Raw genomic sequence first — 136,581 nt, forward strand, 5'->3', positions numbered from 1 at the left:
TGGTTTCCGAAAGTTGACACGTTAGATACATCATTTAGTCACTGTCGCTATGGTTACATGCATATTCACAGGGGCACGACTTCAGTTATTTGCAAATACACGCAGTGTTTGATCTGCTTCTTTGTGCTGTTATATGAACAGAACAATTTAAGAGTCACACCCGTTTGTTTAAAGATGCTTTCGCCAATCCCGAACACTGACAGTGTGAATGGAGCTAGAAAGATGCAAGCTTCCACATAAGACCTCCACGGTAGAAATATTCATGCCAAAGATGATTTGATGACAGGACGGAATTTGAAAGATCAAGATAGGCACTTGGGATTACTCCTTTATGAAAGTCTAATAAAACAGTCAGTAAACAGAAAGCACTCATTTCCGTTGAGCTTAAATTTGGTATTTTGGAGACATTCATGCCTTATGAGGAAAAAGAAACAAACTTGGCTGGCGGATTAAGCTAATAAATTATTCACCGCTCTCTGTAACATGAATTCGAATGGAAATTTAGCTCTATTTTTAGCTGCAAACCAAAAGGTCACCAGAGTGGTGTGACTTTGTATCTCAGCGCTCACGTCTCCAACTTGTACTTTTCTGCATGTCTTCGAAAGAGAGGGCACTTGTGCTTGTTCGTACGCCCTGTTCTTATCTGATAGGACATGTGACCCGACACGCTCTTAATTAGAGGATGCCCTTCCAGGTGCTGACCGGACCACACTAAGTCCATCCGCTGACATCTGACTGGTGACATTTCCAGCCGGTGTCACCACATATACCACCCCCGCCGTCACCTCGTCCACCGCCTGCACTCTCCACGTGAAGGTCATAAACTCTCCCAATGGCTCCCAATGATCTTTAGCTCATAGTCATGTCCTGTCCTCTAACCTGACTGTACCTTCAGTGCTGTCGCGGATGCACGTCACCATTAATCAGAGTCATCAGAGTGAGGACGGTGGTCAGCTCTTAGAGATTGATGAGAAGAGTCAGCACCGTCGTGGATGGTGTTTGTACTCAGATTTGGGGAGGTGGGGAGATCAGATGACTGCTGAGGGGAGTGTGGTAGAGACAGGAGGGGTGAGTGATCACTGCTGATCTGTAAGAGAGATGAAAGGAAAAAAACAGTGAGAGAGGGAGGAAGGGAAGAGGATGGGCAGGCTCTTGCATGAAAAAGATTGACAGTACAGGAGAGTAAGTGTAATATGGAGATCAGAGACAGGTAAAGCAATTTGACATTGTGAAGGTGTTTCAAAGCATGTAGGCCTACAGTGTGTGTTAATGAAAGGTTTTAAAACATGGAAAAGGCATGTTTAGAACAGAAATCCCCACAATGGTAGTAAAACCTGAAATCGGCTAGATTGTGGGGACTTTAAAGATGGACCCTTTCACATTTCCAAGGATTTCAGAAGCGGAAGTCACCATGAAGGGGTAAACTTCTTCAGTGGAGAATGGAAGCTACAACAAATATAATTGTTGTGCTCCCATTTTACTGGTTAATTAATGCCAAGCTAATAAAAGTATAGTGTTATAAATGTACATGCATTTTTTTTCAATGAACAATATGAAAAGTTTTACTAGATGTGCAATGCCATTAACTGTGAAAATGCATCTTTCACATTCTGTTAAAATGCTTTGTTACTTAAAGTCACAATGAAAAAGAAGTAGCAAGAGATTTTTATTTCAGTATTTATGTTTAAAAGATTGGATTATCAAAATAAAAAATAAAAAAATATTTTTTGTCGTTGTAAGAAATGGGCGATTTTTAAGCAGAATACTGTAAATGAGCAGAGAAATCCGGTATAAGTTGTTTCATTGGTAAATCGCGTTATAACCTTTTGATTTAAAAAGGTTTGCCCACTTGGTTAAAAATGAACATGTGTGATCAGGTATGTAAAAAATAAAATGTTTTTGTTGAAAATGGCCTCCTTGATTCAGAACTGTAAGCTTGATTTATAATTTAAAGGGATAGTCCACCCAAAAAGGAGAATTCTGTCATTAATTACTCACCCTCATGTAGTTTCAAACCCATAAGACCTTGGTTCACCTTCGGAATACAAATTAGGATATTTTTTATTAAATCCGAGATCTTTATGACCCTGCATAGACAGCAACAGAAGGTACGTCATGGTACTGTCATAAACATTTTGTTAAAGTAGTATAGAATTTGTTGAATATAGTAATTATTTTTGTTTTTCTTTGCAAACAAAAAGTATTCTTGTAGCTTCATAAAATTAAGGTTGAACCAGTGGTGTCACTTCCTGGGCTTTGAATGTTATGCTGAACGAATGTCTTGCAGGTTTGGAACAACATTAGGGTGAGTAATTTATGACAGAATTGTAATTTTTTGGTGAATTAACACTTTTAGGTATTTGGTAGGGTTGGGAACCAAGAATCGGTTCTTATTCAGAACCTCCGTTTTTTTTTTTTTTTTTAAGAACTGGAACTGTGAGCAATTGTTAAGTTTTGGTTCAGAAACCGGTTCTGGTGCGACACGTGACCAAGCTCTGTGAGCAGCCTTGCTCGATTCAGCGTTTCCCGTAAAGGATGTCATAAACCGAATAACAGAAACGTGCCCTGCCCCTTTAATTGCAGAGCACATTGTTTCCAATGACCCACACTCCACAGATGCGCCGCGTTGTGTCTTTAACTGCGCAATAAATGTTTCCCACGACTGTACATGCACTCGTGCCTTTGATAACTGTCTATGTTGTTTTGTCTGACTGTACACGTACCTGCCGCCACTACATTACATTATATATGTCCCATATTCTTATTAATATACATACTGACTTCAACTTGAGCCATATAAATAGACTGCTATTGTTATGTAAGTATGAGAGTTAGATTATTTAGTGTATAGGTGGAAAAATGTGGAAACCACTCATTGCATCATACCATCTCCTGATTGCATTATTATTTGTAAAAGATAGGCTTTATGGAGTGTGTGTATACATGATTATTATTATAACAGTTTATATTTCATAAATTTAGGGAAATGAACAAGTGTCTTAGCCTTCAAGGGACTATTTGGCCAACTAGCTTATTCCTGCTTGAAAAGGACTTGATGGACTAGCATTACTCAACATAACTTACTACCTACCAGCAAAACTACATTCAATCAATCAAGTTCATTTAAATGGAGCCAGAATCGGAACTGGAAAATTTGTATACTGTAATATATGTTGAATTTTGACATTGCTAAACTTTAAATTAAGTTGACAGTAAATAATAAATAGTTATTGATTATCACTATTTTTTTATAGTTGTTTAATGATTTTAATGGAACTGGAATCGGAACCGGAACCATTAGGCGAAACCAGAACCAGATCATTTCTAACAATTCCCAACCCTAGTATTGTGTAGCATTTGTCAGTTTCACATCATTCATCTTTGTGTGGTTACATCACATTGGTAAACAAATATAAGAAGGTCTGGCTTTTACAGCACATGTATGGTGCGGTGAGAAGTGTGTTTATGGGTTTGGTTCAGGTTTTACCTACACTGTGGGAAACAAATGTTCCTAAATGGTAATTAAAACCTAAAATCACCTGCATTGTGGGTACCATCCAACAATATCCACAAGGAGAACGGCTTAATGAACTTATTAAATCATATTTTAATTAAAAATCCAAAACCGTGACAAAAAGAAAGACACGCACCTAGTCAGATTGCAAATTCAAAAGAACACAAGGCTTTCAGTCTGATATGTTGTGCACTTTCACTTTTTGACCATGCACCATTAACACTTTTTGGGTCATCAGTATGTTCATTTTGTACTGTAACCCATCACTTAAACTCATTTGATCTGAATCTTTGACTGTTTGATTGTACCTTTGTTTTGTATAATAGATGCTAGGATTTTATTCTGTTTTTCCCCCAAACCCAGCCTTTTGTACACCACATTTTGTACATTTTGTAAAATAAATTAATACTTCAGCATTTCAGTGATCATTAAATGTTACTATATTGTTGTTTTTACTGTAATTTTGATTACATAAACGTCAAATTGGTGAGCATACGAGGCTGCTTCAAAAAAACGTACTGACTTTTCTAAAGATGCAAAAGGGTTAGCAATAATATTACCGGAAAGAAAATATAATAAGATATAAAAAACAAAGTCATAACCAACATAGAAAACAAAAGCTTGTGTGTGTGTGTGTGCGTCAAATCGAACCAGTGGCCAGTGTTCTGTTTCTGGCAATAATAAGAAGGGACTCCATGTCTTAATATTAATTATTCATTGAAGCCTGATTTGAAATGGCCCACTTTTACAGCATATTGACTGAGGAAATAAATGTTTCTTACTCTCATCTGAATTCGGCAGAAGTAAATCATCAGCAATCATTTTCTGTGTAATCACAGACAGTCAGCAGCATAAACACACTTTTAGATGTTCACACTGTTAGATGATTCAGAAACCGCACAGTCCATATTTTCCATAAAACTGGCAAGTGAAATACTTTCGGTCTAGCCCCAGAAGGCTCATCATGTCCACCAAATTCGAAAAGACAATTTATTCTGTTGCTTCCTGATATATTCACCATATCTTTTCAAAAGGTTTCCTTTTTTTAATATGGAGCCAAAGTTAGACAAGCAATTATTATTAGAAGCAAATACAAAACCTCTAAATAATTTTCTGCACTGATGCAGACTTAACTGAACTAACTAACAAACCATAATGTTTGGATACCTTAGTTTAAAGAGTTAGGTCACACAAAAAAAAAACGACATTTCTGTAATTATCTATTATTCCAAACCATATGGTTCCATTTCTTCTGCAAAACACACATTTTTAATAACACATTTCTATCATGCAGCTTAAGAAGACACACATTCCCTTTAAACCTTGTCATCAACAAAAACATGGGCTTCAGGACAAAGTTCTCAAAACTCTTGCTTGTCTTTTTCTTGCCCCACAGCAGCGAACCAGAAGGAGGCCCTAAAGGGTACATTCTGTGTCAAGGAGGAGCCCCAGGCGGAAGAGCCCCTGAGCTCTCAGAGGGGACCAAGCTATACCTTCTGCCAAGAAGGACCCCCAGGGTCCACCAAGCCACGAGAGGAGGGGAGCCCAATGTTGGGCAAGAGCAGCCTACTCAGCCAGGACATCAACGTCAAAGTGGCCTCTGAACTGCTTATGAAGCTATCAGGTCAGCAGATGCATTTTGGTGCATGCACTCATGTATGTGTGTGTGCCATTTCAGGCTTGAATTCAAAGGCCAGAGTATTGAGTGAGTGAGTGAGTGGGTGTGTGTGAGAGAGATGTGTGTGCTTTGCATTCCGTTTCTTTTTTCTTTTTTTTCTCAACAGGTCATGTTTAGAAGACCCTTAATGCAACAGTACTACTTAGGTTAAAGAATAAGCCAGAGTTTGTATATTTACATCAGAAATATGTCTATACGTTATGTAAAATTATGTAAAACACTGTCAGGTCATCATGAAATCCAGCAGCTGTTTAGATTTGCTCGTGTTTGTCTGTAAATTTGGTCTTTCTTTCGTTCTTTGCCATTTCACTCCCTATTTCTTTTGCACTTTCTCTCTCTCTCTCTCTGACCTGCTGCTGTCTATTCTACTCACTCACATGTTCTGGGCAGAAGGAAAAGGGTCAATTCCTTTTCATGTTGTTCAGTCAATGTGCTTTTTATCCTGGGCAGTCCTCTGCCAAAATAAAGCCATTGATTGCTGTTTTGGGCCGCTGATCCAATCTTTTATTTGAACTCTACAATACAAGGGGATGGAAAAAAGTTCAGTTCTAAAAAGTATTCTGTGTCACATTCACTTTTTGGACACTTTTGTGGTTGAATGCAGCTGTATCATGCATTTAATTACATAACATTATATGTATCATGAATCAATTGGGTGACTCCCGTGAATCAGACTCCATAATCAAACTGAAAAATTTCCACCTTGAAGTCGACATAAAAATTATATTTGATTGCTTTTTCTTTTTTATTGGGACATACAAGAAGCTACAAGAAAAAAATCTAGGACGGGACTTGATTTTGTTTCCATTTGGAGTTGATTGGATCTCTGTCATTTGCAATCATGGCCATTGTTTTGTTTAAGTGACAGGTTGCTAATACGGAGAGAGTGGAACATTGTTGGACAACTTTGAGGCCCGGCTATGCTTCATTTTCCGCGTTCCACTCCATCTCACGCACAGCTGTGTCTGCGCAGCTTTTAAAGTGTATTCAAGTACGGATGAGTGCAAATGGATGAGTTTGACACCTAGCAGATTCTTCTGTCTAAAGAACATTCTCTTTTTGCATGTGCTGTGCACAGACACAAAATATGGGCTGCACACAGACCATGTGCGCGGATGCCCGTGTATCTTACTGACAAAATTTACATGACACGCATAGTGAGCGAACCTTCGTGGAAAGTTTACAAATGAAGTATACTTTTTAAGTAAGGGCAGCCCTGAATCATTTATGACAAACCCTGCAGTAGTCAATAAAAATAATTAAAGCACTAGAAATAAAATAACCACATTTTCTTTTTTGTGTAATGCTACAGTTATGCTTCAGTTTATGCATCAGGTCTTGAGAAAATAATTGTGATTTCACATAGGTGTGATTTTAGTTGTGCTTGCATGGTAATAAAAGAGCTGGAAAAGAGACCGATAAACAGAAAATGAGTGAGAAAATCACTTGTCGAAGAGAGAGAGAGAGCAAGATCTAGAGTAGTCCATTACAGAGGATGATAGGGAGTGATTCACTCTAAAGCAGCGTATTTGACGGGCACCACACACCAGCTGCTGCTGCTCCCTTCCCATGATGCCTTACACTTCATTGTGACTCAGCCGCACCAAGAGAGAGCTGGTTTTAACACGTGCGATTCCTGACTGCACAGCCCCAGGTCACGTTTCCCCAGAGAGAGAGTGAAGGTGCGCGCATGAACTAGAGAGCCAAGTCTATGAGTATGGAGAGTAGTAAGATGCAAGAAAAGCACTAAGTACACTGCACTCACGTTGTCGTCGTGATTATGTGTGTGCGTAAAGCTCAATGAGAGGTCTCTGTGACTTCCCATATCAAAACTCTCCATGTGCTACTACAAGCAAGAGCCTCTTTCCCGCTCTGCCAACCTCCAGGATGTGTTCCCTCAGCCGCTCTCTCTCACCGTCTCCAGAGGCCAGGAACAGGGACCAATTAGCCTGTTTGTTGTCAAGCTGAAGCAGTTTTACACGACATGGCCTCACAGATCCGTCTCAGTGCGGCCACTGCGGCATGCAGACATGCAACCAAGTGGATCTAAAGAGCCGCGCTCTGCTAGCTGCAGGCTGGGGATCAATGCCATGGAAACAATGACATCGTCTGTGGTCTTGTGTGTGTGATGCAGTGGTGCAGTCTTGAGAGGTCATTTGGGGGAAGGTCATCTTTGTCTGGCTCATATGCTCATAAGCACACTGCCCTGCTGACCGAAGATGTCTGGACAACCACCTCGTTCTTCTTAAGACCATCTAACATGGCTTTACATGACATGCAATGTGGGATTTGTACCGTAGTGGTTGTTTATAGTGTCATTAGGTACTGTCGTGCCAACCTCCGCAGACTGCGCTCACTAAGTGTTTATGCTTGACATGCTCGCTATTGTGTTGTTTTCAGAAACAACGGGCGGTGATGCTGAATATCAGATGAAACTACAAGAAGTAGAACTTTACATTTAATTTCTCAGGAATTATATTAACAGTTCATCTTTAGCAGTTGTTGTCCATGTGAAGCCACTGACTGTGTGCGTTTGGTTTACACAAACACTTAAGTTTACCATTTTAGTACTAACGTTCAAAAGTACTAACTATATCATAAAATATATGATATTCCGATTCTGAAATATGTGCAAGTAAACATATTTGGTAGTTTAAACAATTTTATATTGTGGTGATGTTTTTATAGTCTAGATGATGTTAGCTAAAAAGCTACTTTTAAACATGCATTAACAATTATTTTGAATTATTCAAGTTTGGGTGAAATCCTGCAAATTACAGAGCCCAGCGCATGACAGGAGGAAGATAGAGTGGCCACAAAAACAAAAAACTTGTTCCCACTAATTAATTTGTTATCTTGTTTTAAATTGTGACCACACTGTATCAAATCATTCACTTGTGGCAATTATTCAAAAGGATGGTTTACCAAAAAATATGAATGTGCCTGTTGTAAATCCCACGGCTCAGATTCAGCATGAACTAACATGGCGGCGCCCATCAACTGGTATAGATCAACTAACATGGTCAATATAAAATTGTTTAAACTACCAAATATATTTACTTGCACATATTTCAGAATCGGAATATCATATATTTTATAATATAGTGAGCATGTTTTGGGAACATTTTTAAACAGGAAAAACAAAATAAAAGCAATCCATGTGTCATACAGATCTATTGACAAGCATGACACGTCGCCATGGAAACAATAAGGCGATACATTCTAAAATAATGGTCGCCTAAAGAAACTCATGCCGGGTTCTAGAATATTTTAAACTCATGTGCAAAAAGGGTTAAAGGTGCTGTAGGGAACTTTTGTAAAAAAAATATTTTTTACATATTTATTAAACCTGTCATTATGTCCTGACAGTAGAATATGAGACAGATAATCTGTGAAAAAAATCAAGCTCCTCTGGCTCCTCCCAGTGGTCCTATTGCCATTTGCAGAAACTCCATCGCTCCCTGTAAAAATAACCAATCACTGTGGTCCGTAACTTTGTTTGTGTTCAAAATGTAGAAAAAATGTATATAATAAGCGAGTACACCATGAATCCATTTTCCAAACCGTGTTTTTGGCTTGTCCTGAATCACTAGGGTGCACCTATAATAAGTGTTTATATTCGGACTATTTTAGATTGCTTCGGGGTTACCGTGGCGGAGTAACCCAGTACCTTTGTGATTCTTCATAGACATAAACAGAGAGAAGTAGTTCCGGCTACGATGTTCTTCTGCAAGACGCAAGCAGTTCTGTTTATTAACCGCTAGAGCGTCAAAAGTTCCCTACCGCAGCTTTAGTAAAGTACCATGTAAGTAAAGACCATGTTCCATGAAGATCTTTTGTAAATTTCCTACCGTAAATATATACAAACTTAATATTTGACTGGTAATATGTGTTTCTAAGCACTTCATTTTGACAACTTTAAAGGCCATTTTCTGAGTATTTCGATTATTTTGCACCCTCAGATTCCACATTTCAAAATAGTGGTGTCTCTGTCAAATATTGTCTTATCCTAACAAACCATACATCAAAGAAAAAACTTATTTATTCGGCTTTTAGATGATGTATAAATCTCAGTTAAATAAAAAAGGACCCTTATGACTGAATATGTGGTCTGGGGTCGTATACAAGAAATTACCCTGTAGCAGATCAGTACAGGTGGAGCTGGGGAAGGTGGGGGTTTCTCAAGCGTTATGCAACTGCTACAGCAAGCTCTAGCCAAGTATTTGAATGCTAAGCATCACCAGTTTCACGACAGAACTTTGTATTTTTATGTTTTTATACTTTTATGTCTTGATAAAGCTTTAAAGAATCACTGCTCACTGGGGTCCTTTGTAGACTCAACTCAACAGTAGACCAAATTGTACATGACACTAGTTTTTATCTACCAAATAAGTAAAAGTGCATTTGCTCATGTACCTTTATGACACTTGTCTCCTGGTTTCTCCCAGGGGGTTGTCCATTTGATAAAAAGTTCATGGTCCCATTGTGTGAAAGTTACTGAAAAGAAAAGTGAGGAACTGACCATTGGGTCTGGTTAGCTTGTAGCAATTTGGTCTTAAGCACTGACAAGTCATCAGCAAGACATTTTTGTTAGTTTGTTTCATGGTGTGGATAGCAGCTTTCCAGTTTTGAGGTGTTGCATCACAGGATTTAAAGTAGGTCACCTCCCCCACCCACCCCCCATCAAACCAGTTAACAATGTGTCGACTTCCCCCACATCTGTTTGATGGTAGCTGTTTGCATCCTGTGGCTAATTACCACTGCCGTGTTAGTCCCTCCGCACTGATGGTTCCTGGGCTTCAACAGATGGACCCTGATGCGGCGCTGCACCAGGGGGCACACAGGACCTAAGAGAGGACTGCCATCCTCTCATCATCCAAAGCACAACCTGTATTTGTTCATACAGATAGAGATACAACCAATTGCAGTTTTTTCTCAGGGGGATTGTTTCTTGACCTGGTCGTCTCTTCCTCTTCTCTGCCAGGTTCCTGTTCTTTTTTATTATACCCAAAGCCAATTAGAGGCATCATCACAGAGCTCAGCAGTAAGACAACATGAGCCTTGCCAGCCAGAAATACTGCAGTATAGTGCTGGGTGGCCATGACCTCAACAATCCCACCTCAGATGAGCTGGAATTAGTTTGAAATTTAGAACTTATTACTAAAGAAATGTATTTTGACAGAGAGTGGCCATCAATAGAAAGGCAGTGACATTTTTTTTCAGTCATTGGAAATGTGTATAGTGAAAACAAATATGAAAAACGTCTTATTGACTTGTCCAGTGGTTCTCAGATGGCGTATTGCTTTAGGCGGTACACAGAATGACCCTGAACATTTGCACTTTTAAAAATATATATAGAAAATATACTTTGTGTCTTTATACTTAAAGGGGATGTCTACTGCTGTTTTATGCATTTTGACCTATTCACGCTACTGACATGTTGGAGTTTTATGCTAAACATGTTTGGACGTATGAGGGAGTTAGTATTTCTGTGCCAAATATACTCCTTCATGCCTTCAGGATCTCAACTGTTTTCAGAGAGAAGCGGTAAAGCTGTATCTTTCTTTTATAAATCTGATAAAACTAAAGACTCTTTGGAGATATACAACATTTTTACATTGGCAGAGCAGGATAGGAATAGATTACATCAGGGGTATTCAAGTTCAGAGGCCAAGCAGGCCGTGTTTAAACCACATACAATAGTAAGGGCCACAAATTACAATTTACATCATCTGCCATTATTTAAGACAATATTTCCAGATTGATTGATTTAGAAACGTAGTTTATTACTTATCTTCTTGTCCTTAAAATAACACTGAACATATTAAAAAAATAACTGCCATAAATTATTTAAAATACATTATTTTCATTCTAAGTAACATTTGAATCCATTAACCCTCTGGAGTCTAAGGGTATTTTTGGGGCCTTGAGAAGTTTTGTCATGCCCTGACATTTGTGCTTTTTTCAGTTTCTTATAAATATCTAAATGGGTAAAGTCTAATATCACTGTAATCAGCACAAACTGGGCTATAATAATATGTGAAATGCATGCATGTACATGATTGTATTTTTGAGGAAAAAAATTTTATGCATGGTTAGTGAAAAACTAAAAATGTTAAATCACTTGAATAAGGCCATAAAACACATACATAACATTGGTTGCTGGAAAAGTTGAGAACTGGAGCTTGTAGCCTAGAATTTTTCTTTCTGAATGATGTGAAAATCATCTTGTTTACTCACTCACAGAAAACAATATATTGATTTAAATTTTCTAAAACACTTTTTGTTGGTAAAAGTCATATGCGAGTAGGCGTCAACTATCATGAATATCATTGTGATTTACACCTGAGAAGACAAAGGCCTGCATAATGAGCTGCATAATGAGCCTCTCATTCAACTGTGCCACTCTGAGGGAGGACTTACAAGAAAGAATATGGGAACAAAATAAAAGTGTATAATATTATGTTTGTAGTTTATTAAGAATATATTTAATTATCCCACAACATAATTTAATATCCACTTGGGGGAGCAGTTAAACAGTTTATTAGGAACAATCAAAGCTGACTTTCAAATTTTTTGGCATCCTTTCTCTAGTCACACAATCCTTCAGAAATCCTTTTAACAATCTTATTTTCTACCAAATAAACCCCATTTATTATCATCATCATTATTATTATTATTATTAATGTTGAAAAGAGCTGATAATATTTTTCAGGTTTTTTTAGGGGGAATAAATCGAAAGAACTGCATTGTTTTTACATTTGTTAGAGTTATCTCTATTTGTCACATTTATATTATTTACATCAAGCTTTTGAATGGTATAGTATTGTATATTGTTATTGAAACTTCATAATGTTTCACTTGATTATACATTTAGTCAGGAATTATAGTTTGGAAAAAGTATTTGGAAAAAGTCTAACTAGTAAAATGTTTACACTTTATGTGAAAACTAGTACTTACTCATGTTTATGATCCCTGTTGAATAAAGTGCTTCATTCTTTTTTCTGAGGAAATCCATTTCTCAAATCCTCAACCACATCACATCTTTTTGGGGTGAATTATGTCTTAGTCCTCTCATCGCGAAGCAAACAGTAAAATAAAATAAAAACTTGAAGAACAGTCTCGCTGCTTTTTCTTCTGTGTGGGCGTATTCAAGCCGCGCGCTTCAGTTTGAATCTGAATAGCGCGTTCAGCGCGGGGGCGTGGTCACATTAGATATAATGAGCGGAGATATGAAAAACAGACATTGCGTTGTTTTCATATGGATTACTTTATCTCAGAATATTTGTTTTCGGCAGCACTTGTTTAGTTTAAAAGTAGACATTCCAGGCTTTCTATAGATATCTCTCTCATGTCTCTTCGTTGAGTATTCACGGAGTTACAGTTCATTTTAATTAAATGTTTGTACATGACGATCAGCGGAGACAAAGACTATAGACAGCGCACCTTGTTTGTTATCTTTATTTTATAAGTGCACAAATGTTTTTTGTTATTATGTCTGTATCCAAAAAAAACTAAACCCTTTAGAGATTCGACTGATGTATTGCTCTTATCTGTACGATTAAAACTGAGAGTGTAATTTAACTTCTTTTCGGGGTTATCAGGTGAAAATGACTCAAAACGCATATATGCGTTAATCGACTCGAAAGGGTTAATGTATTTATTGACATATCCCTTAATGATATAAAATCATAATTTAACTTAATGTGGAGTATTTCGTTATTCCGCAATGCACTTTTCTTAAAATTATGCCTAAAATGTGTTTTAATATCACTATTAATAAGGATTGTATGATCTCTGTATAATATCGGTCTTTAAATACAAGATATTTAAAATGTACCTAAAGTTTAAAGTGTAAATAGTTCCACTTTAGCACAATCACATATACTTAAGTGCATCTTTAATTGGACTTCATCACTTCCTCCACACAATGAAAATGCATTTAGCACAGAAGCAGTTGTTCCAAATTTAGCAGACTATAGGTATACTAGCTTAGTATCCCAAAGTACAATTGCAGGGTATTTTTCATCAAGCGCATAAATATGTAAATGCATTTTTCCTTTCAAAATAAATGTATACGCTCTGGATACTGAACCTCACTGACCACATCTTTAATGGTTTATGTGAAATTAAAGTCATTTATTTGTTTACGTTTACATGTGGATGAATTCAATTAAATTCATGCTTTTAGCAGACGCTTTTATTCAAAGCGACTTATATTGCATTCAAGCTAACAATTTTCTCCTAACGTGTTTCCCGGGATTCGAGCCCCCAACCTTGTGCTTGCGCTCGCGCTCTACCACTTGAGCTACAGGAACACATAAATGGATAAATGACCAACTAGAGCTGCACGATTCTGAATACACTGGAGAATCATGACTATATTTTTTTAAATATATATCACTATTCTCCCACCATTATTCTGAGAGAACAAAAACAGACAACTCAACAAAAAACATGTTGCATGAACATGTTGCTGTTTAATTGCACATTAGTGACAGCAGTTGCAGAGATAGAGCAACTTTTACTACTGCGATTGTATTACAATTAAAAAAAATCAAACTGCCTATAATATTTTTAGCAAATTTTAATAAAAATACATTAATCTTCAGCATGACACGGGCCACAAAATTAATGCAGACGGGCCGCATTATATGTCTGTTTGGTTCCTGTGAAATATTGAGAAACTTGAGAAATCGACAAAAAGGAGAGGTATTATTGTTTGCTGGTCTGTTTTTGGCTCCTGAATGCAGCACTGTAGTTTGACCATGATATCAATAATGGAACCAGACAGAGAAGCTCAAGTACTTCTAAACAGATAGGTGAAGTTTTAAGATTGCAGTGGTTTACATTAATAAATATATTTATTTTTATGGATTATCATTTTGTAATTGAAGTGCAAAATGTACAAGTTTTTTAAGGGCGAATATGGCATTATGAATGTGTTGCTCACGGTCCTACACCTTCAACCTAATAAGATATCCATTTGACCAATGCTGAAATCTTTTGATGGAGTGGTCATTTGGGATCACCTGAAACAGAACTTCAGGACTTAATGTTCCAAAGGAAGTCCTGTATAGTTTTGAGTTGTGGTACAAAACTTTAGAACTCAAAAAAAGCTACGCAGAGGCAAAAGACATTTGTGTGCATGTTTTCATAGTTCAGTAATTATTAATAAATGGCACAGTTTGAATTCAGTTTAATAACCCCCCAACAGAGTAACGGACAGATATTCTTTTCAAATGATCTAGATTTAGCCCATTATAGTTCTTTCAATAAATGAACCCATGGATTATGCATAATAATAAGAAAATTAAGTAAGTGTGACGTAATTATGTTGATGAAAGTTGGATTTGTTGATTGTGGATTCATTACAAAAGTTGGGTTTTGAGGCAAAAAAAAAAGATGAATTTAGCAACACAGTGTCCTAAGGTTATGCAAGATTAACATGAGATTGGTAGAAACTGTGTGTGTTATGTCCCCTTTAAAGGGATAGTTCACCCAAAATGAAATTTCTGTCATTAATTACTCACGCTCATGTCCTTCCAAACTCGTAAGACCGTCATTAATTTTCAAACCACAAATAAAGATATTTTTGATGAAATCCGAAAGCTTTCTTACCCTCCATAGACAGCAAGGGTCCTACCACATTCAAGGCCCAGAAAGGAATCCAAAATGTAATTTTTGCGCACAAAATGTATTCTTGTAGCATCATAAAATATGGTTGAACAACTGATTTCACATGGACTGCTTTGTTCTTGATCTTTTCTGGGCCTTGAATGTGCCCTTGCTGTCTATAGAGGATCAGAAAGCTTTGGGATTTCAACAAAAATATCGTAATCTGTGTTCCGAAGTTGAACGAAAATCTTACAGGTTTGCAATGACATCAGGGTGAGTAATTAATTACAGAATTTTACTTTGGGGTGATCAATCACTTTAAAGAAGGATTTAATATACAAATTGTCAAATGGCTCACTAGCACACTATCATACTAACCTTCTTGGAGAGCTTGCATATCTCAGTTCACTGTACCTGTTGAAGAAAAACCCCAAACAATCGACTACTTGGTTTGATGGGCAAATACTAGACCACCCTCGCCCATCCCCAGCATAAAAGATTTCCCCATGTGTATTTTATAACTGCGAAAAGACATCCTTTTCACCAATCTTGAGTGCAGATACTCCTCCCTGTGAAATGAAACCACTGTGAAGCCTGCACACCCATTTGACCATTTCCTGCATCACACACAACCCAGCATCCCTCCGGTAGCCTCTTCAGGGGCATGTGGAGCACTGATTCTCTCTCGCTTTCTCTCTCCAACTGAGGTGAGCGTTGCGTCATGATGTGCTGAATTATTGAGAGGCTGTTCGGATGCTGGTCTGGGATCAGCTCTCCCTTGTCTCTTTGCGGGCTGCGGTTGCTCTGAACCTCTTTGAAGCAGCTGAACTCTTCACCTCGTGTCTAAGCGGGTCATCCTTTCCGTCGGACCAGAGGAGAAGTAGTGCAGAATGACAACCTTGTTCTCTATACTTCTCATCCGCCTCCATCTCACCCTATTTTTTATGTCTCTTCACCTCTAGCTTTATATCCCCTACGTCGGCCCCTCTGATGAATGTCTCTTTTTTTTATGTTCAAATCTTAATTCTTTTTTTTTTTATTATCATAAATTGTAAACATTGCAAGGTGAGATTTTTTTCTCCCAATTATATAATAAATAAAAAGAAAACAGATAGAATAGAAAAAGAATTGAGCAATCTAGTGTTAGAGGGCTAGAGGTTTTGTTGTTGTTGTTGTTGTTGTTGTTGATGTTGTTAAGAATAGAATTAGAATAGTTAGGGGGTCAAATAAAGATGGAAGAGAGTGTTTTTAGCCGATTCTTGAAGATGGCTAAGGACTTTTTCTAAGTGTTTAACATTAAAATAAATGTATATTTGAAAAAATATATAAACATGGAAAGTTGGGCTTTAAAAACAAATAAAATCAAATGCATCCTTTCAAAGATGAAGCAAAAATAGATAAACTAGTCCACCTGACTAATTTACTGTTCTCTTGTCTAACCAATCCCTATTTTTTAAATCTGTTTCCTATCTGCATCTCTTCTGTGTGCATTGGATTCCTTTCTCCCTCTTTCTCTCTCTCACTCTCGCTTCCAAATTCATATTCTCAAACTACTGTACAGTGCATCAAAGTGCATGTGACAAGTGGGGTTTGCATGTGTTGAATGACTAATGCTCTGAGGCTGTCAGATTGTTTAGTATGCCAAACAGATGTGGTGGGAACCATGGTTGATTCATCTCTTTATTGTCTAAATGAGGGTGAAGTTTGCAGCGCATGTGTTTGTCACCAACCTTCAGCAGCATCTTCTTATATGGTGTCTCGAAAATTTTTGACGTAGAAATAATGGTGGGGGAATGCAGTCACATAATATAATTATAGGTAGTTGACATGGCATCCTTTTTTCAAGCTGGCATGTCGTGTGGTGTGACATGCTTTACGCTGTCTGAAGCTATTTTTAGATCTTTTTTCTTCTTCTTTTAACTGATTTTATATGTAACTTTTATTATAAATGCAGTTTTCTGAGTCCAAATTAATTGAGAAACTACATGCAATATTCACACTTTTGAAAACGCATCTGTCACAATGGAGGATGAAAGCAGAAAGGTGAGATGGAATAATGTGAATTTTCAACTAAAATCTTGATTCTGATTTAAAAAATAAATACAATGTGTTTTAGGGGTGGGCAATAAAAGAAAAAAGTACAATAAAACAAAAATGTTCAGGTACACTGGCTTAGAGTAATAAGAAATACTACTAAATTAAATAATCAAATCTAAAAATAAATCTCTGCCCAGGCTACACTGTATGACCCAAATCTACATTGCATCTTATTAAAGCTAAAAAAGTTATTCAGACAAGATCAGACAGCAGAAAGTATATTAGGCTTAATAACTTTTTAACATCAAGCAAATCCCATGCTTTATTTTGTCATTCATGTTTCTTTCTCACTTTAACATGGCAATAACTTGTGGAAATGTGTGAATATACTTACATACCTTAAATACATTTACATAAAGCGGTATAAACAATATAGCAAAATCTCTATATCATCTTTATACCATCACCATGATATATATCATCATAAATGACAATATATATCATAAAAATATGACAATAAAAATCTTTTTAATTCACAGATGTTCATACACTGGGATCACTATTTTTATCTGTGTTGACCTTTGTGCTGAACAGTCATAGCACAAAATCAGACATCTCTGTATGTATTGTTTAATAAATAAGGATTTAAATCAGCCTTTCCCAAAAAAAATGATGGTACGGTGGGACCTTCAAGTGTTCTGACAAATTTGAAACCGTATATTAATTTGTCGTTCTCACACCTTTCATTGCCAAAGACAGGAAATCATTGATCATGTTTATATGCATGTTCTTAATAAGCTGATCCCAAGCGTTGTCATATAAACACATTAAACTAAAAGTGTCCTTTACTGTGGATTTAAGTGCATCGACCATAGTATGCATTGTACGGTAGAGGTGGAGGAAATATAATGAACAACAATATAAAAATGTGTTCTTGTCTTATACAAATGAAGGAGAAGTCACAGAGTCATAGAAACTGCAAACCTCACAGGAGAATATAAGTTCTAAACATATTTCCTGCTGATATTGTGGAACACTTTTTGGAACACAATGCTTTTTTTGAACATCGCACTGATCATGTTTTGATGTCACAGGTAATATTCTGGCATTGCTGGGTTGTTGATTTGATTTGATGTCTTGAGCTGATTTTGGTAGTTATCAGCATATTGGTGTGCATATGTGCTCACTGGTAAGAAACCAGAAAAGGGGATCAAGACACAATGCCAGCTGAATTCGAACCTGCATTTCCCACATGAGCACCAAAGCATGACATGTCTGTAGCTTCGGTGTGCCTGTGTTTTCTATTTGTTTTCCATGAATCTGCACTTGTTTATAACTCTTAGAGCTCACAAGAGGTTTTAACAGGCAGGAATCTTTTATAGACCAGATGGCTAAACAGATAGTTGCCACTGGTCAGCCTCTGTTTAACCTCCCTGCACTTTCAGTGTGTGTGTGTGTGTTTGTTTGTATTTTCCTTTCTGTATTTGCACATTTATTTGCTCATAATAATTTTCATATCTAACACACTGGCTATTTTAGGCGCTCACTTCCTCATACTGACCCGCTCTCTACATAATTCATATTTTACATACATGTGTACAAAAGCATTTGAAAGCGGCTACTGACGTCACTCAACCAAAGGCGAAAATTCATTGCTCTGTGCATGTGTGTTGTGAGACTGCGTGTCCCCTAAATGACCCCGGCCCTCAATCTGGCTCCAGGCACTTTATTAAGGGATTAACAGGCTAGTGGATGTCAGTGTCCCCGTGTGCCATTGCCTCGTCCAGCTCCTGACACCTGGGCACACTACTGACCCCCCCACACACTCATACACTGTAAACATACACTGTACTCACACACAATCTAGGTCAGAGCAAGACAACAACACTCCAACAGCCCCAGTAACACTCGCTGTTAACGGGAGGGGTGGAGGTCAGCTGGCCTACCCACAATCTCCTGCTCCCTCGTCTCCGGCCAGACCAAATTCATATGATTACGCCCCTCTGCCTCCCTCCCCAGCTGTCTGATTGAACGTGGTCACCCTTGAAAAGCATATGCCATCTACCCCTCAGCTGTACATGCTTTCAGACGTCTGATCTGATAAGACCAACAGGCTAAACTTTTTTCTACCCAATTTTTTTACCAGTCTAAATGTTGGGACCAGACCTCTTTGTTTAGTTTTTTATATATATATATATATTAGAAAGGCTGAGTGAGTTTACAAGAGCTGGTTTTCATTAAAAGGACTCCGGCGTTCCTATGAGCTCACTGAATGTCTGTCTTTTTTGTCTTGTCTTGGCACTTGCATGTTTTTTAGGCTAACCATAGAAAGTTCTTGAAACCTTAAGAAGTTTGTAAATGTACCGTCAAGTTCAGCCCTCATTGTTGTGTTCGGTTTTATACCACAGAACTTTATGACTGCAAATGTACAAAAACAAAACATAAAAACTCACAAGGTATCTGGTTTAATCTGCGCTAAAGTTTGGTATTTGTTCAACTGGCACAAATGAGATCTTCAGGGTCACTTTTTTAAGAGGTGGACTAGGAATTGATTGTATTGGAGCAGGTCTTTGGGGGTTTTTTGTACTCTTTCTTTTTGACTTTGGCTTAGCCTAGAGTAGTGAGTAAGAAAAAACATTCTGAGTCATTTGACCAGATTTCAAACCATTTATTCTTTATTTTTTTTGAAGCCAAATTATAGACATCTGCTTCAGCTTCAACCGCCTTTGGTAACAGCCTTATCTCAATGATGCCCTTGTCTCTGTAGCAGATTAAAACTCAAATGAGTCACGAAGTGGACAACCAGGATCAAATTTAAATATGTTGCACATGACAGTGAAATGGTGTCTATGCTTCTTTGGCCAGGGGGTTATATGGCTTACAAAGTCTTGGTTCTTGGTTTTGCACATTGCAGAAAATGTGTGTGATGTTACCAGGACATTAGTATGAGATTGCCAGGGTGTTCACTGGCCCAATTAAAGAGAGCCTCCTCTTTTGGAGATAATCTGGTGTGACTCAGGTCTAAATGGCTAATTGAAATTAGGCATCACAATAGTATGTTCATTTTATGATTTGCCATTCTATGATGGTGAAATGAAATTTAATGAGAGTAAGAAGATGGCAAAGATAATCTAAATGTAAAAATGGGATACACACTACTGGTCAGTACTTTTGGGTCGGTACTTTTTTTAGTGCTGTCAAACAATTAATCGCGATTAATCGCATCCAAAATAAAAGTTTTTATTTACATAATATATGTATGTGTTCTGTGTATATTTGTTATGTGTACATGAATACACACACGGCATGTATATATTTAAGCAAAATATGTTACTTTTATATATTACATATATTTATATGTAAATGCATCACAAACTGCTTGAGAAAGCTGTAAACTAATTCCACATTGCACAAGGTGGTGGGTCTACAGCAGTGCAGCGATCGTTTACGTACCGAATAGCAGACTGCAAACGTGTCCTGTGTGAAAGCACAATGAGTATGAGTCCGTGCTGCTTCAGCACCACATACATAACGCACGTGGACTGCATTCGCACTGCAGATGGATTATGTGTGAAACAGGCGTGAGGTTTCCATTGGGAAGCTTCTTAAAAAAAGTTCCCTGAAGCAAACCCAGCGGCATCTTAGCTACATCCATGTTAGCATGTCACGTTTGATGTGGTAATTTCACAGTAGGCATACACACAGGTGCGAAGACTCGTTCTCGCCCCCTACTGTGAAATTCGATTAGGCATACATCCATACTAAAATATCAAGATGAAAGTCATCATAGCTTGCATAGTATAGACCCATCCCCTAAATATATATAATATATTTATTATACACATTATACACACAAATTGTGAATAAAAACAGAATGCATTGCATGTTTACCACTGTGTGGCATCGCCTCTTCTTTATAACAGTCTTCAAACATCTGGGGACTGAAGAGACAAGTTGCTCAAGTTTAGGAATAGGAATGCTGTCACATTCTTGTCTAATACAGGCTTCTAGTAGCTCAAGTGTCTTAAAGGGACACTAAGTAGGAATAACTCCCATCTAGTGGTGAAATTGTATTTTGCATTCAAACTAATTTTGCTCTCCTGCGCCTCGCTTTTTCAAATGCGCGTTGCATCTACGGTAGGCGATATGTACCAAAAAGCTTTGACAGGATGTTTTCTAATAGCACTTCGTCGAGTTTTCCTTCAGGTGAACAGGTGTGTTATTTCAAACAAACAGCAACATGACCATAAACAAACGAATGTTACAGTATGAATTACTGACTGTGGAAAACATGAAATATTGTAATTAGTAGTTATGTCAAATTTATTCGTTATATTTTCTGAATTATATGCATTGTTAGATATAAAAAAAATATTATAATATAGATTGTAACACTGACTTACCTGTCGAGAAGAAAACTGGCCACTTCAGCGTCTCTTTTGAAATCTTTATCAAGCATTAGCTCTTTCCACCTAGAAAAAGCTTCCCCGACATTAACTCTTGTTTTCTGTAATCTACGGTCACGTTTCCTTTTACGTTCTATTTTTTACTGTTTTGGCGACTATGTTTTCTTCTCCTGTGGCGCGGCATATGTATGGTCCATAATAAGAATGCAATCCAGACTTTTTTAAACTTGCCGGTGCAGTTTCAAGCGCCTCTCACTGCTCTGCACCTGCGTTTCTGGCTCTGACCGAAAACGCACTGTGGAAACGCGTTGGCTTAGTACTTTTTGTCCCTCTCTGCTATTATAGTTTTACAAGATGGCGGAACTACATGGAAGCCTCCGTCGCCCTCCCCGTCCCATGTATATAAAGATAATAAATTCTTCATTTACAAGGATTAGTTTAAACATTGGCATAGGTATTTGTACACCATTGAGGGCATATTTATGAATAAAAATATTGATTTTAGATAATAAAATACCTAAAAAGTTACTTATTGTCCCTTTAAGTCTTTTTGTCTCATCTTCCTCTTTACACCAAATGTTTTCTATGGGACTGCAGGCTGGCCATTTCAGTACCCGGGTCTTTCTTCCACGTTGCCATGATGTTGTAATTGATGCAGTTTGTGGTCTGGCATTGTCATGTTGGAAAATTCAAGGTCTTCCCTGAACGAGACGACGTCTGGATGGGAGCATATGTTGTTCTAGAACTTGGATATACCATTCAGCATTAATGGTGCCTTTCCAGATGTGTAAGCTGCCCATGCCACACGCACTCATGCAACCCCATACCATCAGAGATGCAGGCTTCTCAACTGAGCGCTGATAACAACTTGGGTTGTCCTTGTCCTCTTTAGTCCGGATGACATGGTGTCCCAGTTTTCCAAAAAGAACTTCAAATTTTATTTGTCTGACCACAGAACAGTTTTCCACTTTGCCACAATTCATTTGAAATAAGCCTTGGCCCAGAGTAAACATGGCTATGATATGGCTTCTTTTTTGACCTATAGAGTTTTAGCCAGCGCGGTGGATTGTGTTCACCGACAATGTTTTGTGGAAGTATTCTTGAGCCCATGTTGTGATTTCCATTGCAGTAGCATTCCTGTACGTGATGCAGTGCCGTCTAAGGGCTCAGAAGATCACGGGCATCCAGTATGGTTTTCCGGCCTTGACCCTTATGCACAGAGATTGTTCCCGATTCTCTGAATCTTCGGATGATATTATGCACTGTAGATGATGATAACTTCAAACTCTTTGCAGTTTTTCTCTGAGAAACACCTTTCTGATATTGCTCCACTATTTTTCACCGCAGCATTGGGGGAATTGGTGATCCTCTGCCCATCTTGACTTCTGAGAGACACTGCCACTCTCAGAGGCTCTTTTTATACCCAATCATGTTGCCAATTGACCTAATAAGTTGCAAATGGGTCCTCCAGCTGTTCTTTATATTTACATTTAACTTTTCCGGCCTCTTATTGTTACTTGTCCCAACTTTTTTGGAATGTGTAGCTCTCATGAAATCCAAAATGAGCCAGTATTTTGCATGACATTTAAAAATGTCTCACTTTCAGCATTTGATATGTTATCTATATTCTATTGTGAATAAAATATAAATTTATTTGTAAATTATTCCATTCCTTTTTTACTCACAATTTGTAAAGTGTCCAAACTTTTTTGGAATCGGGTTTGTACACAATACAAAAATTATGTAAACAAACACTTTTATTTTTGATGTGATTAATCGTGATTAAGCATTTGACAGCACTAAAAAGAAATTAATACTTTTATTTGTTAACAAAGCATTAAAATGAATACATGTGACAGTAAAGACTTTTATTTTTACAAAAAAAAAGGTTTTCCTTCAAATAAATGCTGTACTCTTAAACTTTTTATTCTTTAAGATTCTTGAAAAGCATAATGTACTATTGTTTTCTCAAAAAGGTTAAGCACTATTTTTAACAATAAACTACATTTCAAAAGCAGCAAATCAGCATATTAGACTGATTTTTGAAGGATTATGTGACACTGAAGACTGGAGTAATGGCTGCTGAAAATTCAGAATCACAGAAATAAATTATATATATACATATGTATTAGTGGTGGGCATAGATTTTTTTTTTTAATCTAGATTAATTTTACATTCAACTTTAAATTAATCTAGATTAATCAAGATTAAAATGGCTCATTCTAATTCTACAGAAGGCATTCAGAATATGTGTGTTACCCAAATAAAACTGACAAACAGTAAGTCTTTGAGAAGGGGTTCATCAAGCTAGGTGGTGCATTAGAAAAGGGGCTCATCTCCTGTTTCCAAAATGCATCACAAAGTGCTTGAAAAAACTGTAAACTATTTCCATATTGCACAAGGTGCAAACAACCTTAAGCCTGTTTCACACCAATGTTTAAGTTTTTTTCAAGTTTGTAGGTGTCAAGGTACAAAAACCAAATAATTAAATGTAAAATAGCACTGGATAGTCTTCAATGTAAAAGTGGAATATACAATCAAACCTACATTTATTCAGACACCTTCAACATTTCTCACATTATTACAGTTTTGCTATATATATCAAAAATTATATCTGGTGTCTGAATAATTTTTGGTTTGACTGTTAAAACTACAAAGTAATTCAGTCAAGAGCAGTGAGTGATTTTAATTTTCATTTTCTTGGATTAACATTACAGCAGCCAGTAGCTAAATTAGGCGTGGTCACTTTAAGAGACGATGAGCGCATCCAATATTATACACATCCCATTTTTTTCCTCAACTGCTCAACTGTTTACTTTCACTTAAGAAATAACTGACAGTTTTTTCGAGCATAATTTCCAAGGTGGTTATTTGGACATAGTTTGTATGTATATAGTCCGGAAAATACGGTACTTGGAGAAGCATAATCAACAGGCTATACTAAAATTGTATGTTTGTATTCCAACAGATTACAGTTACATTTGCAAAGACATAATCAAATTATACTGAAGATTACTTTTAAAATAAAAGAGATGAAGTATCACCTGTGGCGGATCTGCGGCAGTTTCAAGGGATTTTGCTGCTCTGTTTCTCTTGCTCTCATTCACAGCTGTAACTTTTCCCAAGGATCATCTGGAAGCATCTGAGCACCTTATGCATGATTTCGCCTCAGGACTGCCACTGACTATCACATCGCAAATGACACCGCTCTAGTCTCGAGTCAGACAATTTCAAACCATTGAGGCCATTACCAAATATACTCATGGCGATGGCCACTTCTGCAAAAAGCTTTCATTACTTGAAATCTTTGACTGAAGTGGAAGTTAACACTTTTATTAGGAGTTTAGGTTTAGAAGTTTGTTGAATTCGCTATTCTTAGCATGCACTGCTAATTAGAATCAGTGTTAAAAATGTTGTTTGCAAATGGAATAAGTCCCTTTAATTTGATTTTCAGAGAATAACAAAGAAGCTTGCCACCAGAACATCATAGTGAAGGCGGAGCCTATGGAAGTGGACCCACCCCTAGAACTGGCCCCTCCCTCCTCTAATCTACTGGGCTTCAGCACTTCAGGGGGATGTGAGAAGAAGGAACCAATGGTTAACCTCCCAGATCCTTTGCCCCGCCCCCAAAATGACCTCTTCTCCCAGGACATATCAGTCAAAATGGCCTCTGAGCTGCTTTTCAAACTGTCTGGTAAGTCTCTATGACAGAAGAAACAAAGGGGCGGACTGTCCATTAAAAAAAAAAAAAAGCTTTCCGCAGCGACAGTCTTCAGGTTTTCTTCTTCATCGCCTTCTTTGAATGCTGCACTGACACACTAGAGAGTGGAGGGATATTTGTGGTGTTAAATGATGGCAGGATTGAGCTTTTCTTCCAAGAGCGTTCTGAGGATTAGCAGAGACAAACCTGCCCCCTGCGCTCCTCGCTGCCAGCTACGGCTCTTTTTAAATGCCATCTAGCACCTCGGAAGCCGATCACAAAAAGCCTCCCCCCACTCACACATATATATATATATATATATCTATACACGAACCTCACACGCACGCCATTCGCACCCTCCCACTCCCCCCCTACCCCATGGGAGTGGTGTGTAGCTGCACAGTGTGTATGTATAACCCCTCAACCCTCAACTCCCTCACATTGTTCTCAAACATTCTGGCTCAAGCACACTCGGTTGCACACACTTCCCTTGTGTCTCTCTCTCTCTCTCTCTCTCTCTCCCTCTTGCTCCTGTGCAGCATCGTCATGGCAACGCAGAGAGCCCTTCCATCCTCTGTGAGCTGTGTGACCGAGAGGGTGTCAGGGAGAGGGGGCTTAGGAAGTGCCACCCAGGGAGCAAGGTCATTACCAGACCACCAGAAGAGAGAAAGACAGGCAGATAGACAGACAGACATGAGACACTGTTCTCTTTTGCCCTCTGTTTTTCGAGATTTTAAAAGCAGTTTGGCAAAACGTGGTTAAAAAAAATCTACCACTGCTATCCCTGCAGAAAAGACTGTCTTAAATCAGCATGCATGGCAGAATTATTTCTTATTTAGTATTTATGTCCTGTTTTTCTTGTCGAAATATCTAACGTAAAAATTTGTAATATATTTTTCTGAGTATTTGTCTTGAATTTATCAAATTCTAATATGTATTCAAATGCATTATGTATTTGCCCTAGCCCATTGTCAAAATGTTTCTAGATTTTTGCTTAAAACAAGAAAACAAATAAATTGACAAGAAAAAAAAAAGACTTAAAATATTAAAAATATTTTATGAATATATTTATTACATTTTATGTTTAGATTTTTTTTTAAGTTTAGATTTTTACTGGAAAACAAAGAATTCCATTCTGTTAATTTCATTCTGGCTGCTTCATGCTGGTCTAGCGGGCGGAAAAAGCACAATCATAAAATTAACTGAAACTATACTATATTTTATATATACTATAAAAATTAATTTCATTATTGTTTTAATATTACTGAAAGTATATATTTTTTGTTGTGCCAGCCTGGCAACCCTGATCTGAACGCACGTGCTGGAGATATACTGCTAATCACAGGAGCGCCTTTACTGACGAGATGTGCATGAAAATCGCATTCAATTTTTTGCAGAGTCCTAAGTCTGAAAGCATTTAGTTTATTACAAATGTGTTAGAAATTATCTGTTTATTGCAATTTTGGTAAAAACTTGATGTTGCATTTAGTAGGATTACCAGTAATCATTGAGTTTGTCAAATAAAGAAAAAAAAAGAAAAAATTATAGCAATTTTGGTAAAACTGGATCTTGCATTTAGCAAAACTACCCAAAATTATTTAGTTTGACAAATTAACTTTAAAGGGGGAAAACTATTTTGTAGCATTTTTTGGAAAAACTGGTTCTTGCATTACCAGCAAAGCAGCATTCTACTCTATCAGCATCCAAAAACATAATATATGATGGAGACTATCTATGATTGTCTTTTTATCAGGGATGGATTAATGGTCAGCTTTATAAACGAATGGTTCTACTAACAAATAATTGCCTTATTTGCACCTACTGGTTGCATATGATTTTTGTAAGTACAACACAGAAACAAGTCTATTTTTAACTCCTTTGTGTTTTTCTTTTCCAGAAAAAGTAAGTAAAGCTAACGAAAGCAAAGACAATGCATCATTCGGCATACACAGGTAGGTTTACTGTTTGTGCATCTATTATGCTGCCAGAATGTAGTGAATCACATTTATTGAATCTAATGCTAGCTTGTGATTTTCCAGCCCTTTCTTAGACGACCGCTTTAGACAATCACCTTTCAGCACGCGCTCCAAGAGCTCTTCCCCAGCTGAAGCCGGATCTTCAAGCAGGGTCGCCCAACAAGGTAAGACCGCCTCCTCCGCACCAACCAGGACCCTGTACTTGCTCACAAATTGCCTTTATGACACACCTGCTCATAAATATATTTTTTTCTGTTGACAGATGTGCATATAAAATTCTCTCCCTATGAGAGTGGGATTATTTCATTGTTTTTTTTTGCCATGCGTATTAATGACAAATAGCACATATTCTATGATACTTGTTTCTAATATGTGTTTTGGTGCTTTAATGTAAAGGAATATCCCACATACAGTTACGCAGCTTTGGTGTTCATTTTGGAGCCTGCTCACATTTACATAGATCTATGCATACAAGCCACCCTCTCATCTAATGCGAGTCTACAGAGGCCCCTCGCGCTCCCACCCAGCTTCGAGACCACTGCACTGGGCAGCTGGCACTCCCTGCCTCCCTCTACTGGCCCCTCTGGCAAAGGGTAATTAGTTTGCGCTCGCCTGGCCCGGTTCCCTACACCAGTTAATGAAAAAATGATTGGGTTTTTCGTGTCCAGGGTGCGTGAAAGTTAATTCACTTCACACTCAGACATGCGTTCGTTCTTACGCGCAGACACAAAGCGGACGTACACAAATCGCATAAGAGCGGCCATGACCCTTGTCTACCTTTTTCATCTCTTTCACTCTTTTTCTTTCAAATTCTTTCTCTTTCTCCATGTTTTTTGGCATTTCATTGCTAAGTGTCTAACACCTCTGACCCGGTGTGGGTAGTAACTCCCACTCCTTAGTTAAGACAAAGAGCTCTAATTTTTATTTTTAACAGCGTAATCAGTGGTTGAAAAATAATGAATTGGTCTAAAATAGTTCTGTATGTATGCCAAAAAGATAAACTGAATCAGTGTTTGTTTGCGTGTGTTTCTGTATGTCTGCTTTTACATCTTCTTTTTATATTTTTCACTTAATTGCATGAGTAAACTTATGTTCATTGGGTCTGTGTCATCATTTGTGTGTTTGGTATGTGTGTGTGTTTGTAACACTCCTCTTCTATCCTTGCCTCTTGCCCCGAGTCATCTTCAGCATCACTGCGGAGGCTGTCTCTTCTCTCTCTAATAACACTAATTAAACCATTAACCACTTCAAGGCATTGATGTAGATCCTCTAGTGTCTCAATTAAGCATCAATGTCTGATTTTTTTATTGCAGAGTCATGAACTCTGTATATGTTCACCCCCAAATTTAGCATTGTTCACCTGTATCCAGGTGACCGAACAAGGGAACTGGATAGTTTATCCAAAAATCTAAGTTTTATTAGCATTAATTCACCTGGAATATAAAAGAAGATTCTTGGAAAATGAAGGTATAAGGTGAGAGTCATAAGTATTGCACAGGCATTCGTTCGCTCATGTCCCCCACTGAGGCATTGTGGGAAGGTGCCATCCTTTCCCTGCAGTCCCCAGGCTCTGTGTCACAGCAGAGCTGTCAGCACCACATCACGCCGCACTGCCGCTTGGTGGGACGTGAGTCAGACGCACAGGTTCATATGAGCGCTGTGACTCAGTGGAACCGTGGGCCCCGGGGTGACGAGGCTGATTCAGGGCCCTGTGTCTGATTGTGTGTTTCCTTTTCTAAACTCGCTCATAGATGGAAGCAGAGGGCAAAACACCCACTGTAGTTTTAATTAAAGCTCTTATGCAGGCAGGTCAGCGCGGGGGATGGCTGGGAGACGGCACACACATGGCACCCTTGTTTAATTATGCAGTTTAGCAATGCTAATTCATGCCGGTAGTGTGGCACTACTAATCAAGTTGAGACTTTAAGATTTGAAATGTGGTCAAAACATCATCCAATAATAATAAGTTTGATATCAACAGGTGCTTAAAGGTGTCAGTGGTATAAGGAGATCTTGCTTGGGGATAAAGCAATAGTTTATGCAAAAATTAAAATTCGGAGATAATACTCACCCAACAAGTCAAGGGAACACAAACCCTTTAAGTCAAATGAGGGCAGGATTCTCTGTTGCCACTGTAGAGATGGGCTATAGCCCTATTCGGACGGGACTAGTTTTACAGGGGGTCGTTAGAGAAATCTGCGTTTCACATACGTACTTGGTGATTTTAATCCCGTCCGAATCTGCCACATCTGATTTTTTCTCACACAACCTCTGTGATAATTCCAGAGCAAATTACCTACTGTTTTTCAGCAAACTCAGTGATCCTCTGAGAAAACTAATCCCGTCCGAATGCGAATGTCTGTGATTGCCGGTGATATTTTATTTCACAACGCGGTTCCTTGTGTGTTTTGGCCAACGTGAATTACCGTAGATGCTCTTACAGCGCGGATGTTTGATATAACGTTATTTGCTTAGCGCCAAATAAATAATAATAACAAAATAATACAAATAATAAAATCAAGAGCAAGATCGCGTAAACTGTTAATACCGGCTATTGTAATATCAGCATCAGGTAAGATTACTCACGTTCATTTATGTACTCAGTTACATAATGTTTTAGTTACATTTAATAAAAAAAAAAAAAAAAAAAAAGGATGAAAACAAGTTAAACTGAAGGAACCACACATTAATATGGTTTTGTCATACTAGCCATTTAGTATTTATTGTGTAATAATACTAAGGCAATCATTCTGAATGAATGCAACGCACGCATACAGAGTGTGTGATCTCTGTGACGCCCAGATGCACAAATCAGACCCTCACACCTCTGTAATAAACACGGAGATGTTAGTCCCGTCCGAATTGGTACATGAAAATCACAGACGTCAGGTGGTAAGAATCGAAACTCAAATGTAGTTTAGTAAACTAGTCCCGTCCGAATAGTGCTTATGACAATATCAGAGTTTCACTGCATAATTATCATGGTTAAAAGACACTATTATTGGGATATCTATCAAATTCATCTTTTAACTTTTCACATTTTTGGCAAATTAATCGCAAACACCAGTGTAGGAAGGCAGAGCGAGCTTTGAATCGTAAATGTACAAAAAAAACTTTTTTCGAATTTTAAAAGAGAGGAAAACGTTATTTATTTCGAACATAACCGAGAACACCATTGATCTATAAAAGAGAAGGGTCTGAGCAATAAAAGTTTCTTCTGGGTCATAATTTCCCTACTTTACCCCCATTGGCGTAAAACCCAGGTAATGTGGCTCGTTTTTCTGAAGCAAGTAATACATCAGCAGTAAAATTCGAGCAGGCAAGCAAGACATCACTTATCCTTATGTCTTTTAAAATAATGATGGATTCCAGAACTTACCACAGGATAGATGGCTTACATTAGTTTTAACTGGTGCTTTAGGACCAATAAAAACCTTGGCATTGCTGTGCATGATAACAATGAAATTGACACCCTGACATTAGATTGCCCTGTAGACGTATATATTTAACTCAGAAGTGTCTTTCAGCCAAGATCATTGTGAGGAGTAAAGAAGCACTTTTAGCATCATTCCCTGTGACTTCTTGAGGGAGCGTGCCGACAAGTCAGACTACCCCTCCCGTTGGGCCACTTTGAGACACTATTCCCGTCAGGACTTTTGGGTTTGGTCTCTGGCAGAAGATATGAGCGTCCCCATGAAAATGTCCTTCAGGTCTTGCATCCAAGGCCAGTGCATCTGCTTTTTAATTGCCACCATTAAATCCTCTCTGATATGCCAAAAAAATACTGTTTCTCCCTAAGCACTTGCCCCCCTTTTCCTTGCCATGCCCCCATCAATCCTGAGGCTGCATTGCTTATGACAGCATTTGTAAAAAATGTGCCTATTTATGATCAAACCACAAGTCCAAAGGGACAGGCACACACCCGCTGCATATCCAAAATGCCCCTTGAATGTTTATTGAACGGATCAGAATCCTGCGGTACATGCATAAGAAAACAAAAAAGCTCAAGTCATTGATATGACCTACAAAACATGCATCTCTGAATGCCTTGACATGATTAAAGACCCTCTCAGTTGTAAACAGCTTGCTCTTTTTTATATATATAAATAAGTATACATATTTCTGTTCCGTTTTAGCTCATAAAGAAACCTTGCTTAACATTTGGCAACCTCTCTGCCTCTTGTTTTTTACACTATTATGGCCAGGCTTTCATATTGCACCAGACATCTATTTGAAGGGGCTGTGTTGCACGATGACGGAATTTCTCTTCGGTTTATATATTTATTTATCTATTCATTTATTTATCTCTCTCTGCCTCCTTCCGGAGAGAGAAAAGGCGTGGCGCTGCATTTTAATTTGACGCCAAGCCAACCACCTTCATCAGAAGGTTAATTTAGACGCTCTCCTCCACTTGTGTGGCATACTGTCTCTCTCTCTCTTACTCTCTTTCCCCTCCTCTCTCTCTTCTAATGAAAGGTGAAAAAGAAGCACACAGTCCAATGTCAAGATAAAAACACCTTGTTGGCTCCCTGATCTGGATGTATAGACTCCAGCGCAATGACAGAACACATTCTGACCTCTCGCAAACCTCTGTGTCTCTTGGTTTCCCGGTTGTTCCTGCAATTAGTAGTCCTCATGTCTCACAAGTGTATGATATGTCAAGAATTCAGGCAAATTCATCTAAGGAAGTAAATGTTCTTATATAACGTGTATTGTGATCTCAAGGATGTCTAGAGCAATCACAAAAATATTTTTAGCTATATATATATATATATACACAGGAATGAGACAAAATGTGAATCACTTAAGTATCACAAGAGGTCTAAAGCACTGGGAACGCAGACAAGCAGAGCGATACAAAGAATTAAACATTCCAGTGCTGTTGGACTAGTGTAGACAACCAGAACTAACTGTTGTATAATATCTGATTATTAGTATTTTTCAATGTATCCAGATCCAGAGAAGGTGAGTAGTGACCCAGGAAATGGACTCGCCCAATGGAGACTCAACGAACAGCTCTTTCCCTGCCCTGTTTGTGGCAAAGTGTTTGGTCGCCAACAGACTCTCTCCAGACATCTCTCTTTACACACAGGTGAGAATAAATAATGCTCTCAAACAACATTCAACCAGTTTGGCTCAGCCAGTTAACCAACTATACATGCTAAATGTTTATGATCTACCTTCTATGTTTCTATGTTGGTGTAAGCTGGTGTTTTCATCAAGTGACCATTGTAGTATCACATTTAAGGCTGGGACACACCAAGCCAACCTTTAAGAACTAGTGGCGACGAACGGCAACAGTGTTGTCACCTCAGATTGGTGGCATATGGCCCAAAAAGCTGTGCTTGAACATGCCACTCAGATTACAGTCGACTGTATGCCAGTTGGCCAAATATTTACTCTGCGAACATGGAAAACAGACTTAACGGCGTTTAGCTACCTGTTGTCTGCAGAATTGTGTCTTTTTCTCTTAGCCTAAATAATATGTAACACTGAAAGTTGTCATAGGAGATTTACTCAGATTGTCATGTTCTTTCAGTCACGTAAATTGAGCGTTTACATTCCATGTCCGTTATCACGAAACCCACGACACACAACAAAAACAGCTCTGATCTCAGTTGTTGATGTTTGAATATGCTGCGAATAAATATGCTTTGAACAATGCTGGCTAGTTCCTAGAACGATGTGGTGCGAAAGCCCCTTTTATCAGCAGCTATATATTACACATATTTGTCAATCAAAAGGAGAAACAAGGATATACGAGATATACTGTAAGCAGATATACAAAATTTAAATAAAGCAGCGCTTGCTTACCATCTTGGGTAAGATCGTGTAACAAAACCAGTGTTGGGTGTAATTAGTTACTAAGTAATTAGTAACTGTAATATAATTCTAATATGAAATTCCCTGGATAAAGTTAAGTAAGGGAATACTCTTATTTATTCTTTAATTACAATTACTTCTTATGTAATCAAACTTAATACTGTATATACTATAGAATATTTATATACAATACAATAGTGGATTTAACTATTTAAATCTTTAAACCTTAAAATGCCTGATTTTATGTACCCTTCTCACTTTAAATATTTTGGTGAGTTAATAAGAAAATTGGTAACACTTAAGTGTCCAATACTCACTTTTAACTAGTTGGTAATTAGCATGAATATTACTGGGATATTGGCTGTTTATTATTACTTTAAAACACACACACACACATTTTAATGTCTTATTCTGCAAAACATTATTCGTATCTTTAATCTTACCCAATATTTAAATTTAACAACTACCTTACTAAATATTAATAAGCAGTAATTGGAGTATACTGAGGCAAAAGTAATAGTTAATAGTTATTTAATAGTGAATATTGGACTCTAATCTAAAGTGTGACAGGAATAATTTATGTAGTTATCTATTATTTATTTGAAAGAAATAAAAGAACAGTTTCATGTCTATCCTTGTAACATTAACTTGAGGTTGATATAGGATTTAGAAAGTAATTAGTAATAAGTAATTAAATACTTTTTGGAGAGAGTCAGTTGTACAGTAATCTAATTACACTTTTGAAAATGTAATTAGTAATTTACCTTCCGTCTGTGCTGCCTTCCCATTTTTTTTCTCGTTTTCATCACTATCGATTTTATTTTCATGCACTTGTTCACTAAACTGAGCATCCAATCACAGTTCTCACTTGTGCTGACGGTCCTGACGCCGATTCAACATGTCAACATGACAAGAGCCGTGTAGAACAGATCCAAAAACACTAGTCAGACAGACGATCACCGACGGCTGACCATCAGCTTGGTGTATCCCGACCTTTAAACATGCATCCATAAACACATTTACAGTCTTAAATTACCTGGTTTTAGTAGTTGACCAGGTTAAGGACATCTGCTGGTTCACAACAAACAATTAGAAAAACAAGATTTGTTGCATGTTATATTTTCACATGTATACATACATGTCCAGTGACATTGTATGTTGTCATTGCGACAAGTAATTCCCTCAGTAAGTAAATAAGGTTCACTGGACTAGATTACCCTTCCTTTAAAGAGATTAGGCTACTGATTAGTCCTGGTGGGAAAAGTACCTAAGTAATTACTAAGCTGTAAAGAAGCCTCCCCAAGCACCAAGCTTCCCTGGAGCACAGCACAACCATGAGCAGCCTCGCCTGATCCTTGAACAATCGCGTCCTGCAGGTCCCTGAGGAGCATCAGTGAGCCGTCTGATCACAGTCCATTCAAACGCATCTCAGTCTGGACTAAAAAAACAAATAAATGAATAAAAATAAAGTCCTGTGGGAATGTTGAGCTTCAAAAGAAGAGACAGGACACCTTATAAAGAGTCTGTGCTGTGTGTTTGCTTTCTAAATGCTCTTTTGTTTGTCTCTGCAGAAGAAAGGAAGTATAAGTGTCATTTATGTCCATACGCGGCTAAGTGCCGAGCCAACCTCAACCAGCACCTCACCATCCACTCGGTCAAACTGGTGAACACAGACACCGAACAGATCGTTACCGCTGTTACCAACGAAGGCCCAGAGCTCAAAAACTGCCCCTACTACTACAGCTGCCACGTCTGCGGCTTTCAGACAGAGTTGAACGCTCAGTTTGTCAGTCACATGTCTCTTCATGTAGACAAAGAGCAGTGGATGTTCTCGCTCTGCTGTAGCACCTGTGAGTATGTGGGTGTGGACGAGGCCGAGATGAAAGCTCACATCAGTGCAGGGCACGCAGGTAAGACCTCACCATTCTTACATTTTACAAATTACCTGTTGAAACCTTGAGTTTTGGATGCTGGCGTGTGACTGTCTTGGTCAACCAGCTTTTCCAAAAGTTTTGCTGCTATATCAAAGTAGTGCTGGTTCTCCAGCAAGACTAGCATCTAACCAGTACAAACCAGTCTGGACTTTTTAGCATGGTGCCAAACATACCTTCTGATCTTGTTTTAAACACTTGGTCAACATTGGCACAAGTCCATCATAATATTTGCATTTTTCTTTTGAAACTCAAAGCGCTTCTGCTGAAGCTGTAATCAGGTAAGCTCAGAGTGCAGCACTCCAGACTAAAAAAATCCTAGACAGTCATGATTTCCTAAAATGAAAGATTTTGGAACTAAAATCTAAAAAGCTTTCAGACTGTTTTGTGAGCCTTAATGACTTATTAAAAACAACTGGTTTATTCATTTGTTTATTCATTGTTGTGTACAGATTTAGGTAATTAGTGTGAACCGACTGTGTTATTAGACAAAATTAGAAAGATGTAATTAAAGGGATTCTTCACCCAAAACTGAAAATTCTTTCATTAATTACTCACCATGTCCTTCCAAACCCATAAGACCTTCATTCATCTTCGTAACACAAATTAAGATATTTTTGCTGAAATCCCAGAGCTTTCTGTCCCTACATAAACAGCAATGAAACTATCGCATTTAAAACCCAGAAAGGTAGTAAGGATAATGTGGCAGTCGATGTGGCATTAGTGGTTTAACTGCAAAGAAAAAAAAAAGTTCTTCCCTTTCGTGTCAGTCTCCACCACCATTCATGTCAGTACCATGACGTATGCATGTACATTCCTCTTCTTATATTCCTCTGTGTCTGCAGCACGTTGCACTCTCGTGAACATGCATCGAAGACTGACAGAGAAGAGAAGAAATTGTTGAATATAGTCGTTATTTCTTTCTTTACGCACAAAAGTATTCTTGTAGCTTCATAACGGTTGAACCACTGATGTCACTGATGTGACATGGACTATTTTAATGAAGTCCTTACTACCCTTCTTGTCCTTGAATGTGGTAGTTGCATTGCAATCTATGTAGTGTCAGAAAGCTCTCAGATTTCATCAACATATCGTTTTAATATTTATTCTGAAGATGAATGAAAATCTTATGGGTTTAGAATGACACGAGGGTGAGTAATTAATGACACAATTTTCATTTTTGGATGAACTATCCCTTTAACTAGTGCATCCTCTAAAAATTTGCAACTGCAAACATTTTCCCAGCTTTCGCCAATGGTATTAGATTTCTTGTCAAAGATCTAGATTGTAATCTTTAGACCTGAGGTGTCAGAAGCATTTTATATTGCATCATATATTAAATTTTGATTGTAATTATATTTACTCTGTTTTACAAGATAATGCGTAAAAACTCTCAAAACCTGTGTTTTACTGCAACTACGTACATTTTGTGGAAAGCAGCTAAGCCAGCTTGCTAAATGTTCCTAAATACCACTTAGTCTCGAAAACTGGGTAAGGTTTAATTCGGGTCAGATTTAGATTCCGATTTGCTAGATTTGTCACTAGACAATTTTCAGTAGTTGAGTCTGAAAAGTCGCTTGATCTAATGACAATGTCGACTTTTTTTTAAGTTCCATTTGGTGGTGCTAGTGATGCAGAAATTACACCGCTAAGGTCTGAATCACTGGGTGGATGTTGTTGACACAGAAACTCACCAGGGTTATTATAGGCAAACACCTCAATCTTCAGGTTGTGCGTGGGGTTCATTTTAGTCGGTCATGGAACTGACTGAGGGTTAACATTTGAGTGAGTGTGTGAGTTTATATTTAACTGCGAGGCCTGATGTTATTAGACCCAAGCAGGCTGAAAAATCGATAGCCCTAGTCACTCACAACTAACCATCCAAGTAGCCCAACACCACCACAACTCCCACACTCACCCTCACGCCACAGAGCTCGAGTCCACTTTCAGCATGACAGTGAGCTCAGAGAGTGACAGCAAAAGAACAAGTTAGTTTGTCAACTGCGATTTAGCTCCCTGCCAGAGACACCCCTTGCTGCAGATTGGCTGACCTCGGGTCAACGCCTACCAGCCCGCACTTCTTTGTCTCTTGCTTAGGAAGGTGGCTGAGAGTTCTCTCTATCACACATGCTTTGCTTTACGCTGCGGGTGTTGGCTAAACCTGGATGTTAATTCACCCTGATATTTCGTCAAAAGTGCACAGTTGCCTTATAGAGACAGTCAAGTTCACGCACAGAGATGAAGTCCTGCTCTTCGTAACCATTCTATTCCCATAGCACTTCTGTATTCAAAGATGTCATTGCAGCTGACAAAAGATTAAACATGACCACCTACTCTGTATTCCGCATGCGTTCGTTGAAAGGAGCGGCGGTCTTAACATGTGAGCGAAGCATGTGTGTGAGCTGGTATCGGCCATTTCGTGAGCTCTGAGAGCCCTAGGGGAGAGCCGTGGCCTGAGATGCTCCCGCCATCTTAGCTGTGGCGGCCCTGACCTAGGCAGCCCCCCTCCCCTGCCACTCTCAGGCACAATGTACTGTAGATCAATAAGAGCGCAGGCTTGAGTGTTCTGGCTGCTTGGATACAGAAGTCAAGCTAAACCCGCAAGAGTGCCTCTTAGGAAAAAGAGCCCGCCTCCCGACTTTTAAGGCTTAATGCCGCACTGCTGTAGGCATACATATTCCAGCCCGGCTCACTGGGTGGATTTCGATCAATTGGAGGATTTTTCTGCCTTTTGCTTTACTCATTACAGAATTCATTATCAAACCTTGAGTGCTGAAAGATGCTCCCGACTAATTCTCTGATGGCTTAAGCTAAGCTGAGTCTTTGATACCATCATGTCATTCAAATACGGAGTTAGTCTTATATTCAGGATGTGGCCCTCCTTTTTTTATTTTTTTATCCCACACAGGTCTCAATTCCAGAAGCCCTCTCAGTGAGACCAAGAGCACTTCCTCCTCTCTCTCAGCCCTCAGTGACTCCCTCAACAGCTCTGAAGGTGGAGATGTTGCCCAAGGTAACGAAGAACTAAAATGCCTTTTGGCCCCACCTTCTTCTGCGGGCAGTCAATCAAGCTTAGGCGAGGAAAAAGCAGAGAAAGGTGAGGATTTATAAATAAATGCTTTTTTTTTTTTTTTTTTTAATCCTTTTTTGAGCAAGGCTGTATTAAATCAATCAAAGGTGACAATAAAAAATTACATTTCGAATAAATTCTGTTCTTTTTAACTTTCTACTTATCAAAGAAACAATACATTTGAAAGTATTACAATAAAAAGTTATTTTTGATTTTAATATTTCATCATATTACTGTATTTTTACTGTATTTATGATCAATTAAATGCAGCCTTGGTCAGCATAAGATACATATTTCAAAAACATTGAAAACTTTTTAGTGATCCCATACTTTAAAAGGTAGTCTACATACATAGATTTTTATGACTTCTTATTAACTAAATATTTACCTTCTCTCAACCATTATACAATGCAATAATGGTAGTTCAAGAACGTTAATAGAAGTTATTAAACAGTGTTACCATGAAAAAAAGATGGCGAGGGTCCCTGAGTTGGGGGTCCCTTGGTCTATAAAGATTGAAAACCAGTGGCCATAAAGAGAATCACTGAGCTATACAATTGATTAAATGTCAAATTTTTGATGATCCAGTTCCTTACAACCAATTCATGCTGAAACAACATAATATATAGAGATGATAATAAAAAAAATTCTCTCTTCCTGACATAATCCCTAGGCTTTGAATGCGTCTTCTGCAACTTTGTGTGTAAAACTCGACCTATGTACGAGCGGCACCTACAGATCCACCTGATCACGCGCATGTTCGAGTGCAACGTCTGCCATAAGTTCATGAAGACACCTGAGCAGCTCCTGGAGCACAAGAAGTGCCACACCGTCCCCGCTGGAGGGCTCAAGTAAGGAAAGCAAGTACAGCACGTGCCTCCCCACAACCTCACAAAACCCGCCCCACCCTACCTCAGCCCTGTTACCCCCTCAGACAGGACACAGGCCAGGTTTTAGGTGCGGTTTACACAACAACGTTTGCATCCAAAAACAGGGACACTTTTTATGCATTTTGAAAACGGGTTTCGAAGTGCAAGTTTTTTAAAATGCCACTGTTAACGTTTCCGTATAAACACCCAATAGGCGAATCTTTGAAAACTATGACGTCATGTGCGTGCATATTACGTGTTAGGTATGTAGACATGCGCAGTAGGCTAGGTGTCAATTTTAAAGCCAAAGTCTAACAATCTAACCCTATCGTCCATCCAGACAAAATTACTCACTGCTTACGCCATATTGCTTTTTGTTTACATCTGAGCGCAAGCTGATATCACTATGAATCATGAGAAGAGCAACAGGCAATTGATTTTAGTGATTTTAGTTACAGAATTCCTGCCCATATATATATATATATATATATATATATATATATATATATATATATATATATATATATATATATATATATATACACACACACACATATCTATGCTCCTGCCTACAAAGAGCTAATCGTCATTTCCCTACAGGAACTGTTTACTAACAAGGTGGCCTGGCATATGTTATACAACATTTTTGGCAGTTTTCGCGGATATATGTAAACACGAGAAGTGAAACTTTTTAAAAACACAAGGGAAAAATATTTCCGTTTTTGACTACATCGTTGTCGTGTAAACGTAGCCTTAGAGTCTATCCAGGAGCACTGGTCAATGTTTCAGAAATGAGCTAAGTTCAGCAGTGCTTCAGGGTAACGTCTCTGTGGAGCGGCATACAGTAGAAGCATGTTATAGACAGAGTTCCTGAATGTGCCTGAAACACATATAAACACACAACTCTACTGAGACAGAGATTTACTACTGATAACCTCACTTTACAGCTAATACGTTTTTTTAAGAACAAGTTCACAAATTAAAGAGATAGTTCACCCGAAAATGAAAATTATGCCATCATTCACTCACACTGAAGTTGTTCTAAACCTGTATGACTGTTGAATTTTTCCATATTATGGACACTTTCAAGCTTAAAACAGAATGCAAAAACTGCATTGAAAGTAGTCCATACAACAATGTATATTCCTAGTTTTTTGAAGACATGTTACTTTTGTGAGGAACAGATTATAATGCTAGTGATTTTTGAAAGTTTAAATCTTGTCAAGGAATCGGTTCATCTGCTTCACAAAACTGATCAGAATGATTCATGATTTGGTTGAAGCAGTTCTCAAGTTAACAGCTTTTTGAAGGGAAAGATTTTCTGTAAATAAGACATTTTGTCTGTTCTTTACTTAGCTATAGAAGAATATAGCACAAGTCATAAGGACCATTTACTGTTATTTTCATACTTTTTGAAGCTTTTTAAGAATTTTGAGTTCTATTCATTGTAATAGCAAAGATAAGAATTTCAAATATATTTTTACGGTCCATGGAAAGTAATGTTATTCAAGTTTAGAACAACTTGGTAAGTACATTGCTAAAAACTTCTTCAAAGCTTCAATTTATTGAACCACATTTGGATTTACAAAATAAATAATAAACACCTTTTCCTTCTTTCCTCATTAGTGTTTAGGGAAGTAGGTCTCCCCAAAAGTCAATTTTAGCAAGTATTATTGACAGTCAGAGACATTAATTGTGCAGGTGAACACAAATCGCAGGCACTTTCAGGAACGAAAACCTTCCTTTGGAAAGCCTGTGGTAGACATTACTGCGAAAGGTCTGGGCCCGCATGTGAAAATATATCTGAAGAAATCACAACAAGCCAGTCAGCACTTGTCCATCTGTTGAGCAGCTCCACTGCCAAGACCATTAGGCTACAGTTCACACTGTTCTTTCTCAGCCTGTCATAACCGCCACCACAGTTACAACAACACATTAAAACACAATGTATACTCAGCTGAAGCTAATACACACTTGTTTTCCAAACACTTACAAGACATACTGACCCCCAGGTTGAGATCTTGTTTTGGGGCTTATTTTAATATATATATATACAGTATATACTTAACACAAAGTCCAGTCTTTGATATTTTCTGTTGTATTTGTCTAGTTGTTTGACATACATAATTCATGTCTTAAGGTCATGTATTTCAGATTTCATTGCCTCATCTTGTCATTTATGGCTATGCTTTCCCATGCTAGACACATTTGATAGTTTGTAGTTATCACTCATTAGAGCGCTTAGCCATTACCACAGGTAAAGGAGGAGAACAAACTTAGATCAGCAGCAATATTAAATAACTTGGAGGGACAGATAGTTATTTACTTGGGTTCTTATTTAGCATTTATGCTAAAAAGCAGAGCAACAAGTGTAATTTGAGAATTTTTAATTCCATATTTTCCATTACAATTTTAAAAGATGATACGCCTTTAAATATTATGATTTTAAGATAACTGTGAATAAAGCCAGGCCTTCTATTTTCTGCCTTTTATTTTAAAATGTATCAGATGGGGACTTATTTGAAAAGGACTCAGCATGTAATCTATGGTTTATTATTCTCTTTATTTGTTAGCTGTTATATAAAAGACACTGGAAAGACAATCAAATAAAAAATCCTCCGTAGATTATTTTGTATTCATAGTATTTGAGCAAATAGAGTGTTTGTCGGCCAGTATCTTAAACAACTGCTGTTTTGCCTGTGTGTTCTTACATTTTGAATCTGTAATGGTTCAGTGACTCTGAGGTGCAAGTGTGTGTGGTCGGCATTAATGTTACAGTATATGTATAGCAGCTGACTGCTTACAAATCACTGCATGTTTTTTTTTTTCACGGGATCTTTCTCCCACAGCAGGGTTCCAGTTGGCTGGATTAATGTCTGCTTATGAATATTCCATACAAGGTGTCATAGTTTAGAACTGGACTGTATATTTTGATGTATAAATACCTGTACTTAAGTGTCCTTATCTTAGACATATAGTCTCTAGGGATTCTCTGCTAATTCTAGACTATTTACATAATCCCATATAAAATGGAACCAAGAAAAGCAGCAGTAAATATACCCCATAGGAAAATGTTACTCCTCCAAGGTTACTTTTTCTTAACTCTATGGAATATTCATTTGCGGGGTTTGTTGAAGCAACTGTAGCAACCTTGCATCAACCTTGTCTCAAACAGTTTTGAGACAAACCTAAAGATTACAGAGCTATGATATCAAAGATATTTTTTTGTATAAGACAGTGTTCAGCATAACTTTCATGTTTCTCCGATGAAATGGTTTGCTTTTGATCGCAAGCAACAAACAATTATGCTTTAACTTACATTTAAACTTTCTCATCTCATGGTAAAGCATAATGTTTTAAGCCAGCTATTACCAGGCTGGTCTGTAATTGAGGTGTACCGGTGGAATATGATGTCATACTTTCTTCTGGCGCACATTTCGGTCAGTGTTAACAAAAAAAAATAAATAAAAAAAAAAAAAAAATATATATATATATATATATATATATATATATATATATATATATATATATATATATATATATATATATATATATATATATATATATATATATATATATATTATAAGTTGTTAATGGCTAATTAATTACTATTCTTTTTTTTCTTAACCTGGTGCCTACTAGTTAAATTCAGAAACTTTCTAGTTTTCGATTTATGCTTAAATCAAGAAAGAAAAAACAATGCCAGTGGAATTCCAAAAATAAACTTTTAAAATTAAATTAAAAACATTTTCTTAGAATTTAGTGCTATAGTGCTTCTCAAGCAAAAATATTTTTCTTAAGGTATGTTTAGATATTTTTACTGAAAAACAAGACTGGGTACACTGCCTGCTATGGGTTTTTACTTAATGTTTCCAAATTACGAACAGATTTTTGGTCATATTAGACAAACTTCAGAGTCTTTGCACAATACAGATTCAGAACACAAGAGCACAAAACCCAAAAATGACCCAATACATTTCGAGCTTACTATCAGCTGATGGGACTCTTGTTGTATTATAGCTGGCCAGCTGTTTTTTTTTTTTTTAGTCAGGGCAAGAGAGAGAGAGAGTTTCACAGCGCTCTAGTTCAGTGTTGAGGTAGAGAGGCGCCCTTCACAGTGTGCTTTCTGAGGTCATTCTGTTCTGCAGGGTTTGTGAAGCGCTTTGGGGCCCTGAGCAGATGAAAGGTGCTATTTAAATGTAAGTGCCACTCATTTATTCATTTACCTTCATCTGATTCCCGTTCCAACCTGTCCGCAACCACACAGCCATACGCACACACACCCTCTCTCACATGTAGCAGTGTATACGTACACACAGACTGTAGCTTATAAACACGACAGAGGGTAAGACACACTATACGCCTCCTTCATCCCTTCCCTTTGTCCATTCTTTGTGTGTTCTTCATTCCATTTAAGAGAACAGAGTGTGTTTTCTCATTGGCGAGGTGCATTATTAAATGTCTTCCACCTCTGTGTCCTACACCCTACTCCTCCTGTCTCTCTGACCAGGTGCCCTCTCTGCATCTACTCCACCAACAGGCCAGCCGCCATGGAAGGCCACCTGAAGACGCACTACAAGATGGAGTATCGCTGCCGTATCTGCCAAGCCGTGTGGGCCAATCAGGCAGAGCTGGAAAGGCACACACGTGCTCACCGCCTGGGCAACCACTACAAGTGCGAGCAATGCGGCTACCTCTCCAAAACAGCCAACAAGCTCATCGAGCATGTGCGTGTGCACACTGGTGAGCGGCCTTTCCACTGCGACCGCTGCAGCTACAGCTGCAAACGCAAGGACAATCTCAACCTCCACAAGCGGCTCAAGCACGCTCCGAGACAGACCTTCGGTTGTGCCCAGTGCCCGTTCACCACCACTCACCCGTTCGTCTACAGCCGCCATGTTAAAAAGCACCAAGGCGGGGAGGGGAGCGCCGAGGAAGGTGAGGCTCGGCCAGGTACGCCACACCCGGGCCTTTTGGAGCGAGGAGGGAGGAGCAGCAGTGGGAGCGGGGACAGTGGGACCACCAGTCCGCTCATGAACCTGTCCGCCTCTCAAGCCTTGCAGTCCGTCGCCCTGTCGATCACCAGCAAGTGGCAAGACGGCACCCCAAACACACGCTACCTCTCGGCCAATGGCACGTTCTCCACACTGGCGGCTCGCTACTTGGAACAGTACAGGAACTGTGACCTGGCTCACCTCATCCCCCTCACCACGCTCTTTACGGCCCGCCGCTTCACATTCCACAGCCCCTCGCCCTCAAACTCCTCGCCGCCCTGCTCGGCATTTTGGTTCAACTCGTCCTCTCAGTCGCCGCCCTCTCCCACGTCACTTAAACACTCCTTCCTAGCATACCTGGGATTGACAGAGAGAGCTAAGACCATTTGACCATCCTCGACCATCTTCTTCTCCTTCCTGTATCATCATAGCCACTAACTGTTCCACAGGCAGGCTAAACCGCTGCCCTAAATAGTAGTACTGATAGTAATACTTCCATTTATCAGAGGAAAAGCTATTCACGCTCAAGGCATTTCGATTTTTTTGTTCTATCGCAATCCAATAGTTGCTCTTTTTTGAGAGGTCTTACAACAGTTGTTTTCCTCTACACATTGTGAATGACCTGGAATCCAATAACAGTTCTTTCTCTATTACGAGTTTTGTATACGTTTTGATGGGCGAAAGGAAACAGAGAACATAGCTCGCAAGCGCTAAGCTTTTTTTGTACATTTTGTCAGGAATCCGAAAGCATGTTCGCTATGTGTTGCAATTGTTTTTTGAAGTCATTTAGGGGCTCAGTATCTACTGTGTATGGCACGACAAAAACCAATGAAACGGATTGCTATCTTTCGAGTCTTGTTTCCAAAGCAAAGCCTCAGACCACGCACTTGTTAATTTATCAAGCTGTACATAGTTTTGTAGTCTTTCTTTTCTCTTCTCTCCCCCCCCCCCCCACGCCTGTTGGCGGTAACTGGTTTTGCTGATCTGCAAATTTTGATCTTGCCTCGGCAACAAGCATAAGGCCCTTTACGACACCTGCAAGGCACAGCTGATGGCATTACTTAATTCAAGCCATTTAGAGCACGCTAATGGCAAAAGCAGTCACCCATGATGCAGCCCTTCGATATCTTCACCATACTTTTAGTCACTACATATAGTGCCATAGCTGACCGAGGTGGGCTGGTTGTATCCGGTAGGCATGAGATATAAGTGACCAGTCAAGCGCCCTGTGCATAGCTAACGTATATCATGCTCACCTGTACGTTTAACAAGATGTATGAGCTGACAGGTTTTTGGGAAAGACCCAATTATTCTGTCACAAAGGCCGATTCAATGGTGCTTTTTGGAGCTTTTTTGTAATTGTGTGTGTTAAAAAAAAACTGTTCCAAAATGACTTGAATGAATGTACTTTCCGTTGGTTAATGTTAGAGTGATACAGAGGTAGCTGGACTGTGGTAAGTGAGATCATGGGAAAACAATGGTATCTCGGTGGCCTTCTGTGTCTTAAAAGTTTTGTTCTTCTAGTTGTTTTAGTATTATTATAATTATTATTACTTTTAATTTGAAAGAGCCTTTGAAATGTAAAATACAAATATATATATATATAAATATATATCCTGTACTAACAAGCTATTATGAGAACCCCATTGGAAAATGGCTCTCAAGTGCAATGTGGAGGCAGCCATTAATTTGAGATGCTTTGGAAGCATGGCTTTCCATTTGTGGGCAAACATGGTACCATGATTCTATGTTCCCCTTTTGAATCTTTTTTTTTTTTTTTTTTGCACTTAAAATTTTGAAATGTTTCAAACAAAAGCACTTACACCCAATAGAAAACTTCCTTGATGCCAATTATTTGACTGCCTCGTAAAACAGCCTCAATGCTACTTCTAAGTATTTTTTTTTTCTTTATCGTTGTTTTGTTTTTTGTCTGCTACATTGGTTGAAAACACAAATTCTAAGTCTTTTTCCTGTAGGTATTTGCCAAACAGCAGACTGCTCTGTTTTGATCATATGGCATGTGTAATGCGGAGAGTCGAGTTCAAAGTCCACCCTGGACACCGAAGCGCCAGGCTAAATTTTTAACAGCAGTTTTGCACAGTGCTGTAAAAATTGCACTTTTCTGAACAAGAATGCAATTCTATCCAGTGCTCTAAAATGGAAAACATAATGTTGCCGAGCTCAAACTAAATAATTTTTGATCCAAATACAGTTTAATTCATGTTCAAAACAGATAAACTGTAACATCGGCGGTAACGGATTGATCTTTTGATGAGCACTTTGCTTAGTTACTGGATAGATGGATTTATTTTAAGAATTTAGAATATAGGAAAATGTAATTGGTGCTAAAAGAGTAACTTACAGTAGCATGTATTTGGTTTAGTAACCAAACACCAATCAGCTGATGCCCACAAGCTCAACATGGCCAAATATTGGCTTATTAGTAAGCCTAGTCAATACATTGGTCTAAATAAACCAATTCTGCTTAGCATATCATGTGCAAAACACGTGCAAAGCTTGAACTTGAGGTCCTAAAATATTTTATCCTTTAACGGTAGATGCATTAAGCGAAACTGCACTCCTCTTTTTGTCCAGCCAGCAGAATCTGATCAATAATTTGAATGCTGTCCATCATAGACGTACAATGCACTCCCTCCTTCATTCATGCAAGAATAGCAGATAAGGGACAAGGATAAAAGCGTGGCCTGTTAAGATCAATCGTGTCAGGTACACAAAAGTTTTCGAATGCGGCTGACCTTAGACATTTTAAAAGGAAAAAAAAAGTAGCAGCGTTACTTTCATATGTCAACCTTGAACTGCAAAGAGATCATTCTTCTTAAGTCTGTTCTCCTCCAACTTGCCTATTGAGAGGATTTGGATGGAACATTCTGTATTTAAGGCCAGTTTATAAATGAAATGCAGGCTAGAAATAGAGCCATTAAAAATGTTAGGCAGTTTCTTGGCCCCGCACAGTATCCTTTTTTTCTATACTTGTATTTTTTGCTGTCATAGTATCATCGTTTATTTTGCTTCATGTAGATGCCCAGCATGCAGTCTTGTGGTATTTTGTATTTTAAGTGGAGCTTATTTGCTTGTTAATAAAGCTCCTGCTCAGCCCATTATCTTTTATGCTCTAGTGCCACTTGGTGGCTAGGAGTGGCCCGAGAGCCTGAGATGAAGTGAAACTGATCCTCAGGACCCATTTTGACTGAATGAATTCAAACGGAATGTCCATTGGGCAACATCCTTGTGTCCGTCTGCCTTGGAACACCATGTATTCATCATGTAGAAGAACATGGCCGCTGCTCTTTCATGCTCAGTTGTGTGGGCAAGAGGAGCACAACAGGGATTCCTCTCTGTTCCAATACCAGTATTTATAAATACTTACTACATGGAGTTCTGTTTGCCTAATCGCAAGGAGCAGCATCAAAACTGACTACCTTTTTAGCACTTCAAAAGATGCATGGAATTGCTCTTGATCTCTAGTTTGTAGCATTTTTTTTTTTTTTTGGGGGGGTCCGAAAAAAAAAGACCAACTCGTTTTGAATTTAGCTTTGCGGGTTACTCTGCACAATCTGTTTGCTTTATCTCTTGCTGTACTCTCCAACTCAATAAGGCTCAAGTATCATTTTGTTTTCTTACTTATCTGGCACCCAGTAAACTTATGTGCTGTATAAAGCTTTTTTATTACTTCATTCTTAAGGCTGTACAGGGTTGTTTGTGACAATAACTGGTAATTAGACCATTTGTACTTTTTATTTTGTTTTGTATTTTGGTTTTATTGGTTATGCTTTCTTTGTTTAAATTGCCAGTTGTAAATGTAACAGGATTTGAAAGTAAAGCTTACATCACATATTACCTTAAATGACTTGCTGTCTGTTTTATCAGTGCATGCTTTACTTTGATGTCCCCAACTTAGATAACCTGCATTTGTTTTATCCAGGTACGAAATAAAATTTGTTGAAGCGGCACAACATATCTGACAACACAGTGACATCAGTCCATGTTGTCTCTACCTGCTGAGGTGAGATTTATTTGGAAGCCCATTTATCACGTAATAATTTTTTTTTTAGGTCAATTACAATTGTGATAGATCATTTTATCTCAGTATTTCAACTTTTTACCAATTATCTCAAATTTTGACATTTTATCCCAATTAACAACAAACTTGTTTTTCTTATGTGGTGGAGATGAATGTTGCTTTAAAAATACACAAATACTTGGTCGACCACACTACATCGTCCTTTCTGGCTGTGTTAAATTGGTTAAAATAAAATAAAAATAAATCTCTGTACAGTATCATGTACATTTTCCCCCCTTTGTACTCCCAAAACAGCGCTGATACATCTAATATGTTCAGTGATATCTGGATTTTATCTGTTGGTCCAGTACATCCCATAGATGCTCAATCAGACAATGTTTGCAGTGTGGCGAGGTGCATTATCCTGCTGAAATCTTTGGGATTCCAGGACCCAAGGTTCCCCAACAGAACATAACACTGCCTCCACTAGCCTTCCCAGGTTTTCTGTGGGTAATAATAAGATCTTCATAAGGTCTTTAGTGTCTTAATTCAAATTAAGGTCTTAAAAAAGCTCTTTAATCATAGCAAAAAGACTTAAATGTTGAATGAACTGCCAAAAATTATCTTCCTCTCTTGTATTCCAATACAAATATTAAAACATCCTTAAATCAAGATACATTTACTAGATATGCAAAATGAAGATATATGCAGCCTCATGAAACTGAACAAAATGAGTTTATGATTAACCAGAAGAAATGTCTTCCAGTGGAATCTTAAATAAGCTTAATTCAAAAGGAAAACAAGATTATTTTTCTAACCTCACTGGCACTCATTCTTGTTTTAAGCATGTTATATCTTGATTTATTCACGATGATGCTTTCTTAATGAGTTCATGCAGGAGCATGACTCCACAACCCGTGGCATCCAAAAGAGAGGTTGTCTGTGCCTAAAAAAGCGAAGCTCTCTCCACCTAGTTTTGCCTTCAGCAGTCCTGGGAGCGCTAGAGCGCTCCGTCCAAGCCAAAGGTTGGTCCTGCCTAATGAAAACAGATGAAGCAGAGATAAAGTGTTTGCCGACATTAAGAGCTCCATTCATCACTGTTAGCCCTAGAGCTATGGAGCACCTTGGACGGCATCTCTCCCTCTCAGACTTGCTCCATAATGCTGGTGGAGGCAGGCAATCTGTATGGATTTCCTCCCCTACATCCATATATACAGCCAGAGGTTTGATTGATTTATTACAAGTCATTCTGTCACGAGGTTTAGTCAGGGTCTAAATTCCATTTGAAAAATGAATATCACAAATGCAAAGAGAAAAAGTCTGCATAATGAACTGTAAAGGGTTGATATACTGTAAAGTCTTATAGAGTGCACCAGTGCTGCCCACTTTTTCAGCGGCCTTGGCTCTTTAAGTATTTTTCCCGAAGGGAGTTATACGCCATCAACTAAACCAACCAGCTATTAAGTTAGTTACAAACATTTGAGGCAGAAACTAAAAATATTTATTTTACAAAAACACAAATGTACAATGAGAATAAAAAATAACTACAAGCTTATACTTCTGGGGTGATTTGCTTGTTTCAGATACACTGATAGGAATTTTTCAGAATGTTAAATGCAAATGAAATAATGCAGACAGGTGGCTTTACCAAAATCTTATACCACTGATTAACAACCTTGGAGCTCACAGTAGATCGGTCTACAAAGGTTTATAAATATTTGCTTATGGAGAACATGAATGGGATTTTTACTTCCAGAACCCAAATGATGCGCTCAATAAATATATACGGTTTCTATATTTATTTATTTTACTATAATGACCAGCTGACAGTACATTATTGCTTTCTAAGTAGCTAGGTGAGGCATGTCTTGCTACGCTTTCAACACCCGTGCGGGTAATGGCAAATGTCAAATCCCGTGTTCAGATACCAATGAACTCTGGGTCACTCAACCGAGAGGAACAAGAAGTTGGGGTTTGATGTACGTCCGAGTCTGGAGGATGTCTCCTTGGAGGTGGTTTAAGTCCACCATGTTGGAGCTTTGTGCCACTAGATTGACTCTGGCTTTAATGAATCCTCTCCATGTTCTATCGCATCTTAATTAACATCAAAGCAGGGCTGGAGGCCAGTAAGAGCCTCTGCTTAGCTTGACCTCTGCTGGAAAGGGAAAGTTGATTAAGTGGGTCTCCAGGGTGATGAGGTCACACTGTATCTCCCTGCCAGATACTGGCTAATTTAGTCATACAGACACTTGAATACACCAATCATATTTTATATTGAGGCTGTATCTATTTCTGCTGAGAGTGAGCTGAGAGAGTGAAAACAGAATAGCATCTGATCCATTTTTTAAGAAGTGAGTAACCGTAATCCTCTTGAATAATTGTATAATAGGGTCAGGGATTAGAATTTTAAAAATGTAGCGTTCGAACCCAAGATGCATCTAGTTTGAAACAGTAAAGGGATTTTTTACTCAGCCTTGCTTGGAGCTTGTCTATGCCGAGGCGACCTTTCGACACAGGCGTGTGAAAGTTGGCGTCAGGCAATCGATAGGCTGTTGGCTTTTTTGTTTGTAGGTTCAAGCCAGCCTCGGCTTTATTACAGCCGAGTTCGAGTCATGGGGGAGTTGCAGTCTTTGGCTGCTGCAAAAGCCTGAGTGAGAGGAGCTCCCTCCTGTTTGCCAAAAGTGTAATCCCTCTGTGACCTCATGCAACCCTTCCTCCAGAGGAAAAGCTGCTTAGAGGAGTGTCTGTCTACAGGAAGACCCCCGCTTCCACCTCCCTTTTTCCTTCATTCCGTTGACTCGCTCTCTTCTACCTTCACGTCCTCCACCCAAGTTGTCTCAACATCAATATTTCCCAGGCTCCCTCACTTCACCCCTGTCAGATGGCTGGATCTGAGGGCGTTAGGGAGCCGCAGCAAGCCAAGTGAAGAGAGATCCCTGTTGACGCCGGGGATGAGAAAACAAACAGAGCAGGGGCATGAAAAGACACGGAATCATCCCAGGTTAAAAAAAGTACACTTCCATAATGTACTTAAAGTGCTAATTTTGTATTTAATAAGTGCATTATGGAATAGTACTTTTTTAAATCTGAGATTGCAAGGAGATGGGACTGCTGAACAGGTTGATTAACTTACTAGTGGACTTTAATTTTGCTCATCTTTATTAGATACATAAAATTATCCTCAAATTGGCATTGGCTGTTTTTTTTTTTTTTTCAATACTCCAAACATATTTTTATAACTACAATTGATTGAGGTTCCAGTTAAAATGAACACTAAACAGCAAAACATCAATTTCTTTTTGTTCCTTTTCACATAAATTATGATTACAGATTATGGATTAGTAAAGATTACTTTAGCACAATTCCTTTTACAATGTTGTTATGACCTCAAAAAGCTTTTACCATTGTGCATGATTTGTAGACGAATACATTTTGACATCTGCATCACATAGCTAGCTTTTCTAGTACAACCCCAAATCAGAAAAAGTTGGGACAGTATGGAAAATGCAAAAAAAAAAAAAAAAAAAAAGAAGTGATTTCTAAATTTACTTTGACTTGTATTTCATTTGCAGACAATATGAACACAAAATATTTCATGTTTTGTCTGGTCAACTTCATGTCATTTGTAAGTATGCATCCTTTCCTGTCATTCAGACCTGCATCCTTTCCTGTCATTGCAGGTCTGAATGACAGGAAAGGATGCATATTTACAAATGACATGAAGTTGACCAGACAAAACATGAAATATTTTGTGTTCATATTGTCTACAATGAAATACAAGTCAAAGCAAATTTAGAAATCACTACTTTCTTTTTTTATTTGTGTTTTCCATACTGTCCCAACATTTTCTGATTTGGGGTTGTAAACTTGCTCATTATTTCACCCGGTAAAGCATTGCACACAGTCCCATCATTATAAAACAGCACAAAGACGTCTAGAAGCAAACTTAAATGGCATGGTTTGTATATTTATCTCACATTTGCTTATGTTAACATTATCGGTTAGGTTTAGGGAAGTTAATACATGTTTTCATAAGTGTCATAAAACATGCAAGAGCAACAAAATATTTTTCGAACACGTTTGGGTTCCAAAAAAGCTGTCAGTTCCATAGGTTGGATACATTTGTAGGATTTAGAAATGTTCCATCTATTGATGACAGCACAGGTCACACCCAATCATAGCGTGATCCCATGTGTCACATAAGACCAGGAGTGTAGCTCAGTGGGAATCCTGACAATCTGGAGACACGACAGGGAACACTCACTCGAAAGAGGGATTATACACAAGTCCTTGGCAAGCTGGCCTTCTATAAGGAGGGGATTGTTTGTGTAGTCACGATACTTGAACTAAGTGACTTTACAGAGTGTGTTGATTGACATTTTTTGAATGATGCTATAATTTAGGGTGTCAGGTTGTCATGGCAACAAATTAGAGTATAAACAGAGCTCTTCTGCTTAGGAGAGCCTCCAAGGTTAGCTCAAAAAACAACAACACAGCAGTACAGTACACTGGGAAGGAGACTAGATTGATGTTAAACTTAAGCTTAATGTACTCTCTAATGTATAATTTTCAAGGTGTTTTCCATTAAATATTAATTTCAGAGTTTATGATGAAAAAAAAGTTTTATTAGAGAGGTCACAGCCAATTTTGCATTAAAGTATTCTGTTTATGCTACTGCTATGATAACTGCACACACAACTCATAGGACTCCGAATGTGTTTTACTTAATGCTTATAATTAACAAAAACAAAGTGATACTGACATTAAATAGATAAGTTCGGATTCCCCCACAATACATCCCCAAATATAGACCTTAAATTTGCTTTGGGTGAATGTTATATTGTAATGGATTTTTTTTTTTTTGTCTATTATCAACAGTCTGTTTCAACTGGATGTCACATAATTGATTTCAAAATAAATAATAATAAATACAATAAAAAAGAAGTCAGGTTCTAAGCAGCACAATCTCATATACAGTACATAGAGGTGCACCTCAAATTAGAATGTCATAGAAAAGTTCATTTATTTCAGTAATTCAACTTAAATTGTGAAACTCTTGTATTAAATAAATTCAATACACAGACTGAAGTAGTCTCTGGTTCTTTTAATTGGGATGGTTTTGGCTCACATTTAACAAAAATCCACCATTTCAATCTCAACAAATTGGAATATGGTGACATGTCATTCAGCTAAATCAACTCAAAACACCTGCAAAGGTTTCCTGAGCCTTGAAAATGGTCTCTCAGTTTCGTACACTAGGCTACACAATCATGGGGAAGACCTGATCTGACAGTTGTCCAGAAGACAATCATTGACACCCTTCACGAGCAGGGTAAGCCACAAACATTCATTGCCAAAGAAGCTGGCTGTTCGACCAAAAGAACCACAGCCTTATTCGGATTGTCAAGCAAACTGGAATCAAGAACTTTAGAAAACTTCACAAGGAATGTACTGAGGTTAGGGTTAAGGCATCAAGAGCCACCACGGGAAAAGACGTGTCAAGGAATTTGCTGAACCACAAATAACGTCAGAGGACGTCTTACCTTGGCTAAGGAGAAGAAGAACTGGGCTGTTGCCCAGTGGTCCAAAGTCCTCTTTTCAGATGAGAACAAGTTTTGTATTTCATTTGGAAACCAAAGTCCTAGAGTCTGGAGGAAGGGTGGAGAAGCTTGTAGCCCAAGTTGCAAACCAAAGTCACTGAACCTGTTTACCAAGAAACTTTAGAGCACTTCATGCTTCCTTCTGCTGACCAGCTTCTTGAAGATGCTGATTTTATTTTCCAGCAGGATTTGGCACCTGCCAAAAGCACCAAGATTTGCTTAAATGACCATGGTGTTGGTGTGGTTGACTGGCCAGCAAACTCACCAGACCTGAACCCCATTGAGAATCTATGGGCTATTGTCAAGAGGAAGATGAGAAACAAGAGACCAAACAATGCAGAAGAGCTGAAGGTCACTGTCAAAGAAACCTGGGCTTCCATACCACTTCAGCAAGTTCCACAAACTGATCACGTCCATGCCACGCTGAATTGAGGCAGTAATTAAAGCAAAAGTAGCCCCTACCAAGCATTGAGTACTTGTACAGTAAATTAATATACTTTCCAGAAGGCCAACAGTTCACTAAAAGTGTTTTTTAATCGGTCTCATGAACTTTTCTGATTTGTTGAGATTGTGAATTGGTGGGTTTATATTTATATGTGAGCCAAATTCAAATGAACCAAATACTTAAACTACTTCAGTTTGTCTTCACTGAATTTATTTAATACACAAGTTTCACAATTTGAGTTGAATCACTTTAATAATTATATGTATATATATATATATATATATATATATATATATATATATATATATATATATATATATATATATAAAGATAGCAAAACGGCATGTCTTTATTTTAATATGGAGGAAATCTGCATATTTACACTAGTGAAAATCAAAGAAAGATTATTATATTACTGTCACAATAACCATTTTGGAATTATGTCCAAAGACAACATCCATCATAAATGTGCTCATCCAGCTGATAACGCCAGGCCAACAGTTTGAAGTAATGCAATTAACTTTGTGACACTGGTTTATCTCCCATGCACTCAGCAGGCTCCATGCAAGCAGTTGGGTTCAGAGCGAGTAAGGAATGTTTGAAATTGCTACCAATTTTGTGTTTCAGTGTCTGGTTTGGGGGCCAATGGCCTGTAAATTGGAAGGAAATCATTTTGGCTTAATTTTGTTGCTTTGTGCTGAAAGTTAACAGTCAAGGATTCTGCACACATTCCGTTTGAAATGTTCTCTCATACAGAACACTGGATCACATCCTAATTAACCTTGGGTGAGTTTTCAAGGAACACAACACACTTCAGTTTGAATGATTTTTTCCTACGCCATTCAATTAGCCCAACTGCATTCCTGTCTTCAGTCAATTAGCATAGTACCACATGGTCATTTGTCTTACAATTAAGACACTGGGTAACAAGTCATTAATTCTGTTTTGAGGGAAGACCTGGGGCAAGTTCTAGCTCAAACCGGTGTGTACCGTTTGGTTTCCGGTTTGAACATCATGTTTCCTGGAAACGGTGTGCAACGGGGTTTAAGATATGTTTTCTCCTGTTTGGTGGGAGCGGTCAAACATGTCAGCCAAATCAGCAGTAACATGTATATAAACCATGGGGTGTTAAAGAGACAGCTCGCACAGTGTAATTAACATCAAAATAAATTCATAGTATATGAGTGTGTGTGTATATATATATATATATATATATTTTTTTTTTTATTTTTATTTTTTTGACCAGGGCTGCATTCAGCCTACAAAAACATTGAACACTCTGTTCTGATGATGCAAGAGTTGCAACTATGGCAGGTGAGAAGGCCATTCTGTGTATTCTTTTAATAGGCATGATGTTACAGTCACTGCCCTTGCCATGCAGAATAAAGAGAACATCCAAATCAAGTAAAGGCATTTGTGTAAACTGTGGTTCCTAATTATTGTGATCCAACATTTGCCTCGCAAACATTTCAGGTGAAGAATAATCCACTTCTTTCCTCTGAGACGGTGTTATGATCTATATGACCTTATTGTTTTTATTGTGAGTATTAAGCTTATCCTAATTGTGCTGTGTTATTGTAATATTTACAATTATATAATCAGAGGAGTATAGAAAGGTTTATGAAAGTGTCTCTCCACAATACAAATAGCAAAATATGTAAATATGGATAGTATTTTTATGTTACATTAATCAGTGTCTAGGACACCTTCCTAAGGAAAGGATATGTACCAGAAGACATTGCAGTTACTAAATGATATTTAGACAGACTTAAAGAAGTTCCAGATCTACAATTGTGCTCTTATTATTTTAGTTATTTTGCCTTTAATGTAAATAAATGTGCAAACAATATACTAGACTATATACATATACATATACACACACACACACACACAGTATTAATATCTGCTTTACCACTGTGAATTGCTCTTTAGCCTTTTTTAATACAGTAGTATTAAACTTGAATATGTTTTGGTCAGCAGCTAAAATACAAATTGTGCCTGTGACCATATGGATTTAACTCTGTAGATAGATATAAAATGTATATGCATCATATATGCAAAAATATGCGTTTATATATTTATAATACATTATATTATAGTATATAACTACATATAAAAGATGAAACATGAAATTGTTCCAATTTCTAAACAGTTTCAGATTATTATTATTATTATTATTATTTTTTACATAAGGTAGATATATTTGTATACGGGGCTAAAATAAAAGAAATCCGATCACACAGATATTATATTGATTATATGTCTTTCAAAATATTTTTTAAACTGATCATTAATCTTCATGCAAACAGATTTTCCTACATTTCCGGCTAGAAGGGGGAGCATCTGGCTTCTTTCACTCTGTGCCAAGAGCAGTGTGTTCATCTGGATGCTGGTGCAGTAGTCCAGGGCTGTCGCTGAGGCATTCCCAGCAGCCAGTTGGGCCACGCTCAAACAGCTTGTACAGCATGAGCCCAAACGGGCAGCACCAACAGCGCCCTGGCACTGCTCCCGGGCATGTCAGCCCACTGTTTCACCAGCCCTCACACTGGCTTTTCACTGCACCACAGCCCTCAAACACCTGTCAAAAGAGTGGAAAGAGTCAAGCAGCAGGTAAAACTCCACCAGGAGCCATTTAAAAGTCAATTCAGAGCAGTAGCCTTGTCCCGGATTCAGTTCTTTTCAGGATTCAGTCCCATCAGAACAAAAAGGATTCTGATTTTGGGTCAGACTCTCAGCGGTCAACATAGAGACTAAGGCCAGACCTAGATGCCTTTTAGGTATGAAATGACTATTATTGGCATCATGAATTAGGTTAACTACTAAACTGTGATTACCTACAGCTGGCAAATGATATAAAATTATCTTTATAATTGAAATGCTTTTGAGCATAAACCTGAAAATGACATTTCCAACTTAAACCATCACAAAATTTGAATGCTTTGGAGCACAGACTTAAGTTTGGCTTCTTTTTAAAGAAGACACTTGGGAGATTATAGATTATTGGCTTTTCGAATCAGGTCCATGATTTTAGTGCTTGTGCAAGTTTTGCACCATTCCAATTAAACGTAAAATTTTATGTTGGGCTGGACTGGACACTCAAAGTAGCACAGTTTGAAAGGAATTGTGGGAAAAGTGTAAAGGACTTCGCACAAAATGAGATAAATTAAACATTTGATTTTTTTTTTTGAAAAGTATCCCTTACGAGATATATCTAAATTACGGCCTATGCTCTCAATGTCAAATGCAGAAATGTTAATCCATGCATTTATGACTTCAAGGTTAGACTACTGTAATGCTTTATTGGGTGGTTGTTCTGCACGCTTGGTAAACAAACTACAGCTAGTCCAAAATGCAGCAGCAAGAGTTCTTACTAGAACCAGGAAGTATGACCATATTAGCCCGGTCCTGTCCACACTGCACTGGCTCCCTATCAAACATCGTATAGATTTTAAAATATTGCTTATTACTTATAAAGCCCTGAATGGTTTAGCACCTCAGTATTTGAATGAGCTCCTTTTACATTATACTCCTCTACGTCCGCTACGTTCTCAAAACTCAGGCAATTTGATAATACCTAGAATATCAAAATCAACTGCGGGCGGCAGATCCTTTTCCTATTTGGCGCCTAAACTCTGGAATAACCTACCTAACATTGTTCGGGAGGCAGACACACTCTTGCAGTTTAAATCTAGATTAAAGACCCATCTCTTTAACCTGGCATACACATAACATACTAATATGCTTTTAATATCCAAATCCGTTAAAGGATTTTTAGGCTGCATTAATTAGGTAAACTGGAACCGGAACACTTCACATAACACCGTACTTTCTACATCATTAGAAGAATGGCATCTACGCTAATATTTGTCTGTTTCTCTCTTGTTCCGAGGTCACCGTGGCCACCAGATCCAGTCTGTGTCCAGATCAGAGGGTCACTGCAGTCACCCGGATCCAGTACGTATCCAGACCAGATGGTGGATCAGCACCTAGAAAGGACCTCTACTGCCCTGAAAGACAGCGGAGACCAGGACAACTAGAGCCCCAGATACAGATCCCCTGTAAAGACCTTGTCTCAGAGGAGCACCAGGACAAGACCACAGGAAACAGAGGATTCTTCTGCACAATCTGACTTTGCTGCAGCCTGGAATTGAACTACTGGTTTCGTCTGGTCAGAGGAGAACTGGCCCCCCAACTGAGCCTGGTTTCTCCCAAGGTTTTTTTCTCCATTCTGTCACCGATGGAGTTTCGGTTCCTTGCCGCTGTCGCCTCTGGCTTGCTTAGTTGGGGTCACTTCATCTACAGCGATATCGTTGACTTGATTGCAAATTAAAACAGACACTATTTCAACTGAACAGAGATGACATCAATGAATTCAATGATGAACTGCCTTTAACTATCATTTTGCATTATTGAGACACTGTTTTCCAAATGAATGTTGTTCAGTGCTTTGGCGCAATGTATTTTGTTTAAAGCACTATATAAATAAAGGTGATTGAAAAGGTGATTACGAGCCACTTCTGTTCTCATCTAATGAATAAGACTTAATATGTGGTGCTAAGCAGCAGACACTTATTGGCTCATTACACATGATTGCACAAACCTGGATGCCAATCAACACTTGTGGATGATATGACATGATTGAACAAATCACATGATGCAGTTTTTTTTCTTTTTATTGCTTTTATTTCATTCCCTTTTTCCAGAATTCAAAGAGTCGCTCCCAGTGTATTATAAGCCCACAAAAAAAATTAGATGACAAACTTAAGTGTAAAACCAAAGCAAAACCTTATGAGCAAAAAACAATATCATATATACATTTATAATAAACTAAATAACAAACACTCCATAGATTTATATGCAAGCAAAAACACCAAATGCACTGATTCATGCCTTGAATGAACAAAGAAATATGAATACATTTTATTGACGGTCACCATCTTTTCACTTTGGAGTCTTCTTTCACCCTCCAAAGCATGAGTTCCATGCATGCCGTGGCATCCTCGCGTGTGTCATGACCCACCACTGTAGCAAACGAAAAATGTGTTTGGTTTGTTTTCTTACTGAGAAACAAGCTTGAGTTGTTTAGTGTATGCAAGTCATGGTGTGCTCAATAGACCCGTTTCTCTTTGCTACTGACTCAGTTACTCAGACAGCAATTTCATGGAAGAGTTAAACTCATCTGAACGGTCACTGTGTACATTGCCCCTACTTTACCTCTGAGTGTATGGAAAATGTGCAATGAAGAAAAAAAACACAGATTCCAGTTAAAAGCTACAGCTTCTGATTCAGTGAGGTTTGTTCATGGTCATTTCTGGCGAATGCAATAGACAGGCTAACATACCGCTCTCTTGGATAATTCTCCGGAGATAGTCTGCAGTCAGACTGTTAAGTTCTCTTTTGTGTGGCAGACCCAGACGATGAGGAAACACCACAGAGGTGTCAATCACAGTGCTGTGAATAATCTAAAGATGGCAGAACCAAAATGCAATTCTTAAGTACTTCTAGTCAAAACCACTAACTTGAGTCTTAAAAGCCAATGCCAAGTTGAAAAAAGGTTTACATCGGAACCCCAGCTACAAATTGCTCAAAAGCCTTGAGCGCATTCCACTAGAACTCACTTTGAGAGAAGTTAAGTCATTCTCCAAGCCATGGCCAATCAGAATCGTGTCTGCATTAATAAAGCTCAAAAGTGCTGCTTGTACATCACACAAAGAAGAGTTCGTACCCTTCACGTCATCCTCGTTGATGCCGGAGAACCTGCGCAGTATAAAAAGTCGAGATTCATAACATAATTACAGTTTGTTCTTCTGAAATGGATTCAAACATTAAAATTAAAACAATCCCACCTGGTATTATAGTCAATGACATCCTTATCAGGCTTGACAAAGGAGTCAAAGACAACTTGCAAACTGCTGTTGACCACGGTCACTCTTGCTAGTTCCAGACCTTGAGTCGTGTAACACTGGTAAAACACACATTTAAATAAATAGTCACATTAATACTCTTTTTAATCCTAATTATATTTAAATCAAAGCCTTACTGTTTGTGTGTCAACAGCAAAGACTCCTGGACATGTTTTGGCTACTGATGATTGAGGAAGACTGTTCACAAAGCCCTCAAGACTTACTGCATCATGGACATGAAGCTGTAAACGTGTACATTAAAACATAATGACTAAAAATGGAATTTTAGGTTATTGGCTTGGTATAAAGCTACAATATCACTATTGAAAATCCAGTTCAAGGAGAAATCATGGCATAAAGGAGTGGAGACAAAGCAGGTGAAATGTTTTCAGCCCCTGTGACTAAGCCTGAGTCTGTAAGTATAATTCCAACACAAATCAAAATACATTGAACACTTGGCATCCAGGTGACCCAACTGCATTCTCACAACAACTGTAGCGCGTCTCAACACCTCCCGGCACTGTGAGAGAACACATACAGAATAAACCATGGATTATGCTAGAAAACGGTCACTTTTTAAAGACATTCTAAGCCTTTCTTACCTCGATTCTCTAGGACTTTTCCATAATGGTAGTTACACTCCTCTCTGCGGGTGTGCTTTCCACTTTTGTCAACAGAAAACGTTGCTCCACATCGACAGCAGATTCTCTTCAGAGCTGTAACCAGAGAATTTCTAATCATTTAAAAGGCTTCATTCCCTAGTAGCTTGGCTTCAATAATATTCAACTGTTTTGCCTTAAAGGTTCTGTACGTAGGATTGACACTGAGTGGGTGAACTAGGCACTGCAGTCCAGATTCAAAATATTGGAGAGGGTTTTTATTCCACCTCTAGTCTTGACGCAAACAGGTTAACAGATTGACGCTCTTACCCCTTTTGTTTGCCAGCTTCCATGACTGAAATGAAATACACTGTTTTCCACCAACTGGCAACCCGGGGTAAACTGGTAAACTGGTAAACTGGCAGAGGGTGGGTTTCACAAACCAAAACAAAGAACTACATTCCGGCTCGGAACGCACATTTTCAGAGGAGAATAACTGACTTTGGTGTTGTTTTTCAGATTAACAAATGTTAACTCACCTTTTTTTCTTAAATATCTGCAAACATATGATATTGTTATGCTTTAGAGTCAAAAACTTACATACAGTACAGCACCTTTAATTATTTTAACAGTAGAATAAAACCATATGGTGACCTGAAAGCCATAACTCAAAAATGAACCACTACACTCACGGTCACTTATGCCCTTCTTGGTATCTCCATACTGGATGGCAACATCAGCTTTATCCTTATTTTTACGAGGGAAGTTGTTTACTCGCAACATGTCCTCAGATAGAACATGTTCCTTCAGTTGCTCATAAAGTGTCAAATCACCTGCATCAGTAAAAAAAAAGACACTTCAATTCATCTAAATAAATTAATATTTCATGACATGAAAACCTGGAACACATAATTAATAACAATAGATTGATGGCATGAATGCATTTAATTGATCAATAGTGAAAGTAAGGTCTTATAAATTTGATTAAATTCTGTTCTCTTAAACTAAATAAATACTCAAACTTTTGAATAAGTAGGTGTATACATGGATATGGTCCCAATGTGTCGGTATACTCTTTAAAGCACCTTAGCAGGGGTTAAGAAAAACGTACAAATCTGTTTTTAATTACTACTACATATAAACAGCACAATATGAAAATAGAGTACAGCCTACTGTGCATTTTAATAAACTCCACCCCCTCCCCCCAAAAAAAAAACTGAATTATAGCGACACAGGTGAGCACTCCAGTTTGACCCTGAAATGAGATCCAGCTCTTACCGGGTCCCTGAAGTGCTTGAGTATTTAGTGGTACATTGCCTCTAGACACATGCTGATCTCTCTCACTGGGAGCTGTAAGTACATATAAGGAGGGTGACCTGACAGGAGTGTACAGTGCAGTAAACAAAAGTGGCTGCAGTAATTTGAACAAAAGCACATGCAGAAATATAACAAACATACCTTTGGCAGGCAAGACGTTTTGGTTTTTAAGTCTCTTGAGTGCATTGACAGCTATGCTTAGATACTTGAGCTTATTGATACTGCGGTCATAAACATTTTTTTCTTCTGCCAGAGCCTAGAGCATTGAAATAGATGTGTCGGGAAAACACCCATTAGAAAATATAGCCAGGGCTTTAAATAATGCATTCTCTCTTCCACACAGACCTTCTCGAATGCAACTTGCACCGTCTGGGATGATTTCAGGAACTCCTCCACAAAGAGATTCACGTAGCGTTGACGAACATCATGTGGCACTTTTGCCCCAACCTCTTGGCGTATTTTTGCTTTTCTTTTTACACCCATAGCCTATACAACGCACAAATATATCCATAACTAGCTCAACATCACAAAACAAAGAAATTACTACCAAATTCATGTTACAATATAAAAAACCTGGCTTGTAGAGAAGGGTCTCAAGAGAAAACAACACTGACAGATGAGTAAAGCGAGGTAAACCTTAGCTGGTGTGTAGTTGGCTGGTTGAGGAGGATGTAAAGTTTGTGAAAGATGAACAGATGGAGGAGGCGGAGGTGGCCGTTGGATGGACATTGTGGTAGGAATCAGTGTCACAGGTAAAGCACAATTTCCTTCAGGTACAATAAGGTGCAAGTTTGCCCCCAACTGTACAGTAGCACCAACCGGAAAAATACCAACACAGGCTTTAAAAAAAGAAAAGTATAGAAGTAAATGACAATTCCCTAAATGAGGACTAACCGATCTGATAAGATAAGGAACTGTATATGATGCTTACAGTTTTGCACTGTACTTGATTGAAGGTCACTGGGTGCATAAACCTTCTTTGGAGCACTGCTTATGGCCTGGGACTGACAGCCTTTCACCGCAGCAGTCAAAATAGCCGCTCTTCTCTGGCATAACTGAGTTCTGGAGGGAATGCTTAACTGGGAACCGACTTCTCGTAGAGGGACGATAATCTGTGCTTTGCTTTTATTGGCAGGCTGCTGAATAAAGGTGAAGTCAGAAACCACTTCGTTATACTCAAAATTGTCAGCATGGGTTTAAAAAAAAAAAAAAAGGGATACTTTTTATATTACAACACAAAGACGGAATCATCTCATACCTCAAACTTTGCCACATGTGCCACCCTTTTCTTCAACACAGCAACTGAATTAGACTTCTCTGTTTCCTGGGTATCTAATATTTCTTCCTGAAAAAAAAAAAAAAAAAAAAAAATTATATTCCATTTCTATTTCTAATCAAGAACACATACAGCCATTTGACTAAAATGACAATAAAAGACACTTATTATAAGGCCAACTCAAACTGCACAGACATGTAACAGACTAGATTATGTCACTTCTTAGACATTCCATGACCCAACCAACACTGATTCAGCCTGACCAATCAGTAGAAACCAGTGCCGATCAATAAAGCATTATTAAATTAAGCAACATTGATTTTAATGAGAAATGCTGTTTTGTTTTTTTCTGAATGATCATGTTACACTGAAGACTGAGTAAAGGCTGCTGAAAATGTGTTCAAATGTATTCATATAGAAGAGCCAATCTGTAATTCTATTTCACAAAACTACAATTTTTACAACATTTTTGATCAAACAAATGAATGAATAACTCCAAACTTTTGGAACGGTAGTGTGGTCAAACAAAATAAGATCTGCATAATAAATTAAATTAAACATATGAATACTTACAGGTGGATCACACTGAACCTCAGGACCTTCATTTTGGTTGGCTTCCATGAAGATTCTGTAGCACTCTTCCATTGGGTCAGATTCGGAAAGATCTAAGTCGGAGTACCGAAGCTCCTCGTCAGAACTGGAGTCAATCACAATGGCTTCATTATTACTTCCTGCCACTGCTGCAGATGCAAAGGTCTGTGAAGGAACAGGTATGTTGCAGGGAACAGGGAATGACGCAACTGATGTTGTTAATTTCTGAGCCACAGTTGTTCTTTGGTTTAGTTGACTAAATGTTGGTACAGAAACGGTTCCGGTTTCAATCCCTGAAACATAAGCAGGCATATTCTGAACAAATGGTTCAATAGGACTTTTCTGAATAGTTGGCCAAGATGTTTCCGCCAGGTTCTGAGAGTGTGGACCAAATCTGTGCTCTTCTATCTCATGTAAGGATGATGGAAAGGACTGAGAGGAGACCATGGCAAAGTAATGCTGAAGTGCTTGCTCTTGGGAGATCTTGTTAGAAGGAATAACTTCTGACTTTTGAGTATAACTTAAGATGTCAATTTGTGGTTCGGCCTCAAAAGTTGCATCTTGTTGAACAACCGCAGGAGACTGTGAGGAAATATATTCATCTCCATAAAAAGAACTGAAAGGAAGCATCTTAGCATCTTGATTGCATTCGATCCTCTCACTCTCACTTCTCATATTGTCTAGACATGTAGAAATGTCATGCAGGACGTTTTCCATGTCATGAGTTTTTTCCTCTTTTTGAGTAACAAATGCTTCCATATTGAGATTTGTAGAGTTAACTGCTTCAGACAGGGGTACTTCGGTTAGATCCTCCAGAAAAAGCTTGGGTTCATTTACGAAGTGCTTTGCGGTCATTACCGGTTTATTTAAGGGTCCTTCATTAGCCTCTTTACCATCTTCAGCTGGGGCATCGCTAATAGGACATAATGTGGGTAGTTCCTTGGTTGTAGTTCCACACTGCTTTGAAAGCTTATGTTCATCTTCTAGAGGCGACACATCAATGACAAGTTCCCCTTCAGAAGACTCTTGTTCTTGTTGAATCATCACAGGTTTCACTGAGGTCCTTTTATTCTCTTGGTCACCCTCTCCGTGTTTAATTTCATTAATTTGAGGTCCATCAGAAGACAACTTTTCCTTGTTCTGCCTTGGTTTTGTTTGGTCATTTGCAAGAAGATTATTATTAACAGCATAATTCCCCTCAGGTAAATGTGGAGTACTCTTGCCTTTCTGTTTGGTCCTGCATTTTACTTGTTCTTTTGCTGAAGTTGGAATGTCAATGACCAAGGTACCTTCATCGTCAGAGTCATCAAAATGACAGGAGAGAGGCTGATTATTTTTTCCTGCTTGGTTATTCTTCAGGCCATGTTCAGTATCCGCTTTATCAGTTGACTTCAGCTTACAGTCTACTGAGCCGCTAGATAATAAGTCTGCTGAGAAATTGGAACATGGGTCATATTCCAAATCAGTCTTCGGTCTGGCGCGATCAACCACATATTTAAGACCGCTCGTTGTGGAAACAGCTTTTTTGTATCTCAAATGGTTTCCATTCTGGTCTTTAGCCTTACTGTTGGTGGTCCTCAAATATTTCTCAGAGCAAAGACCTGCATCTGTCTGCGCGAGGGACTGCGACGTCTGATAGCGAGACAGTCTTTTTTGTTCTTTCTCTACCTCACACTTCACTGCCTCGATTTCCTTGTTGATCCTCTCCAATTCCTCAATGCAAGCATAACTGTCCTCATTGGTGTGAGAGGCTCCATTGGCAGAAGTGACTTCAGGATCTTCAAGTTCTAAATGTGAAGCAGAGAAACAGGTTTCTTAAAATATATATACATGCCATTTATATAAAAAAGAAAATCCCAAAACCAATGCTCTAAGGGCACAATTGTTATGTAGCTATTTTTCACCCACACATGTTGGGAAATTACTCAGAATATTTCGGCAAGAGCTAAAAAAATAAATAAAAAAAAAACTATAATCACCAATTTAATCAAAATGTCAGTGTAAACTGTGAAATGAGAGGTCATGTATTGGTATAAAACAACCACTTAGCTTAGTAGAAGGTCTAGGATCTAGAAATCCAGTTCATATCAGTGAATCGGTTCTTTCGGATTACGAATCAGTCAAAATTATTTGCCATTTCTTTGACGTGATGGCTCAGCTACATGGTATATTAAATGACTTGCAACTATTACAACTCAAAAAGTTATTAAAGCCCAACTTTGATTCTTGCACATTTCTTCTACCCTGCTGCGATTCACTTCCGCGCATTAGTCAAAACCCTTTTTCCGAAACGATCCAGTTCGACTGAAAGATTCGATTGAAATGCGTGTAGTTTGCGAACCTTTAAATGTTAAATAACAATGAATGATTTGTATTTACCTGTCGTAGACACGCCAGACGTATTGTCTTTGCCGTGATTATACAAACAATAAAGTCGATTGCATCGTCCCCATCGAAGAAAGGGACAATCAATTTCACGGAAGAGAGCAGTGGAAGGAAACATAGGAGTTGCCAGCACACGAAACACCGAGTTATTCAGAGGACTGTTAATTTTCAATATAACGCATCTTCTCTAGCCTATCTCTTGTGAGCTTCATCATCTAATGATAACATTTTTCAAAAGTCTTTTAAGATATATAACAGAACAAAGTTAGTGTGAGGAAGAGGTCTGCTCTCGTCAAAAGTATGTAGGCTTAGCGCTTGTGAAATTGGGAAGGACTTTGGCTACGTCACCGGCTGGTAGTGTTTTAATTAATCTATCATCCCCAGGTGTGGTTAATTGTTTTTTTGTGGCGATGTTTGATTCGTGAAAGAACCGTTCTTTTGAGCCGAATCTTTTCAACGAATCGCTTGAGTTAGCGGTTCATAATTCACATTTGAGCTGTGACTGTATGCCATTTTTAATCAATTCTAAACACAACATTTAAAATATGGGCTATTACTTTCTATCCTTTTAAAACAACACATAAAATGAGAAGTGCATATAACAAAACCATAGCAAAATAGAACTAGATTTGGATGTTTTCTTTGGAAAATAAAACTCGCACCACAATGGAAGGGTGTTGTGTCAGACTGACTCAAAAACGCTCCTCTCATGAAAATAGAGTTGTATAAAGAGAACTGTGTATAAAATAAAAAAGGGAAAGATAGAAGGAGAGTTCCTTTCATACCCACTATTTTTTTAAACTACTTTTAAGGGAGGGATAAAGCAGCGAGGGAGACGAATGGCATGATACTCTTGATGTCTCTTTTTCATTCGCCTTAACAGAAGTGAAGGCTGCTGGCCTCTTTGACAGCTGCCTCGTTGCTGTCTTTTGTTTAAATTTTTAATTTCTGTAAAACTATGATGTTATAACAATGTGCTCCAAAGGGACTCTTGGTCTCACAGACAGCCAGCAGCTGAATTCACTTTGGCTGGCAAAGCGAGCAATTAGACCCGGGATTAAAAAGGATTGAGTTTGGAGGCCTGAGGAGAGTTTGCCTGCCATCTCGGGACACTCCATTACCATCAAGAACACAAGCCATGCTGAGTTACCGCTTGAGGGTGGAGGCAGAAAAAAGCCACTCGGCATTGCCAGGAAATACATTTGTATCTGAAGAGGTTGATTTTGACATCAGCATTGTGGAGGCAATAGTTATAACCAGTGGGACCATGGCCTGATCAAATCCTGATTTTGGGACAGAGACAAGATGGAATTCATTAAGCGAAGACGGGTGGCAGCCTGCTCTTTTACTGAGCTATTCAAAGGAATTCATCTCTATTCAATAGCATCATTCAATAGTTGCTAAGAATAATTATGCACTCAAAATTATTACCACAGTCAATTGAGTTCCTCTTATTTCTGAAGCAGACATTTTCTTTTCGAAACCATTCAGCCTTGGGAGCTGTACATTTGCACAGACAAAACAATACCTGTAATATTACATTTTAAACTTTCCATACCTTAAAGTAAAAAAAATAAAGGTTTTAAACAGATAATTCACCAAAATAAAAAATCATAAACTTCTGTCATAATTTGCTCGTGCTTATGTTATTCCTAACATATGACTTTCCTTTGTCAATAGAGCAAAAATATTTTTGTTCACACCATGAAGTTCAGTGGGGAAGGCAATGGGGTCCAATGTCAGGCTTGGAATTTAATTTTTTTTGGATGAGATATCCCTTTAAGGTACTGCAAATATAATATTTATTCTGAAACAGTAGAACACCCCATAGAATGATACTGTAATTTTGCAGATGTGACCACAGGGATTACACAAGGCTTATCGCAACAGAGCTGAAATCACTTTGGTTACAGTTGAAAGGACTGCCGGTGCCAACCGAAGTTTGTATTACTCCCTTGCACACTTCCAGGCTTGTCCCATTAGTTTGTCACTCATAGGATCGTTTTGCAGCAACTGAGCTCACAGCCCTGAAGGAAATGCCTTACGCACTCATCAGTCACTAGAGAGACGGCGAGGCAGCCAGCCGAGCACACGCACATGTGAGTGGAGATTCAAGAGAGGCAGAAAGCACAAACACAGTAGGAAGAGACCAGCAAAATCAAAAGGAACTGCAGCTTTATAGGTGGACTAAGGCTACATTTATTTGAAATGGGGCCCAAATAGAGTAGCCTGTTTGTTTTTCTTTTTTATTTGAATGATATAACATTATCTCAGCATGCATGACTGTGAATGCCTTTTGATTCCAGAGAAAATGTGGCTTTATGTGATTTATATATATAATTTTATTTTATTTTTTGCTCCATTAATTTGTTCAAAAATACACTGCAGTTCACAATTCCTTGAATACATCTCTTTTATGTGTATTTGTTTTTCCTATGGCTATACAATTGTTCATCATAATAAAGAAAACAATCCAAAAAATGAATAACATTGTTTAAAATAAAGCCTATTAATTTGTTTGGTGCAATTCTGTATTATTTATTTATTTTAAATAGTAACAAAACTTCTTCACTGTTAACTATTTACAAAACTTTGTCTGCAAAATCAGTCATGTGAAGAAAAAAAAATGTTTCAAATAAACGCTGTTCTTTATATTCATCAAAGAAAATGTATTGTGTTCCTATAAAGATATTAAGCAACACAACTGTTTTAAACACTTATGATAATAACATGAATTCATGAGCAGCCAGTCAGCTCTATTATAATTATTTCTGAGGGATCATGTGAAAATTCAGCTTTGCAGGAATATATTAAATTCAAATAGAGCATACTTTTAAATTCCGGTATTTCACAATTTTACAGTTTTGACCTTTGATTAAAAAACACAACACAATCCTTTACAACCTTACAAACCACAAACTTCTGTACAGTACTGGACATTTGCAACTTTTAAACCTGATAGGAGATTCCAGTGAGACCTTGGGTGCTGCATGTTCTTACAACAAATCCAATCTCTCTTAATGTTAAATGCGTATGTAAGCACTGTTTAGGCTGCAACATGATATCATAAACTGAATAAAGTTTCCTCCAGACAAACCACAGTCCAGACACTCAGATCTAACGTATCTCCGTTTACAGAGAAGGGCCAAGAGCTTTTTTATTCGTGATTGATGGAGTGGCCAGCCCTCAGGTCTTTGGAGTTCATCAGTATTCACAAAGCATTCCAGTCTGAGTCATAAGACAGAAGCACAAGGCATAATGACTAGAAAGCATGTGCACAGGAGGCAGGACGTGTCTGTACGCAGACACACACGGCTTGCAGAACAAAAGCGATGAGACGAGGTCACATGAACTTGGGATTTATTGAAACAGAACAATGCTGGGTTACAACATTCAGTGTGGTTTATTCTCTTAAGAGTGTGGAACAACATCAGGAATGAACAGGACTGGATTTGCAGTCAACATATTCTCAGTCTGTAAGGGGCAGGCCAACACCACACTATACTGTAGGCTGAGAAAAACAGCAGTGGCATGCAGAGGAGCTTATTTACATAATGGACAAAGATCTCTCCAGGTCTTCAGGTCCATCTAGTGTCCGCCTGAGAGAACACCAACTACTGGGAAACACTACTGTATGAGCTCATTTGAATTCATGTAATGGAGCTATGATGTAAGATCAGCAATATCATTTGCTGACATGCAGAGAATGTAATTGTAAAAATAACGGTTCTGGTGATTTGGAACAAACACCCCAAGACTAAACAAAGCTTTACAATGGTATGGTATGGCTATGTTAGTAGTTTATACAGCACCTGTGTACATTCTATAGGATTTCCATTTAAAAATGCATGAATATAAACAATACACTGTTGAAAAGATCCAATTTACATGGAATGGAATCTTCCATAGAACGGAGTTCCAGATATCATATATCTTTGATCAAGAGATGTTCAATTTGTGACCAGGATAACAATCTCAGGATGAACAGCATGTTTAATTACACCAAATGTTTTTCCAACAAGAGGTTACATATCTTTTCAGAATGCTTTTTTGAGTGTTCGAATATACTTTTGTTTTTTACTGTATCAAGAAAAGATACAGTATCAAAGAAAAATCAACAATCATTCATGTTCATTCATGTAAACACAGTGTCTACATGTAGCTTTTCATTTCTTTTTTTATAAAGAAAATGTTCAATGAAAAATATGGTAATGTTGAAATACCTTTTTTTTTTAAATAATATATTACTATATTTAGAAAGTAATAATATATACAATTATATACTATTATTATAAAGAAAAAAAAAGACTGCATTGTTTTCTGTTGAATTTATTTCATGGGATCAGTGCAAATGTTTGCAGGCAAGTAAAAATCAAACAGCAATCTTTTCCATCGAATGCTATTATTTTCCAACAAAAGGGTTTATATATTATAGGTTTTATGAAAAAAAAAAAAAAGAAATTGTACAATGGGGGAAGAAAAGCAAAAATATAGTAATTCTAGGTTTTTATATATATTTTTAGACATTTTATATTACTGTGTAAACATTTTATATTTCTATTTTATAAAAAAAGTTTTAAAAAGCTTTTCCGGAAATATATATATATAATTAATTTTTATGAGCTCAGTATACATATTGCTGGCAAGTAAAAAAATTGAAATCATCAGTGGCCCGAGTGGACAAATGGAAATATTTTATTGTTGGGTCCTGTAAAAGTAACCGATTTCAAGTCAAAGGGTGTAAAAGTTATTAATAATTTCATTTCCTTTAAATACAATTTCACCAACTTTGCAAGATAATACAGAGGCCGTTATCTCACCTATCATAATTACCAAATATCATCAGTCATTAAAATCCTTTAAAACCAGATGTAATCAAATCTTGTAAGACTCAATCTTTCTATAATATCTTTCCAATAAGCCTCGGCTTCTGGCTTCTCATGGAACGGCCTTCGATCACTGTACAGTGGAGAAGACTTTCAGAAGGAGGTCAGCAGCAAGGCCTGGTGAGATATCTCCACACGTGACCCTTCGCTCCAGCTCCGGGAGCTCGGCACGCACCGCTGGATGCTGCTGGAAGTGGCGCAGAGCGTTCTCCTGGATCAGATTCCACAACCACACCTTCTGTTGAGTTTGCCGTCGGACTCGGAGCTCCCCACTGCTCAACATCGCGTCCCGGAACTGTAGCATGGTATCCCACAGCTCAGGCACCCCCTGCCCCGTCTGAGAAGATATGCGGACCACCTGAGCACAGATGGGAAAGAGAGCAAATAAAATGTGCTGGTGTAGACGTGGAGAGCTGAAGAAAGATGAAAACAGAAAGCAGAGGAAGAAACGAACAGAGAGAATGGAAACGGACAGATGCTATACTTCTGAGCAGCCAGTATGTGGAAATGTACTTCATCACTTCATCCTCGTCTTCACTGATAGACCTATATACTACAGTCTTTAAGGAGGGCGAAGAAAAAAATCAATATGACCGTCAGATTCTCCAGAACAGGGATGGAGCTCAGAAATCATGCTGCTCAGAGGAGACAAAGGCTTTAGTGGTTTTCATTCATGTGGGTGGCCTCTAATCAGTGAAATGCATGAGGCAGCATTTGGCCGTTCAAAGGGCTGCCTGCGTTGGCTCTGTGCCCTGCCCTGCCCTGTGGGTAGAAGTAATAATACTGGGGTGAAGAAACAAAGAGGAAAGACTGGACAACATGATGGGAGAAGACAACAGACTACTCCACTGGCCAGGACACTTCTTTTTAGCAGAAAATAATAAGGATACATAAATAAAGAGCGTTTAACGTGGAAGCAATTCTTATATGGGAAGAATTAAATGTGTTAAAATAAAGAGAGGGCTATACACACACACATCCCCAGTCAATTTTTTTTGAAGAGTAAGATTTTTTATGTTTTTTCATTATTATTATTTTTTTTATTCTCTTCTGCTCACCAAGGCTCCATTTATTTGATCCAAAATACAGCAAAAACAGTAATATTGTGAAATGTTTTTACTATTTAAAACAACCGCTGAAATGAAAATTATATAGAATTTGAAACTGATTGTGCTGCTAAACATAGTTGTGGGGGAAAACATTTATTCTTTAATGAATACAAAACTAAAAAGTGAAGCCTGTATCTGAAATAGTTTTTTTTTTTTTTTTTTTTCTTTTTTTTGCGACAATGAAAAATACTTTACTGTCACTTTTTATCAATTTAATGCATCCTTGCCGAATCAAAATACTTTCTTAAAAAAAAAAAATCTAACTGACCCCAAACTTTTGCATGGTAATAATTCTGTGAATTTTTCCCAATCTTTCCCTCTAATATCCACAAAAATCTCCGGCCTTGATGTTCTGAAATGAGCTAAAACCAGTTGATTTAGATCCTTTAATGATTATTTCCTTAAAACCCTTGCAGATCTGATTGTCATATTATTTTTCATTAAATAAAAAAATTGAACAAAATGAATTACATTTGTTTTATTGTAAAGAAAAGCAAGATTATGAAGTAGCACACCTTTGGTTTCCAGATTTTGGACTTCTTTCGGAGTAACTTGAGGGCACTGGTGTATTCTGCCTGTATCCTCCGCGCTGGAACAACCAGATCACCATCTGATTTAGTAACCACCACCAAGTCAGCCATCTCAATGATTCCTCTTTTGATTCCCTTTGGGAAAATACAGCATAAGCCACCCTCAGCAAGACTAGCACAAACAAACCTTAACAACATAAGAATCACCGATAACATAAAACATAACAGCTTCAGAAAATCCAGATAATGTTGTATAGCAGTAGATCGCAATTTCTTTGACTCCAAGGGATTCATTTTCAAATAAATTTAACAATATTGCTTTTAAATATTCTACACAATAAAAGATTTCATTTAAATGAATAAAATGTTGAATCTAAATCATTTGAAGTCATCTTAAGATCCCCATGGAAGTTTGCTGATGCCCCAGACTCCTCCTCCTCTGAAAATCGGGACAGAGTAAAGGAAGTGTAGAGTATACCTGTAGTTCATCGCCGCCTGCTGGTGGGATCAGCAGCACAAACATATCCACCATGTCAGCCACAGCAAACTCCGACTGACCAACGCCTGTGGAAAGATTTGAACTTAAGTGACACTGCGGAGTTACTTTGCATACACAGAGGCTTTTAAGAAAATTAATAACATAATGAAAACCATAACACAGGCTTACCCACAGTTTCCACTAACACGGTGTCATAGCCTGCACCCTCACAGAGGACTATAGCTTCGTTGGTGGTCCGCGTCACACCACCGAGGGTTCCTGAAGTGGGAGATGGTCGGATGTACGCGCTCATGTCTCTGGAGAGCTCGGTCATTCGTGTTTTGTCCCCCATAAGTGAACCTGCATACAGTAGTAGCTACTTAGAACCAAGATTAGCTGTTGATTAAGAAATTCTATTTATTTAGCAAGAATGCATTAAAGACATTTAGCAGTAATGACAAATAATGCTGTTTTTTTTATATATATATTAATCTAAGAATCCTGAAAAAAAAAATCATTTTCCATGAAAATATGCAGCAGCACAACTGTTTGCAGTATTAACACTAGTAAGAAATGTTCCTTGAGCAGCAAATCAGCATATTAGAATGATTTCTGAAGGATCACGTGGCAGTGGAAACCCAAGCAACTGCTTATGACAATTCAGCGTTGAATCAGTGGAATAAATGATATTTTTTAAATATTCAAAAGAAAGATTTTTTTCCATTATATTAATTCACAATATTGTTGTTTTTATTGTATTTATGTTCAAATAAATACAGCCTCGATGACGATACTTTTTGATTAGTAATGTAAAAATGACATCATTGTGAAAATATGATAATTATGTCAATATGAAAATATATAGCAGCTGACTAAAGTGACTTCCAAACAAGTATATACTTATGCAAACATCTAAAGCACAAAGATAAAACCAGCACCACCATCTTTTTCGTAGAAAAACCTTCTGATACTGAAGCGTCTGTTCACCTCCAGTTGTGCACGAGGAAGGATCCACAGCCAGAACTGATACTTTATGTCCTCTTCCTGTCAGCATTTTCCCAACGACCTCGATGAATGAAGACTTGCCAGCACCAGGGGGACCGGACAGTCCTGAAGTCACACGGACAAAGATGTGATTGAAGATTGAGGCAATCATGCAAACAGCTCAGTTCACATCACCTTACTGACCCACTCTGAAGGCCACTGGATTGCCACCATTGCGTTTCTCCTGCTCCTTACGGAAGGCCAGCACTCTTTGAAGCAGAACCTGGGCCAACTCTTTCTTCCTTGGATGTTGGGTCTCCACAAGGGTTATAGACTCAGCGAGAGCTGCCCTTTGACCCCCGATGAGTCCATCATAAAGCTTGGTCAATAGTCTTTTCTCCCTGTCAGTCAGGTCTGAAATGTGATGTCTTAAAGCAGTCTCTGTTGAAACAGTTCTTGTCTGTTGGAGGGTGCAGAGCGAGGTATAGCACAGTTTTCCAGTAGACTTACAAAGGGAATCTCTTAACGCCGCTGCACTGCGTATAGAAGAGAGAGCAGCAACACGATGAAGAACTGGAAAAACTCTAGTCGGACCCATCTTCCTTTTTCTGTGAAGTAGATGTTGTTCTGTGAAAATAGCGGAGAACAAGAAGTGGTAAACATTACAGCCTTGTTCAAATTAAACAATGGTAACAATTTCTGTTTTACATATAAATAAATTGAAAGGAGGTGTTTTAACCTTTGGGAAATTAACTAAATACCTTATGAGAACCTTTCAATGAGGTAAAATGATAACATTGTTACTAAAGTTTGGGAAATAAGATTTTAAAACACTAATTTACTTATTGACCACTATAGAAATAAGCTGACAAACATTTCTAACGTTATGTAAATAATTTTATTAATAAATTTAGCCTAAAATAAGTAGTCAATCATTAGGCTTGTTTGGGACTAAATGTTTTAGAGTAGCGTTTTATATGTTTTTCTTTTTACCTTTGATTTAATGTATTCCATGCCAAAAATGTTATTAAAAATAAAAAAAACTATGTTATATAATATATCAAAAAAAGTAAATCTTGTGATCTTAAAAACAAAGGATTTATGCCTTTAAAAATAGTTTAAAAGAATGGCAATTAACTTTTACCTGTAGGACTTCTATTGCAACAATATGCTAATTTGATATTAGCCTCTACATCAATACAGATGTTAATACAGATATCGACTCTATAGGTTTAAGTTAGTAGTAATATAATAATAATACAGAGGTAGTTTCTGAAAGCTTTGTAAAATATGGAAACTCCATATTAGCTCATGATCATTGTACAGCCATAACAACAACTGCAGTAACCAGGATATTTGGCCGAGAACTATAACTTCTTACCATAGTAAATTATAAATTGTATGGGGTGACAAATCTCTTGTTATTAGATCACATCAGTTCATAACACATTTCAGTCCGATCACATTAAATGACAGCGTGTTCATTGAAACAGAAAGGACAGGAACCTGAAAATCTGGAATAAAAAACATTAACAATCAAAGCTCACCAAGTTTCCTTAAACCGTCGGTTTAGTGTCTTAAGCCCATCTGTAGTTCTGGTTCTGTCTTCATTTGGGCAGATTCGGATTAAAAAGAGACATTTTCAGTCATTTATCTCACGGGTGCCCAGATCAGCTGTGACATTATCACCAATCCTCCGAGGTCGCGTGCGTGAGGAACGTCAATGATTTTTAAAATAAAAGTGTTTCCTTTTCAAAATTAAAGTCCTAATTCTCGATAAATGAATACATAATAATAATAAAATTCACAGCTTCAAAAACTAGATGATGATGTTGTAGGTTTATTTGTAAATTTGCTTATAGTCTTATAGACAGCTGTGATAAGATGCTTATAATGGAAGGTACCATTTTATTAAAAAGGTTGTAAATCTAGTTTAGAGGTTTTACCGTTTTTATCAACACAGCAACCACAACTAAGTTGTAGACGTTTTAGTAAGTATTTATTAACGGCAATTTTTTTTTGTCACAATATAAATGCATTTTGTCACGTTGCAAAAAAAATTCACCATTGAAGATTATGTGTAATATTTTTTTATACTGTCGTCACGTTTTTAAATGCCTTATTCCAGCGTTCAGATCATCGGATATATCATTAATACAATCATTAATTAATTCATTTTACTACAAAATAAATCCAACAATGTAATAATTTATTTTTAAGAATGAACAGAACGTTAAATAAATAAAATAATATTAAAAGAAGTTATGACGTATAATATATAGATGCCAACAACATACTTGACAACATTTGTTTCTAAAACTGCTTTTTTTTCCCAACAGGACGTCAGACTACTGGACTCCTGACCTGCATTGTATCATGTCCAGACACAAGCTCTCTGATGTCCTCCTGTGGCAGTGAGAGAAAACACAACCATTAATATGAAAAATCTTTGAATTGCAAGTGAAGTCACAATAAGCCAAAAGAGAGAATGAAGAAAATAGATATTGAAAAGAGTAAAATTATCACTTAATTCTGAAAACTGTTAGACAGATATTTAAATTAAGTGATATGGAAGGTTAGTTTGAAACAATTAAGCCTTGTTGTTTTATAAGAGTATTCAGCATTACTTCCAGGAATGCAGAGAAATATCATCAGATTTATCCAAAAGCACATGAAGTTTGTGTGTTTTTACATTGTCTAAGCTTGACTAGAGTTTGTGCAGCGTTTAAAAACAACAGTCCATAGCGCCTTGTGAGGCTGGAAAGCTCTGGTATCCTCTGGCAGGTCCTGAGGCAGCAATGTTTGCATCTTGTGGTATTGCTGCCCAGAGATGTGTACACAGGTTTCTGTTATAGTTCTTTTAATGCTCTCTATGATGGGCGCCCTGGTTTCAGAGTTGCTGCCCACTGCTGGAGCTTCCTGTCTCAAGCACCCCAGTTCCAGATTTCAATCTTGGTCGTCCCAGAGAGACTGTTATGGCTTCCCAGAGCTTCCGGTCAAAGATGCCGCTGAGGTTCCCTGAGTTTTTTGTTTTGGTGACTGTAGTAGACAGTAGTTCTGCCACAGCCATCTCAGTCTCCTGTCCAGTCATGGCCATCCAGATCCTACAATCCCTGTCATGGATGTTCCCAGCCAGAGTCACCAGCCCAATTTTAAGAGTTCCTGTCTCAGCCTCTCCAGGACCAGAGTTCATTTGATTGCTACTCCAGTCCAAAAGATTCCTGTTTTGGCCACTCCATCCATCTCAGAGGTTCCTATGGTTCCTGCTACCATTTCCTGTTGAAACCGACAAGGTAGTCCAGCAGAGCTCCCTGGAGGACTCTGAGGTTCCCTGTTCCTGCCCAAGAATGACTGGAAAAACAAATTCAGAAATAAATTGTAGCATTATATGTTTTGTTTGTTTCATGATTAAGCGAAATGGAAGAAGTTAAACATGTTATGTCTTCTGGATGATTCCCTTCCTGCCGACTTCAGATCTAACCCTTCTCCATCACACTTGGCTGTTTTTTTCCATCTAGTAGTCCTGAACTGGTTAAGGTGTGTTTTATTAGGGTTGGAGCTAGGGTTTCAGACGGCAACCATTTTGCCAGGGCGAGTACATTTTGTGTTTGGTCGCACTGGCATGACCACCGCGTTGTTCAACTTGCGTCGCCATTTCTGTTGCATATGAGAAACATCAAACGGTAAACGAAACAAAAGCTAACAAATCGCTGTACTCGTTTGAGCTGCGCCTCGTGGAGCTTTCATCAGCTAGGACCGAGACGCAAACTAACCTGCCCGAGCTCAGAACAGCTTGACTCAGGAACAGTGTTGGGTAAGTTACTTCCAAACTGTAATACATTATAGATTACTTGTTACTGTCATTTCAAAGTAATTCCTTGCATTACAATATAAATGTCTCAGAATTGTAATGCGTTACATGAATCCTGTATTACTTTTGAGTTACTTTAACCAAAATAACTACAGAAGAAGAACTTAAAATTCTGAAATGTTAAAATGTACTGCAGAGCATTTTACATCCAGAGCGTGATTTGGTGTAGCATGATGACTGTGGGCTATCCAGGCTACTAACAATATATAGTTTATAACTGACAAAGTGAAGACAATGCAAGAACGGATGACAGCCAGAATCACAAACGATCCAAGTCTGTTAAAAGTATGTTAAAGGTAAATTTATTATCTGGCAATCTCTGTAAATTGTTTGGGTCTATTCATATTAGACACAACAGGACCATATGTAAACTCTAATGCCATTTGCAATTGTAAAATGACAAGAAGACCATACGTTCATTTCGCGAATACATCTTCACCCATTAGCCGCTTTTCCACTGGCCAGTGCAAGCCGGGGCTTACAGCGAGCCGGACAGAGCTAATAGCCTCGGACCTTGAGGACAGAGGCCGAAATCAAGCTGTCTCATGCGAGGATCCTTGCGGCACTCAACAAATTATGGGTTGAGCACCTACGTTTCTAACCTAATAAATGTGTCCCATACCTTTGTCCTCAAGATGTTATCTTTTATTATGAAAATACAAAGCTATTATCTGTTGAATATGTTGTTAATTTTCTTATATTGAATGCAAAATTCTTCATTCATAAACAGAAATGGCTTAAGTCTCCTTTGTCTTTCCTCCTTTTCCTTGTGGAATTGGACTGTCTTAGACTTTTAGAACAAAAAGAGTGGTAAGTTTTTGATGTATTATGACAACTTTTCCAAAAGAATGTAAGTTTATTTTTGCACTTTTATGTATCAATAATACTATATGCAAATCCAGAATGTCTATTTTTTTTATGTTTGCTTCTTGTTGGAGTGTATTTATATCTCAATTCCCTGTGTTTTTGAATGTTTGTACAAGTTTTTTTTTGCAAGAAAAAAAAGAGAGAGATGAATAAAAATAAATCGCTAAACAAATATATCAGAATTCGACACCACATGCAGCTATTGACTGACCATGAACAGGAAATAGAACACATTTGCTGCATATTTGATTCATTACTGTCTCATGGTCTTGCTGGGTTTCTTTCTTTTCTTTTCTTTTGGCTATAAGTGTGTTACTGAACATGTACCGAGTAGCTACAATATAATATAACTGAAAATGTATGTAATGTAATGTCTTACACTACTGTGTTACAGCAAAAAGTAATTAATAAAATACATTTTGTAAGCTTCCCAACTCAAACCTAGTGCTACTGTCAATGTCTATAGGCCTAAACAAGAAATTAACATGTAATATTATTAGTAACTGCACTTATTAATAGTAGGCTAATTTTATCATAACTACACACGCACACACACACACATGAAAAGTGGGGATATCCCATAGACATAATGGTTTTTACACTGTACAAACTGTATATTCTATGGCCCTACACCAACCCTGCACCTAACCCTAACCCTCACAGGAAACTTTGTGCATTTTAACTTTCTCAAAAAAAAAAAAAACTCTTGAAAAACGGGGACATGGGTTATTTTGGCCTGCAGCAGTTTTTTTTTTTTTTTCTCCAACCTTGAGGTCCGCTTGCAGAATTTAGATTCATCCCTGATTAAACACATATAAACTAGTTAATCACGTTCTTCAGGATAACTAGAAAGTTACAGGCAGGTTTGTTTGATCAGTGTTAGAGCTACTGTAAACTCTTTAGTTCAGTGTACCTCGATGGTCACAGTTGAGAAAACTTAAGCCTATACGGTTATGGGCCACCAGATTAAAGGGTTAGTTCACCAAAAAAAGGTGTAACAGACCATCTGATGTCACATGGACTACTTTGATGATGCTTTTATTAGCTTTCTGGACATGAACAGTAGACCGTACACACATTTTCAATGGAAGGACTGAGAGCTCTCGGACTAAATCTAAAATATCTTAAACTGTGTTTCCGAAGATGAACAGAGGTCTTACGGGTTTGGAACGACATGAGAGTGAGTCATTAATGACATAATTTTCCTTTTTGGGTGAACTAACCCTTAAGGAGAAGCTGTGAGAGAAGCTGTTGTGTTGTTTTATAACTTATGATCTTCATCATAAAAGACATTACCGCATCACTTTGACCTTCACCCATCACACTGTCCCTAGTTTTTTGTTGGATACGATCCTCTTTTAAAATCATGACTGATATCATAACTTCATATAAATATTATTATATTAATATTAAACTTCAATAAATTTGATGTATTTAATATGAAAAAATGAATGCACTGATTATGATTTGTCACTAGAGGGAGCTGTCCGCAGAGTTTTTATGGTGAACTTATAACGTTAGAAATGTGTTGAATGTGAAAAAAAACAAGTTATAAAAAAATCATCTTTAATGAGTCATTTCTTACAAACGGGCAGCTTTTCACTTCACAAGACATTAAGTGATGGACTGGAGTAGTTTTGATTATTTGTGGATAATTGTGATGTTTTTATCAGCTGTTTGGACTCTCATTCTGACGGCACCCATTCACTTCAGAGCATCCATTTGTGAGCAAGTGATGTAAAGCTAAATTTATCCAAATCTGTTCCAGTACGAACTCATCTACATCTTGGATGACCTGAGGGAGAGTTCATTTTCAGCAGCTTTTTATTTTTGAGTGAACTATTCCTTCAAAATATGTTCTCAGTGATATCTGAATGCTTATCCTAGTTTATCAGTACCGTGTGGGCAAAATATTCCTGCATAAAGGTTTACAAACAGCAATCTGCATTAGGCAGAGGTTATCATCGGAAAGGGAGCTGGCTGGGTCTTGTGGTTAATTGCCACTGATTGGATGAAGGAGGCAGAGAGTGAGGAGGACTGGAAAGGAAAGGCAGCTTCAGAATCAACAAAGAGGTGTGGGGGGTGCATGAGAAAACCTGATACCTACAAGCCCTCCCATAAATTCAGTTGCAGGGTTATCTTTTTAACCTTTGACCTACCGCTGCTACAGTTACAGCACTGTGGTAGCCATGGCAGCTACGATCAATGAAGCAACAGGGATGACATCATTGCACAGCGTATACTCACAACTGGTGAATTAAAGGAAAACCGTGTAGCTAAGATTCTAAAAGCCTTTTTGTGCTTTGTAGATTTGTTTCTATATTTAGTATATTACAAAATACATTTTGAATGGTCAAGAGGAATTGCGTTTTGTTTTTTTAACTGATGCTGACAGCACACATATTTGTATTGTATATAAGTCATATGTGTTTAAAATGCTATGCTGATGGAAATGAGTTTAGGGTGGATCTGGCTTTTGAATTAACATAAGCTTCATTGTGTAAATGCTGAGTTATTCTCTCGCTGGCTGTTGTAGTCATCCCTCCTATGTTTTCTTTGGCATTATAGTGCATACTGTTATTCCTTTCTAAGAAAAGCAAATCAGACATGGAAGCTTTGTTTACAGCTGGAGCTATTTTCACCACACAGAACTCTGTTTAGAATACGCCACAGGAAAGGATGATGTCAGAGGACTATCGCTTACAATATCTCCAGATGGACGCAGCTCAACAGCTCTCGTCTCATGAGAATTAACCTTACAATGTTGAACTGAAGAAACATCTGTGATATGGGGGGGGGGGACAAAATATCATTCCATCCTCAAAGTTGCATGATGTAATGCAGGAGTTATATTTGCTGAACATGCAAACAATAGCATAACCACCACCTGTCAAATGAACACAAATGAGTGTTAAAAACAGTTTTGAGCTGTTTGCACTTGTTTGATCTGTGCATATTTTGATTCAGTTTTTTTTTTTCATTTGTGGAAGCAATATTACGAAGAGGACTTGCATTTAGCCAGGTTAGAATTTAAAAACATCTTGATGGATTTGTTTCATAAAAGCAAGCAACTTTTCTCTTCGCAAGATGTTAATTGATGTCGTATGAATTAGTTGTGGATTGTTGTGATGTTTTTATCAGCTGTTCAAACTCTTGTTCTGACGGCACCCATTCACTGCAGAGCATCCATTGGTGGGCAAGTGATGTAATGCTACATCTCTTCAAATATTTTCCAGTGAAGAAGCAAACTCATCTTGGTTGGTTTGAGGGTGAGTACATTTTTTAGCAAATGTTTATTTATTGGTGAACCATTCCTTTTGCCGTTGTAGTTTAATTCACATGTTTAGAGGTATTAATTATGTGAGTTAATACTTTGCCTTTTTATTATTATAAAATATTAAGACATTGCTCGTGTAGAGTTATTCTTCTGTCTGGGATCTTGTGGTCCCAGAAAAGTAAATTAACTGTTTGAGAAGTTAACCATAATTAAAACTCAGAATGAAGGCAGTAAATGTCAGCTGCTAAGTTAAGTGTGTGTGTGTGTGTGTGTGTGTGTGAGAGAGAGAGTTAAATGAGACATTTGAATACTCACCAGAGCTATCAAAGAGAAAGTTATTGGTGTAATTTTGCACATACTGATACAGATCTTCTTGAATTACTACATAAATATATGAACCATAATAGCAGATAGCATGTCTCATGATGTCTTTAAATTACACTGTAATAAAAAAAAAAATGAAAGGTATTTTTCAGGTATTTTGGGACATCAAAAAGGTTGTATTTTACAAGTTTATTATTTAAGTTATTTTGTTTAAGTTATTTAATGTTAATATACAAATATTAAATGATGAATATCCGTTTTTTGCTTTTTACAACCTCAAAAAAATATTTTTTACTTTCAAAAATATTTTCCATTTAGGATGTTGAAAGGCATCAAAAGTTTTTGCCAGGTATTTTTCTTTTCTTTTTTTCTTTTTATACATAATTGAGAATATTTTACCTTCTGGAAGCAAGATGCCATTGATAATTATTAATATTTAATTTGATATATACAGTACAATAAAATTGGCAATTGGTCATATAATGGTACTATTCCCCTCTTGGAATGTGATATTAAGTTTTTACTTGCCAAAGCCCTAAATGTGAAGTAAAATGTTTATTAATATATATATATATATATATATATATATATATATATATATATATATATATATATATATATATATATATATATATATATATAACCATTTAAAATGTTCACAGTTCACCGATACTAACAAGTATAAAGCCTTTTTACTGTTTTTCTATTTGAAAAAACATTTTACAATCAAAGATTTTGTTTTACAGTGTAAGGCTAAAGTAGTTGTAGTATAATATAGTATAACAGTAGTATAATGCATTGCTAATTTCCTTGGATTACAACTCTGAATATTTGAACTATATACCAGCAGTGTTCACAAAACTAAAACCCTGTGGGCTTTTTGTCACAAATGACAAGTACGACCTTGGCAAATGCTTTTACACTAGCGTGGTCTTCAGTATGCAAACCCTCCACCAAGTGACCATGGCAGCTGTTCCAGTCTCTTGAGCCTCATGCAAAGCCCCACAATTGTCCTCTTATTCCTCTCTCCACCCTGGGGTATGGCAGACCACCCTCTTAGCAACCATAGGGGTTGCTGATGGTGGGGAGAGGGGTTAACTCTAGCCAGGCCAGGGTGGGGAGCTTCATCTTACACGTCGCACATTTACAAGTAACATTTTGTCCATTTGAACAAATGCCAGCCATCAAAGTTGTTACCCATCACAGAGGAAAATAGGAGGCACGTCAGCTGTCAAGGCCACTGTGCTCTCTCATCTCTTAACCCACATACCTCCAGAACGTGTTCTATAGAAGTTTCTAGAAAAACAAAGCCTCAGAGAGAAGGTTTTATGGTACATTTAAGGCAGTCAAGGAACAAAAACCTTAAATATTGTGGGTTCAACAAAATGCTAAGCAAAAATTTATTTTATTTAAAAAAAGAAGCAAAATCTTGGTTACATTGTGGTGCTTGAAGTGAACGGGCCCCGTTAAAGTGAACATACACACTCTCATTAGTGTATGTGTCTACATACTTATGTTAAGTTTTATATTTCAGTTGTATTTTTTGTACATCAAATTAAAGTTAATTAAAACTAGAAACGTTGCTACATGGCAACTAGTTGAAATAAAAGAGTTTGTTATTTCACTTAATATTTATTTTATTTTATTATTATTATTATTATTAATTGTTTTTAAGTAACAATAATGTTTTTATGGTTTCAATTTTACTTTTTAGTTCTTTTTTTCTATAATAAACCCGCTCAAAATAAATAAACATACCTGTTAACATGATTTTGTTAGAAAAAAACTAATCATATTTCGGTTTAACAACTTTGCTGCCATGGTGACATAATGCCTAAAACTTTACAACTCAAATAATAACATTTTTCCAGATTAAGTATTGCAAGTGCATTTTAAAATAGGCTTTACATATCTGCTGTTAAATTGAGCTCCATTCACTTCTAAGAGTTCACTTTTTTAAGTGTTTATTTTTGGCCCCATTCCTTTGTACTTTACAATAACCAATGTTTTTTTTTTTTTTTTTTTTTTATTAACATGTCACAAACACTGTCAATTGAGCTTATCAAGCATTGAACCAAGAATATTCCTTTAATGCTGTTCCACAATTTGTCACACTACCTCAAGTATCACATTAACATGTACTTATCCAGGTGAGCTTATAGTCCTTGATGGTTCCCAGGATAAATAAAAAGCCCTTAGAGACAGTATTTATATATTACCACTCCAGACATTATTTCTAGAAGAGCAGAAGCGCGGTGTCAATGGAGGCGCCTGTTTGTAATGCGAGCTGCCTGATTCTCTGCCATCATGCTTAGCATTACTGAAAACACCAATGCTGTGCCAAAGACCGCTGATGGCACCAAAGCACAAATGAGTCGCATAGCTTGGCTCCCCAAAAAGAAATGAAAATACCACTGATTTAGAGAGTTTCTTCATTTTGTGCAATACTGTAGTTTTTTTAGCACTACCTCACATTCCCATGGCAGAGGCGTCAGGCTCCATTGTGATGAGGGAGAATGAAGGCTTAGTGACAGAGGTGAGAGGGCCTCCTCCGACCTCTCCTCCCTCCTCAGCAGTGGCTGATACTGTTAAGACAAAAGGACTTCAATTGAAAGTGCACCTGACAGCATCCCAGTTGGAGACGAGATGAGCATTGTAGTTTGCTTGCTCATTAGGAAGTGACTTTATCCTTAAACCTAGGTGTATGTCAGTAAGCACAGACAATTTAGACATTCATCAATGTTTGAAAATACATTATAGTGACTGTCTAGCACACACACACATATATATATATATATATATAATGAAATGCACTATGTAATTCTAAGTTTTCTTTAGGAATGTTATTTAAAGTTAGTCTTAGTGCATACAAACTGTTACCTGTTTACATAGAAGACAAATTTGGTTATATGAAAATGAATCCAGTGCAGTTGCTACTGTAAAAAGTTGCTGATAAGAAGCTATGCAAATACATAAAGTGGAAATAAGTAAGCTGAAGCTATTCAAATACGAAAGTTGCAAGGTACAAATAATAATAATAAAAAAGCAATAGGCTATGATAATGATGATCAATTACAAGATAAAAAAAATACCTAAATATATTGTTAATATACGATTAATTTCTGACATATTAGACGTGTTTTATAATTCTGCACACTACTTGAAACGCACTCTCGGATCGCAGTGTTTTCCCAGATTCCACATTCACGTGCAGCTTACTCGCGCCTCACTCAGACATTCTGTCGCCAACCGCGTGACGTAATCTGCGCGAGCAGCACTGCTACTCTAGTTGGTCTCCCTCCGCCAGCGCCGCTACAGGAAAATATAGTTCCTCGAGCTCTCGCACTCAGAAACATAAAAAGCTGGGACATTAATGAAATAAATGTCAAATAAAAATTATTTCACATTTATTTATGCCAATTTAGGATTATTGTTGATATTAGCAACCTAACATTGGTTTTCATGAAGATTGTCTTAAATAGCATAAATTGATTTAGCTATGCATTTCGTTTGTAAAAAATATGGTTACATTGTGACATTACTGACAAGCTACAGGCAAAAAAAAACCCCTCTTACTGACAGATTTTGTAACATTTTTTTGCAAACGAGATAAAAAAAAATGTGGATAACACTTATAAGATATACATAGAGGCTGTCTTTAGTATTTTTTATATATATATATATATATATATATATATATATATATATATATATATATATATATATATGTATACGTATATATATATATATATATATATATATATATATATATATATATATATATATATATATATATATATATATATATATATATATATGTTATTTTTATAAGGCAAATAACAATTTGAAAAATAAAAGTAATTAGCCTAAATGTAACTTAGCAATAAAGCCGTTTCTGGCGTGCTAATCAATCAACATTGGGAGGCTACCTTAAAATAGTGTGTGGAAATGTTTCTGAAAATTGGTCATAATCTTTTTAAAACATGCAAATCCAAATGTCATCAATGTCTTTCTATCCTGGGATGAACTTAATGATGATTTTTAGTAGTGGAGGTTTCTTTAACACTTGTCACACACTACATTTATTTGTATTCACCCTAGTTACCGTACAGTGAGAAGTTAAATCCTTAGTTGTTGTATGTTGAGCTGAATAAACAACACAGCAGCACTTGATACTTTCATTCCCACAGACGGCCTGGCCTCCTCAGGCCCTAGAAAGAGTAGGCTACATTGTTACAATGTTACATAATTCATCCCACAGTACTTTGAAAACGTTGAATGTGTAAAAAAGTAGGACTTGTTAGGACTTGCGCACCGCCCCTCACTACATCCCGCGGCGTGATACGAGCTCAGTGCGGAGGGTGCGGCGGTCCGCGACTCACTGACGCCAGGCGAGAGCACTGCGAGTCTGGCTCTATGAATGCAGTGAAGGATCGCGTCGAGGTGGCGCACAAGGTACAGTAAACTTTCGGTTTCTTTTAAACGCGTCAACAAACTGTGAAATTACAAACGACACTTTTGTAAATGGTTTATAGGGGAACGCATAATATATAACTTCTTAGCGAGTGTTTATCGCGCATTTAGAGCAGTAATGAAGCATCCAACTTGGTGGCTCCTCATAACAACTCAAGAGCGTAAATCACTCAGTGTTTGCTCTGGTTCATGTGGTGTGTGTCTGCACATCAGCTTGTTGTTCTCATGAAGTCATGCTGTTTGTGGTGCATAGAAGTAAAATTTTATTTGACTGTCACATTGATGTTTGCAGTCAGTTTCAATAATATAATGAAACTATTTATGTTTTGTGTTGTATTTGTTTATATGTTTTATAACTGTCGACCTTGATTATGAATTCCACACAAATGTGTTCAAATCTCTTTAGTCATTCCTTTATATGTTACTAATTCCATTTTGCTTCATTTCGTGCCTTACCACCCACTTAGGTTTATTGTGCAGTTGGAGGGGATTTTTTTGGTTGTTCAAAAATGGCAATAAATCATACACGTCACTTACAGTGAATATTTGCCCCCGTACATGATGCACACAGAGCCTGTGAGACCTGAGCCAGATTTCCTGACATCATTGAAGATGACATATCAGATTACTCAAAGGGCAAGAATTTGTCCTTGTCCACGATTTGCTTGGATTGTTTTATTCTCACACATTGTGTCTGTGTGTGTGTTGGGAGAGATAGAAAAAAGGAGTGTGTTTGTGTGTGATTGTCCTATATCAGGATTTAACTTACTTATTAGTTGTCTAGGTGCCTTGATGGACTTAGATGAGCAGTGACCCTCTCGTATATTGTACAACTGAGTGTTGCATTTTAACAAAGACTATAGAATTAGAATACCCTACTTTGATTTCAAGGCTGGCCTATAACTACATGTGTACAGTACATTTGAAAGCCACAGAAATAATCATTATTGAATGTATATAGACATTATACTAAGACATTTTCAGTACATTAATACAAGATGTACCTTAAAACATGTAGCTAAACTTGATAAATCAAGTGTTTGGATGTTAGCCTTCATTGAGTATTGTGATTCTGATAAATGCATTTTTAATTTTTGTCACAAAACTTTGGGATCAAACAGTAATTGGCAGACCCCCTGTGGTACCCAGTTTGGAAAATCAAAGCTTACATGACTGAGGTTTGAACAGTGACCTTAAAATTGTCTAAATAAAGTACATAAAATATTATGTATTTACTGTATGATTCCAGATAGATTTTGTGTGTGCGGCATGGGGTCACAGTTAACCGTTTTCTTATTAAAAAATTTAGTAAACATTTTATTTATTTATTTTTAACTTCATTTTTAACTTTATTATTATTATATTTATTTATTTTTATTCATTATTTTTAATAAATTAAATAAAAAGTGAAAAATAAAAGTAAATACATTTTTCTTCGTACAGATTTTAAATGCTGTTTATTATTATTTTAATTACTACTATTATTGTTTTTGTTGCTTAATAATATTTTTTTAATAATAATAATAATCATCAACCTTCTGTCCACTATAGTTAAAAATGATCACAACTGTATATCATAATATATCTGGCATATTGTTCGCAGACCTAAAAAGTTGTTTTCATCAATATTTTTATTGTTATTGTTGATGGTGTTAATAATACTGTGAGATAGAGACAGATATCTAATAATTAAATAAATAATACATAAACAAACTAAAAATAATGAACCATCATATCATAATGGCTACAAGAGATCTGACTGGTATTTTATTGACAGACCAACATAGTGTTCCTGCTTTCTGATTGCTACGTGTGAAGGGGATGCATCCATGGCATGCTCAGGTCTGTGTGTGAACTCATCATGTTTCTAAATATGAAATGCCTTTCCAGTCATCTGTTTTCAAGAAGTGTAACCAGACAACCTTCTTTTGTAATCCTAGTGGTTTCTTGGCTCATAGTATCAGCGAAGCTCCACAGTGACTCACAACATACTGTGAACAAACAATTAGCCATCAGTTTACAGAGCATTAGCTGTTGTGCAAGAACCTTTGGCCAGTTTGATTTAAAAGTGGCATCAGAGGGAGTTTGAAGCGCACTTGCTCTTGTTCTGAGTGTCTTTCTCTCTCACTCCCACTTCCATTTTATCCCTCCTTCTCCATTTGTCCAACCCCCCAACCCTTGTTTTTTTATTTTTTTATTATTAGAGAACATCGCAATAGAGCTGGCGCTTAATGGAGGGCCCCAGATCCAGCCCTTGATAAATAATGTAAGTTCTTTATAATGCAGAGTCCCCCGGGAGGACCGAGAGAGCATCATTACTGCCTCCTAAATTGATTAACGGCACTGAACCAGCACAAAATGATACATGGAGATGATGCGGGGGGTCAAGGCTGTCAAAGTTGCATGATGGGAGCCACATTAGCCCTGCCCGCTGCACCAAACCTCAAGCTAATGCTAATATTTACATGCACTCAGGCCTGGAGAGCACTAGCTGAACGCGCAGTGATTGCATTTTAATGGCTGCCCTGCACTGCAAATGTGGAACCGAAACTGCAGTTTTTTTCCATTTGCGCAATTTTTCAAGCAGCAAGTGCTCAATCACAGTTCACTGATAAGACCCCTTTACGCCCATGTTTTGGATCCAGTGTCCGTGCACTAGGCTGTTGGCCCAAACTGTGAACTTGCCTTCAAGTATTGGTTGTTTTGACTGGGCTCCAGACAGCCCAAACTAACATTGTCTGAGTCAATACAATGGCATATTGACCTTTCATGGAAGTGTGTGGTCAGACCAGTGGTCATATTTTATTAATTTCAATAATATGTATCAATTCCCATCACTCCGACAGTCCTTGTGTGCCTTTGCCTAGATGTTTGGACTGTGGCGTTCCTCTCTAAATGACGTGGAATGGAATTAAACAAGGCAGCTGCACATCAACTCTGAGACCTGTCGGTGGTCCTCAAAGCTTAGTTCTAACCAGACAGACCAAAAGATCTCACCAAACCCAAGGGCCTGGTGTGAGAAGAGCATCTACGGATGTTCAGACAGCACCTGCTGTGGGAATACCCGATCCATGTGTTGATTGGGTGCGGGAAGGGTGCTTTCAACATGTATGACAGGTTCCCTAAGGGAACAGCTGCATGTGTATTAGAGTTTGAAGTGGCCTACAGCCTTTGACAATGAGAGCCACTGGCTGCCTGTGATACGTAAAGATAAAGAGGCTCTTGATGTGTCAGGGAGATACTTGTAAAGTGTTGAAGACTTTTAGTCATTAGAGAGAGTTTAGTATGTCATAATATGTTCCTTTTAATATTATGTCATCACTTTGATATCAGAATCTCAGATTGCTCAGTGACTTAATTTAACTAAATTTTCTTTCAAGTTTTGTCTTCTTTTTTTTTACAGTGTTAGTGTTATTATTGGTTTTAAACTGTTTACTACATTATTACGCTTATCTCTTTTTATTATTTATAAAATTGAGAAATTATTTGGAATTTCACGTTTTAGATGAACTACAGCAAAATGATAAATACATATAGTTTTCAGTAATCCTGAGATTTTGTGTAATTGTCATTATGTAAAGTTTATGAGAATATATAATGTGAGGATTATCAGCATCAATTCAAATAGTCCATATTAATATTCTAAGAAGACAACATCAAAACAACAAAATATTACTCTGCGGTATTTAAAAAAAAAAAAAGTTTATTTTACTTGCACAAACCTGCATGATGAATTCAGTCCCAAAGTGTGAGATCAAAGTTTATTAAGACTTAATTTTAGGTGTCCTTGTTACACGTTACATGTACTTACTATCACAATAACAATACATTATGCTTAATTAAATGCAAGTAGCCCTAAACCAAACCCTAACCATATAGTAAGTTCATGTAGTTGATTAATATTACTCAGTACTTAAATGTATAATAACACTGTAACAAGGACACCTTAAAAGAAAGTGTAACTGATTTTTATTTATTTATCTCGTCCAGGTCAAAATAGAGCGGAATGCATTATGAAGGATTATTATTATTATTATCAATTATTATTTTGTATATAAACATTATGCCTAAGCTGAAAATTTGATGAGATGAGCTGAAAGATCTGTATAACTGTATCACTATTAATCTGAAAAAGCATGAAGCGACAGAAGAATCCATACACATTGATTCACTGACAGATCTTCCATGGCATGAAGTCTTTGCGAGCTCACCTGGTCCTTATTCAGCAAGAACAGATGGAAAATTCTCCACATGTTTATCATTAACCCATCTGTTATCTTCCTTAGCTCTCTTAAGAAGAAAAGAAGTTGTCATGGATTCCTGCTTCCTGTCCACTGTCATTTTAGGTTCTATTATGGAAGACTTCAAAAACTAGATCCCAACCAAAAAAAAAAATATTATTTTTTGGTAAATATATATATATGTATGTATGTATATATGTATGTATGTATATATATATTCCATCTTGTAGGTTATTGTTGATGCGCTTCCTGCCCTTTTCTCATCTCCTCCCTGACAACAGCATAAGGTCCCAGGCTTTTAAATGACTATTTGGCTGCGAGATGATGCTAAATATAGCAGCAACTTTTTAGCCTCCCTCTTGGTGTGGTCCACGATAACAACTACTACTCTCTCCGTAGTTAATAAAAAGCAACTATTTCCACTGAATGACTCCAACTCCAACTCAACCCAGTGCCATTTTGATATTTTATTTAGATTGCTGCAGTAAGTTTGTAAAAAAAAATTAATTAAATTAAAATATTGTCAAATTGAAACTATAGAAGCATTTGTGTTGTGATACTTTGCCCTGACTGTATTTGTAACCTACATCAGACAAGCTTTCTAAAGTGAAACAGTAGCTGAGGGCAGTCACACTCACCGAGGACAACATTATTCTTAGCACTCAGCATAGTTCAAATAGCTGCTATCTGATGTCACCTTACTTATCTGGTGTTGATGGGCCAGAACAGAATCAGTAGAAAAAAACTTTCTTGCCTCTCAGACTCTGATAGACTGGAAAGTCCTTGGCGAAACAAAATAAGCTTGGATTTTTCATATGGTTGGAAAGAAGAGGAATAAGGAGCAAGAAAGAGCAAGAATAATGTTTTGCAGCTTAGAAATGGTTCGGTTATCAAGCTCGATGTGAAAGCGTCCCAACCCAAAAAAATTATTTCAGGCCTCTTGCTTTATTCCAATGAGGATGCTATGCAGAACCATCTGGCGACTTCAAAAGAAGTGTGAACTCTTGCATTGTGCGCTCTTATTTCCCTTCCCTGAATGCTGGTTAGTAAATGGCTACTTTGGGATCTCTCTGAATGGACACTTTTATCTTTATCCCAAATGTGTTTCCTTTTCTATTCTCAGGATTTGGAAAGGCTCCCGTTTTACACTTCTTTTTATTTTTTTGTGATTGGTTAACTCTAACCTTTAATATGTTTCAAAGCCTACCGCGGTCTCCTGAATGGCATCCTGTTGTAAGCTGCCGCATCTTCATGAATGAGGAAGCTGATATGAGCCAGGAGGACGTTGTTCAGTGCTATACAGCATCATTCAGTAGTGTGTCACACCAGTATTATTTAGCAGTGCCGTATGAACACATCCCACTTCCCATATCCTGAAAGCCATTTTGAGAACTTACCGTAGAGCAGATGTAATTGGAAGCTTTGCGCTGTGACTCTGAAGGCAGCCATTCCGAGAAGCCGTAACAGAATGTTGTCATCATCACAGTGACCTCAGGGAAAAAGATGCATTGCATCATTTGCTCTGGATTGGTGGCATTAAAGCATTTGTGCACGAGGATACCTCACTAAACTGATTTCAGGAAGGCATCCAATGCAGCGTAACGGGAAAATCATCTAGCCTACAGCTAAATATAAAGAACTTCAGTGACAACTAGGCCAATATTTGAAATAAAATATTTATTTTAATTACTAAAATACTAATGTATTGTTAGTAATGAAATCAAAAGTTTAAAAGTGATTTAAAAACATATTTACCAACAAAATCACTGCCAACTGCGACTTTCTGATACCATTTGATTTTTAATTCAACAATCAAACACACAGGAAAGTGAGATTTCATGGGCATTAATCTGTATTTCCTTCGAAATTGACTGGATAAATGCCCCGATAGTCTTCAAACGAAGTTAGTTTTCATTGTTTGTTTTGGTGCAAAATGAAGTTTAAAAAGGCTGGGGGTTCTGCTGGAGGCGGAGTGAAGATGAATTTAAAAGTGTGTCGCGACACTCGCCTGTACACACTAAACACAATAAAGATGCAATGATGGTGTATCTAGATGTTAGAAAGGTAACAATGGTCAGAATATTATAGACTAAAGAATAGTGATTAGCAGCAGCTCAGAGTCATGTTTGCAATATAAAAGAACCATTCCATTCCCATAATCGGTCTTTAAGTGTAAATGGCTCATATTATTAAAACTTTAGCATGATGCAAAAAAAATATTTTGAGTCATCACATAACACAAACCTGTTTTGTTACTTTAGTTCATTAGTGTTTGTTTATTTTATTAAACTGGATAAATTCTTACACTTTTTTTATTTTATGTGGTGTGATGATTTCATTTTATTTTATTTTTTACCTTTTTATTTTCTTCACTCATTGAAAGAACAACAACAGCAGCAGCAGTATGGTGTAACATTTATTTGAAACACATGTATTTGGTACTTGCTAAATTATATCTTTACTCTTTCCTTTCATTCTTTTCTGGGCTTTGGAAAACTTGCATCTGATGTTTCTCTACATCGCTTTTTGCATGACTCCGGGTCATCGGCACCAAGCTTCGTTGCCATTTCTTTCTAGGAATTAAATATTTCTCTGAATCTTTAAAGTCTCTCCGCGAGCGATGGTATAGGTGCGGATATATCTGTGGCAAAAAAAATTGCACGTCAAAGAATGTGGAGTTCCAGAACACACCCACCGTTTGTGTAATCACTATGGGCCACTGGGAGCTCAAAGTTGTTTAGGAGCCAAAACAAACTCTCCCGGAAAGTTAGCTTTGGTAAGCTATTTCCAACTGCCGAAAAAAACTGATTTAGATATTAGTTCGTTCTTCGATTTTGTTTGAAGTATATAGGGCCTAAACGATATCTCATTAGAAAGGATAAGAAACAATCATAGGGTTTGGATGTGTTTTGTTGCCTTCCTTACTGTGAACTGTGTTTCCAAGTCAATACATTTTAGAATCTCAATGATACCAGCCCTTCTGCAGTAGCCTACAAGTACCGGGGTTGATGAGGTACTGTACCTGCCTTCAAATGCTGTCATGTTTGTTAAAGCACTCTAAGCAGCAAGGGATTTTATTTACATTGTTTTTTTTTACAGTACTAAATATTGGAGCCAATCACAGACAAGTTTGTTGAGTGCATGAACACATTGGCCAATCAGAAGCTTTTAAGTCAGGGTCTGCTCAGTACATCACAGTTTGTTCAGTGTGAGCGCTGCACACTTGCGAATAATTTTGCTAGAACCAACAATGTATAAACACAATGTAAATGAGAGACTTATTGGGCAGTATAGATAGGCCTGGGCAATAAAACGGTATTTGTATGTATCGAAGGTACACCTTCATTGATAACGATATATATATATATTTTTTGTAAAGTGAACGATATAGGTGCATTCAATTCAATTCAATTCAAGTTTATTTGTATAGCGCTTTTTACAAAACAAATCGTTACAAAGCAACTTTACAGAAAATTATGTTTCTACAATATTTAGTAGTAGCTAGTAGTTTGTGCACATTTGACAGGATTTTAGAAAAACTAAAAAGTAATAATAATACAAGACATAGTCAGCTAGACGATGAACTATCAATATTATTAATTAAGTTATTATATGATTAAGTCACACATTTAGGAATAATTGTTAGTTCTGTTTGTTCATTCAGGGTTAGCATCATCTGAGGTCCTCTGAGGGTCAGCATCATCTCTTCTCAGGTGTTCTGGATCCAGACTGGAGCTTGTGTAAATCCTAGTTACCACGGGATGTGAATCCCGTGGCAAAACATAGAAACAAAATACAGACATCATTAGCATAGCTGCTGATCCAACAAAGTAAAATTAGTTTAACCCAAGCTAATGAATAAAAATGCACCTTTGATCAGATGCAACTACACTCACAATTAAAAAGATACATTATTCGAATGCTTGGCGAAAGAGATGTGTTTTTAATCTAGATTTAAACAAAGAGAGTGTGTCTGAACCCCGAACATTATCAGGAAGGCTATTCCAGAGTTTGGGAGCCAAATGTGAGAAGGCTCTACCTCCTTTAGTGGACTTTGCTATCCTAGGAACTACCAAAAGTCCAGCGTTTTGTGACCTTAGGGTGCGTGATGGATTGTAACGTGGTAGAAGGCTAGTTAGGTACGCTGGAGCTAAACCATTTAGGGCCTTATAGGTAAGTAATGATAATTTGTAACTGATACGGAACTTAATAGGTAGCCAGTGCAGAGACTGTAAAATTGGGGTAATATGATCATATTTTCTTGACCTCGTAAGGACTCTCGCTGCTGCATTTTGGACGACCTGTAGCTTGTTTATTGAAGAAGCAGGACAACCACCTAGAAGTGCATTACAATAGTCCAGCATGATATGAATAACAAGCAGACGGCCAATAAGGTGTGACATCAAGGATGCAGTGGAATCTTACAAACTACTGAGACAAAAGTTGAACCTCTTTTAACTTTACCATATTTTCTATACATCTCTTGTGTGAGACGCAAGTGCAACAGTCATAGTTGTCCATCTTGAAAATGTGCTGAATATTTCTGAATATTCTGTGTGAGTGGCTTGGTCACGGTTTTAACCTAACCATGATTTTCTTCTTAATATTTCGAATAAAAACCGCAGAAGCGACTCATCTTGTGGTTTCAAACCGATAGGCTAACAAATACAGTATATTACAACAATGACACTTACACTATCATAAGCATCTTGTGCGCCACGGATAATACTCCCAGATGCACACCTGAAATTTGAATGAACGTTTTTGCATTCAAATTTATATTTGACTAATATTCATTTTTTATTTCACAATCTCTTTTAAACACATTTGTTTGATCAGCGCTTTGGCTTTTTGTATTAAGCTGCATGTGCATGATCCTGTTTTGAAAGATTGTTTATACAATTTACGAAATTATATTTGATTTATATTTATATATGTTAGTTTAGATGTTATGCACTGTTTTTTATAGATTGTTGTTATTTCAATGCATTGAATAAACAATTTAATGTGGTGCATTATTTTGGTCATTGATCTTTTTTTTTTATTTGACATTTGATCTATTTAATGCATGTTTAATGTTTACATAATTAAACAATATTTGAAGGCTACATGCTGTTTTAACCTATTATGTAGAAATAACATTAATAACGAACACATTATATTTAATATTTTCAAATAGTTGAATAAAATATATTAAAATAAAATAGTTGCAACAGTTTTTGCTATGGTACTGTACTGTTACAATAATACTTACAACCCCCCCCCCCCCCCCAAAAAAAAAAAAAAAAAACATCTGTGCCCATCATATGATTTTTAGTCTATATCTCACTTTCAATAACTACCAGTGACTTGTGCATACTCCAAATCAGGCCACAAATCTAGGCAAAAAGGCATGTAGTGTATTCCATCTTTTATTGTCGGTGCTGGAATTTCTTAAACTGGTCCCAAAGTATAAATGTCTGACTGAGTTGTCTGTCTCTTTACAGGTGCTCTTGACAGTCTGACCTAGCTCTGGAACAGCACAGCTTTCAGTTATTACCCCTGTCCATGTGTCGCTGTGGTTGAGTTTCTGATTCTCTGGAAGGAGGCAGAGCAGAAGTTCCTTGTTCCTGTGTGGCTGAATCCTACGGAGTAACAGTGACAGCTTTGGCGGGGGCGCACGTGGCGCCACTATGAACGTCACCTCCCTCTTCTCCTTCACCAGCCCGGCGGTCAAGCGATTGCTGGGCTGGAAGCAAGGCGACGAAGAGGAGAAGTGGGCAGAGAAGGCAGTGGATGCTTTGGTCAAGAAGCTGAAGAAGAAGAAGGGTGCTATGGAGGAGCTGGAGAGGGCACTCAGCTGCCCCGGTCAGCCAAGCAACTGTGTCACTATCCCCCGCTCGCTGGACGGAAGGCTCCAGGTGTCCCACCGGAAAGGGCTGCCTCATGTCATCTACTGCCGCGTATGGCGTTGGCCCGACCTGCAGTCACACCATGAGCTCAAGGCCCTGGAGTGTTGCGAGTTCCCTTTTGGATCGAAGCAGAAAGATGTGTGCATCAATCCCTACCACTACAAGAGGGTGGACAGTCCAGGTCAGTGTCTAAATACCTTTGAGCACTACATAACAGAAGCTGATCGATTCAGTGACCCTTTTTTATTTTGGCTACGTCATTATGACAACAGATGCTGGCAAGTCTTTTATGAATAAGTCACTGAATCATTCTTATTATTCATATTTTAAAAACAGTTTACTGACACAAGTCTTAAGGCCCATTCACACCAAAGAAGATAACTCTATGACTAATTTTAATAATCATTCAAATTCTGTGAGAATCGGGAAGTCCACATCAGAATAGCGGTAACAACACATAGCAACAGTACCTTTGGAGCCGATGAACGACAAAAATAATGACAGCCAATCAGCATCCACTCGACTTCCCTTTCTCATAGTAAAGGGAAAATTATCATCTGTTGCTGTGGGCAATATATTTATAGTAGGGGTGTAACGATACGCGTATTCGTATTGAACCGTTCGGTACAACGCTTTCGGTTCGGTACGCGGTACGCATTATGTATACCGAACGGTTCGTTGGAGTATTTAATTATATTTGAAAAAAAAAAAAAAAAAGAGAGAGAGAAATATAATGATATGCGTTCAACAAGGTAGCCCAATAACCCAAACAACGTAACAGGCAACGCCCCTGACACTCCCGAAGAAGAAAAAAACACCATCTTATATGTTTATGTTAGGCTACTCAGCAGGCGCTCGCTCACTCAGTACGCGCTGAAGGCTCGTTGCAAAATAGCCAATGCGTTTAACAGACTAGAAATGAGAAGATCCTCCAATAACCAACAGGTCTGGTGTTTGGGTGCACTTTGGATTCCCTTTAAGCTATAATGGTGATGGCAAGAGAGTGGTGGATAAAAAAACAACGGTATGTCGCATCTGCAACATGACAGGGTACACCAGCGGGAATACAAAAAAAAAAAAAAAACACCAGCGGGAATATCTGGGATATATGCGTCAGTACTATCTGGGAAAAGACGAAAAAAAAGGAGAAACATGCACGCAGCAAACTATCCCTGCAGCATTTAGACACTATAGCTTACAGGGAATCCAACCCAAACACCAGACCTGTTGGTTATTTTAGGATCTTATATTTCTGGTCTGTTAAATGCATTCGACATTTTGCAACGAGCCTTCAGCGCGTGCTGAGTGAGCGAGCGCCTTAGGGGCCATTCACATATCGTGCCTAAAAACGCATGGAAAACGCTAAGCGCGTCTTTCTCCTCCTTTCCAAAGCGCTCGGGCAGAAGCGCTCATGAGGCGTCTGTCTTTGCTAAGCAACAATGACGTGCTCTCTCCATGAGACGCGGAAATTTCAGCGAAGGATAAATGGATTTGCAGCTCTAAAAATCGCTTGCAGTAGCTCTGCTACTAAATTTATTTCAAAATTGCAATCCATATACAACTATGATCAGCTGTTCCTTCATCTTGGCTGAGCTCTCAACGTTGTTACGGGAAAGGATGAAGCTGATTGGTTGGTTCTTGTCACATGACCCGCGGTGCGCTTGCGGCATTCTGAAAAGTTGAGATGTTTTTACATTTTGCTGTATCTAAAACGTATCGAACCGAACCGAACCGAACCGTGACATCAGTGTATCGTATCGAACCGAACCGTGAATTTTGTGAACCGTTACACCCCTAATTTATAGTTATTGCTTTTGTTTTGACTTCACTTTATTATTCTTAAGATTAACTTGTGTATTCCCACAGACATCTAGAAATAATATTTAAGCATCATAAGCTGTTTTCCCACAAATGACAAAAGCAGATCTATAAGTTCTGTTAATCTCTTCCATGTTGTGCAGACTCGTTCTAAGAAGACTTGTATTTGTCCAGTAGATCAAACTGATGAATTGCTGCTCCACAATCATCACTCAAATGAAGCTGGCTTATGCACATAAACAGTCATGTGCTTCAAAAGGGCAAGACTCCTGTGAACAGAAATGATGAGGCATGGAAAGAAACAAGAATGATTTTTCTCTTCACGGATTTGTTCAAAAACACATGTTCATTCGCAATCTATACTCAGGGTTCCCACTGTCATAGGAAACCTAGAAATATCAAAGATTGTTTAAATGTCATGGTCTGTAAATGTCATTGAAATTACTAAAATGTTAAAGTCATATATTTCATCCACTTTAATATGTTCCTTGTGATTTAAATCTCTATGAAATATTTGTAAAAAAATAGCTGAAAAAAGGTTTTGGATCCGGTAAATATCACTAAAATGAGCAAAAAACTAAAGCAAGGACATTCTGTCCATTTGAATGGTTTGTTTAAAAATGTAATATGATATAATCTTGAATGAAAATGGTGTGCAGTTTTTGATTAATTTCTCTTGCTCTGTCAGTGAATCCCATATGGATTAAAAAGCCCATATGTACCTTTTTTCATGCATGTTCCTGAGTTTTCCCTTCCCATGGTTCCTGCAGATGGTCTCTTTCTTTTTCTGTCCTTCCCCTTCCATATCTCTCTCTGGTCTCTGCCAGGTGCTTCTCTCGTTTGTTTGATCCTGATATCGCTTGAGAGAAAACTGTGGAGTCTAAAAACCTTCTGTGCTCGATGTGTTTGTGTGTGTCTCAATGGGAAATAAGAACATTTTCTTTACCTCTGCTTATGGTAAAAGAATGGACTTCAAACGCACAGCCCCCTTTTTGTTGGCTAAGCAGAAGATGAGGGTCAGCTGACAACACAGAAACAGCTGTCCACAGTGTGTGTGTGTGTGCGTGTGTGTGTGTGTGTGAGTTCATTATGAGAGCAGGAGCAGGAAATTCCAGGCGGGGGCAGAATGAGGGCTTTGTTCAGGGTCTGTGTACACTTTTGTGTGTATGTGTGTGTGGAGGCTGAAACATGTGGCTGTATAGTGGAAGAGTTTTACAGGAACTCTTGTCACCCACACAGACAATAGCAGGAAAGACTGGTTGCCCGCCTTGCACACGCTTGTGTAGTGCAGGCCTGTGGATGTCTGGACACCTGTCTTCCCCTCCCCCATCTCTCCAGAACGACAGTACGCTCTCTAAAACTCTTAACTTGTAGAAATATAAAGGTATGTGGTCAACACAGGCGGAAACACCAGTTACCACATTTTATTGCTCTACTATTTTTAGAGAGTAGACGTGTGTGGCAACTGTGAATATGTCTCTTGGATGTGATAGGGAATTTGTATTTTTTACAAAAATACTGAAAATAGTGGATGACAAAACAATTCTAAAGGCAGAGTATACGTAAAACATGACTTTTTTTACGATGCGACGATTCTCGTATCACCTAATACGTACTAATTGTTTTGGCTATTTCTCCTCTCTTCCTTCAGTGCTGCCACCTGTGCTGGTGCCACGAAACAGCGAGTTCAATGCAAAACTCTCTATGCTGCCACGCTTCCGTAACCCACTCCACCAGACGGAGCCCTCTATGCCTCAGAACGCCACCTTCCCCGACTCCTTTCAACAGCAGCCAGCGAACACCCTTCCCTTCACCCCCAACTCCCCGACCAACAGCTACCCCAGCTCGCCCAACAGCGGCACAGGCAGTACAGCCACTTTACCCCATTCACCATCCAGCTCGGACCCTGGCAGCCCTTTTCAGATGCCAGGTAAACTGCACTTCACTGTAACAACCCAAATTAGTACGATTTTTAGTGGGGTGGGTTTTTATTCAACAGTAGTGTCTTATTCACACTCCAAAGCTGCATGTATTTGTTCCAAAAATGCTACAAAAAGAGTTTTGACCATTTTTATTGTATTTTAACTTAGTAACTTGTAATTTATATATGTGACACAAGGCTGAATTTTCAGCAGCCATTACTGCAGTCTTCAGTATCATACGATTTGTTTTTATTAGCAATATTGAAATATTTTTGTGGAAACAATGTTACATTCTTTCAGAATTTAATCAAATGAAAGTACAAAAGAACAGCATTTATTTTAAGTAATCTTTTCCTACATTATACAAGTTATATTGTCACTTATGATCAATTTAATGCATCCTTGCTGGATAAAAGTATACCTTTCTTTCTTTCATAAAAAAATGAAAAAAATATAAAATTATAAATTTAAGGACTTATGAGAATTCAGTTCATGTTTTGAGACAAAACCATAGAGCATAGTGAAATGTATGTATGTAGTAATATTAAGGAACTTTTAAACAGTATTAGCTGTAATATTCTAGAGTTAGCTTTTTTAATGCATGTGTATTTATACCACAATGCTTTGTTATTATTTACATTTAATTTAAGAGGCAAACTAGTTAACAACAACACTGCTGCCATGGTGTTTCTACTGCTTCTGAGGGATTGACTGCAAATTGGACATCTTTCTCACTGTGACTGCTTCCTTTTTTCCTTTTTTGGAAAATAGTGGAAACACAGTATTGATTTTTTATATATTCAAATATGAGTTTAAGACTTGCTATGCTTCTATAGAAATCTTCACTGCTATGATATACTACAGATTTTCAAACCTGGGAATGTAAAAAAAAAATGTTTTAGGTGTATTTATATTTTATGTATTGAGAGCTATTTGTATTCTGTGGGATCATATTTATCTTTTTATCAAAATCTCTTTTGTCTGTTTTTTTTTTTTTTTATTGGTTGCTGCTTCCAAAGAAACCCCTCCACCAGCTTATATTCCCCCAGAGGAGCCAATGACACAGGACTGTCCACAGCCAATGGACACTAACCTGCTAGGTCAAAACCTGCCTCTGGAGCTCAACAACCAAGCAGGTAAACTCTATTTAAATGATAAAAACCAGACCAAAATGAGACACCACACCAAGCTTCAGCCTTCATGCCTTTCAGCATGACATGGGCTGCTTTAGCTATCAGCAGCTGCCGGCCCACACTGCAGGTGCAGGAAGTCCAAACACAAACATACTCTCTCACACACAAATCTGCAGACAGTCTGACTTTTTGTTCTTTAAATCTGGACAATCTTGCAGCAAAGTATGTAATACAATCACATATGTTAAGTTACAGTTATACAAAATCAGGAAATAATGTTGTTCTTTGAATATCGGTAAAGAGTAACATTAATAATGAATTAATTTTCTGTATTTTGTTCCACATCCTGCTCACTGTTACCCTCCAAACAATGTTCAGATTGAAGGCTAAGAAAATAAATCAAGTGGACATACATTTGCAGGCTGTGCCATACCTGTGCAAAAAAAGATTTGAAATGTGCACAGTTTTGACATGTACAGTAAATGTAAGATAGTTTACAGTTACTGCTTTCATAGAAATACTATTAACTGACTCATTTGAAGATCCAGCAACACTATTTACTCAGAATGATTGTGCTTTCGTTCTCTGTTGTGTACTGGGCTCCCACTCAGTGAAGTCTATAAAGTTTAACAGAGACTTATTTGCAGACATGGGGACTTGTGACTTGGTGACTTGGACTCGAGTTGACTCGAGTCGCTATTTTTAGGACTTGAGACTTGACTCGGACTTGGAAGTTAAAGACTCGGGACTTGACTTGACTTGAGACACGATGACTTGAATGACTTGAGTGTTAATCACATCATGTTTTCAGTTTGAATATAAAATATATAAATTATTTTTTTAAATAAAGTTGATTACTCAGCTGGAGCGCAGGCTGAGAATAGCGTCGTGACTGGATCAGGACAGTATCATCAGTCATGCCCTCTCTACCTTACACACACCACGCCCACTTAAATCAGATATCACATCACATCAACATGTCAGCCTGAGGGTTACCGACGGTCATCGCTTTTGTCTTCAATAATTCGCGCCTAAAAACGCGTGGAAAACGCTGGGTGCGCCGCTTTCTCCTTCTTTCCAAAGCGCTCGGGCAGAAGTGCTCCTGGGGCGTCTGTCGTTGCTAAGCATCCATGACACGCTCTCTCTCAATGGAGACGCGGAAATTTCAGCAAAGTATAAATGGATTTGCAGCACTAAACATCGCTCGCAGTAGCTCTGCTACTAAATTCGTTTCAAAATGGCAATCCATATACAGCTATGAACAGCTGTTCCTTCATCTTAGCTGAGCTTTCAACGTTGATACGGGAAAGGAGGAAGCTGATTGGTTAGTTATTGTCACATGACCTGCGGTGCGCTTGCGGCATTATGAAAAGTTTAGATGTTTTTAACTCGATGCGGTGCGACGCGCGCGCGTTGCTTCCATTATGAGCGCGCATACCGCGCGCCTACATTGGAAATAACGAACTTGCGCGCGCAAAAGACATGATGTGAACGGCCCCTAATGATCCGCTAGCAGCAGGCCGTCAAAAAAACGCATTCCAGGGGCGGCGCATATATATATATATATATATATATATATATATATATATATATATATATATATATATATATATATATATATATATATATATATATATGTGTGTGTGTGTACATACATACATACACAGTACAGAATATAAATATGACGTATTTTAAGTTGTTTCATACTTTTTTGTTATGTACAGTACAGACCAAAAGTTTGGACACCTTCTCATCCAAAGAGTTTTCTTTATTTTCATGAATATGAAAATTGTAGAGTCACGCTGAAGGCATCGAGGGCTATTTGAGCAAGAAGGAGAGTGATGGGGTGCTGCGCCAGATGACCTGGCCTCCACAGTCACCGGACCTGAACCTAATCGAGATGGTTTAGGGGTGAGCTGGACCGCAGACAGAAGGCAAAAGGGCCAACAAGTGCTAAGCATCTCTCGGGGAACTCCTTCAAGACTGTTGGAAGACCATTTCAGGTGACTACCTCTTGAAGCTCATCAAGAGAATGCCAAGAGTGTGCAAGGCAGTAATCAAAACAAAAAGTGGCTACTTTGAAGAACCAAGAATATTACATATTTTTGGTTGTTTCACACTTTTTGTTATGTATATAATTCCATATATAATTCCACATGTGTTAATTCATAGTTTTGATGCCTTCAGTGTGAATCTACAATTTACATAGTCATGAAAATAAAGAAAACTCTTTGAATGAGAAGGTGTGTCCAAACTTTTGGTCTGTACTGTACATAACAAAAAAGTATGAAACAACTGAAAATACGTCATATTTATATTCTATACTCTGAGAGAGAGAGAGAGAGAGTGTGTGTGTGTGTGTGTGTGTGAGAGAGAGAGAGAGAGTGTGTGTGTGTGTGAGAGAGAGAGGAGAAATGTAACAAAGTTTAATGTTGTATGTAAACTGTTTTTGAGAGAGAGGGAGAGAGGTGTTCAGAGAGGAGTCTGTTGGATGTTTAGCTGTTATTTGTTTTATGGACTCAATGTTGAAAACGTAAAACATTTCAAACACTGTTGGCAGAAGTGAAAAATAAATAATTTTAGGAAGTTACAATTTTGTTTGATTCCATGATGTATTTTACTGAACATGAGTATTTACAATGCAAATCCAAATTATTTTAATTTACTGACAGTTACTTATATCTTGTCTTTTAACTTTATTAAGACCAGATTCTGCAGGTAAAATAACAATATTAAGGTGACTTGACTTGGACTTGACTTGACATAGCTTGTGACTTGACTTGACTTGACTTGCCCAAGAAAAAAATACTTGGGACTTACTTGAGACTTGAAGGTTAAGACTTGAGACTTACTTGAGACTTGCACATGTGTGACTTGGTCCCATCTCTGCTTATTTGCTGTCAGGACAATAAAACCATAAATGTAATACGGTGTGCATTGGAAAAACATGTCTGAAACGCATTAAACAGCAAAGACACCTGTCAATTGAAGCCAGTAATCTATTTGAGTACACAAGTTTGCTTAAAGAATATATAATAGCATTCTCATGTTTAGGACAACTAGGGTCATGCACCCTCTGCTTTTTTTTTTTTAGCGTGTTTTGTCTATAGACTGCATTCTGTCCATGACTGATGGAAGTTAAAGTGCACAGCGCAGAGCCCAGACTAGATAATGAAATTTGTTGTTAATTATTTGTATTATTCATTCGTTATTGCAGTACTGTTGGGCTGTGACTTTGTATTGGTTATGGCTCATTATTTACAGTTAGTCAGTGATAGCAAAAGCTTGAATGAACACTGCATACTTTACTGCCCTGAATACTGTAAACATATTTAACATGGGTTAATTACTACAGGTTTTACTTTATCATTTTTATTTCTTAATGCATCCTGTGTTTGGAACACAATGTTTAAACCACACAAATGTGTGTGCATGGCACGAAAACAGCCCTGTACTTCAGAATTAGTGATTCCAATTGTGCAGCACATTAAACATACAGTTTGTATGTAGTGACGCACGGGAGGCGAGAGATGCGCAGAAAAAGGCGAGCTGTTAAAAAATGCGTGGAAGTTGTGGCACCGTCAAAATGTTGGGATGCGCACTCAAGCTGCATCCTGTGGAGCACGCAATTCTATTGTGATAGGCTAATGGGAAAAGAGTAGACAAAGCACACCTGTGGCCCAGAGTCACAGGCCAGAGGAAGCTGGGTAGAAACATGCCCTCTCTTTGGGATTTGCACAGTTGGCACAGATGAGCGGTGGGTATCAGAAAGAAGACATATTAATGACTGGTGTTTTATTGGGAGCCACACGTTTGCTTGCACTGGGGTGCGATTTGATACGGACAGCTATCCCACTTGTATTATGCTGATTTGGTTGTATTTTGTTGGCCCTTGAATAGTGCAGGGTAATAACCAATCAGCCTGCAGCCTGTTTCTAAAGTGTTACCATTAATAGCCTAGCAACAGTGACCTCATATAAATACCCTAGTAAAATCGATATGCCCTCTGCTGTAAGAGATGAGATGCAAGTCTAAATCTGTTAATCATATTGCTTAATCCCATTCAAAGACACAATCCAGCAGTAAAAGTGCATTAATGTATAACAAAATAGCAAAATAAAATGTTTTGGTGGTTGTTTCAAGACACTCAAAAACAAATTAAAATAATAATATGCTTTATGTTAACCTGTGAAATTGCCAACTTGTTTTAAAAGGTTCTAAAATATAAATATCATTAACATTTTCATAGTTTTCTTTCATAGTTTTGTTTAAACGTGATAGTAAGGACTGATAATGGACTGACAATGTTAAAAATATTTCTATTTCAAATCAACATTGCTCTTTTGAACTTAAAAAAAAAATTGTTTTGTTGTTTTCCACAATAATATTAAGCATTAATTATATTAATATTAAGTTTTCCGTATTGATACTAATAAATGTTTATTGAGCATCAAATCAGCATATTAGAATAGTTTCTTAAAGATCAAGTGATACTGAAGACTGGAGTAATGGTTGCTAAAAATTCAGCTTTGCATCCCAGGAATACATTACATTTCAAAATATATTAAAACAGAAAATTGAAAATGAAAGGACTGTTTTCACTGCATTTTTGCATTCCAAATAAATGCAGCCTGACCTTAAAGTAATAGTTCACTCAAAAAGGAAAATTGTGTGATTAGTTACTCACACTCATGTTATTCTACACCTGTAAGACCTTTGATCATCTTCGGAACACAAATTAAGATATTTTTGATCAAAGAGCTTTCTGGCCCTGACAGAATTTTCCTTTTTGGATGAACTATCCCTTTAAGAGTAACTTATGTTTGAATCTTCACACCATTGGACTTTGCTTTAATACAGTACCGTATTCTTTGAGTATCAGTCGCATCAGTCCAAAAATACGCCATGACGAAGAAAAAAACATATATAAGTCGCAATGGACTATAAGTCGCATTTATTTAGACCCAAGAACCAAGAGAAAACATTACCGTCTACAGCCACGAGAGGGCGCTATATGTTGCTCTGTGTAGACTACAGCAGCACTGAGCAGCATAGAGCGCCCTCTCGCGGCTGTAGATGGTAATGTTTTCTGTTAGTTAATTTCTCTCGGTTCATGTCAAATTAATTTTGATAAATAAGTTGCACCTGACTATAAGTCGCAGGACTAGCCAAACTATGAAAAAAGTGTGACTTATAGTCCGGAAAATACAGTTTGTGTATGTGTGCTTGTGCTCAATGCGTTCATAACCATCTGTGCAGATGTTCAGCCTGTGGCATATGCAGAACCCATACACTGGTGCTCCATTGTGTACTATGAGCTGAATAACCGTGTCGGAGAAGCTTTCCAGGCCTCCTCAACCAGCGTACTAGTGGACGGCTTTACCGACCCCTCCAACAACCGTAACCGTTTCTGCCTTGGTCTGCTGTCGAATGTCAACCGCAACTCGACCATTGAGAACACTCGACGCCACATCGGAAAAGGTTTGACTGAAATGATCGCTATATAAAACAACTATTCGACAGTATCTGCCTATTGTGTGTTGAATTGATATATCGTAACATGATAGCTGTTAAACTCGTAATCACCTTTTCATATATTTTGCAGGAGTCCATTTGTACTATGTGGGAGGGGAGGTATACGCTGAATGTTTGAGCGACAGCAGTATCTTTGTTCAAAGCCGCAACTGCAACTATCATCATGGTTTCCACCCCACCACCGTATGCAAGATCCCCAGTCGCTGCAGCCTGAAGATCTTCAACAATCAGGAGTTTGCCGAGCTCTTGGCACAGTCTGTCAATCACGGCTTTGAAGCCGTCTATGAACTCACCAAGATGTGCACCATCCGCATGAGCTTTGTAAAGGTAAGCTAGACTATATAGACGAATAATTCAAGCCGTTGTGGTTCCAAACCTGTATGTAAAACACAAAGGAAGATATATTGAAGAATGCTTCTGTCAAACAGCAAAACATTTTTAGAAGAAATTAAGATTTTTTTTGTTGAAAAAAGTTGCTTATGCTCACCAAGGCTGCAGCATGTACTGTATTTTTCGGACTATAAGTCGCACCTGAGTATAAGTCGCATCAGTCCAAAAATATGTCATGACGAGGAAAAAAACATACATAAGTCACACTGGACTATAAGTCGCATTTATTCAGAACCAAGAACCAAGAGAAAACATTACCGTCTACAGCCGCGAGAGGGCGCTCTATGCTGCTTAGTGTAGGTTACAGGAGAACTGAGCAGCATAGAGCGCCCTCTCGCGGCTGTAGACGGTAATGCTTTCTCTTGGTTCATTTCTCTCGGTTCATGTCAAATTAATATTGATAAATAAGTCGAACCAGACTATAAGTCGAAGGACCAGCCAAACTATGAAAGAAGGTGTGACTTTTAGTCCGGAAAATACGGCATTTGATCAAAAATCCAGTAAAAAAATATACATATATTCATAAAAGTTTAGGGGACTGTTTTATTTTTAGACTTTTTAAAATGTAATTTATTCCTTTGATGACAATGCTGATTTTTTTAGCAGACATTGCTAAAGTTTTCAGTGTCACATGATCCTTCAGAAATATGCTTTGGACGATACTTTTTATGTATGAAATAAAAAATTTCAAAAATCTGACACTGAAAGAAGTGCATATAGGTTCGGAACCCAATGTGGGTGAATTCCAATGAGAATTGAATGAGAATTCCCATTTTTTGAGTTCATCTTCTCTTTATGTAGCACACAGTCTCAGGAGAAATACAGCTGATGTCTTTGTATTTGTGTTCCAGGGTTGGGGTGCAGAGTATCATCGACAGGATGTGACAAGCACCCCATGTTGGATTGAGATTCATCTTCACGGGCCCTTGCAGTGGCTGGATAAAGTCCTCACCCAAATGGGCTCTCCTCACAACCCCATTTCCTCTGTGTCCTAGACAGAGCTGGCCATTAGGCAACTGCAGATGTCTGGGTTCCCATGCAGAAGCTGATTGGTTGAAGGGAGGAGGGCGGGGTTTGTATTCTACTTGAAGGCAGTTTGTTTGGGGGCCTAAATTTTGGCTGAAGCATCCTCAGTTCTCAGCCCGTGAGAATCTGGAAGATACTTGACAACTTTGTGTGACCAAGCATGTTAACTGATGAGGCCATCATACTTGTGGCAAGTATCCTCCTTTGGTCTTGTTTGTAAGAGAAGTTGGGTTTTTAAGACAATTTGTTTTTCTTTCAATTTCTTTTGCATTTTCTTTTCTCTTTCTTGCAGTTTACAAATCAGTATTCCATTGGCGAAAAAAAAAAAAAAAATCTGCATTGTAGCTTGAAGACTAGTACAGTGTTGTACAGAGTAGTGTAGCGTGAACACGTCTGATAGACAAAAAAATAAGAAAATATAATGCTTTAAATGAACTGAATGGCATGAAGCTGTGAGAAGGATAACGAGGTTATTAAAGCAAAATTCTTCACAGCCGGCAAGAAGAAAAAATGTAGCAAGAATGGACAAAAACGTCTGGTGTAGAATTAAAAATACATATATTTGAACACACAAAACTTTTGAATAGGATAAACATATGCGGAGTTAGGGCATGTTAGTAGTGGGTAAGGACGTATGTCGCGCTACTTTTATTGCAGTTGTGTTCGACTGATTTATAAAATGGGTGTGTAAATGTACTTATAAGTAGAGAAAGTGCTGTGCAGTCTGTTTAGTTGTTTTTTTTTGCAAGTGTGGTTTCATCCCCAGGATTGTAAGTCTATGAAAGCAGAGGTAGGCATTGTTTACTTTGTCCATATATCGTGCACTACACCCCTGTGCTGCACGGAAGAACGTCCTCTTTTCTCCGTTGGTGTTTTATTTTTATTTTTTTGAAATGCCATGAATAATCTGTTTTCATCAAACACCTTTAAAAAAGCAAGAGAACAAATGTACATGATGCCTGTCCGTTCTCAGCATTTTTCGAGTAAAATAATTACCTTTTATTTCTTGACTAAGTTCTAAATGGCACTAGTGATATTGTTTTGTAAAAAGTAGTTCATTTTTGATTAACTTGCTCTCCGTTTTATTTGTTTTGTTTTTTTATTCATAGTGAAATCCCGTCCACTGTTAAAATGTAAACATTTTTGTATTTTTTTTTTTTTTTTTTGAAGAAAATATATAATGCTGTTCCTTCATATCTGCACTTTCATAAGCGGCTTCTTGTCTCTGTCCCCTTTTTTGTGCTGTTCTTGCTTACTTGTACTATCAGAAAGCAGTTTTATTCCATGAACATCAAGTCTCTACTGGAAGATTCAATAAAATTGTTTTACTACCACTTTACTAACCGTCTTTTAGTCTCTTTATGTTTAGAAAGTGTTAAGGGAAATCAATCACTTTTATAAATGTAATCTGTTATTATTTTATGTAAATAATATTATTTAATTGGATATACAGTGACATTAAAACAAATGTAAGGCATTACATAACTTAATGTTGAAATAGTGTAGAAATGACCTGTTAAGTAGCCAGCTGTAAGCATATTATTATGATTGCTGATTGTAAAGGCGCTAATTACCATTTTATTGGAATAAGACAACAACAACACGCTAGTTTCATTCATCTGATCCCTGTCTTGTCTTCTCTATACTGTATTTTAAATGAAGTACTGCAGCATGTGACATGACTGTGCCAGTAGGATCAGAAGAAAAGAGAACAGCGCCCTCTACTGTCAAATGTGAGATTTCTATTGAAAGTTTACGAACTGTGTGCTGTACATTTCTGTATCATAATGTTGTGTAAGTTCAGTAGAGCCAAGTCTCATTTTCCAGGTACAAAAGCTAAGATGAGAACTATGTAAGTTTATGTATATATTATTTGTGTACTGTATGTACTCCCAAAACAGAAATAGTTCATAATCAAACAACTTTAACTGTGTCCTAAAATTATAAAGATTTATTCAGCATAACAGGAGGTGCAAGGAGATTTTAAATAATTATAAATATTACAACATTATAAATAACAACGAATCTGAATGACCTACTTTTACAAAAATATATATATTCTCATACCATGGCAAAACAAGTTTTTTTTATTTTTTTTTTAAATGGCCACACGGTAGAGCTATAATAAATAGCTTTTTAGTTAACTCCACAAATGTGTAATAGAATCAAAATTATTTTTATGATCCCTTGCTTTGACCCTGAACAAGAGTACATTTTATTTTTAAGTTTATCTATGATCTTTTCCCGCCATTTTAATTGGATTAAAAAAACTTAAATATACCTTTTTTTCGTACTCTTCCTATAATGTTTGTCAGATCTTCACCAAACTTTGCAGGTCAGCTCCAAACCTTGCGGGCAAAAAGTTATCACAATAATTTTTATATATTTAACTGTTCAGTGGGAACATTTGTTTTAATATTTGTCTGGTATGACCCATTATGGCAACATATGTATGCCGTGTGCACAAAGTGAACCTTCTCAAACCTTGTCCATATGGAGAACAAGTGAAGAAACATTTAGTTTCATGAATTTTTGGCTTATATCTGCTGAATGCAATGTCAAAGCCTAAAGAAAATGGACACACAACAGACAACAGCTCATTCTGAGGACGCATACAAAGTTTCATGAAATTTTGTGAATGGGGCAATACAGTTACACTATAACTTCACAACCATATGATCCATAGTTAAAATATGGACATTGGCATGCGAATATGCATCCATTCTATCTTGGATATCCTCTCACTCAGTCACATCAAAAAACAAGGCAAACTGTATAAATAAATGTATTATACATTTCCAAATTTTTTTTATAAATTCTAATACAATTGTCCTATTATATAACCTTATACACTTATAAACTTACACGCTTTATCTTATCAAAGCAGACCATCAACAAGATGGCCATGACAGGAGTTGTTTTTGTCTTCTTCGTGTCTTAATCCATAACCTGATAAAAAAGAAATTGGCATTCATAATCTAAATGTATTATACTTAAAGCAAATTTGATTTGGCAAGACGTTTATGACTAATGATCAGACCAAACCAGAAAATGACTTGGCTCATCTTAAGACTTCGTACCTTGAACCAGTCATGGAGACGCATCTTCTCCAGATTGATCCTCTGCTGTGGATCAGACATGCAGAAATCAGCTGGCAGCATTCTGTGCAAAGAGATGAGACGTTTGACTTGTTAGCTTATTATTTACACCTGCTTCCTTCCAAGCTATGTTTTATTTTTATTTTGTGTGTGTGTGTGATTAAGAACACAGCTTGTCCTTCTTTCTTCTCTCATGAAGAACTTGCCTTGTGACAGAGCAGGTCTGGTCCAGCTCTTCTTATTGATCAGATCCAGGTCGTAGTCTGTGGGATAATATCCGCATGTCATCATGAATAGCAGGATCCCTAGAGACAACACTTTTGTTGGCTTTGCTCTGTGATTAATATTAATATAAGATGCTATAAATTGAAAATGAAGCAGTAATATAGAGAGCACAGCCGACTCACCACTCTGATATATGGCATGTTTGGTGGTTTCACTAAAAATTTCACAGCCACCTGGTCATCAAAACATAAAATAACATTTAGCATGTGCACATACATCATATCAGTCCAACCATTAATTCTGAAGAGATATGCTTTAAGTTTTGTAAGTAAAAAAAAAAAAGAAAAAAAGAAACCTCAAGCCCATCCTTGCAGCGAGTCCCTTCATAGACAAAGCCAAATCCTCCTTGACCATGTTTTTGGCAGATTTTATAATGGTTGCGGATGTGGCCTATTAAATGATTGCAGTTAGTAAGAAAAACAGTTTTTAACTCATTAAATTGTAATAATAATAATAATAATAATAATAGTAATGAAATAAAAAATTAGCTGCCTTAAATTAAGTACAATCAACTGACTTAAAAATAAATATTGTATAACTTACATTATAGTTATAGAAGAGTTAATGTACAGAACGTGCCATTACTTATTCTTATATATATATATTTTTTTTACAGTGTTTATAATCCATAATGACATTTTTTAATTCTCTTTGATTTATTATTCTTACCTTTGCCTGGGACGTCCTGCTCCAGCTGTTCCCCAGCAGCAGGGTGGACTTTAGAAGCCAGAGCTATATGCATCAAATTAAATAAATCAGTAAAATATCACATACTCAAATGAAAGTGTTTTTCATTCAGGGGCACATTTGACATGATTTCTTAAAATGAAACTTCTTTAAACAATGTGAATAGTTTTGTTTAAGCTCTAACATACTGACTGCTGGCAATGACACCAGATCATGCTCAGATCAAAAACCTTTCATTTCATTTCTGAACTGTCACTCTAAAATGTTTGGTGTGATAATGACAGCAGTGTTTTGGGACAGTGATTCTTAATTTAATGTTGCATTAATTTAATGCAGTGTTGATGTGATTGTACCATTGGTAAATGTCCAATATGATCCAGCTTCAGTCTGGTACTTTTTCTCAGCCTTAGCCAGGTCATATTTAGCAGCTTCCGGACGAGGAAAGCCACCAGCAACACGCACCTCATCAGGATGATGGCTCTCCGCCGTGTTAGTTGTGATTTTGAGAAGAACACATGGTTCTTGTACACACTCCTTCTCAATAATTTTTTTCATTTGTGAAATAAGTCCCATAATAACAATATTTGTCACTCAATAATAGTCAGATTTAACATCCAGATTTTTTACTAAATAGCAAGCAAAATTACATCCGTCTAATGCAAATTGTATTCTACGAGATTCTGTTTAATGTTTTTTGGTCCAATAAGTAACATCTCTCTTATCTGAATTTAATAGGTGAAAATGATTGGTCATCCAATCTTTACAATTTTTAACAGACTCTGTTAGCTTAGATAATTTTGAAGTTTCATCTGGTATTGTTGAGATATATAGCTGAGTATCATCAGCATAACAGTGGAAACTAATCCCATATTTTCTAATAATATTACCAAAAGGCAACATGTATATTGAAAATGGTAGAGGACCTAGGACAGATCCTTGTGGCACTTCGTATTTTACTGGTAATAAATGAGATGACTCCCCATTTAAATAAACAAAGTTGTAGCAATCACACAGCTAGGATCTAAACCATCTTAGAGCCTTCCCTTGAATACCTGTATAGTTTTGTAATCGATCTATGAGTATGTCATGATCTATGGTGTCGAACACAGCACTAAGATCAAGTAAAACTAGCAATGAGATGCAGCCTTGATCTGACGCAAGAATCAAGTCATTTGTAATTTGAACGAGTGCAGTTTCTGTGCTATAGTGGGGCCTGAAACCTGCAAGGAGCACAATTGAGCAGACACAACTTTTTCTAAAATTTTAGACATAAATGGAAGATTTGAAATGGGCCTGTAATTTGCCAGTTCACTAGGATCTAGTTGTGGTATCTTAATAAGAGGCTTAATAACCGCCAGCTTGAATGGTTTTGGGACGTGACATAAAGATAACGAAGAGTAAACAATATTGAGAAGTTTAAGAAGGTTCTTATGCTACAGGTAACAACTCTTTCAGTAATTTAGTGGGTACAGGATCTAATAAACATATTGTTGCAGTGATAAGTTTATTTAGCCCTTAGTTGTACTGTAAAGCACTGCAGTTTATCTTTGCAGTTTATGATGGATGAAACTGAAGTATTAGTCACTGTAGAATCTACAATTGTTATTGTAATTCTGATGTTATCTATTTTTATCAGTGAAGAAATTCATAAAGTCATTACTATTAAACGTTGAGGGAATATTTAAATCGGGTGACATCTGGCTGATTATTTGTTAATCTAGCCACTGTGCTAAATAAAAACCTTGGATTGTTTTGGTTATTTTCAATGAGGATATGCTCGGCCCTGGTGACATTTAGTCTAGTTTTAGTCAATGAAAATTGTATTTTAGTCGCTTTTTAGTAATGCAATTCTATTTAACCCAGTCAATACATTATAAGTAGTAGTATAGACAAAACCAAAATTTTCATTTCAAAGAAGATTTCTTTTATATTATTGTTGCCTTGTAGACTTGAATACATCCATTCCAGGCACGGAAAACACTTTTATTTGAATTTACATTTATTTTACCAACCAAACATGTTAGAACTACGCATATTGATCCCTTTCTCTGTGTCATACTTAACTTTTTTTGTTGTCGTCTTCTAAATACTGCCACGAGTGGTTCTTGAAGAAATGACGTCGCCTGCGTCTGTGCAGTGTGACCTGATGCAGTCCCTGAAGTGAGACACAGGAGACAGAAATACTGCAAAATAATAATAATAAAGCGACTAAATGAGATGAAATTACATAACGTTTTGGTCAATGAAAGTGAAGAGACATTTTAGCATAGTTTTTATTTTGTAAACCAATGGTGGGAAGTCGTGGCCTAATGGTTAGAGAGTTGGACTGGCAATCGAAAGGTTGTGATCTCTTTTTCATTAAAGGTTAAAGGTTCATTGATGATGATATTTAGTCATAATTTTCGTTGACGAAAGCAACACTACTCACTGGAATTGTCACCTATTGAGCATTTTCTTGCCAAATCCAGCAACTTCACACAGCCATTGAAGAGGAGTGGACCAACATTCCACAGGCCACAATCAACAACCTGATCAAAAGGAGGTGTTTTGCACTGCGTGAGGCAAATGGCAGTAACACCAGATACTGACTGGTTTTCGGACCGCCCTGGACACACCAATACAGTAAAACTACACATTTTAGAGTGGCCTTTTATTTTGCCCAGCCTAAGGCACACCTGTGCAATTATCATGCTGTCTAATCAGCATCTTGGTATGCCACACTGACACCTGTGAAGTGGATGGATTATCTCGGCAAAGGAGAAGTGCTCACTAACACAGATTTAGACAGATCAAAGATAGCTCATAAAAAAAGGGGGCAAAAACAAAAGTGTTGCATTTATAATTTTGTTCAGTGTATAATGTGGCTAAACACTTTGACTATTGTTTTTTCTGTCAAATAAGTTCAGTTTAATAATATTTAGTAAATATTTTGAGAGAATACTAAATACTATTTGTGCAATAATTATGGTCCTTTAAATGTGGAATTTAAAAACTTAATACATTCTTTAATTTTTTTTTTTTTGTGATAAGTACACACAAGTGAATATTTGAAATTGTGCTAAAAAAGGCAATCAACTGCATTCAACCTCAAATACTTTTCTCGTCTTGTATGTAAAGTATATACATCTGAAGTGACATTGAACCCCAACACCCCACCTCCACCAAAAAATTTATAATTTTCACTCCAATCTTAAATTAATTACATAAACCCTGTCAAAAGTGTTTTGGCATGTTGCGTTTGCTATATTTATTTTTAGTATATATATTTAAAAGTACTTTATTTATTATTAAGCCTACTTGTCATATTCTGCATTTTTAGAATAATTCACAGAACGGTCTATTGTGAAATGTGAGGAATAAATTAAAGCATTATCTTTCAGATTGCTCAGGTGTCATTAATAAAAAACTTTAGTCATATATTTCTCAGGAGACCTATGCAAATTTATTGGAGATGCAGTTTTCTTACATCCACCGACAAAATGCCTGTTTTTACTGGTCTTACTTAGCATCTTTATGCAACAGCACTATCGCTCTTTTGATCAATGGACAGACATAAGTTGTTCAGAACACTCATTTCTTCTTGATTACATATGACATTGATAAATTTTAAGGGGTGTATCAAGGATAATCGTGATGTCTTTCCTTTTTTTTAATGATTCTCTTGATCTGGATGTTTTAGAAGGGTTTATATTAAATAAGCAACATTTAGCATGTCCATGTTTATGCTGCATATTGAGTAGTTTGTTTGAACATAATTTCATGATCATTTGTCATAATTCAAAAACACTGATGCATGATGATGCAAACTGGATGGTACATCAGCATCCTGTACATGGTATCTGTAAATATGTTACAATTCAGAATTAAATGCACACTGTCATTGGATGCTGGATGTGTCCGCAAAGCAGCTTCTCGGTGCATTAAATGCTCTTACTGACCGTGTACTTTAGATGCCATGTAACTCATTGACCACAAGAGGCTGATATTTCCTAACAAAAGCCTATTCACTGAAAAACAGTTCGGAAAAACTAACATAAAACGGCTGATGTCAAGTTTTACTGGGATCTTGGGTTTTTGGACTGTTTCTGTCATTTAATTTCTCTCTGTAAGGTTTTGACCTGATTAACTGGAAATGGGGATGTGATTTATTTATTTATTTTTGTAGCTGTACATATTTTTTATTATTATAGTAATTCATTATTTTTTAAAAAACAACAACTGTTCTTAGAACCGCTATACAGCAGAATTTTAAGTAATGGCCAATTAATAAATAAATAAATTAATTTGTGACAATGGTACATTGCCATTGCTTTTCCAGGTAAATGAGTGAGAGGCAAGTGATTCTACCACAGGGTGGTGCACCTCTGTCTGACAGTTTGCCAACCTCCCATTTATTCCAAAAGTGTATTTACGTAGTGTTCATACCTGCAGTTTGTTTCAACGGGCTTTAACTTTACCACAAGAAATAGATTCTAAAGGAGAAGACACTCTGTAAGCCACTTAACTAACCATCTAAAATAGTGTCACAGCTGTTCTGACAAAATCCACAACACTCCCACTGTTCCACTTGTAGCAAGGGTACGTCTCATATGCCATCTCAGTCACTGCCTGAGAATGCATGTTTGAATCGAGTTACTGGCCTTTTCAGAGCTTCATTTATGGCATTTAGGCCAGTTCTCTGAATTTAAATTGGGTATAACTGACACATTTTGAGCAACTCAGCATGTACTAGATGTGTAAGAATAAACCTCATTACTTTTTGCATGAATTCATCATATAAAGTGCTAAAATGTTTGATTATTTTGATTACTTTTATAATTTATGAAAAAAAATTGAAGCTGGAATGGACTTTCAATGGATGGACAGAAATCCCTCAGACTTTAAAAATATTGTCATTTGTGTTTCAAAATAAACTAAAGTCTTTTGGGTTTGGAATGACACGGGTGATAAATCGATTTCTATCTTTTCAAGTGATAACATTTGGTCATCTTTAATCCTGAGTGTAACTTGTGTCCAACTAGTCAACAATGCAGTGATGCAACAATGAACATTAGATTTCATTTGTGTCAGTTTGCACATTCTCTTGATGAAACGTGGATAGTTTACGTTACATTACGGGTGGATAGTGGCATTAGCTGGTTTTCATTTTTCAGAGGCTGAACGACCAGATTCATAATTGTTGTGTCTTGTTTGAGTATCAAGCAACCCCTTGAGGATCTCTATCTCAAATATGTCTTAATGGTCATTTACACTGATCAAACAGAAATCTGAATGAGGTGACCAGGTGTAAATACTGCTTTTATGTAGCGGTCTTGAATGTTTTCTGGCCCTGTTTCTGCTCAGTCTTTGGTAATTCCAGACAAAAGTGGTTTCAGGAAGGTTTGTAACTCTTCTCCTGACCTCATTCCTCACCCCTGTACATTCTGGAACATAAAAGTAAATTCAGCATCATAAAAGCATACCATTCTAGATTAGTTTCAAAATCTTTCCTGCTCTTGCAGGATAATCCTTGCAGCAGGGTGCTCTGTGAACATATCTTACATCATCACAGCCTTCATATTCTGGCCGGTTTGTCCATTCATGTAGTTCCAGAGGTCTGTGCTTTCTAGGAGCTTTAAAGGATGAGAAGCGCAATGGATTTCAAGCTTTTTAATATACAATATTAGTTTTTATAATAAACAAATTTATTATTTTATTTTATATAAGACAACTTTTCCAAAAGCTGAACTTCTCTTGTTCCTTTGCCACCCACACTGTAAAAGTTTTTCGACACAGTTATCAATCCGATAGTTGAATCTTTCCAGAAGACCATATGAAATTTACAGTATGAGGTTTGAATACAAGAACTACAGTCCAGACATGACCCATATAGGGGTAAATCCATATTTAGGCACTGAAATAAACCTTTGATGCCAAAAAAATGTGAGGGAAAATGAAATCAGTCTGTACACGTCTGTCTTATAGAAGAGAATGGCTTAGTTTTGATGTTATTATGGGGGAACCTGCATAAATGGCAGAAAATTATTCAATAGGCTGTGATTTTCGAAGTATTCTTTCATTTTAAAAAAGAAGATGCATAAAGGGATGCATATAAAAATAAAAATAAATGTTTCATGTGTACAAATATATATACTGTATACACAAACACTGTTAGATAATGTTGTTTTGTATCCGTCAATTTCATATTTTGTGTAGAAAAATGAAAGAATCAATGTGATTCTCTAAAGAATAATTTTTTTTTTAAGAAAGTCGCCTTTCATATATAAAATACAAAAGTTTCTTATGGTTTAAAAGATCACAGTGAGTAATAAACAATACATTTAGCACATATACATAATTGTTTTATTATTGTGTCCTGTACATTAACAAATGAACATTTTAAACTAAAAGAAACAGTACAACGATCTTTAGTTTGAATAAAACCATTAATACTAAGTTGTTTTGATCCTCTTTTTGCATTGTAGGTTTTGGGTCAAGCGTTCTAGGGTTAAACATCCTGCTTATATGCCTTAGTGTCACAACAGGATGTACTTTTAGGACTTACAGGAAGTGCTTAAGACCTGTACCACTTTCTTCTACAACCGGGCAGGTGGCCACTTCAATCACCGGGCTAAGCCCTCGGAAACAGCGCGTTACGTCTCACAGAGTGGGTGCGTGCCGGAGCACGGTCCCCGCCGGGAGACTTGTAGTGCTGCAATAATCGTGGAAAGACTTGCGGATGAAAAAGGCTGTTTGAGATCACCCTAAGTGAACGGGACAGCACGAGTAATACAGGGGTCTGTGTGGTTTTATAGTTCAGTGCCTTAGTTTTGAGCGTGCGCTCTTTGCAGCAACGTGGGTGGCGGGTTACACTATCATCCCTCCACCCTCCACCTCCCCTCAGCTCTTTATTGTCATTGGCTCTTTGCAGCCCTTCTAGTCATCGCTCAGCTGCTCGGAAAATGGTAATATTGTTTTTTGAAATAATGAAAGCCGAGCTGAGGGCTGAATTCCTAAATAGTTGGGCCAAAAGAGCTGTTGTAGCTGCAGATGTCCAAATTAGATTTACATATTAATTGTTTTCACTTAATTTAGCACCAAAAGCAGCAGCGGTGCTACATTAGCACAAGCGTTCAGCCCATTCGGGTCCTCCTGCAAAGGCCCTCAGAGTGTCACAGAAACAGACCTGAGAAAAATAACTAGAAAGACAGCGAGAAACTTTCCACTGCTGTGTATTTCCCTTTCTCCCCAGGTTCACTCTCACTCCCTCCTTTCCTTTCTTAGCTTCCTCCACTTGTTTGCTTTTTATTTGAAGTGCCAAGCTTGGCGTTAAATCTTATTTTTCGGTAAATAAACCGGTTTCTGGTAGGAATTACATACAACTTGGTGTGAGGTCTCCTTCGTAAAAAGGGGCCTGGAACCTTTTATCTGAAATGTTTCTGTTTGTGTCCTTTGTATAGATGCCTTCTGACAGCTCCGAATGAAAAAGAGCAGGTTTTATCGCGTTTCTTGTGGTGAGTGTGTGGAATTCTTCCCCCTCTCCAGGCATTGTGGTCTGAGTTATTCGATGAGGCTGTACGTTCCCCCGTTTCGTTCCTTTGTTCTCGGCTGTCCCGTAAGTAGTTCCAGGGTTTGGAGTGCTCTCTGTTTCTCTGTGAAGGTCCAATGTGACACCTGCTGTGGTGAACGTGAATGGAGGAAGGGAGTCTGGATGCAGCTGCCCATTCCCACCGCAGTAACAGCGGACTGAGCTACAGCGCACTCCGGTTTTCCTTAAGTATGTTAGTCAGCCTTTCCACACTAACTTCTCTTAAATATAGAATTCAGAGAACTTGAGTGAACATATCCAAGATCTACAAGATAAAAGAATTCCATGAAATCCCTTGGTTAAGGGCTAAAAAAACATCCTTCCACCAGAGGTCAGTATTTTATTAAGAAGTACTGACATCAGTTTTAAGGAATGATACCTGTCCCCTTCAAATTAATATAGTATTTCTAATATATAATCAATGCTTTCAGGTGTTCTTGGGTTGATTTCCTGATTGTAGGTTAATCCATTAAAACCAAAGACTCATATTTCATGACACACATTCTGATATTTTCTTAAATGTTTGAAAGATGAACAGCCATCCCAGCATTGCAGATTCTATATTGGCCTCATCTGTTTGGAGCGCTTGTACTGGAAGTACACAGCGGCCCATGACTGTTGTCTGTTGCTCCTCTTCCAGCATCTGAAGCCGTCTCCAGTGTAACCTTTATCACATTGGCAAGTGTACGAGCCTTCTGTGTTCACACAGCTGGCTTGGTGGCTGCAGCGATGGTTGCCTGTTAGACACTCATCTTTATCTGTTTATAACACACAAGAAGAGGAAACTCAGGTGAGAGCTGTTAATGAACCGGTCTTTCTGTAACACTATGAAGACCGTTTGTTTTGTTATATTTTAGACTGGACATCTGTCTGCTGAATTTTTGAATCGGACTGCTTTAAAAGGCTCCTTTGGCAGAAATGAATTGCATAAAGTATACAGTACACAATTCTATTTTCAAAATCATCCCAAATTTCTTAAATTCTGACTTTGAGAATACCAATTTGAAAGTCAGCCCATTTTTTGATAACTTATATGACTTCAGGCCTTGGTAGATAAGGATACCTCGGCATGTGACTGCATCCTGAAGTGTTCCCAAGACATATCCCTCCTTACAGACACAAATGAAACTCCCAAAAGTGTTCCTGCAGGACTGGCGCTCTGTGCAGGTGTGGAAGGGACCATCACACTCATTTGTGTCTACAAAAGACAAGACTGTTTAGTAGATGCACTAAGATAAAATTAGCATTTCAGTTGCATGCCACTGTGGTTCAGTTCATTATTATGACAATATGAATACAACAAAAGACCCTTTTCACAGACTGTGATGACATATTTTGACAGTTTTTTCTTTTGATGTATGTTTATAACCGCATACTTTGTATTTTTAAACCATGGCATGAAGTTAATGTAACTGTGTGAATACAACGGCTGAGAGAGTGACAACAAATTGCAAATCTTTCTCTTTTCTGACCAACATAATATCGCAATATTTTTTCCTGTTTTTTTTAAAGTCATATAAATGCTATAATTGATTTTTTTCTGTTTGGTGTTTGAGCAAATGGGAATGCATTCATCCAACCTTTACCCAACTATGATGACTTCCACTTCATAAAAACCTGGAAATGTGAAAAGTGTCTGAATGATCAAACAACACACAAAACCAAAAACTTTTTGCTGAGGAATTCCAACAGACTCTAAACAAATACAACCCCATTGTAACACTTACACTGGGATAAAAGGCAGAATAGAACAAGTGACTGCTTTAACCACTGAAATGTGCACCTCTGTTAACAACAAGGTAAAAGCCCAGAAGATATTTATGCTCTTTAAGCAAGTAAATTAAAGGCTCTCTAGAAGTCTGCAGCAACATTACGTGCATACCCTGTGCTGTGTTGCTCTTGCTCAATGTTAATATGTGACCTTTACATTAGACTGTCATGTTTAGGGTTGTAAACACGGTGGCTTGTAATTTCTATAATGAAAAGAACAAAGCACAATATGCTTAAAGTGGCTCTGTAGTAATAGAAAAGGCAAGTCAAACTTCATTTGACCTGCCTTCTAAATTTCTTTTGGATCAGGTCTTCTTAATATTGTTTCTACAGGGTCATTCTACAACTTTAGAAATCTTCGGACAAACAAACTGATAAATGTCCTGTGCTGGAGGAGAATACCCATGAACATTTAGGCTGAGGGTTTGTTAATGACAGACTTTCTGGCTTGTAGGTGGAAGCCATTAGCTTGCTATGTGGGGGTTGTTGAAATGCCCTGTATGCTGCATGGGAAGCTGTCTCCACACCTGTTCTCAGTGGATGCCAAAGTGATATCTTTTGGCATAGGCTGCTTCACCTCACTCCAAAAGTTCTGACAGTTCAAAGGAGGCTGATTCCTACACCATCTCTTACCTAGCAGCAATGTGCACTTAGAACATTTTGCCCCAATTAAAAATGGCACATTTTTGTAACATTCCATACTTTATTTGCTGTGTGCTATATATATATATATATATATATATATATATATATATATATACAATCATTGGCCTAGCAGGACTCACTGACCATTGGTTTATTCATTAAATTTACACAGATCTAATGCATAATGAAAAGGCTAAACAATATGTCTGTACTTGAGGCTCAAACTAAATTTAACACAAAGGAAGGAGGGATAAGGCAACACTGGGAATACAGGATCACCTTTGCAGGTTCTGCTATCTGGAGCCAAGTAGAGCCCCGGAGGACACAAACAGTCCATTTCACCATCTCTATCAATCTGGCAACCAAACTGACAGTAAAGGGAGGTGCAGTGCAATTTCTCTGGAAAGAAAAAAAGAGAGAGAGAGAGAGTGACAGAGAGAGAGAGAGAGAGAGAGAGAGAGACAGCTTATCACAAATTTGGCAACTATTTGGTTCACCAAAGATAATTTGATGCCTTATGCATTGCCTTACTGATGCAGGATTTGCCATCAGTGTCCAGTGTGTATCCAGGATTGCAGAAACAACGGTAACTGCCAATAGTGTTCATGCAGCTGTGGGAACAAGGCCTCATAGGTAGCCCACACTCATTGACATCTGTAGCAAAAAAAAAACAAAAAAACACTAAATCTGTGTTTATCTGTAGACCACATCCCAGTTGATCTTGATATAGCACATTTTTTATACAGTACTTCAGCCAGGTCATATCATACATGTTGGCAAAAAAAAAACAATATTCACTTTAACTCTGATTTTAAAAAATAAATAAATAAATGAACAGGGACTTAAAAAAATACAAAATGGTAACTTGGGTCACTCTTTCCTAAAGCTGGGATTCTTTAGGATATGAAGCACTGTAGGTGCTACACAAAGCTGAAAAAAAAGCATGTTTTGGCAGATGCTATCACCTTTTAATGTAATTGATAGTTATTCTGGTGTCATTAAATGAAGGTACCTGTCCTACTCCTTCTTTATTAATCCCACTGTGACTCCTCAGACCAAGCTTCTGACTATTACACTCTTATTGTTTACAAATAAAACAACAACATAAAAAAACAAATCACATTCTCAAAATATCATCCTTTTAAAACCAGATCTATTTTAAACATTAAGTTATCAGTCTTACCTTCGTTGCAGTTTTTGCCCTTGTAACCCTTCATGCATGAGCACTGATCAGCCCCAATGCAGAATCCATTCTCACAGGGCTTTTTACATATTGCTATGAGCCAAAAAATACATCATAACTTTAATTAAAGGTATGATTTGGCCTTGTGATATAAAAATACAGGTAGAATGACTAAATTGCTCACGTTGGCAGACACCATTAACGTTCTTCCATCCATAACAGCAGGACATAGACGGCTCTAATGCACAGACTCCTGCTTTCCTTTGTTCGGTTAAAGGGTCTGTCTTTGCCTTTAGTCTGACAGAAGATTGAGAACATTTTATAAATGAAAATCAACTATCTGCAATGTATTTTGACTGCTCAAAATTATGAAGAGAAAACTATATGAGGGTGGAAAAAATAAAAATGTTTATTTTATTAATAGAATTTGTTGTTTGCTCCTGTATCTTAAGAATTAACCGCTGGAATAACAATATTGGCAGAGGTAGATAAAAAGTTGTCCTCACAGGTTTTTATCTTTGAATGTTTTGAGATCAGTCAGTGTGGATCAAGAGGATATAGATTCAGATATCATCAACATCAACTATGCTTTATATGTTGGAAACATATATTGTAAAGTATGAATTGCCACATTTTAACAGGTTTTGAAAATTATATACTTAGCTCTGAAAACAGCTTTTTTGTGGAAAAAGGATTTTTTTTTATGTCTTAAAATATTACATACATATTGTAGTCATTTATGGATCTTATAACACTACGTACAGTACAATATACAGTTTCATGGTGAAATAAAAAAAAAAGATTTCTACTCACCTGTTGGGAATGGCTATATCAGGAACTACAAAGAGAAGTCCAATAATGAAGAAGTGTTGATAGATACGACTTTTAAACTGCATCATATTGATTTTTTTTCTCTCAGTAGACATTGAAAAGCACTTCCATCACAGCTAATTTTCTGTCTTGCAGAAGATGCATTTGTGCCAGACGTTACAAAGGACAGTCCCTGATAAATCCATGGCAAATAGATGGGAATCGTGTGTGTTTGTGTGCAAGTGTAGACAGGTCATGTCACCTGCGTGCTGATGAAAGGGGACACTGTCTGGTGGGATGTGACTGTGTGACTAGTTAGGGAAATTAGGTCAGGCAGTCTGTTAAGGTCACCATCTGTGATATATATAATGTCTGCACATATGTGGTTCATATGTTCTACATATTATCATATATCACTACTGTGTAACTTGTTTTGGTTTTGATTGATTCACACATATTCTTAATCACAAAAATAAATTATCTGCAGATGCACTGCCATACCACAATTAGAAGGTACAGTACCCTTAGAAAGTCACAGACCTGTTAAAGACACTTACTTTATATCAGTCTTTTAGAGGAGGTTGTTTTGTTCTTCACAGAGCAGATTGCCCCCTCATGTGTGCCGACATCTTTACACCACATGATCAGCCATGTCATGCAATTCACTGGGTTAATTCATTAGTTACAAATAATAAATATGTGTACTTTATACAGAGGGTTTTACAATGCATTAACAATAAAAACAATATAACAAAAACAATATACCACAGTCTGCAGAATTGTCCAGATTTCAGGGATTAGCATGTGTGCGATCCAGTGGTCCAAACAGTATGAGTGGAAAAATAAAACGACCAAACAATGATGAATGCGAACACATGACGCACAGCAAATTGGCTTTGTCCATCACATTCGCTGCAGGAAGAGAGTTCACTGCAGGCATTAAGCAGTGCAGTGTAGTTTCCAGCCACATACCAGCACGAACAATAAATACTGAATGCATTATATTTGTATAGCGATACTCAAAACAGGAACAAACAGAGTTGAAAATTTAATTGCTTTAAGTTAATAAACGTAGTTTACAAAGGTGTGAATACAAAAGTAAATTTTAAAATCAGGAATGACAGGTACTTACTGAACTGTAATTCAAAGCAATGTAACAGATTTAATGCATTCTAGGAAATGATGTGGGCTATATAAACCAAATTAACATGATAAGCCAACATCTCAGAACTGTCATTTGATATTTTAGTAAAAAACAAAAAAAAAAAAAAAAAAAACACATTTTTTAATTCTGCATTCTACCCTCTGATCTATAATAGAGAACATTACATATACTGTAGATCAGCGATTCTACCTCATTTCAAATTCAGGAATTAAACTGGAGTTTTAAAAGAATTCTCCGTTCAATTGTACATGGTGCACATCCCTGATAAACAAACGGCTTTGTTGTGAAAAAGCAGCAGTAAATGAACTTTGTACATCCACACCTATAGGTGTCAGTACAACGTTTAAAACCACTGGTACAGCTGGTACAAATAATTAAATGTAAACAAACATTTGTGGAGTACACAATTATGTTAAGGAACAATAAAGCATTTCATATTAATTTTTTCTTTTTTGAACCAAACGAAGAAGCCAGTTAGCCAACAAAAGAACAATGCTGTCGAAAACACACAGGTCATTCAAAAGAGAAGACACGCCATTTGCTGGCATCTGAACACATGCAAACAAACAAACAAAATTTTTTTTTTTTTTTTTTTTTTTTTTTTTTTTACAGGATGTGTAGACATGCAAAGTGGCAGAGCAACATGCTAATTATAAGAGTACTGCATGTGATGACTCACCCTTAAGGCAGAAATAAACTCTGTCTCATATGGCACAGTATAAAAGCATGTGTGGTATTTCAACCACAGCACCTTTTTAGGTCTTTACAATGACACAGTCGGTGCAGAGGAGCAGCAGTTTTGCGATGCATTTCACTGTGCTAAAGCTTCTTGGATTTGTCAAGTGCACCGCTGCACATCACTGGGTGGGTAGAAAGACCAGTAAGCATTATGTGCCTTTGACTCTCCGCCAAACCTCAGAGCCTGCTCATCGTGATAACACAATTAAACATAATCCTGGTACTTGAGCGAGTGTGTTATCATGCAGAGGCGATGCTAAGCTCCTGGGTTGTCACAGTGTGTGGTTCTAAGATTGATGTGATGCCACCCACCCCTTTCTCCACACTAGAACTACTTGTACATCACATCAAATAACTCCACATCATTTTAAAGGGATCTGAGATTTCAGAAGGTCACTTATGGAAGTCATCGTACAAAGTACAATAAAATGTTCTACAGAAATATTCTTCTTGACTCCAAGAAGCATTAAGACAGTTAAGACATACTTGAATCTCACTGCATAGATATAAAAATATCAAAAATATCATAACTAACTTTACCTTTCTGGGCCGTATTTGAAAATTACAAGCTGGTTCCAGTGATTTAAGAGTAGTTATGCAATATCACAGTAGCAAGTATTGTTCCTGTGGCCTTTCACTTCTGGCTGAATATTTTCACCAATGAAAATATTCCCAATAAAGTCACAGTAGAAACATTGCATATCTGTGAGTAACACTTAGTAGTTGGCAATAGACAGGCAGAGTGATAAAAACAGAGATACTGGTCAAATTTGAGGATAAAACTGTTGTATAGTTAAAAAGGAAAATGCGGTCATAATTTACTCACTCTCATGTCATTCCAAATCTATATGACATTCTTCTTTATTCATGACCTCTAGACTGGACTGTTGTATTACACTGCTAGGTGGTTGTCTTGCATTTTTAGTAAACATGCTACAGTTAGTCCAAAATACATGATGCAAATGCTGATTGAGTCCTTAAAAGGTCAATAAAATATGATCATATCACCCTAATTTTACAATCTCTACATTGGCTACATTGATAATCTCTACATTTACAAACAAATGTCTCACAGTTTGGAAATTTCCTACCGACACACTACAGCAAAAGGTGCTCATAAATGTACATGCCCCTGGCAGAATATGCAAAATATTTATTTAATACTGTCCTGAATATGTTATTTCACATAACGGATGTTTATATATTTTCCGCAAGGGAGAAATATATAAAAAAGTTTACATACCCTTGAATCTTCATACTGTGTGTTGTTTCTCAGATGATCCACGACTGTCTTTCTGTTTTGTGATAGTTGTTGTCGCGTTGGTCCTTCAGAAAAATCCTCCAGCTCCTGCACAATCTTTGTTTTTTTGTTTTTTTTGACTGACTTAAAACCCTTTTCAGCTGCAGAAAATCCTAGTGTTCTAATAATTTTGTCCACCAGTGTAGTTCTGTATTGATTACAAAATATTGATAACTACTATATAAGGCATGAATTGCTCCTGTCTGTATCACGCTACACCAGGGTGTGAATAATGGGGGACCCCTAAAGAAAGGAATGATCCCTCTCAATCAAATTTCCTGAGCAAATAAATTCAGTTCAATTCAAGTTTATTAGCATAGTGATACAAAGTGTTGAAAAGCAGCTTTATAGAAAATGTAAGTTTCTAACTTATATTTGGTTGTAGCTTATCAGTGGTGACTATGTCACGTTGATGTCCATATGGCAGAAATGTACAATAAAATTCATGAAGTTAGTAAATAACCTGTAATCAAAAAGACGGTGAAAACTATTAACTGCCATGATTATATGTTGCGATTAAACTTATAGCAAAATTTGGTAGTTTTGTATGTTGTTTGAGGGCTGGCATCATCTGAGGTCCTCTGTATTAAATATATTGTAAAATACAATATAAAACTGCTTATTTGGGAGCCTGCCTTTTTTTTTTTTTTTTTTTTTTTTTTTGTGGACGGAACAAAAACATAACAAAGTGTTTAAAATGCATATACACAGTTCAGTTGAGTGATAACATTAGCCTTCTTTAATTAATGCTGTTAATTTGAATCAGTATCATCACTTTAGGTGTGCATTCTAATAATTCAGTAAAACAGTCTGTCTTCAATTATTCTTTACATAAACTGCCCCCCTGAAGGCCATTGTGTAAATTGTATCCTGGCTGTCACCCATCATGCTTTTTAAGGTTGCAAAACTCTGGACTTTTGGTAGTACGTAGCAAAAGTCCACTAAAGGAGGTAGAGCTTTTTACTTCCAAAAATGTTTGGGGCTCAGACACACTCTCCGGTTTTAAATCTAGATTAAAGCCACATATCTTTAGTCAAGAATTCAAATAATGCATCTCGTAACCTTGTACTCCAGTTAAATCTGATCAAATGGATGATTATTCTTTGCTTGAAATATTATGAACAGCAGCTATATGCTAATTATTTTCTATTTACTTTTCTGTTTCCACCCCGGGATGCACATCCTATGGTAACAAGCACAAGCTCCAGTTTGGATCCAGACTCTTATGAATACTTTGGATGACACAATAACCCAAGAGGAGATGATGCCTAAATGCCAACTCTAAATGAATATACAAAACAGCCAATTTTTCCTTACATTGTATTTATTATTATCATAACATACAATAATTGCCTTAGTTCTGCTTGAATATTTCAAAGCTAACTGTATGATTTGTATTATGCTAGAACTGTACATGTCTGCCATATGGATATTACTGAAAATAGTTATTGAAAAAAACTAAAGTGTAATATAGAAACATGCTGCTTTGAAACTGTATGTATCATGAAGCTATGTGGAAGGACTGCCACCTTCTGTCTACCTTGAAAAGAAAAGAAAATGATTTGTTTTGTGTGTGATGATTTATCCGTTCACAGATGAAGCTTTGATCTATAGCAGTTTATTCTGGAATGTCATTACACTGCACATTAGACTTGATATATTTCACTTGGATATACTGGATATGACATATTGCTTGAAAGTTGTGACATTTAAGAAGTGAACCAAAAATTCTTTCCCTCACAACCTGTTGACCTCATGTTGAAAGTCTCTATAGCAGAGCTCTCTGATGTGTTCAACAGGTGCCAGGGAGTGATGAACACAGCAGGGTCAAAGGTCATAAGGAACTGGGCTTCTTCCAGGTGTTGGAGGTCCCAGGTCAAGCCACGGGGTTCAGAGGGGGTGTGACAAGACACCTGCAGAGGGGCTGACACAACAGGGGTGAGGGACAAAATGATGAGCTCTTGGGTGGGTCATAGAGATAACAACTCAAAGTCAAGAAGGCCCTCCGATTCTCCAATTCTTATATTTATCTTTGGTGTTATTGCCTTTTCAAAACACTAGTCAATCTGCCAGCTACATGCCATACAGTTTATTCAGATGTGCTCATAAAAAAAAAAAAAAAAAAAAAAAAAAACAGCAATAAAGTGAAATAATTTTATGCTCTTCAAATTGTGATAATGAGAAGTGCTTCACCAGAGGGAGCCTCTATCTCACTCCTTGTATCTCAATGTAAAGATTTCTTTTGAATTAGCAAGGTCTAAATAGGAATTATTTTAGAGGTTAAATGTAAATTTTGGCACTGGTGATAACTCTTTCACTCCCAGTTATTTGTTAAAAGTGTATGGCTGGATTCTTAAAAATAAATAGCAATAATGAGTTAAATAAATAATACTAAATATCTAATTATAGGTGCATTCATTAGTTAAGTGCTATGCTGCATTCATGTTATATCATAATAGCTGTGATTTTGAGATGACAACGTGATGTTCTTCTCGGAGCTGTTCACACCCCTGGATCGCACTGTCAAGGCCTAAACATTGCACCTAATGAATGAAGTGTTGTAATTACGAGTTTTACGAGGATGGTTTTACAATATGATTTTTATGATATGGTGTGAACGCACCTCTAATTTAAAAAAGTTTTACACATTAATAAATTAATTGTATTTAATCTCACTGAGATGAATTCTGTACTTATATTAGTTTTCTATAAACACTTTATTTCACCACCCCCTTCAGTTTTTTTGCCATATTAAAATGATGTTAGGTTAAACTTAGGAGTTTTACTAAACTCGGGAGAGAATCCCCTTCATTCACTGTTTGCCACGGCGGCCTCAATATGCTAGTAGCTTACACTGTAAAAATCTGTGGCATTTACGGTAAAATACCAGCTGCTGTGGTTGCCAGAATCCACCGTTAAAAATATGGTAGTAACATTTTATGTTTTACAGACTTAAAGGGATACTTCACCCATACATGAACATTTTATGTTTATCTACTTTCCCCCAGGGCATCCAATATGTAGGTGACTTTGTTTCTTCGGTATAACACGAACAAAGATTTTTAACACAAACCATTGCAGACTGTCAGTCTTATAATAGAGTTGAATGGGAATCACAGCTAAAACATACATGAAAACTAAACAATTTTTAAATTTTTAACACAAACCGCACTCTATCAGTCTTATAATCACGGTTAAAACATACAATAAAACTAGAAAAAAACATACACAAACATAACCAAATTAAACCATGCAGCTCATGACGAAACTTTACACATCAATGTATCGTCATGAGCCGCATGGCTAATTTGGGTTTGTTGTGTATATTTTTTTTCTAATTTTATTGTATGTTTTAGCCGTGATTATAAGACTGACAGAGTGCGGTTTGTGTTAAAAATGAAAAAATTTCTATATGAGTTCTACTGAGGAAACAAAGTCACCTACATCATGGATGCCCTGGGGGTACGCAGATAAACATAAATCTTTTGGGAGAACTATCCGTTTAACTTAAATTAATTTAAAAAACACATTTCATTGACTGATGTAATGTTAATAAACCAGCGTATTAAGGACTAATATATGTTTTGAACCATTGTAAAGTCACATGAGGAATCAAAGCTCATCAGAAAAAGTCCTTCCTCAAGCTGAGAAGGGATATACTAATTTATATATATAGAAAGTGCACATGGTCATTCACACCAACACTAAACACCCTCATGTCAAAACACATGATACTGAAATAATGCAATAAACATTCAATTAACAACATAAGATGTAAGATAAAACCCTAATGTACATAACTGATAAGAAAAAAAAAAAAACTAAAAAGTTATTTCAATGAAAAAACTTAAAATATGAAGTGTCATGCATGTCTAAATCTGTGTTAGTGAGCACTTCTCTTTTCCCAAGATAATCCATCCACCTCACAGGTGTGGCATATCAAGATGCTGATTAGACAGCATGATTATTTCACAGGTGTGCCTTGGGCTGGCTAAAATAAAAGGCCACTCTAAAAAGTTTTATCACAATGCACAATGCCACAGATGTCGCAAGTTTTGAGGGAGCTTGCAATTGGCATACTGACTCCAGGAATGTCCAGAGCTGTTGCCCGTGAATTGAATGTTCATTTCTCTACCATGAGCCATCTCCAAAGGCAAACTGTTGGAAACCATCTCTGGGAAGCTCATCTGCATGTTGTTGTCCTCACCGGGGTCTCGACCTGACTGTAATTCATCATCGCAACTGACTTGAGTTGGCAAATGCTCACATTCGATGGTGTCTGGCACTTAGGAGAGTTGTTCTCTTCACGGATGAATCCTGGTTTTCACTGTATATGGCAGATGGCAGACTGCGTCTATGGCGTCGTGTGGGTGAGCGGTTTGCTGACTTTAACGTTGTGGATCAAGTGGCCCATGGTGGCGGTGGGGTTATGGTATGGGCAGGCATATGTAATAGACAACGAACACAGGTGCATTTTATTGATGGCATTTTGAATGCACAGAGATACCATGACGAGATCCAGAGGCCCATTGTTGTGCCATTCATCCACAACCATCACCTCATGTTGCAGCATGATAATGCACAGCCCCATGTTACAAGGATCTGTACACAATTTCTGGAAGCTGAAAACATCCCAGTTCTTGCATGGCCAGCATAATCACCAGACATGTCACCCACTGAGCATGTTTCGGGTGCTCTTAATTGGTGTATACGACAGTGTGTTTCAGTTCCTGCCAATATCCAGCAACTTCCCACAGCCATTGAAGAGGAGTGGACCAACATTCCACAGGCCACGATCAACAACCTGATCAACTCTATGTGAAGGAGATGTGTTGCAGTGCCTGAGGCAAATGGTGGTCACACCAGATACTGGCTGGTTACAGACCCCCAAATACCAACTCTAACTTTTGTGCTCAAACTATATGGTCCAATTGTTGAGCTGCGACTTGTCAGCTCACACAATATGTACGTGGGAAATAAACACGTGAGACCCCGGAACTGTGTAGCCTTTATCGCTCCCGTTTTATTTCCCAAACCAGTTCAGTGAAAACTCACCCACGAAGCTAATGCTAAACATTTCATTGGTCATGTCAATCACAGTGATGAATGCCCACACCAAACACAACCCTTAACCCTACCCCAATGTCAGTATACAAGAAACAGTGGATTCTTACGATATTAAATGATGCAGGTTACGTTAGGATGATTAATTTATTGTCGGCATGCACATCTGGTTCAGGGTGGACAAGACCACGGTCAGATCAGGATGTTTCCCATTAAGGATGTGTGTGTTTGTGGATCTCTCTGCATGCACAAGTACATGTTTATCAGGAGCGTGTGTGGGCTGTCAGTTTTGACTGTTATCCCTTCAGATTCACGATGCAGCTTGTAAACTCCAGATTCTCAGGGAGTTGACAGACAGTAAGGCAACTTACACAGACAACAGCAACACAAGAAATCATCACGCACATCATGGTCCAGCTATGCCTGGCCTCATTAACCAACCGATACACAAAAGAGCCATTGTAAACACAGAGAGCTTGAGTCATAAGCACATACTGTGCTGATTAAGCTCTATTGCGAGGAATATAACACAGAAACAGTTATATGACTATCACGTCTATGTCTAAATTTACCAGTCTGAGTATTTAAAGTGGATTTTCTTTTTTGAGTTGATAGTTCGGTACTATCTTGATTATGTTGGCGTAGATCCAAACGACCCTTTATATACAATATTATTTAAAGTTTGTGCTAACATTTATTGTTTGAAAGCAATTATTACTGTTATTAACATATAATTCTCAAATAAATGCCGTTCTTTCAAATGTTTAAGTCAGTCGCATCACAGTTTCCACAAAAATATAGAGCAGCACATCACTTTTCAACACTGCTAATAAAAAAAATATTTCTTCAGTGAACTGGCATATTAAAATAATTTAATATTTAATATTAAAGACTGGAGTAATGACTGCTGAAAATTCAGCTTTGAAATCACAGGAATAAATGACATAAAAAATATAATCAAATGCATTATAGGAATGCATTTAGGGATAGTTAACCCAAACATGTATGTATTTCCTTCTTCTGCAGAACACACATGGTGAAAGTCAGTGGGGTAGAGTGTTGTTTTGGACCCCATTAACTTCCATTGTATGGGCAAAAACAGCCATAACATTCTACAAATAATTTATTTTGTTTTCCACAGAAGAAAAAAAATTGGTGTGAAAATGATCGCAGAATTATGCCTTCAAGTTAAAATAGACTTGATAGAAGTATTGGAAATGTACAGTTTTCGAAATACGGTCACTGAGTTTATGTACAATATGTTCAGTGCCATTTTTACATTATCTTTGTCACTTCACTGGTGGCAGAATATGTAAACATGAGTAGCATTTCCTTTATCCACTTTTACAGATGACCTTGCAAGGTCTTTAGTGCACATCTTTAAGCCAAAGCCCCTCATCTTCTTTGATCATACTGCAGAAAGCTGGACTGTGGCTTTTGATGTAGCCTGTTGACTTTTTAGTTAAGTAAGCTCAAGGGGCCTCACAGATCTGAAGCGCAGAAACACAGCAAGTTTGCCAAGATGAATGACCGTTTGCTCAGGTTAATATAACAATACACTTCGCAAGTACCATCGTAAAACATTTGCATAGCTTGTTTTAATGTGTTTGGGAAAATTTGCGGTCACAGTTTGAAAAAACTGCCCCAACATGGAAACTTTTACCTAGGTGGTCCCATTCTGTTGATACCAATTGTTTACTAAGCCCCGCTAAGGATCACGGTACAGGAAGATGGACAAAAAAGACAAAGTGTCTCATTGCACAACCACATGAGTGCAGTGCCACACACATTCGCCCATGCTTGCGTTCACATCCACACGTAAACACCAAATTGGCATGCGAACCAAAGTCCTCCACACCCATCCCCCTTCTATCATTCTCTCATCCTGACATCTACCTGTCTCCTCCTGCCAATCTCCAGTCCTTGCCCTTGGATGGGGCTGGGTGTGTGTTTACATGACAGATTGGGCCCCAGTAGGAACCATAATTGCATCATTTCATGGATGCGAGTCAGGATTGAAGATCCAAGGCCTTGGAGAGAGTTTCTCTTTTAAGATAATCTGCCATATGCAATATGCTAGAGTGCTTGACAAAGAGAAATTAGTTCTACTAGAGGTAAAGCCGGGAAGATAGCAGGGACCTGTTGACTTGCAGGGTATAACTACTGTACCTTGTTTGCTGGTTTCATTTTTGTTTCCTGAAGTCTTAAGGAATAGTTCATCAAAACCTTTTCATTTCTTATTTACTCACCCTCATGTAATTCCAAAATCCTTTTTTTTTCTTCTGTGGTGCATAAAAGAAGGTATTAGTAGATTTCTTTCAGCTGTTTATATATATATAATGGAAGTCAATGGGGTCCAAAAGCTTTAACATTAAAGAAAGACACAATAATTGCCCAAAAGTAATCAAGAAAACTCCAGTGGTTTAAATTCAAAGTTTTCTGAAGCGATACCATAACTTGGTCATCTGATGTTAGATGTCTTATTATTGCCACATTTGATTTGGGTTTGATGTGATTGAAAAGACAATTACTGCTTACATTTTGCTCTGTTCATCATTGTAAGTGATCATACTACTTTAATTACACTACTAATGTTTTATAAACTACTTCATATGCTTTTTTTTATGGTGGACAACGTTGTAATCACTGCACTAACAAATACAGCAGACACATTCATTTAATACCCACTTTTGTATTCCACAAATGAAAGCAAATCATATCAATTTGGAATGACATGAATAACCGATAACAGAATTTTAGTAATTTTAGTATGGTTGAACTTCAAGGAGGTTATTTAAAGAAGACTACCGTTGCATGTTTGCTCAAATTTTGAGGATGCCTTGTGATGCATAGCTTCATCAGTGAGGCTCTCAGGGACTCAGACTTCCTCAGTCATGACCACACACACTTCAGCAGTATAGTCCTCACTGACTCAGTCACATAAATATATGAGGTAATAGAATACTCTGCTAAAGTGTGGGTGTGATAAAAGTAGATGTGTGTGTTCTGTTTAATAGATTAAGTACGGTGTTCGTGGAAGTTCACTGATAAACATATATCCAGTATAGATAAAGTACGTCCCTATCTCTTGTCATTCTCTTATCTAAACCCATTATCTGCCCGATAAGTCTTTATACTGTGTATATGATATTATAAGCGAGTTTTCCAACCATCAGAGTTTTGCAAATATTTAGTATACAGACTCGTCATGTTTATGCTGAGTGCCGGGTTACACTGTTTATGAAATATAGCCAGGCAAAGGGCCTTTGGGGAAGAGAAAGAAAACCATTCCAAATGAAAAGTAATGATTCATGCCACAGATAGTATATAAACTCAAATACACCGCTATCGGCCCTGTTCCCCCAACACAATTTTGATTGGCTTCGAACAACGCACAGACAACTTAGTATTGCGTTACTCTAAATACATTGGGGTGACTATGGTGATGTGGGTGGTCCTCATTCATTATTATAACGACCACTCAACCTGATTGATGTTTGGAGATGGAATTTAATAACGCTATCAACCTACACCGCTCTGTTTGTTAAGTTTCCAGTAAAGATTTGCAGAGGACGGCACCAAACGGGCATTTTCAGAATAATCGTTTTTTTTTTGCTGTTGTTGTGGGCATTCCATATAACGCCCTTATTTAAAAAAATAACTTTCATAAGTGCGACGTATTTTGTGACAGAAGTGAATTATAAGTGACTGACATTCCACACTGGATGAACACCGGAAAATTATTAACTAAAGGTCATTGC

At 37.5% G+C, this 136,581-nt stretch overlaps 5 protein-coding genes across 6 annotated transcripts; 2 read left to right on the forward strand and 3 right to left on the reverse strand.

The window, feature by feature from the left end:
* The first annotated feature begins 4,047 nt into the window (after positions 1 to 4,047).
* On the forward strand, positions 4,048 to 47,481 carry LOC113044717 (zinc finger protein 827-like). Its single transcript, XM_026204900.1, has 10 exons — positions 4,048 to 4,057; positions 4,866 to 5,138; positions 24,708 to 24,947; positions 26,851 to 26,905; positions 26,993 to 27,093; positions 31,884 to 32,021; positions 34,324 to 34,662; positions 37,592 to 37,780; positions 38,427 to 38,604; positions 43,133 to 47,481. Exons 1-10 carry the CDS (start codon positions 4,048 to 4,050, stop codon positions 44,004 to 44,006), a joined length of 2,397 nt encoding a protein of 798 aa, XP_026060685.1. The 3' UTR covers positions 44,007 to 47,481.
* Positions 47,482 to 58,278: 10,797 nt separating this feature from the next.
* On the reverse strand, positions 58,279 to 66,091 carry LOC113044457 (RNA exonuclease 1 homolog). 2 transcript variants are annotated; one of them, XM_026204460.1, is made up of 16 exons: positions 65,748 to 66,091; positions 63,351 to 65,155; positions 62,760 to 62,846; positions 62,433 to 62,637; positions 62,138 to 62,340; positions 61,847 to 61,987; positions 61,643 to 61,757; positions 61,463 to 61,534; positions 60,877 to 61,017; positions 60,188 to 60,301; positions 60,032 to 60,105; positions 59,723 to 59,827; positions 59,529 to 59,644; positions 59,301 to 59,439; positions 59,024 to 59,144; positions 58,279 to 58,704 (listed from the first exon to the last, which is right to left on the reverse strand). In XM_026204460.1, exons 1-16 carry the CDS (start codon positions 65,869 to 65,871, stop codon positions 58,613 to 58,615), a joined length of 3,654 nt encoding a protein of 1,217 aa, XP_026060245.1. In that variant the 5' UTR covers positions 65,872 to 66,091; the 3' UTR covers positions 58,279 to 58,612. The 2 variants fall into 2 exon arrangements, with proteins under 2 accessions (XP_026060245.1, XP_026060244.1); XM_026204459.1 differs by having other exon boundaries at positions 58,280 to 58,704; positions 62,433 to 62,640.
* A 4,339-nt stretch (positions 66,092 to 70,430) lies between these two features.
* On the reverse strand, positions 70,431 to 75,450 carry mmaa (metabolism of cobalamin associated A). Its single transcript, XM_026204461.1, has 7 exons — positions 75,288 to 75,450; positions 73,945 to 74,367; positions 73,744 to 73,866; positions 72,946 to 73,116; positions 72,757 to 72,842; positions 72,264 to 72,413; positions 70,431 to 70,997 (listed from the first exon to the last, which is right to left on the reverse strand). The coding sequence occupies exons 2-7, from the start codon at positions 74,336 to 74,338 to the stop codon at positions 70,710 to 70,712; spliced, it is 1,212 nt and encodes a 403-aa protein (XP_026060246.1). The 5' UTR covers positions 74,339 to 74,367; positions 75,288 to 75,450; the 3' UTR covers positions 70,431 to 70,709.
* Positions 75,451 to 86,406: 10,956 nt separating this feature from the next.
* Positions 86,407 to 109,847, forward strand: smad1 (SMAD family member 1). The gene is made up of 7 exons (XM_026204462.1): positions 86,407 to 86,534; positions 96,280 to 96,865; positions 100,154 to 100,432; positions 101,444 to 101,560; positions 106,817 to 107,038; positions 107,163 to 107,419; positions 108,334 to 109,847. Exons 2-7 carry the CDS (start codon positions 96,466 to 96,468, stop codon positions 108,475 to 108,477), a joined length of 1,419 nt encoding a protein of 472 aa, XP_026060247.1. The 5' UTR covers positions 86,407 to 86,534; positions 96,280 to 96,465; the 3' UTR covers positions 108,478 to 109,847.
* Positions 109,848 to 118,939: 9,092 nt separating this feature from the next.
* Positions 118,940 to 124,762, reverse strand: LOC113044790 (nephronectin). The gene is made up of 7 exons (XM_026204961.1): positions 124,557 to 124,762; positions 123,928 to 124,040; positions 123,744 to 123,836; positions 123,092 to 123,214; positions 122,840 to 122,959; positions 121,209 to 121,343; positions 118,940 to 120,903 (listed from the first exon to the last, which is right to left on the reverse strand). Exons 1-7 carry the CDS (start codon positions 124,667 to 124,669, stop codon positions 120,704 to 120,706), a joined length of 897 nt encoding a protein of 298 aa, XP_026060746.1. The 5' UTR covers positions 124,670 to 124,762; the 3' UTR covers positions 118,940 to 120,703.
* Positions 124,763 to 136,581: the final 11,819 nt, after the last annotated feature.

The sequence above is a fragment of the Carassius auratus genome, chromosome 26 (genome assembly GCF_003368295.1).
Source record: "Carassius auratus strain Wakin chromosome 26, ASM336829v1, whole genome shotgun sequence".
In the NCBI taxonomy this organism is placed as follows: domain Eukaryota; kingdom Metazoa; phylum Chordata; class Actinopteri; order Cypriniformes; family Cyprinidae; genus Carassius; species Carassius auratus.

Bases quoted from the DNA above. Each gene is read 5' to 3' on its own strand.
- LOC113044717 (XM_026204900.1), top strand. The intron at 26,906-26,992 runs GTAGGTTTACTG...GTGATTTTCCAG, and splicing joins GCATCATTCGGCATACACAG to CCCTTTCTTAGACGACCGCT. The intron at 37,781-38,426 runs GTGAGGATTTAT...CATAATCCCTAG, and splicing joins CGAGGAAAAAGCAGAGAAAG to GCTTTGAATGCGTCTTCTGC.
- LOC113044457 (XM_026204459.1), bottom strand. From the start codon at position 65,871: ATGTTTCCTTCCACTGCTCTCTTCCGTGAAATTGATTGTCCCTTTCTT. The intron at 60,302-60,876 runs GTGAGTGTAGTG...CTCTGGTTACAG, and splicing joins CAAGAAGGGCATAAGTGACC to CTCTGAAGAGAATCTGCTGT. The intron at 59,440-59,528 runs GTGGGATTGTTT...TATACTGCGCAG, and splicing joins GTCATTGACTATAATACCAG to GTTCTCCGGCATCAACGAGG.
- mmaa (XM_026204461.1), bottom strand. From the start codon at position 74,338: ATGGGTCCGACTAGAGTTTTTCCAGTTCTTCATCGTGTTGCTGCTCTC. The intron at 72,843-72,945 runs GTAAGCCTGTGT...ATCTTTCCACAG, and splicing joins CGTGTTAGTGGAAACTGTGG to GCGTTGGTCAGTCGGAGTTT. The intron at 70,998-72,263 runs GTGTGCTACTTC...ATCTGTGCTCAG, and splicing joins CCAAAATCTGGAAACCAAAG to GTGGTCCGCATATCTTCTCA.
- smad1 (XM_026204462.1), top strand. From the start codon at position 96,466: ATGAACGTCACCTCCCTCTTCTCCTTCACCAGCCCGGCGGTCAAGCGA. The intron at 96,866-100,153 runs GTCAGTGTCTAA...CTCTTCCTTCAG, and splicing joins CAAGAGGGTGGACAGTCCAG to TGCTGCCACCTGTGCTGGTG. The intron at 107,039-107,162 runs GTTTGACTGAAA...TATATTTTGCAG, and splicing joins TCGACGCCACATCGGAAAAG to GAGTCCATTTGTACTATGTG.
- LOC113044790 (XM_026204961.1), bottom strand. From the start codon at position 124,669: ATGTCTACTGAGAGAAAAAAAATCAATATGATGCAGTTTAAAAGTCGT. The intron at 124,041-124,556 runs GTGAGTAGAAAT...ATCTTCTGTCAG, and splicing joins GATATAGCCATTCCCAACAG to ACTAAAGGCAAAGACAGACC. The intron at 123,837-123,927 runs GTGAGCAATTTA...TTTGGCTCATAG, and splicing joins CGTTAATGGTGTCTGCCAAC to CAATATGTAAAAAGCCCTGT.